The following is a 113012-nucleotide window of genomic DNA, read 5'->3' as shown; positions in this document are numbered from 1 at the left end:
TCTTTGTATAATTCTAATAAGGTGGTTGATTTAATTTAATGGTCTTGTTTATTTAACAAATTGTTCAGATTAAATATAAGGGTCAAAATTGATTTAAGTTGTAATATTTGTGATTGTAAACAGAAAAACACCCTAAAGACTCTAATTTCTTGTTATTGTCAAATAAAAAGAACCTTATGAAGTATTATTTTGAAAACAAATCAAAATAGTATTGAAAAAAAAAACAAATAAATGAATATTCCAATAATAGTTAATAGTAAAATATTTTTTATAAAAATTGATACATCACAAATAAAATATAACTAGGTGATTCTAAACAAAATCCATTTGTTTTTTACTAATGAAACGATCAAATAATCTTTACCTAAATACAATGAATATCATTAATACTCATGGTTGATAAATAATGTTGGGAAAGCTCAGGTCAAATTCACAGGCCTGACTTTGAAGTTTCGAGTGTGCTATATGAAAAAAAATTGTTCTTAAATTTTATGTTATATTAAAAATATTAATAATTTTGTATTATACTTAACATAATTAATGTAATTTAGTGGTCTAAATGTTATAATAATTTATAGTAGATCTTAGATTCAAATCTTAGTAGTTTTCCTGCCTAGCTTGTCTCACTTAAGGGCCTATCCTACTAGTGGAGATTCTTCAACTATATATATATATATGTGGTAAAATAGTAAAAATAGTGCCAAACTAGTATAAAAATGATGAGTGGAAGCTTGTAAAATGTTGTACAAGTAAGAAAATGATCAATTCCAAAAATAAAAAAAAAAAAAAAAAAGGTAAGAAAATGATTTCATGATCTAAAATATAGTTGTAATTTCAATTGTTCTTCACTTGCCAAACTAAAAACAACTAAGTCGACATCTTAGCAATCGATTTCGTGATGAACAAATACTCAAAATAGAATTACCAACATAAGTGAATACCACACTAACTATTGTTATTGTTAATTATTTGTACGAAAAAATTATCGTGATTAACTAGAAACATCTTACTAAACAAAATATCAATTAATTAACCAAGATCTAAGTTGTAGCAAAAAAAAAACAACAACAAATCAACCGTATAATTCATCGAAATAATTAACAAATAAACAAACAAAATAAGAGCCGTGCTGTCCGGAGAACTTATTATCTTGTTATAGAAAATATTTATTTGATAGAAAAATGAACATTATTTTGCTCATGGCCTCAAAGATTCCTTCATTGATTTAAAAGAATACTATTATAAACTCCCAAGGGACAAACAGACTCAGACTATCCAAACAATTTCAATTATATTTATTATTTTCTGGAAAGAAGATCAATCGAGATCTGTAACCAAATATCAAATAATTATTATTTTTTTTTATCAAAAAGCCTTGATTTCTTTTCCTAACAGCTTGAACAAGCCAATTATTCTCCTTTAAAAATAATGTGGAATAGTTTATGTACATATCTTGATCTTTTTGAATACAATATGTAAGTTGGGTAAAATCCAAAATACACATTATGATCATAATATATATATAATTTGTGAGGACTAATTAAAAAAAATTGAAGAGCTAATATGAAAGACATGTTAGTTCATTGATAGAGCCTAGAAACTTAATAATATTTAAGATCATGATTTTAATATTAGACGTAATAGTGAAAACTCGTAATTTAGTAGTGATATATCACGAGGATATTATTTGAAACTACTAATATACAAAATTATGACATAATATCTTCACTTAATGTTAGAAATCCGAGATTCCTTATCTATGATTTTTTTTTCTAACAGGAGCATGTCACATTATACTTGGTGGCTACTACAATTAATTATTCAAACATTTTGATGGAACTTGTTTGTCTGTTTTTCATTTTTTTTCATAAGGATTTTTTTGAAATATTCCCTATTGAAAGGGAGAGGAAACATGGGCAAGTGCATGCATCATTGAATTTGAAGCCAATCAATGTCAGCTAAGACCAAATTCATGTAATATAGAACGAGAATTTAAGATTGTGAATGGGACTTTGTTTTTCAAATATTAGTGCACGTTAATTAGAATAACACTAACAAAGACATCATGTGAGATTTGAGAGTTTTTTTTTTTTTGATAATCTATAATCCATTTAATACAATAAGCATTTTAATATATAAAAAAAAAGAAAGAAAATCAATATGTAATAATGTAAATATATTTTGGTATTTTAACCCTAATTTTTTTTTAAAAATATTTATCAAACAAGAAACTAGACCGACGGTGAGTTTTACCTGGGTTTTATCCTAAAAACCTTTATTTGGTAAAAAAACTATAAAAAAAATTAGTTTTTAAATTTTTGAAGACTAATTTATCCTTTGACTTTAGAGAATATAGTGTAGATGAGAGAATGATGGTTTAGAGAGAGAGGATAAAATTATAAGATAGTTTGGTATTTAAATGATAAAATCATTTAATTTGATGTTTGATAAAATGTTAAGTTTTAAGGGGTTAAGTCCAGCCCTAACCCTAGCCCTACACCTAGCCCATAGTCTAGCCTGAAGCCCTATCACTAAGCCATAGCTTAGCTAGCTGAAGCCTTAGCACTAGGCCATATCCCTATCCCTAATACTAAGCCCTAGCACTAAGTCATAGCCCTATCCCTAGCTCCCTAAGCCTAAGCCTAGTCTAGTTCTTAGCCCTAACCCTATCCCTGTATTTATATTTTTATATAAATAAATAAAGCTTTGGTCATGGAAAGAGTTGTTGGAAACATGAGAGAGCTGACATATTACGATTTTTTTATTAGAGTTATTTAAAAAATGAGTGGATAAATAATAGTTATCTATTTTTAGTGAATTTAATATGGTTATTTGATTATTTTTTTTAATTTATGATTTTTTTTTATCTCTTGTGTTTATTTTTTTAATATTCAAATAGTATTTTATAATAAATAAATAATTTTTAAAAATAATTAACATCAAAATAACACAATCCTACTTATTATAGCCACAAATTCCTTTTCTTCATTTTTTTTTTCATGTTCATCAAAAATATATTTTCTATTTTTCGAACTCACCATAACCCTAATTTTTTGATTCGTTTTTTCTTGTTGCGTATGTTGATTTAAGCTTATGTAATGGAATGATACTTCAAATTAATAAATATCCTTAAAAGTTGATATCTTCTTTATATATTAATAATGAAAAGTTTTATTTTTCAAGAAAAAGATGTGTAAATTTTGTGTATAATCTTTCATTATTTTGCATTGTTGACTAAGTGATGACATGGGTGTTCAGATTGACTTAAAATTGTAACATTCATATATGAGACTGCATGGAAAAGACTCAAAAGAGTTAGACTACTTAAAATGAAATAAATATATATAACTATTTGATCGTTTAATATAAATAACTTTTATTTTATTGGGACAATCCATTTCATTCAATAAATATGTGTCAAAATGAAAAAATATGTAAACAATCTTTTTTAATTTCCAACCAAAAGACGAAACAAAACAAATCCACTACGACATAGCTTCTTTTTTTTTTTACTAAAAACATGGTAAATTATATATTCATACTTTCACTTAATTTATTTAGAATACTTCTTAAATAAATACAAAATAAATTAAATAGTTATCTGCATTTATTTTACTAACAAAATTAATTATTAGTTTAATTATTAGTTTATTTAATAATTATTCTAAGTAAATACTAAATATTTATTGTATTTAGTTTAATATTAAAATTAGTTTAATTCGTATTTATTTAGTTTATTCAGTATTTATTCTAAATAAATTGTAATATATATATATATATATATATATATATATATATATATATATATAAAAGAATAATAGTAGATATATTATAATTTTAAAAAATAAATAAAAATAATTTATTCCAAATTATTATTAATTTTTCATAACCTTTATCATTTTTCAGTTAGTGATGTTATGACAATCATTTTCTACCCCATTTTGTCTCTCAAATTCTCTCCCCTATCACTTGTCTAACATAAATTACTCAGTTATTATTTTTTCAATATTTTAATAAATATGACATATTTTATCAAGTTTTTGTATAAATAAAATATTTCGGGTAAAAACATACACAAAGAAGGGAAAGGGAGAGACTTTGAGATTTGAATACAAAATGAACAATGACACCTGAATTGTATTCCTCCACACAATACATGGCCGAAAGAAAATGTATAATTGGGAAGATTGAAATGTGCAAAATTCTTCTTATATGTTTATAGAGAGTGTTCATCCATTTAGAATCTCAGAAAAAAAAAAAAATGATCATGATCATAAAGTTTTGAAGAATCCTAACTGATTTTTCTTTTGTCATTGAAAATTTCATTAAATGACAAGAATCTTTCCACCAATATGCTCCCAAACCAATTTTCAATTTTAATATTTTTATTGTAAGAATTAACGACATAATTAACATTATTGAACACAACATCAAATATTATCACGGAATATAATCTTACATATAATATGAGTACTAGATTATTCAACCAGTTGTTTCTTTATAGTTCTAAGAAATGATCATAAGTGTCAATTATATCATTCATGTCAAGTCTGCTTCATGCTAAGTTGTAAATGTAAGTGATAAAGACTAATGAATAATAGGGGAGTATTCATGCATGTGGTAATACAAAAGGATTGCATGTGATCACAATCAAGGGAGAGGAGGTAGGTGAATATTACCAAATAAAATAGTACAAAATAATATTATGTCAATTTCATGAAAACAATGAAAATTATAGAAGACAATTATTAGGGTTTTTTTAGGCCACCCAAAAAAAGTAGGTACAATTTAGTTTGATTTATTGATTGAGCAAATTAGCTTGAGTTGACTAAGTATCTTTAACACCCCTTCAAGCGAGAGACGGTGAGTTCAAATCGTAAGCTTGTCCCTCGTAAGAGGGAAACGTGAAGAAGATAATACTTTGATGAGAATATCAGTAATCTAAGCTTCAGTAGATATATAATTAATGAAAAGAATTTTTCGAACAACTCATTTACGAACAAAATGAAAATTAATTTTATTGTGTTTTATGCCCCTTCTCATTTATCTTGGTCTTGTAAACCCAATTAATGTTGATGTTTTTTTAGGAAATTCAACTAAATTTGATGATTTTTTCTCAATAACTTAAATTTCAGTGTGCATTGCCTCCTTCTAATGGATACTCTCAACAACTTCAATGAAAGTTGGATCAGATGATATATGAATAGTTAAGTTACTCTCATCTTCCTATAATGAAGTTTCATCAACAATCTAGTCTTACTACTAGTAAGGAGCTCTCCTTATTTTTCCTTGTCTAAAATCACTCATCTCCATTACCGGCACCTCTCTGTCGCCATCTTTGGTCCGACAATATCGCTTTACGTCCGTCATTCATTAGCCTATTCAAATTTTGAAGGTCAATCGTTAATCATAATTTTAGGTAATTTATGGTGTAAGATGTTCATTATACTATTTTTTTAAGAAAAATTCTTTATATGCATGCCTATGATTTAAGTTTTCAAGATATACATTGATCTTTGTTTGTTAAATAACAAATTATTTCACAAGAAAATATATTGGTTCGAAAATACGGTTTAATTTTTTTGAATTCAGTTAGTTTTTAATTTTAATGGATCAAAAGGGCCCGGCTCAAATGATAATCACCATGACCCAGCCCGAACTTCACGTCTTCACCTCACAAAATCTGAATAGACCAGATTGGGCCTGAACATTTTGACTTGACACTTTAGAGCTTAAACTTGGACTTTTGAGTTGGGCTCTATACTTTTTTTAACATACAGGCCCATAACACATGAAAACACTCTTTTTTTTTTTTTAATACAAATATTTAAAAATTAAACTTAGTGGAGAAAACATTTTCTTTCTATTGTCTGGATCCAAATAAAAAATAATTTTTTTTTTTCCAAATTGGGCCATAAAAACAAGTATAGATGCAATTAACGGCTAGACAGGCTGATGATATCTACTTAGGTGATGAAAGTTTGTGTAATTATTGGTTAGTCTATCCATCAAGAAAGTTAATTTAATGTGATTAATTTGTTTTATATAACTAAGTAATAATTTTAATTGCACGTGTTTATAAATATATATATGTAAGATCTTAATAAAATCTAATATTAAAGATTCAATAATCAGTGTGTTTATTTAGAGGATTGTCGTAACCATTAACTAGTTTAAGACCAGTTGGGTTTAAAAAAAAAATCATACTCGAAATCAAATCGTTCATTATTTTATCAATTATATCACTTAATTCATTAAAAAAAATATTTAAAAAAAGAATTACTTAAACAAAAATTATCAATAAGTTTCGAGCTTCTATGTTCCGAAAACGGCCATTTGAGTTGACGTATGAAGCCGTCGATAAAGGTGACAATATTTTATATTTGATTTTTTCTTGCTTCAGCCCAAGTATGAAATGACTATTTATATAGAACCAGGAAGGTTGGCCTTGAAAATTAAAATAGGTTCGAATCTTCTCTGTTCGAAAATCTCCCTTTAGAGCCTCAGAAAGTTGTTGATTATCATCGGAAGTTATATCTTTGTCATTTAATTGGGTTAAGCAATTTTGTTTCCTTGTCAGTGCTATCATAGAGAACCTAAATTAATACACTTCAATCTTTTAACAAAAAAAAAATTTAACTCAAAACCACCACCATTAATATTATTTAAATAATTTTCAATTAAAAAATCTTTAAGTGACAAAAGTCTTGCTTAAAAAAAATTTATTTTTCGATTTACACTAAAAAAAATATATTAAATTGAAATGTATCTTATCTTCCTAAACTACACAAGAAAAAAAAATGAAAAATTTATTCATGAACCTTTCATGCCTTCTATATGTATGTGTTAATCAATGTTGTGAAGTAGTATTGTTAATTAAGAAAGTCGTTTTTATTCTTAGGATATATAATTAATGTTGTGATAATGAATTTTAGCTTATTTATTCTTAGTATAAATATCAAAGTATTATAATATGGGATGTGATGTGATGTGCAAACTACTACTTTTGATACAACTATTCAAACATGCCCCCTAGAGAATGATGGAATTGGTTGTCTGTTGTTCCTTTTTGTAATTTTCCATTTTGAAAGATATATAAAACTAAATAAATAGGCAGCTGATTATGATGTTACATGACATGAAATATGAATAGTCAAGGTTAGTTATATATTATAACAAATGGGTTTGAAGAAGTTCATGTATTTATAATCTAGTGGTTTGATTAATGTTAATTAAAGGATTAATTTAAGTTTAATTCATAAAGATAGGAATTGTTATTTTGTTATTCTATCTTATCCTTCCTTATCTTTATTTGTGCTTATCTTCTATAAATGGGGAAAATACAATCATAGATATGAGATGCAAAGTCTTGTTTGTTTGATTTTTTCAAAATTTCAGTTATTTATTTCAATCAATCTATTAATGCCTTTTGTAGGATTAATTAGGTATATTAAGGAAGGGAGATAAATGATATTTAGATAATGGATCCCTAGTTTTTTTAGATTTTTAAAAGATTTGCCCGTGATTTAATAGTGTTAGGTTATGTGAGGAATAATTACTCGAGATAATGTTAAAAAACAAACTACTTACATATTAACTCTATTTGTTTTTAAGAAATTATCATTATATTGATCAATAATTTTATGAAGGTAGTAAAAGTAAGTTAAAAACATATCAAATATATTTAGAAAAAGTTATAACATTATTTCTAAAAAAAAATCACAAAAACACCAAAACTTCCATTGAACACACTTGAATCTCAAATTCATATGTTCAAGTAGAGTTAAGTATCTGTTTATTTAAAACGATTGTAAACCTCTCTTTTTTGTCTCAATTTTTTGGCTATTTTCGCTCATTAATGTAATATTTTGATGCAATTTAGTTGAACTTTATGACCAAGGTTTTGTTGGGATGTTCATCAACATTATTATTTTTGACCATTTATTCAATTTATTAATTAATGTATTTCTATTATTTTATAAATTTTTAATAAATAAAAACATTATAATAACAAACCAGATATTTTTCAAAAGTCTCAATAAAAAAACTCAAATAACCAAATATCAAACAAGTTATAGGCTATTTGAAGGCATTTCATCCCTACAAACAAAACTCTCATAATATATTAATACTTTTAAAATTTTCACTTTCTAAAAATCAACACTAATAATTTGGTTTAAAAAACAATTCAATACTAATTCAAATAAATCTATACCAAATAAACCCGAGACTATATATAAATAAAAAAATATAAATATTATTATAATTTCAGACTCCAATAAACTAAAATAAAAGATTGTAAATTGATGGATCCTATAACATTTTATAATAGGGAAGGTGTCAGTAAAGCACCATAACTGTTGCTGAAGTTTATTTGAATAAGTAATTACAACTTACAAGATTAGAACTTATTGTTCATTGGTTTATAATATTTAATTATTTGAAATGAATTTTAAATAATTCGAATTTAAAATCTTCACTCCGCCAGAGACAGGCAGGTGAGGTTGGATTATAAAGTAAATATTTTATTATTACTTATATTAATATTAATGGGTTTCATTCAAAACTCATAAAGAATGCCCTTATAATTAAGGAGACCCTCCCTATAATTAAGGATGTTGTCTTTGTCTTCTCAGGCTCTTCTAACTCACTCACTGCCTCCATCTGAATCTATAATAAGGCCTTGTGATTTGAATCTATCATAATCCCACTTTAACTTTACAATATAAAATTTTGGTTAATCGTTTTGAAATGATTAAAAATAGGGATAAAAATATAAAGATTCAAACTCATGACTTATCAACATGAGTTTATGCTAGTCGGGATCCTCTGTAATGAAATTGTCATGGGCTCACACAGGGAAGGGTAATGATTAAAAATAAATAAATAAATCTATTACAATTTTACCCCTCCATGTGAGAGAGCATATGAACGGTTTCGTAATAGAGGATCTCGGTTGAGTTTATATGCTCTACCATTAAGTTATGAGTTTCTCCGTTATGACTTAAATTAATTTATTGTGTTTTCTATCTTGAAACTCCTATGATATTATTGATTTGTTTGATAAAATATGTGTGAGGTAATTCAGTGTATATTTATAATTTTATAATAAATTTGGCATCAAATTAATTTTTTGTGTACTAGTTTATTTGATTTTTTTTAGTGTTTTTGGTTAAATTTAATAAAATTGAAATTTGTTTCAAAAGAGAAAACAATATTTGTGATTAGGTAGGGCAAGTGAGCTTTATGGTTGTGGTTTATAATTAAGTGCATTTGAAGTTAACCACTTTTACCCCCAAATAAATTGAACTACCACAATATCTTATTCCTCACCAGCTTTGTATAAAAGCTCCTTTAATTTTGGTTTTTTATTTATTAAAAACTCACTATTATATTTAAATACACTCATTTATAAATACACTCACTTTAATTTATAAATTTTAAATATATAAGAACAATTTTTTTTTAAATCCAATGACCCACAACATGAAACAAGTTCCTAGCAACATCTCTCTTTTCTCTCACACATTTATTTTTCATATGTACTGCTTGATTTTGGTTTCAACAAAAAACAATTGTAAACATTTTTTTTAATATTAATTTTAATTAAATCATATATTTTAAAATTAATTTTATTATATATATTTATAAATTTTATTATATTTTTCATCTGAACTCAAACTTGAATTTAGATCTAAAGATATTTCAAATGGGCCAATTATATGAGAATCTCACTTAAACCATGGGAAAGACATGTTATGCATAAAGGAGGGGCGTGAGGAATAAACTTTGTAAAAAGTAAAAAAAGAAAATTCAAAAATCAAAAGTAAAAGGTGAAAGATCTCTTAAGGATAAAATAGATGGGACCTTATGAGGATGTACAAATTAAAATTATTCTCCTATCTAAAGTCTTCATTTCGAATAATCAAGCAATACATCTTATTGTGTGCGCGCGAACTATAGATCTAACTTTCGGGGATTAGTCGCACCTAAAAAAATGTGGAATTTGACTTTTTTTTTAAACAATATTTTCTTCTCATTTTATAAGGTTGGTGATGTGATTTAATTGACTTTTAACAAATTTCCAAACATTATTGTTGAGGTATTTGCAAATGAAAGACCTGGTTTTTACAACTTAAATAGTTTGTACTCTTTTGTTTTGAATGGATCTAGAGTAGAATTCTCACAAACCAGATTGTATATGACTCAAGATCATGGAAGATTTCAATATAAGTGGATATCATATTTGTCGTGTTTGGCTCATAATTTGCTACATATTATTTTATTGTTCAATTACGTCTAAATTTTTAATTTTTCCGTAGGATATCTTTCATTTTGAGTGAATAATATCTTGTTACGAGGTTATAAGAGACTTAGATTAAGTTGTACAAAGTTCTCTTCTGTATAAATGAATTAAGTATATTTTTTCAAAATAAATTTTGTCGTTTCCTACCATAAGAGTTATGTTTCGATATGAGTAATAATTCAATCTAATTATGATACACTATTGAAGACATTTTGAACTTTATTAAAAACCTTATATCACAATATCTGATTTTGTATTTAGCTTTGTTGTTTAGCTCATTTGACCATTTATTCTTTTTATTTTTCTGTATTCTTATCAATTTGGTGAACAAAACATGAATACTTTACTATTTGAATAACCTAAGATTGAATCAACTATATATTTGAACAATTAGAGGGCAAATATGTCTTATTCCATACAAACTTACAACCCAACAATACCAAACAGTCTAAATGTATGATGTTAATAAAACATTTTCTAACACAAAAGATTAGACTATCACATCCTCTATTGTAATTCTAGTTTTAGATTTAAATATCACATCCCTATTCAATGTATAAAATTGAAATTCCTATCTTATCTTCTTATAAGAAAACCATAACCAAAACCATATTGGGTCATAGAAGAGGAGCCCGTGGAGTCTCCCATACATCAAACACATTTTCATCACTATGAAGTGCGAAAAGTCGATCACCCCCTATCGAGAAATCACATATCGAACCTCCAAAACCCCTTCGGGCTCTAGACGTGAGCACCCAATCCGGACCCGAAAACACCGAAATACTATCATTCATAGACGAAAACAATTGACCTTGATGCAAAGCCAATTTGGGCACACACGGTTCATCGGACATTTTCCCTTTCGTTATTAACCTACTTCTCGAGCACCATCTCACATTAGCCCCTGGATTCCTAAGATCCATAAACCCTAATTCTTCATACTCGTTCACAACACAGATGGAACCAGTCTCACACATTCCAATTGCATCCCTGACCCGCCTCTCATCAGTCACCGGAGCTCCGGCGTCCGACCAGCAAAGGGCCATACTATTCTTGTCTCGAAAATCGAGAAGACTAATGTAACAGTTGTCCTTTCTTGGGTATAAGGTTGCTGATAACAAACAATTTGTTCCATTTAGCCATTGTAATCTATCTGCTTCACCAAGTGACCAACCCATCGGTTCATAGTAAAAATCAATCTGTTTTCCGGTGATCTGATCCCAAACTCCGATTCCATATTCATTTGATCTTCCTTTACAACTACAGAATATCTTATCATCTGAATTAAAGCTCATCGCTCCTGCTGTATAACTTTTCACATCTTCTCCATGTCTGACTTGAAACTTATGCCGGAGCTCCCCTGTTTTCGCACTGAAAATACCCATTCCACCGTCGCCGCTCCGGCCCAAGCGCTCGCAGGCTGCAACCGCGATCGTCTGTGAATCGATCCATCCGATATCGTTGATTCTTTGGTAATCGAGATTGATTGATGGGTTTTCTTCCATTGTCCAATCATAGACATGAACCATACTTCCATGGGCAACGCAACAACCGCCGTCAGGACCACCTCGGATGGCTGTTCCATCGCCGGCGGCACGACCGATAATGGATCCAGAATGACGGAGACGATTTCCGTCGAATTGATCCCACTTGGCTGTGCGGACGTGATCCAGTAAACCGTAGAAGAGAGCTTCTCTGTAGAGAAGTCTTTCGGAGACGTTTGATGGGATGTTAAGTTCGCCGGTTCGGAGAAGGTCAAGGAAGGCGGCGAAGCAATCTGGGTTTCGATCAATGAAGTGTTCGCCGGAGTTTTGCGATTGGAGGTCCCAATTATCGTCGAAGTAGGCGGCGAAGTATGAATTAGCGCCGGCGATAGCGAGCGTTGTGGCGGTTGTTTCGAAGATCCTGCCTCCTACGTTGAATCTGATTCGATCTTTTTGAACACCCATGGCGAGATCCGATGATGGGTTTTTGAAATTGAAGAAAGGGAGAGTCTTGGATTGAGAATTGATTACATGGTTTGAAAGAATTTGAACCAAGTGTATAGGGCGGGGCGGTTTAAAGATGAAAGTTTCTTCGATTCTAGGTAGAAGTTGACAACGGCGACTTAGGATTAGGATTGGGAAATGGGTTGGAAAAAATTGGGAAATTCTCGAGATGGGTTTTTATGGAGAGCACGAATGAAGTATTTTTCAAAAAAACCAAATTTTTAGGTTAGTTTGTCCCTACGTGGTTAAACAACACTTTTGCAAAAACAGCCGGCCATTAGTGAAGAGAAGAGCAGGTTAGTTAGGTGAATTGGTCAAATCTATAATATATATATATATGTGAAAGAATCAAAGTCAATTCAACCAATGCTCTTTCAACCTAATTGTGGACTCTTACCATTTGATGGCTTTGGTTTGGTTCAAAGAAGAAGAAGAAACCCTATTAAATGCTTTTTCTTTTGGTCTTAATCTTCATTCTTTTGATTATTAATAAATTGGAACATGAGACCAAGAATTAGTTTGATTTAGCTTATTCTATAATTTGATCGTATTTATATATTTGAGATTATTCAACTCATTTAAATCGCAATCTAAAAGGATAATTCATGTAACAAAAGGTTACTTATTTTCAATTCTCAATAATTCATAGTATAACTCAAGTGACAATAATATCAAATATCACGAATTCGATTATCACTTAGAACGCTTAAGTTGAAGTTGCGTCATTCATAACTTTTATCGTGGTACTAGCTTCTTAAATTAAAAAATATGATTCTTATTGGGAACATTCTGATTAATTATTTGATAGACACTCTTATATTTGTTTAAAATTATAAGTTGAATCAAACTAGTTCAAAGAGAGTTAGTATGAATTCTTTATGGATTTAGGTTATTTGAATAACTCAGTTGAGATTATTAAAATAATTTTATTTGATTTTAAATTATAAAAAGTTGAGTTATTGGTAAAAAAGTTTAAAAGATATTAATATTTAATTAAATATTTATTTTAAAAAATAAATAAAACATTTTAATATTTTAATTAATAAATTAATTATTTATTTCTTATACACATTTGTACCCCAACAAAATTAGTCATTTTTAAAAAAAAAATAGGTAGATTGTGATGAAGATGAAGAAAGTACTAGTTTTAATATTTCAATTTATTTGATTTGATAATGGTTAATTATGAATTAAAGCTGTAGCAACTTTTAAATTGAAAATGATGGACTAATTTAATTCCATCTAATATTTGTTGTGTAGCTAATGGTATGGTAGCCTTTCAAATCTTGTCACATAATTATAATTATAAACCATCAACAATGCCATAATAATAATAATTTCATTTTAAATAATATTGTTATCTTATATTCAAAGCATATTGAAAAATAATGATAAAATATGAGTGCAATTTCTGAAGATAAATCTCACCAATAGTCTTTTGAGATATAAACAAGCTCTAACTAGGCATTGCCTTATAATGAATGAGCATTTTTATAGTTGGATCAAATTAATTTCATGTACATGGTATTAATAAGGGTGTAACATGTTCAATTTTGTACTTCTATACAATGAAATGCACAAATAAATGATTGATGTCGGTTTGAAAATTTATCTTAAATATGTCGATTATTTGATTTGGTTGATTTTGAATCGCATTTAAACTGAATTGGTTCAAAATTTAGCAATTCTACCCATTTTATTTATACCCCTAAATATTATCAAACAAAATATCCTTTTTTACATATAAGAAAATCAGATGAAGGGGTGTTTGGCCAACATTAGCAGGTGAATAAAATAATAAAATAATATTAGATATAAAGTCAAAATTATAAGCAAATATTTATTAAATTTTAAAGGAATGTTATCTAAGTGTGGTGAATTATAATAATAGTCATCCATTTAGTATAAAAATATAGATGGTTACTGCTGTGATCTAATTGACAAAAGTCTCTTCCTTGATAAATAAATAATGAAATAAAATAGGACATTATTTTTTTATAGGTACCAAAATATTGAATTATAAATTGGCAATGATGAATTATTATTCTATTGGGTTGTTGGGTTGTTATCATCCTTTTTACTTCTTGCCTAAACTTGAAGCTTTTTCTCATTCTCTTCAATTTGAAGTAATTTCATGGGCCATATAATTAATATTTATTATTTTGAAAGTTATATTTTTTTATTAATAAAATTGTGTAATTGTTTGATTACTAAATGTGCTATAGACATGTTAAGTTATTTGGTGAAAAATATCAGGTTAAAATACATGTTATTAATATATATTAAAAATTAATTTAAAAAAAAAATAGAAATTGTTTTGATATTTTATTTGATAATTTATTTGATTGTATAAATAAAAAATGGTGCTTATTTGAAAATTTTATTTAAATAATTAAGTTCCTATTGTACCTAAAGTGATAGAAATAAAAGTATGAGGTTCAATTTTCACTATAACTATTTAAATTAAAATTAAAATAATATATATATATATATATATTAAAAAATCACTAAATAATCACAGCCAAATCAAACCAGGTCTTGAGTTATATTATATACATATATTACATATGTATGTAATAGTTGACTTTCAAAAGAACAAATATTGTCATAAATGTTCATACAACAATTAAATTCTAAAAAATAATAATACACTTGCTAACCATTAGAATTGAATTTGTTTTCTTTCAAAAAAAGAAAAACAAAAATAATGATAATTAAGTATATTATTATTGCTTAGATATTTATGTTTATATATGTTTACCTTCCTCTTTTAGGTGAAACATTTCACATAAAGACAACAAATTAACCCAAAATACAAAACATAGAAATACAATATGTTTACCTATCTCTCAAATAATTGTGATGTTTTTTTTTCTAAAGTTTATATATGCATTTTTTATACTAAACTTGATATTAATAATAAATAATAAATTCTTGTTTAAAATCAATATTATATAAAACTAGGAAAGTAATTGTTGTTAATCAAGCATAACAAAAAAAAAGTTAATACAAGACAAAGTATGAAACAAAACATTAATGTCTTTCAAATGGTCGAGACCATGCGAAATTTAACAGATTTAGGGTGAAAAACAAGTATTTTTTGTTAACAAATTTGAAAAATAAGATTACTTATATCATTCACCACATTTTCATCACCACATCAATACACAAATAATATGACAGCTCAATTTATCCCAAACTATACATCAAAATTTTAACGTCAAAATATTGAAAGTCTAACTTTGTAACACTCGAGTCACTCCTTTCAAAAACCCAAAATCGAGTCCAAGATTATCAATTCAATGCATAAAGACTTAAAACCGTTTTAGATATTATTCATTCAATGCCTAAAGAGAAAATATAAAAACTCAAAATTGTACTTAAAAAGAAAAATATAACATGTAAACAACCAACTTAATCATATATAAAATGATTAAACACTTTACATTTCTAACTTCTTGAATTTCTTCATACATAAAAATATGAAAAATGATTTAATTAGGCATTGCAAGAGAAATCCAGGACCATTGAACTTCATTTTTCATAGTTTTCAAGAAAGAGAATAAAAAGATAAAGAAATATAATGATGATGTTGTCTTTATCACTTTAAAAATAAATAAAAAGAAAATTCAAACTTCCTCCAACTAGATTGTGGTTAGGATTAGTCACCAAAATAAACAAAACAAATTGAATAAATAATTATAGTGATAAACCCAAGACAGAGACAAGATTTATAAATATGTTATCAACCTATTCAAAGGAAAAAGGAAAGAAAAAGAGAAATGTGATAAGGTTAGGCTACTGAAAAATGTTAAATAATTGTCCCCTATTATAATTCCAAATGTGATTTGAATTTGAATTGGATTTGGGCCTACCTCCGTTGGTGGTATATCCACATTTGATGGCTCATCAACAAATTTATTATCATTGAACAAAATTTTAATTTAATAATCTAATTTCAGACTGTACATTTTTGTTAAAATTGCATCATCTTGTAGGACCATATTATCTTCCAAACTGTTGGAACAACCATGTCTCTTTGTTTGTGTATGAAAAGTGACATAGGACATTAGACCACTCTTGTATTGTCTTCAATTTCTTGTGTCAATATATAAGTTTATTTGTTTGCTATTCTCAAGATATAAGATTTGATTCTGAATTTTGTGAGACTACTCTTTTTTTTTTTGGAATGATAGAAACTTGGTTTCATAAGGTAATGAGAATATATAACTTATTTAAAATGTCAAGAAGTTTGAAGGAGTAAAGAATTGATACACATAAATTTGTGCACATAAACTCCGCGATCAAATCAAAAATATTAAGAATATACTTGCACAAGTATTTATTTATATCGAATTGAAAAATATATGATCGTAAATTTAAAATTTTGATATAAAGAAGTGAATTTATTTAAATATTAATTTATACAAACTTCAATATTAAAAAATTGTTTGTCATCTAATTTATTAAATATTAATTTTTGTTATTATAATTGTTTTTTTATAAAAATTAGATTTATTTTGAAATGGTTGTTAAATATTATATTTTTTAAATTAATTCAATTAAAATATTTTAGTTTATTTTAAATATAATAAATGACAAATTTAGTAGAAATTCTTTATCAAATTTAGGTAGGACTCTTTATTAACACCTTTAATTTATATACATGTGTTAAAATAAACCCGTGATTGTAGACCTGTTTTTCAAAAATCGTTCACCTATTCCTCTTTTTCTACTACCACAACGAAAAACTCAAAAACTTCAAACACATCTTATTGCGCGGCCTTTCTTCCACCAATTGTAAACCACGAAGCTTTGCCTTTTTGGACGATAAAGGTGCAAGGTTTATTCGAATCTTCATTTCCTAATCTTCTTGTTTTAGTTAAGTAAGAATAATATTTCAGAATTTTTTGTTTGGATAGATTAAACATAAGTAGGTTGATAGTGTTTTGTTACTTTAGTTGTGTGTTTTTTTGCTAATTATAATATGAAACAAAGAATAGTTACCAAACAAACTTTACTAGCCAAAGTTTGACTAGATATTCATTTGATTTAATTAGATAAAAGTTAAAGTTATTCATGTTTGTTTACAATGTCAAATTTTGAGGATGTACCACCAATCCGTGATTTAGAGATCTAAAGGCATATCGTTTATTCATATTGAAATCAGCACATTAAATTGTAGCTAGTATTATCGTTTTGCTCATTTTTCTGTTATGTGATATTAAATTAGGTTAGAATAATTTTTATTAATTTATTTATTTTTTGCAATTGGAACGTTCTCAATAAACACAATACGTTAATGAATCAAAAATTTTACACTAACAAATTTGGATATATTACTATTTTGATATTACTTAGATTGTTTCCATGTTTGGCTATATATGGACAATATCGAGTTGTTTTATTGCATACACCAATCTGAGTTTATTGACGTGACTTACATATTATCAATATCTTCAATTTTGAGTAAATATAAACAAATTCAAATTGATTCTTCAACTAAAGAAACTTTTAACTTGTGACAAAGAAAATAACATGTTATATTTGAAAACCAGTTATAACTTAGTCAATTTGTCAAATGTTGAAGAAATAGAAGATGAAAAAGTTTCTACATATGAGCAGAAGAAATGGACATTGAAAATACTTTGATTCAGATGATGAAGCTTTGTATATTAAGTAAGCGTTGAAAAAATTGATTATGATAATTTCGATTGGGAGAAATTGAATAATGAATCGATATAAAAATCTAGTACTTATAATCTAAATGATAGCGAAAATAACATGTTTATGGTTGAAATGACTTTTAAGACAAAATAAGATGTGAAATGACTATATCAGAATATAATCATACAATAGCTTTGAGATTAAGAGTTGCTAGTAATAAAAAAAAAATCAAGATATATGTGTTATATAGATTGAATTCTCTTGTTACTATCAACTCTTAACATTAAAACTAATTTATGATCACAATTATATTCTGTTATAGCCATTTTCATATCTTCTTTTGACTTAAAGTCATTATAATAACCATAAACCTATTATTACCGCAGTCATTTAAATTATAAGCAAATATTCTATTAAGTTTTCGGACAGGTTCATTATCCAATTTCACCCAAACGAAATTATCATAATCAATTATTTCACCACCTACTTCATATACAAAGCTTCCATTATTTGAATCATTAAAGATATTTTCACTACACATATCATTCATTTCTTTGTCAAGAAATCTGAGGCTCATATGTTTGAACACACTCCTACTCCTACAACATTTGACAATTAAACTAGGTATAACGTCTGATTCCAAATATAATATAGTATTCCCATTGACACAAGTCAAATGTTTATCTAATTGAAAAATCATATAGATTTGAAATAAAACAACTTGACATTGTCCATATTGTAATCAAACTTTGAAACCATTTCAGTATTATCAAAATAGTTAAATTATCCAAATCTGTTACGAAATATAACAAATTTAGATCCATTAACATATTGTGTTGTTTCATAACTCTTATGGAGTATCTCTCAATTGTTTATAACTAATTTATAATCGTTTCAATTGAAAGAAAACAAACAATTAATAAACATTATTCTCCATGTAACATAATCCAATATCACATAACATTTATAACAGAAAAAGTGTAAAACGATATAACTATCAGCTATAATCTAATGTGTTTATTTCAATATTAATAATCAATCCGTGATGAACAACATTTTATATGCCTTTAGATCTCTACAACCTAGATTGAATTCAAACTGAAGTATTGTTCTCAAAATTTGACATTGCAAATTAACATGAGTAACTTTTATCTAATTAATCAAATGAATGTCTAGTCAAATTTCGTAAAATCTTCAACTGAAAGATCGAACACCATTCATATATATCTCATGCAAGTGCTAGATCAATTCATAAAATGATTAATCATCCTAAAACACATCTACTTATAATACCAGTTAGCAGATTTTTATACAAAATCAATGGAAGGCCCTCAATTTTGCAGACTACTTGACAAATATATTCATAAAAATTGTATCTTGAGGGAATGTTATAAGTAAAATGATACATACTTTATTAGCCTTATGAATACAGCAAGATCTTTAAGTGCCAGCCAGTTCTGGTTTGGCCTTCTGTTTGCTTCTCTATGGTTCACCCTTCCTTTTTTCGTCCTTCCTTAAGGCAAGTCCTAGGATTACAAAGAAAAAAAATTATGGAATCAATGAGCATCATCCGCAGTGAAATCTGGCTCGGGAGGCTTCTGCAATTTCACAAGTGACATTGAGATCTTCAAATTCCTATTCCGGTGAACACCGCGGAGGGCATTAGCCGCAAACCTAGAAGCCAAGAATGTCGCTCCAAGACTATAGGACCCTGAATTACTACGGCTAGCAGCAGCGGCAGCTTCTTCCTCTTCTTTACGACGAATTTCCATAATCTTCCTCTTACAGTACCTCCTCCATGCAGCTTGTATAAAGCAAGCAGCCCATGTTCGCCATTGCTGAGAGTAAAACCGGAAAGTGTGCTGAACCTGTCTACTGTGAAGCCGCCTGAACTGACTAGCCACAAATTTGAGCTCTTCAGCTACTAGTGCAAAGGCTTCCACCTCTTTTAAAGCTTTCACTGTTCGAGTTGAAGATGGGAGGTTGGAACCGGATTTGGGATCAAGTGCCCATGTTAGAAGCTCGTCACCACAGAAATCTCCTTCTTTAAGAAAGCTGCGGTTGAAGAAACCGCTTCTGCCACCATCTGTGGTTACGCTCTCGAGACGACCGCGTATGATGAAGAGCATTTCATCGACTGGATCTCCTTCACGGACTAAATAGGTATTTTCTGTATATAAACATGGCTTCAACCGCTCGCAAATGGCATCGAGTAGCCTCTCGTCCATATCCTCAAACAGAGGGACCTGAATGCCAGAAAAAAAAAAGTAGGGGTATTTTAGTTACTGATTTGAATGACTTGGTTGATGATGGGATAATCCATTATCAAACAAGACTATTAATGATATTTTTGTGGTTTTAACAAGTGTTAGTGCACCTTGACTAATCTTGGGCATAACTCTATATTATCAGCATACAAAAGACAACTTTAACCCTTACAAATTAATTAACTTAAGTCACAATAAGGGTAAAATAGTCTTCAAATACTTTTCCACATTTATTTTGCTAACACTTATCTAATCCGACACTTAATATTCAACATTCAACACTTAATTTTAAATTTTATCAAACACACCCTTAGGTCTCTTGTCACTTCAGGTTAGGTTTTTGTGACATTCTTCTCTAGTTGGAAATGGAAAAATAGAAGATAATTACCCTTTTCACTAAGGCAAGACATAGATGCCGTTTGATGTCCCTTCTGAGATCCTTTGGTAAAGTCTGAACTAGGCTTTCCTCGTCTACTCCACGTGTTTCCAACCACTTGTACTGGTCATAACGTCTTACACGTTCTCTTAGATCTTGTGGAAGCATACGATGATGCATCCACTGCTCTGAATCTCGCCTCTTCACTCTCATCTCCTCAAGTCGGATTGTAAGAGATTGAAGATATGTCTGCAACAACAACAGTCCCCACAAATTGAATCATGACAACTGTGTTAACAGAAACTTATCACAAACATAAAGGGGAAAAAAACAGTTGCTCAACCTGCATATTTCCGATTAAAAGAGCAAACAAGATGAGACCCAATATAGCTAATGCTATTGAGAATATTGATTCTCCAGGATAGGTGCTGGTTTGAAGTCCCTGGCCAAGTGTACTGTAGAAGAGGAAGTAAATTAAAATGCAATAAGTAGACAACCATAAATCAAAATTACCAGCATACACAGGTTCTGTTCTTCATATTGAATTTGATGGCGATAATTGTCTCTAATTTTCCTATAACCCATTTGGGATCAATAGATGGTGTTGACTTGACGTTTACAAGGGTTTTAATTTGAATTTTGAGAAACACAGATGTAAACAGACATTTCTAAATGGTGTTAATGATGCTTCTAGATAATTAAAATAGAGGTCCACTTTGATCTGCTATTAGTTACTAAAAAAATATCAAGTAAAACCTAGAGCTTTTGTTTTTGAAATAATCCAATTTTTTGGGGGAAAAATCTTGTTTCATGAAAAAATAAATTAGTTGGGTTAAATAACTAGATATCATTTAATATTTTAAAATGTTATAAAAAACAAAGTAAAGTATTTTAATATTTTAGTTCATGATTATTGATGATGGGATAAGGGGTTATTCCTTCATCAAACAAGGCCCTACTCACCTCAGGTTCTGAAGTCCCCACCATAGGCAGTAAAAGTATTTAGATGTGAAATTCCTCGAAGAAACAATGCCACTTTGCAAAGCTTGTTGGAAGATCCCAAAATCAAATGGAGGTTTATCACCAGAACATTCTGAACCAAGAACCGAAGAACTAATGTTCTTCCATGCATCATAACCTTCCAGGAACTGATTTCCACAATAGAGAAAATGTGTATTACATGCTTCATTTTTTTTGCAAGCTTTATACAAACATGTATCATTACGTTCCACAGAGAGTAAGTACCAGAAAGCTCCAACAATCTGCATGTCAAGAAATATGGATCATTAAACAATGTAGATGATACAGTGGGAAAGCAGAAAATGATGCATAAAGCTAAACAAGAAAAGGCCTAATTGGAAACACTTTTATATCTGGATCTGGATCTGGATCTAGCTAAGAAACCACCAATATTTTTGGATACAGATTGCTAGTAGCATGGAACTAAACAAGCATTGAAAGGATGTGAATGTGTAACAAAAGAAAATAATAATAATAATAATAATAATGGATCTATATGGAAATAATAAATGGAGGCAATATGTTGTAGTGAGCAACTTACATGACTAGCAAGCATGTATAGCATCAAATAGGATACAGCACCAGCCCATGCAGTTTCAGCAAAGACACCAGCAGTTCTTTTCATTTCCGTGGTTAAAGGTATAATACGGAGAAATCGAGGTACATATTGAAACAACACAATGAAAAGAAGAGCTTGTTTTGTAGCCAGCACATCAGAACCTTTTGAGCCCTTGAGGAATTTCCACACTACAATCTGCAAATTTGGAAGGAGTCAACTGCCTGTTTTGTTATAGGTTTTGTCAACTTGATCAAAATACAACAAAATCTACATTTCTCATAAGCCTCTAATTGTAAACTGATCCATGAAAAGTTATGGATAACAATCCAGAAATTTACCTCAATCACACTTCTCATACCAAACAGAAAAAAAAAATTGTATTTCATGCACCATAAACATCTGCTAGTAATTAAACGTTGTACATATACATGTGCTACAGATAACCTGGACAGAACTAACTGTAAAGAAAGCGATAATAAGAGTTTCTAACCTGTGGCAGAGGAAGTATAGCAAGAAAATCGATGATAAAATAGGTCCGGAGATATCGCTTAGCAATTTGTGCTGGATCTATCACGAGCTCACCTCTTCCAAACACTCTAGATGATGGAGCAATGTAAGCTGTCCTGAATTGGAGAGCCATGCGAAAAAGGTAGAAAGCATCTACAATTGTTCGAAGAGTTGTAGCTATCACAGCCAATTTTCTATCAATCCCCAAACAATTGGACGATCCATTGAACACTGGAAGATAAAAGAAAAAAGGATCCACAAAAAACGCTAAAATACATGATACAACAAAGAACCTATTCCAAAGCTGGAGGAATTTGTCTTGAGGATCAAATATCTTCTTCTCAGACACTTCAAGGTCTTCAGGGAAGACTGCCCTATAAAATCTAAGTGACCTTCCAATCGACTTAACCCCTTCAGATCCTTTGGCCTTCTTGGTATCAATCATAGAAGACTTCGATGGGATATTAGCAGCGCGAGCAACACGAGCTAAACCGTCGATTCCAAATGCACATTTGTTCATTCCGACAGTAGACGGCGAAGATAATCTTGAATCCAAATCATCCAACCTAGACACACACACACACACACACACACACACAAACAAACAAACACAAACACAAAATTAACCTAAATAGAGATTCTGATATCAAGATGTCTCCAAATAAAGGCAAAACTTTTTTTCGAGAAAACATTAAAATTGTCTTTACCTCACAAACTTCTCCCTTTGACCATCAAACATTTGCTCAAGGCCAAATTACAGCAATCTTTGTAATTCCTTTAATCTTTAGAATTGATTCATAGAAATTCACTGGAAGTTTAAAAAGCACCAAATAGACCTATCTGCAATATAAATAGCAAAATCAAGCTCAATAGTTTGTCCACGTCTCTCAGGATTGAAGTAGCACCACTTTACGCATGAAATACGATTGAACTAGCAGTAGAAATATGATAATCGATAGCAAAGTTTGAATCTTTGAAATCAATCTCACTATTTCGAACCTAAAAAGCATAAAACCCAAAACAAAATCTCAGTCTAGAATTTGTACTTACATGTGCTTAGATGAAGATGAAGATTACAAAGGTTGAAAAGACGGAAGATCCTGGAATCTACCCAATTCATAGATGATATCGTCAGATTAATTTCTTCAAATGAATGTTTTAGGTGTAGAGAGAGAAAGAGAGGAAAAAGATGGGAAAGAGCAGGAAGAAAGTCTCCAGCTGCTGACTGCTTAGACTTACAATGACCGAATCTCACCCGCCAACCAAGTGCTTAGTATTTTTTTTGTCTACTTTAGTCCTTCAATTTCTAACATGTGTACTTTGGCCCTCAATCTAAAAAAAATCAATAAAATTCTTAAAAGTTATGAAATTAATTATTTATACATAAAAATTTGTTTGAAGTTTTGACATTTCTTTAGTAGTTTTGTGGGAGCGTTGATTTGGTCTTTCACTATTTGTCGGTATGTCTTGGTTTATCATTCTTTTGATGGAATAGGTTGGGTGTGAGATTTATCATACTTTTTATTATTTTTTATTTTCTTTTATGAAAATGTATTTTTTTTTAAATATATATTAATTTTTACTTTTATTTAACTATGGGTCTATTTTATTTGTTAGTTGTATCTTATTTTTATTTGTTTTATAACACACATTTAGTATAATTTAAGTGAAAAATATATCTAAAAACAAAATATGTCACAAATTTGATTTATAGTAGAAACTTTGAAGTTAAAAAGGAACATAAATGTGAATAAATGTGAATATCTTGTTAATACATGATGGAATCAATCCAAATTGGGATGACAATAGATAAATCTAATCCAAATTTTACCTCAGAGATTTTTTACTCGCTTTGTTCAATTTTGAGGAATCTATCTACACCTCCTTAAAAAAAATAAGAAGAAGAATTTTTTTTTGATAAAATTATATAAACGAATTTTTATATATATTAAAAATTTATATTATTAAAAAAAATAAATTTAAAAATCTTATAAAATATAATAAATAAATATATTTGTGATGTTATATATTTAATTGTGTTTATTATTATTTAGGATAAAATCACGGTAAGATCGGGTCGAGTTGGGATGAAAACACAAATACCAACGTTGTCCCATTTTTAAAACGGATAAAAATATCACATACTGAATGATTAGAATAAAATCCGTATAGTTTTAATTCGTAGTTATTAAAAAATTGAGTTGATCTCATTTAACCCAACATTTTAAAAACAATTTTATTTAATAGTCTACTAGTAATCTAATTTTATTTTAATGAAACAATAAGTTAATATTAATATTTAAATTTGAATATTTATACAAGAAAATTGTTGTGAATTTAAGGGCCTAAATGAAACGAAATAAAACTTGTGGACTGATATAAAAAATCGATAATAATTTCTCATAAGAAAGGCAAGAAAAGATAGAGAGCATGAGCAACACGTCTTATGTCTGCACATCATTTTCTTAAATCAGTTGCTTTTTTTATTTATTTATAAAGAATCACATGGAAAATAATTTATTAATCAATCAATCATTACTTATTTAATTTTATTTAAAATATCAAAATTTTATTATATTATTTAAAATGTTAAATTAGTTTGTTTTATATAAATAATTTAGTAAATATTTATTTTAATACTTCTCTTTTACATTTAAAAAATAATAATTTTATAACAATAAGAAAATACTAATATATATATTTCTCAAATCTCAATAAATTAAATTTTGTTAGTAACATTTAATATGTAGGTCTCAAATCTCAATATTTAATAAAATAAAATTCAATTTAAAAAATAAATATAGTACATTAAAAGATTTTGTCAAATTAATCTTAAGTACCCTTACAACTTATTTAAGTAACTCAAATAGAAAAAGTTATAAATCTCAGTCTCATTCACACTAAAAACGTTGTAAATTAATAACAAAATCAAAATATCGTACACCAAAAAGGGGCACCAAAAAGGGGCAAGATAGAATTCAAGAACATATTAGTTCAGAACAAAATGAACTGACAAGTTCTTGATCCACATAAGACAGGAGTTGATGTTCTGTAATATTAGTTGCAACAACAGCTAATACAAAATGCAACCTACCAGAGTTGTATTCCATTCTTCTTGTGCCAATTATTGGTTGATCTTTCACATCCATGGCTGATTCTTCAATCACAAATGCTTCTTTCCGCCCTTCTTATGAAGTATCATCTTCTTGTTCTTCTTCTTCTGTAAAGGAACATAAATTCTCGATAATCCCTTCTTCACTTCAGTTTTTTTGCCAACGCGATGAGAAGCCAGATCTTTAACTTTATCAGATGAGCAATAATCTGTCTTTATTTCTTGTTTCTCCACAGCTGTTTTTGGGAAAAATCCAATCTCAAAGTTCTTCCCCTCCCCCTGTCCTAATTTAAGCACATTGGACTTGTGTTTCTTCCCTTTGAGGTGTTCATTGAGATTTTCCTTGCAAGTAGCACCAACTTTGCATAGTGAACAATAATTCAACTCATTCTTAGACGCCATCTTCTCTGATGAAGTGACTGGTGTATCGGCTTTACGCTTCGATCCGGAAAGATTCACTGTGGGCTTGTCCTAAAAATGGAAATAAGAACCCTGATTACTTACTATGCCAAAAAGTAACATAAACAAATGAATAGATAAAAAGAATGGTGAGACTTCCAAATCCAAAATATAGGTTGAGATTTTTAAGTTTTCCCCAAGTTTCTTCGCTTCGAAGGGATAAAAGAAAATTGAACACCTTGTTTCCATCCTTTGGGAGTTTTTGGTCAATAGAGAATATCTGCTCTACTCAAAATGATTCTCCATATGAAAACATTATGGTTCATCAATGCATCAACATAAGCACATGAGTTCTACAATGGCCCTATTTCAAAATTCTGTATATGGAATTGGACAAACTAAGTTCTTTTTCCAAATGTGATACCATCTAGATCCAATTCAAGAAATCAGATAGAAAAAAGTGTTGTCAAATGAGGTCAATATATCAAGCTGACATATGGGTATATTTGCACAGATATTTTGGACTCATTCTATATGAATCTAAATCAAAATCTCATACAAAAACTGCAATGAATTTCTGAATCTATGTTAAACTTCTTTTTGTTGCCCCAGATGGAATCTGAATCTATGTTTCTTTATGTAATTTCATTAGGATTCAAACTTATAACTTTCTTTCTAAATGAAGCCCATTCAATGATTCAAAATTTCAATGAATGATAACTGTACCAAATTTCTAAGCATGCTTCCAAATCTCAATAATTTTCAATATGCTTAAAGGAGACAGTAAAAAAGAGAAAAGAAGCCGTATACTGACCATTGACTGAGCTTCCTCCTCACTAGCCTTTAAAGGAAGAATTTTGACAGTTGAAACCCTAGGCTCTGAACTACGCTGAAATTGCATAGAATCCAAAACTTCAAATCTAGTAACTGCAGGAAATTCTGATCTTTTCTCAAAAGGCAATGTTAGGTTTTCCTCCAAAGATCTAGTTTCAGATGGAAAGTACGAACTTCTAAGATTGGAAATCATTGAAGATGAAGTTAATAAACCACTAGCTCTGTTCAAATTCACATGTCTCGACTCTAATATCAATTCTCTTCTCATCTCTTCATCAAACATACGTCTCCTTACAATTTCAGCCGCTATAATTTCCTCTCTGATTCGATCCTTTTCTATTTCCCTCTGAATTGCTGCGCTTGAATCGATAGGGTTTGGGAAGTATCCACCGAACAGCGGTCTGGTATTTGACAACCCTAAGTGATGGTAGCCGTCTGAAGAAAGCAAAATCGAACACAAGAAATCAATGAAACAGAATATCAAATTTGTCAGCTTTAAAATCAAAAGATCGAACAAAGAAACCCACCTCTCAATAATGTTTGTTCGGCAAAGTAACCCATACCCACAGAAGAAAGCGGATGATTGTATAATGGGGATTGCTCATTCAAGCGTTGAAGATTGAAATCCATAGTAAAGAAAGATTCTTTACATGCAGAAGGAGTACTTTCAGTCAGAGAAGGGAAGAAGAAGAGAACGGAATAGGGTTTATTTATTTTTTTTTTCTAAATAAGAAATCAGTATTTTAGAATTATAAGATTTTATTTTCCTTTTTAAGGAAAATTGGGCCTCAATATTCGCTGACCGAGATAATCTGCCCGCCGACCGAAACCGACTCGTATAATAATTTTTTTCAAAAAATATATCATTAATTATTTTTTTTTTAATAGAAAAGGTAAAATCATATAATGAATAAGTTTAAGGTTAAAGGTTAATCTATATGTTATGTATAATAATTATAACTATTTATTTATAGGTAATTAGAATCTGTTTAACTAATAAATTATATATTTTCATCTTCAGAGTAGGAGAAATAAAACTTCGGTTAGGATTTTACAAATTAGGGTTTTTTTCTAATGGTTATGGGTCAAATTATTTTTACTTATTATTTATATTGAAGAAAAATAATTATTTAACTTATTTTTATATATTTAAAAACATTTTAAGTTAAAATTATAAATAAAAAAATCCAAAAGATTTCTAGTATCTTAAACGGGAAATTTGACGAAATGACCCTAAAAATGGTCTTAAATACGTTGGTAATCAGCGCATAAATTTAATTGTGCAAATGACCACTTTAAAATATTCTGACGAAATTACCCGTCATAACGCGAAGAGCATGATCATCACGCGAAGGGCACAATCGTCACGGGAAGGGCACGATCGTCACGCAAATGACACAATCATTGTGGACTTTTCACAAGTTTTTCCTTCGCGAGACGATTTTGCCTTCGCATTACACGGCGGGTAATTTCGTCAAAATATTTTGAAAGAGTCATTTGCACAATTAAATTTATGGGTTGATCATCAGCGCATTTAAAATCATTTTTAGAGTCATTTCTTCAAATTTCCCTCTCAAACATTATATTCTTTCATATATTTTTTTATTCTTCTATTTTATTAATAGTTAATTAATTTTATTTTAATTTTAGTTTTTAATTTTATATTTTATTTAAATGTAAAACTAACTTGACAGGATAGTTGATACTATCATTACTTAAACTTGTGATATTTTTCTGTAAATTTGTACGATTAAAAACAAAATAATAATTTTATCCTCGTTTATTTATCAAGTCATTCCCGTCAACCAACTAACATATTTCTTATTACACAAACATCTCCCCAACTCACTTCAGTCCACCAACAATATTATTCTTATTCACTTATCAAGTCACTTTCTACCAAATCACTTCCATCAACCAACCAACATATTTTTTATTACACAACCATCTCCTTAACTCATTTTCTAACAAGTTACTTCCGTCAACCAATCAACATATTTTTTATTATGCAACCATCTCCTCAACTCACTTCAGTCAACCAACAATATTATTCTCACTCATTTATCAAGTCACTTTCTACTATGTTACTTCTGTCAACCAACCAACATATTTCTTATTACACAATCATCTCATCAACTTATTTATCAAGTCACTTTCGTAAAACAACAAATTCCATATTAGGCCTTATTTGGATTCAGGTTTTTTTTAAAACCTAGAGGAAAAAAATAAATAATGATTGGTAATGATTTTGAGGAGGTGATGATTATTTTTGATAAAAAGATTTAAAAAGTATTAATATATAAAAATAAAATAAAATATATTAATTTTAAATCTCTCCATATTTATAATATACACTAATATTTTAACTATTTTTTTAATTTTTTTTAAATCTTAATATATAGTTATATATAGGATGATTTCTCAAAGTAACCTTGTTTGCAGTTCACTTTCCCAAACTAACCTAGTTTGTTCATTCATTCCCAAACTAACCTAGTTTGTTCATTCATTCTCAAACTAGTCTAGTTTGTTAATTCATTCCCAAGTTTACTATTCAATTCAGTTTTTTATTTATTTATTCTTTTTACATTTAAAATTCATTATATATCAACTAAATTATTTATATTTTGATATATAATTTTATATTATTTTTTTATAAATTTGATTATTTATATTTTAATATATATATATATATATATTTACATTTTAATTATTATTTATATATATAATAAATATTCCCTTTAGCATTCTAATAAATAATTGATAAATATTAATAAATTTAAAATATTTTGACTATAATAATATAATAATTATATATTCATAAAAAAAAATTTAAACTTATCAATTATTTATTAAATATAATAACATTTTTAATTAATATTTTAACCCTAGAAATATGATAATCTTGTTATTATATTTAATAAATAATTGATAAATTTAAAAAGATATTAGTATTCATCAATAATAAATTATTTATTAAAATTATTTAATATTTATTGAACTATATAAATAATAATTGAAATATAAATATATATATATATATATTAAAATATAAATAATTAAATTTATAAAAAAATATTTACATTTAAATTATATATCAAAATATAAATAATCTAATTTATAAAAATAACAATTTAAAATATATATTAAAATATAAATAATTTAGTTTATATAAATAATAATTTAAAATATATATCAAAATATAAACTTTATATATAATAAATTTTAAATGTAAAAAAAATATAAATAAATAAAACTGAGTTTGAATAGTAAACTAGGTTAGTTTGGGAATGAATGAACAAGTGGGAAAGTGAACGCCAAATAAGCTTTCGAAACCATTCGTTATATATATATATATATATATATATATAATGTATTAATTATTTTTATCATATATAGTTATATATTCAATTTTAATAATATTTTCAGATTATTCTTTAATTAAAATTGATTATAATATATAGTTATATTTTAATAATATTTTCACATTTATATATTAAAATTTATAAATAATGTATTAAAAAAATTTATAAATTCTCTATACATATTTATAATTATTATATAATTAATTATTTTTCTTTATTCATTATATCATTTATCTATTATTCATAAAATTATCATATTTATCTTCTAAATTATTAGAATTCATATTTATTAAATTCATCTTTAAACAATTTTTTATTTTTGTTAAAATATATTTTTTTTATATTTCTCTCAGAATTTATTATATATAATTATTTTAACTTTTTTTCTTAATTTAATTTTTTAATATTAATAAATAATTTTATATATACATCAATAATATATTTGTATTCATTATTTATAATATGTAATTATATATTAAAATTTTAAAATACTTTCACTTTATTCTCTAATTAAAAATTTTAAATAATTTATTAAAAAAATATTTTTTATACATCCTCCATACATATTTATTATTTATATAATTAATTAATTTTCTTTAATTCATTATATTTATTTATCTATTATTATTTATGTACACAATTATTTTAACTCCTTTTTTTAATTTAATTATTTTAATTAATAATTTTATATATACAACAATACTCAAATTTATATTAATTATTTTATAATTTATAATTATATATTAAATTTGAAAAATATTTCACTTTATTCTCTAATTAGAAATTTCTAATTAAAAAGTAATTAAAATCGAAACCCCTAAACAAACATGTCCTTAAATAGGTGTTTGTGTCGCAAAATAGGTTGGATGCGTGAGTTTGGGCTTGATTTGGCTCGATGTCAACGACATGGGTGCCCAGTCAATGCGAATGCTGGTTCTTGGTCGATCGCGAGATTTCTCAATCGAAAGACATGTCTAGTTGTTTTTCTCGGTCGAGAACCTGATCAGACTAAATATTCTCGGTCGAAAATAGGGTCTGACTAGTTTTCTTAGTTGAAAACCAAGTTAGGGTAAATTCCTCTGGTCGTCTTCAAGAACACTGTACAGGTTTCAAGATTTCACCAAGAGCTTTCATTCATTGACCAAGGGTACATGAAGCTTTGTTTCCTTATATAGAACATGTTCATCGTCGTCCCAAAATAACATTGGATCAAATAGAGACTGAATCGGGTTTAATTCTTGGACAAAAATGAGATTTTGAATTTTAAGTTTAATTCAGCATTCAAGTTTATTAATATATTTTATATGTTTATTAGAATTAATTTAAACCATAAAAATATTAAGTTTGAACCAATTTAAGAACTGATATTTTCATATTATTTTAAAAATGTCAGTTTTTGAACCAACCTACCTTGAATGGATTGAGATTGATACTAATTTTCAAAAACATGATTTCATAACTTTTTTTAAAATTAATTAGGGTGTTCTTTTTTTATCATTTTTTTTTGGTTTGATAAAGAATATTAAATATGTTTGATATAATAGTGAACAAAAACATGTGTTAGAGTCTAATCATAATGACAAAATAGATAACTTACTAATCCACAATTATTTGTAATTTACAGTTACTTTTATAAATAAATAATTTTTGAAAAGACAAAATGAATTGTATTAGTATTAGAAGTATAGTTGCCCTAATAAGTTTCCAGTCTGACGGCCGACTTGAAGCCCCAAACCATTCACATCCTCTCTGCCTGATCGAAGAAGACAACTCGCAACCCATTCGTGAAGAAATTATCAAAAAAAATCAGCAAAGAAGAAGAAGAAGAAGATATGTAAGAATCGGTCCGATGCTACTGATCTTACAGAGTTTAACTAGTTAATTCGCGACCTTTTTGCGATTTTCTTCTCGGCCTGAGTTTTTTGAAACTCGAGCGAGTTAACGAGTATGGCCCCATTAGATTATTATTATTTTCCATTTTCTTTATATAACCAGATTTCTCTGAATTCCTCTCATCATCTCCACCCATCTCGTTATCTATTCAGATTTCGCACTCTTCACTCTGCAATAAGACATTCTGAGATTGGAATTGGAAGAGAGAAACTCTGCTTGTGTGTGTAAAGAAGAGAAATTTGGGCAAATTAGCAACACCCATGATGATTATAACAGCGACGACATCCATGACCTCTCAGTTCGGGGCTTTCAAATCCCTGCCGCCAGTTTGCTCCTCTATTCGCAACTTACCCATCAAATCCATCGGCATAGTTCGATTTTCTCAATTTACCAAGAAAACCCAGACCTTTAATCTCAGTTCCTCTCGGAGCATTTCTAGAATTTCCCCTCTTCTTCCTAGGACGGTTTCGTCTGATTCCTCTTTGACGCAAAAGGCCCCATCTTTCTCCGTAGTTGCTCACAAAGGCTACAAAATGAAAACCCACAAGGTCCCCACTCTATCTTTCTCACTATCTGTGTTGTAAACTTTCTGATGTTGTTTCTTTGGGGCTTCAGGCTTCAGCCAAACGATTTAGAGTGACAGGTACTGGGAAAATCATGAGGAGGCGAGCTGGGAAACAACATTTACTCAGGAAGAAGAATACCAAGAGAAGAGTCAGACTTTCTAAGATGGTTAGAACACTCTTTTTCTTACTCAATTCCTTCTATTTTATGAACTTGAAAGAATACATTTACTAGGATGTCTGATTAGTATTAATCTTCCCCACTTTATCATTCAATATTACTCGTGATCTGCTGAAAATGATTGTATTTCAGTCCATGAATCTGCATTTTTTCGCTTGAAAATGATACATGTGAGAATAAAATCAGAAGTACTAGCAAAAACCTAGTGTTATTTGCAAATATGCCAAACTTGTTCATATGAAGAAGGATGATTTTCATTTGGAATTTACAATTACTTGTTTTTCATTGGAAATCAAATGTTGTGGGTGTGTTATATGTATTAGACTAAAATTAAAAACCACAGAAACTAACAATATGCCACCCACTTCCAAATGTTGCAATTTTGACATGGGGTTTGTTGGCTCATATAATCACACACTTCATTTGATCCTTTTGCAAATCAATCCGTAGTAAAATGTTTCAATTTGATCGGGTGGTTACACCGCATTTACAACTTCCAAATGGCCTCATGTCCCTAGTGGTGTTTGATTTTATTGGTTTTGTGGTTTTCTGAAAGCTTGTTTTGTTTATAAGGCGTGACTAGCTCTTTTGAAGGGTTTAGGGCTTTTTTATGTGGGTTACTTGAATAATGAAAAATCTTGTTTGTTGTCAAAACTGGTTTATTTGGATAAAATGTCTAAATATCGTTGCTACTTAGCCGAGGGAATGCATTTTGGGTTTTGAACATCATTTGTATTGTTGAATTGCTCATAATTTTCATCACTGTGTTTTGTGTGCTTCAAGCAACTTCATGCATATCAAAGTTTTCTTAATGTAATCTTTGCCACAAGAATTTGACTTATTTCAACTCTAAACAGAGTTATGATGCACCAATTTAATGTGACTTGAAGGTTGAGCTGTTCTATGAACAACATTGTCTCACTTATTCAATGTTTGTATTGTTTGAAGCTTCCTCTTGAGCTCTTAGGATTCGAGATTGTATTTGGTTCAACACTAGACCTAAAACCCATAGCTTAAATTACTTGTTGAAGCTTGATCATGCGTTTTTAAGTCTTAAAATTTAGAAACAACTATCCACTATAACCCTTAAAAGAACTAGATTCCCTCTGCACCTAGCATTGGTAGACCTCATACAATGTCTTAGTTGATTGTAGTAGTTTGATCCGCATGTTTTTGATTATGCCTTACTTTGATGCATTCTTTTTAATATTTGCTGAAGTGTTCTTATAAAGATTCGGTTTAATATTTGCAGCTACAAGTTGACCGGAGTGACTACAACAATGTCATTGGCGCCTTGCCATATCTAAAGGTGAACCGAGCGAACTAGAACTAGGGATGGCCATTGTTTTTTTCTTTCTAAGAATTGAAATGTAAATCATGCCAACCCTGGCTGTAATTTTCAGGCTTCTGATCAACTTATGTCTATTTAGATTTTTCACCCCAAATGTTGATTATGATAATTTGTAACCACAGATGAATGCATTTTATTTCTCCTAAATAAAATGCATATGTTTTTTTTGGGTTTTAGTAGGATTGAATATAAGCTCACATAGTTTAAATGATAAAAGTCTATACTTAATAAACCAAAGGCTTATACTTTAATTCGATAATAAATTTTATGAGTTTTTACTCAATATTAACCTTTGATAAAAGTATTATTATTAAATTTAATTAATTTTATTTAGTAAAATTTAAGTTAATTAATTTTAAATTGATTTTATTTGATAAAATTTAAGTTTAATTTAAATTTAATGGAAATATATATTACAAATTAATCATATAATTGATTGTTAAGTGGAAAAACAAATAGTTTATTACTTATTGATATATTTATTTAAAAAATAAAATATTAAAAATTCACTTAATTAATTCATTAAATTTTTTTTTATATCTTGATTTTGATTATTTAATAAATAAATTTAGTAAGAATTGATATTTATCAAAATAAAAACAAATAAATTAAATATAATTAATTGTTTTAAAATAATAAATTATTATAATAGATATTTATACAAATATTATAAAATATTTAAAATTAATTTATATAAATTAAATAAAAGTATATGATAATAGATAGTTTTCTCTCTAAACATTTTATTTTTCAATTCTAAAAATTATTCTTTCAAGTTTCAAAGTATACATTGTCTTAATTTATTTTTTTAGGATAATAAATAAGTTTTAAAATACAATTCTCATTTTAAAACTTATATTTATTTAAATATATTTTAAAATTTCTTTTATAATATATTTTTTTTTATATGAAACATTTTTTTATTTTTTATCAATTAAATCTCACTCAATTAATTAACTAAAATTTAAAATAATTAAAAAAATATATATTTTATTGTCATATATTAATAAATAACAAGTACTAGAAGTAGATGAAGTTGAAGTTAATGAAAGTAGATGAAGGTGAAATTAATGAACTTAATTTGTATCCTAAAATATGAAATTGTTCATCAATTAACTAGTTGTACTTTTTCTTCAAATATATGATATTGGTGCATCTCATTTACTTTAAATAAATGTAGAAGCCTAATGAGAGAGACAAGTCACACCAAATAAAAAGTATCAAATGTAAATTATTCAGTTATATATCAAAATAATCAAAATGATGTTATAACATTTAGTTTATAATTTTAAAATATATTATTTGTATTTAAATTTGTGTCCTATCGAAGAAAAGATAATGATGTTAATTTTTTATTTTTTACAAATTGTAAACCTAGTTTTTTTAATACGAACTAACTAGTCTAGTCTTTTGATGAAAAGAGCTTGAACCACTAAATCATGATTTATTTATATTAAAAATAATAAACTTGTAAATATTGTGGATGATGCACAGCAAATTTCATTTATTAAATAATTATTATTTAAAATATACACTTTTAATAGATATTTTTCTAAATTATTTATTTTATAATTTAAAAACATATATTTTTTTATATTATTTATTCTATAAATAAATTAATGAGTTATTTGAAAACAATAAACTATATTATAAAAAAGATATTAAAATTTTTATTTATTAAGTTATTAAAAATATACATTTTAAAGAATATAAATGATTGTCTAGTGATTCAACAACCTAGTATAAATTTTAGGTTTTTATTTCCAATTAAATAAATATGACACAAATTATAACATTAAAGCACAATATATTTTTAGATTAGGAATAAAATTGGTATTTAACTTAATATATATTCTCAAAATTTTATTTTACCAATAAATATGCAGTTAAATCACATTTTCATTTTTTTAAAACTAATTATTTATATCTCATGATACAACAGTGTATTTTAAATTTAATTTAAATCACAATTTTTTATCATGAAAAACTCCTAAAGTAAAGATAAATAAATTAAAAGCATAATAAATTGTGAAAATCATAAATATTTTAGAAATCAAGAAAAATTAAATATAAATTACAACCCAATAAAAGTAATAAAAAAAGTGTTCACAAAGAGTATAACTATGAGTTCACAAAATACAATCTTGAGTGAAATTATGATAACTAATTCATAGTAAAATCAACTTGGATTATTTAAAAATTTTTGGAGATGATGATTTTAGAAAGGTCATAATTTTTTATTTATAAAAAGTTAAAATTTAAAATATATAATAATAAAATAAAAATAATTTAATATATTAATATTTTAATTAATAAATTAAATTTATGTTATTTAATCAAAATGCACCGCCATACATTCAAACAAACAAAACAGTTATTTTTCCTATAAAATGGAATTATCCTACCAAATTGTATAAAAGCTTTTAGCTAGTATTATTCATCATTAGTTTGAAAAAATGACACATTCCTAAATATTATTTTGTTATTTTGTAAGGTGTATTAGTTTTAATATTAGGTAATTATTTTTAACTTAAGAATATTGATATGAGTTTTTAGTTTTAAATATTTATTTTTATACTTTTTTTCAAATAACTCTATATTATTTCTACCAACTATATTTTATCAAAGTTATGAATAAGTTACTTTTTCTTGATTTTATTTTTCTCATTGGCTTTATAAATCGACTCCAAAGTCTGTCAGGTAAGCCCAACAAGTGAGGCAGTCCAACCACAATGACAACCTAATCTATATATATCTAATAACGCTTAATTTAAAAAGTTGGAGGTGTACATCACGCTCTCTCCAAAATTATTCACATCATCATCATAGTATTTTCTCTTTCTTAGATATATATATATATATATATTTCTCTCTCTTCATTTATCTTTATCAATTAATTGTTTTTCTATCCCTTACCATATATATATTCACACTAATAATATATAAAATATATTTTTTCATCAATTCTATTAACTTTCGTCATTAATTATTCTATGTCTGTTACTCTTTTATATATCTACATACATATTAATATTTTTTTTATTAATTATTTTAAAAATAAACCTAATGATTCTCGTCTAAAATATTATATATATTAATCACATCTCTCCAAAATGATCAACATCATCATTAGGTATTTTCTCTTTCTTAAATATATATATTTCTCTCTCTTCTTTCATAGGTATTTTCTCTTTCTTAAATATATATATTTCTCTCTCTTCTTTCATTCTCAGGCTTAGATCTAAGAAGATAAATGTTGTCATTTTCATAGGGAGAACGAGGCTTGAGGCAGTCCAACCACAATGACAACCTAATCTATATATCTAATAACGCTTAATTTAAAAAGTTGGAGGTGTACATCACGCTCTCTCCAAAATTATTCACATCATCATCATAGTATTTTCTCTTTCTTAGATATATATATATATATTTCTCTCTCTTCATTTATCTTTATCAATTAATTGTTTTTCTATCCCTTACCATATATATATTCACACTAATAATATATAAAATATATTTTTTCATCAATTCTATTAACTTTCGTCATTAATTATTCTATGTCTGTTACTCTTTTATATATCTACATACATATTAATATTTTTTTATTAATTATTTTAAAAATAAACCTAATGATTCTCGTCTAAAATATTATATATATTAATCACATCTCTCCAAAATGATCAACATCATCATTAGGTATTTTCTCTTTCTTAAATATATATATTTCTCTCTCTTCTTTCATAGGTATTTTCTCTTTCTTAAATATATATATTTCTCTCTCTTCTTTCATTCTCAGGCTTAGATCTAAGAAGATAAATGTTGTCATTTTCATAGGGAGAACGAGGCTTTCAGTTATTTCTAAGAAGATCCATATTTGTGTAATGTGGTATGAACTTTTGAGCTCAAGTCTAAACTTCTTATCATATATTTTTATTTTTATTAGTTCTTGAAATATAACTTTTTTTCTCTATTATGTTTCGTCTCTCCTTAAGTCTTATTTTGTTATTTAAAAACAGATGAGAGTAAAGTTATCTAAAGAATATATATATATATATATATATAATAATATATATATATATAATAATTCCCGATTTGTTTGCTTAATTTCAAATCCTTTTAGTCATCACTTTAATATGTTGATTTTTAATATTTCAATTGATGTTTTGATGAAGATGATGGGTTCATTGGATTCAAGATTAAACAACTTTGATTTTTTTATTAGGTTTTGGCGATAATGGTGCTATCATGGTTATGCAAAGTTGTTTTTTGTGATAATCGTGTTATCATGCCTGAAGGTGTGAGCATTGGTAAGTCAAGTGAAATTTAAATCATTTTATCATAAAATTCATTTGTAAAAAGATTTTTTAATTTTTCTATTACATTAATTCTTGATTTTATTTGGTTTATTTCAGGTACTTTCAGTCATTATATGTCATTATACTTCTAGATGCAAGCTATTGTCTAAATGTTTGTTTACTTAAAATATTTTAATTTTGAGATAATTGTGTTTAGCTTTAAATTTCTTATGTATACACTAACTTGGAATAATTTTTTTAATACTCATAATTTTAATGAAATAATAATGTGTTTTATGAATTTAATTTTATTGTGCAACTACTATTTTTATCTACTAATTTTATGGTATATTTTAGTTTTTGATACTCCTATTTTTATTAAAAAAATGTTAATAAAAATAAACTCAATAAATATAACCTACCATCTATATATATTAATATTTTTTATTAAATATTTCATCTAAATAATTTGATTATTTATAAAAAATTCAAATAAAATAAACCCTTCTCATTAAAAAGTCATTTGAGATTTGTATTAAATATTAATATTAATTATGAAAACTATTTAGAAGATTTAAATTGTAAAAAATACTTATATTACATTGAATATGTTCACACTAATGGATAATAAATCATTTGAGATTTGCATTAAATATTAATATTAATTCACTAACGTAATAAATCATTCAGTTTCATTCTAATTTATAACTAATTAATAGAAATAAAATTAACAGATATTAATATTATTACAACCTTCAATTCATATATATTATTAATTTATTCAAATAATTAACATAAAATAAAACAAACTCCTTCAGTCATAATTTATAACTAATTAATGCAAATATTATGGAAATTAGATTATAAGTATTTCGACACCAACAAAAAAATAAGTTTCATCTTACAAAATTTTAGACAAATTGTTAGGTGGTACAAGTAAATTCATAAACAATTGATACTTTATTTTTATTATTATTATTTTTTGACATATTTTAACTTTAATGTTATATTGGTGGTTGTTCAATATTTACATTATTTTGATATTTATATATGTATTTTTCTTTAAATTTGGTAATAAACTTATTTATTTTTTTGTCACTATTCTATATTTTGTTGATATGAAATTGAAATAATAAGATGTTTATTGAGAATATTATCAAATTCTTAGCCTTTTGATATTATACTTTTTATTCTCTATTACTTTTTCATCTATTCCATTTAAAATGAAATTATCTGCAAAACATAAAAAGAGAAATTTCGAACAACAATTTTATTGTTTGAATGTGTAGAACTACTAAATTCTTATCGGATGATCGACACTATGAATAAGACTTTTGTTTGATATTTATAGTCTCAAATTGGTAGGACTTTTAAATGATATTTATAGTCATAAATTTTGAGAAATTAGAACTTCTGATTCCTTGTGTTGTGTCCAATTACGATCCTTACAACCTTAAAAAAATGTAATAAAAAATATTGTCAAATTATCGATATTCATTCCACTTCTTATTTCATCTTATATTTTTTTTTATATTTACAACTTAGACTAACTATTATAATATCTATTTATATTAGAATTTACAAAAAATAATACAAAGAAATAAATTTGAATGGTAGATTTAAGTAGCAACTACAAGCATTTAGTGGCATTTCGACGTTGATTTTTAATTTTATTTTCCAAGTTTTTTAGTTAATATATGTGTTAACTTACATTCGTGCAAACGCACGGACTTTTTGCTAGTAATTTATAATAAAACTTATTAATTAAGCCAATACTTATTGAATTTAATACTTAATTTGATTAGATACAGACTTCACTAATTTATAACTAAAATATGAATTTATATATATTTAAGTAAAAAAACATACTAATTTGGATATTAAAGTAAAAAAAAAATATCATATTGAAACTGAATTATTATTTAAAGCTTGAACTTGTATTCTATTTATTAAATAGAGCTCAACTTTTAAATTGTGTCATATGAGAATTATATCATCAAAATTTTAGTTATTTGACTTTTTTTCAAATGGACAAAACGCCCATTGTAGACACCGAAATTTTAGTTATCCAATTTAATAAAATTTTAATAAATTTTAAGTCTTTAAATAATATTTTAGTTAATAAACTCTCTAATAAAACAATTATTTTAGATAAATAATTATATTCATAAATCTAAAATAATTAAATACAAATTAAATAAATATTTTACATAAATGATTGTATTTATTTAAATTTGAAATAATTAAATTTACAACTTATTTAAATTAAATAAATATTTTAGACAAATATTGTAACCATTTAAATCATAAAATAATTAAAAATAAAGCCCTAAAATACATAAAAATAATAAAAAGGCAAAATATAAATTTTATGTTTATTAATTAAATTTGTGTATTTTTTCAGATTAAAATAAAAACAAAAAAAAAAAAAATCAAATTTAAACTAGTCCTTAAGGTTATAATAGACTTGTAGGCGGCCGAAATTGAAGAAGAAAACTGAAATTGAAACCATTAATTTCTTGACCAAATGATGCGATTTAAAGAGCCAAGTGATCCCTTGTGGCAAGACGAAAGTTAACTTTTGTCCCGAATTTGATCAACTTGATCAACTAACTAACCTTAGAGGACTATAAATAGTTTTTCTTGGCCAAGACAAAGAGGCATACACACCAACCTCAAGTCGTCAATCAACCTCCATACAAAAAATCCACTATTAAATTTTACAAGCTTTTAAGTTGTACAGAGCTTGTAAGCTCGGTTCTAAATCACTTAAAGCTTCAACAACAAAAGTATATGAGTGTTCTTCAACTCACACTAAGCTTTTGTTCATATCATAATTCATGTTAGAAATAAAATTATAAATTTTTTAAAATTTTAGATTGAATTTTTTTCAATACAATTTTTAATTTTATTATTTCTTGATTTGAAATTATTCCTAAAATCATTTACAAACTATCGGTTGAAAAAAAAATCAAACAAAACAAGCTAAATTAGACAAACATAATTTTAAAATTAAAAATTCTATAATCGAATTTTTTGTTCTTGAATCTTAACTCAAGGAAAGTGACACTAAAATGTTCTTAATGCATTTTAAATGATGTTAGAAATATTTATAGATTTATTCCAAAGCAAATAATACATTGTTTGTCTAAAATTAAAATTTTCAAAACAAAGCTTGAAATTTCAAATTAAAAATGGTTGAAACATTTAGTTAGTTATTATTTATGGATGGATTCAATTCTAAAACACATAATGAAGCTATTGAAATCATAAAATCCTAATCTAAAATCTTCAAACTTGAAATCTATGTTTTTTTTACCTATTTATGTTGAAGCTTCGTTGATCACTTCAGATTATCATAGAAAAATGACACCAAAATGTTCTTAATGTATTTTAAACAGTGTTAGGAATATTTCTAGATTTATTCCAAAGCAAATAAGACAATGTTTGTCTAAAATTAGAATTTTCAAAACAAAGCTTGAAATTTCAAATTTAAAAATGGTTTGAAATATTTAGTTAGTTATGATTTTATGGATGTATTCAATTTTAAAACACCTAAAATCCTAATCTAAAATCTTCAAACTCGAAATCTGATTTTTTTTTACCTATTTATATCACGGTTAGCTGAAAGCTCAAAACTTGCACAAAGGCTATCTGGAGATTGAAGACAACATAGGAACTCGATCAAAAACCCGTTCCCTACACACTAGTCAACTCGTGCCTCGCTCGTTCAATCTGCACACGACCCGCCCTTTGCTGACCAACCGTTGAACCGATCCAGACACAATGCATGCCTCATCAGTCATCTGGCCAAGCACACTTCTAAACTGCGCTCCGTGAACCTGCAGTCCACCAAGCCAAAGGTCTGATTGCTTTCAGCATAGAAAACAATTTTTTTTAGAATATTTTTATAAAAGATTCTTCTTCTTAAGATTATTCTAAGAAAGGGTCTATTTAAATTTATTTTTAATTTCTAATATTTTTAATTGACATTTTCACATATTTTATAATTTTTGACATCAATCACAGTTATAAATTTTTATTTTAAAATATTAAATTTAAATATATACCTAAATTATGAAAAATAATTGGACAAAAACAAATGTAAGGAACTAAATTTCTAAATAAAAAGTTAAAATTTTGTGGAGTAGATTTAACGGGTAGGGAAGGCATAAGCTCATAGCGTGATAACTTTTAATCGAGTATCAACAAACATCGATCATAGGAGAAATCTTTGATAAAATTACGTTTATACACGTAAAATAATCCTCGTTTACAAGTGACTGACTTTTTAAACCATTAATTAATTAATTGAATTTAAATCAAAATTATTATTTCAAACCCTCGTCTATTTAAAAATAAAAAAGAGGTAAATTATGAAATTTGATAGTCAATAAAATTACTTAATTATTTTTCATTAATTTTCCCTTTAAATAGTTTTAAAATAAACGAATTGGACCCCTCGGGTCTTCACCTTCTTACACACGTCTTCTTATTTTATCTTCTTATTTTAAAATTTTTAATTATTTTTTTAATTAATTTTTAAAATGAATGGATATTTAAAGTTGTTTTTGAATATATATTTATAATTGAGTTGTTTTCGAGATTTATTTAATCTAATTTATCGAAGAAGTTGATTTGGGTGGAAAAAAAAAGTTTAAAGATCAAATTTGGAGAGATATAATTGATATTTATTTATTAACTTTTTTGTGTATGTTATACTAATTTGAATGTATTTATGTTTTAATATACACATTTAAAATTGTCGAATATAGTTTTAAATATCTTGAAAAAATGTGTAATGGATGTGTAAGAATTAAAAATTGACACTTCAATTTATAATATTAAAATAATTTTTAAGAATAATTTTAATAAAAAAAATCAAAATAATTAACCCATGATCAAACCTATTTAAAACAATTAATTATGATTAATTATTATACTAATTAATCAAATTAATTAAAGGTTAGGGTCAAAATAAGAAATAAAATTATTTGGGATAAATGTTATACCAATATTATCTCAAAATAATTTTAGAAAAAATTAAAAGACAAAAATAAATAATTTTGATGAATTTTTATCCATTTCATCTAAAAACAAAATATTTATTTAAATTCTAAAAATATATAAAAAAAAATGGTAAAATAATTGTCATGTTTATTTAATATTTTGTGTATTTAAAAAGATTAAAATTAAAGTCAAACTGGTGAAAGAAAAATTAATTTCAAATAAATCTTAAGTATTTAATATATATATGGCCGAAACTAAAGGAATTAGTTGCAGCGCACGCCAGGACTATCGGATGAGCGCTGAATTTTTATTTAGCGCCCAAGAAAGAACAGTGTAGCCGGTTGTAGCCAAAGCAACGCGTGTCCGGGCCATAGTAGAACGGCTAACGCCCCATTAGTCAGGATGTTAATGGACCGCCCAAAAGCAATAACGCTGGACGGAATGCCCGAAGACGCTCAAATAAACGTCGTTTTTAATGCCACCTTCATCTCCAACGCGACGCTAGAGTGGATAAGCTCTGAAGATCCGTGTTGAGTCTTTTTAGAACTCAACCATTGGTCCACTAAATTGACTAATTCAAAGCCCAAAATGATCATCCTAAGATGATGATCATTCTCCCTACAAAAGTAGGCATCGTCATTGCCTACTCCGGCTAGTTGACTAAAGAACAACCAAAACACCATTAATGGTTTTGGCTGATTTATCCCACTTGGCTCCTCCAACCGACCTTGAGCAGATATAAATAGCTCATATGGATTATTCTGAAGCCAAAGAACTATCTAACACCCTCCAAATCGAAAAAAATTAAAATTCGTCATTAAAGTTTGAAGCTTTCAGATTTTTCAAACTTTCTGTTTGAGACTTAAAGTTTGGATCTAAGCATCCAAAAAGCTTCCCTATGGATCAATGAGTGTTCTCCAATCCTTGGTAAGGTTCTAATCACCATCTACTTCAATATTTACAGTTTGAATTTGAAATTTTTATATTTTAAACTACATAGGCTTGTATGTTTACTGTTTATGGTGTTTTAGGGTTGAAAATTCATCCCTAGATGATTTAGAAACTATCTGGATATGATAGAACCGATCAATCGATTTAAATAACAAAAACCAAATTTGAATTTTTAAAATTTAAAAAACGAGTTTGTTGTTCTTGGGTTAATTATATTGAATCACAACCCATAAAACTTCCTAACATGATTGTAATGATGCTGAACAACTTTTAGATCATGTTTGATCAAAATTTAAATTTTCAAAATAAATTGAAAATTTTGAGTTCTTGAATTGGTCAAAACGAACATCTAATATTCTTGTTTTGGTACCAATCAAATATATGCATTATAAGGAAGCTATTGGATATCTCCTTACACTTCAAAATAATTTTAAAATCAAAAAGCCGATTTTTGATCATAAATTGCTTTGAACAAATTGATCATCATCTAAGTCGATTGATACATTGAGATGATGATCAACATTTTCCTTGGAGCTTTGTGAAGCTACCCAAACTCTTAGATCAAATAATCATAGCTAAAAATGAATAAAAAAATATGCACTTTGAGTTCTTAAGGACCGAGGCTCATTAGCTAGGACCGAGAGATCCGACCGAGGATCATCGATCTAGATCGAGACTAGAATTGAGAAAATAGAACCTAGGACTGAGGCATAAAACTGATGTTCTTGAGCTAGGACTGAGACCTAAGACGGATGTTCTTGAGCCAGGACCGAGATATCCGGCCGAAGATTTTCACTTAGGACCGAGAGTTCTAAAATTGGGATCGATACTCCTAACCCTAGGACCGAGAGTGCTATCCCTAAGACCAAGAGATCTGACCTTAGGACCGAGAATCCCAAGTTTAGGACTAAGAGCTCCCGAACTTAAGAACGAAGGACTTAGCTTAGAGCTAGCCTAGGACCGAGAGGTTTATACACCTCGATCGAGAAACTTAGCCCAAGGTTATCTTAGTACCGATAAGTTTATAAACCTAGACCGGTAATATTAGCCAAGGACAAAGAGTCCTTAGCACCCCGACCGAGGGACTTCAATCCTTAGACAAAGATCTTGAGACTCGACCCGGACCGAGGGTCTTTTGATCTCAACCGATAAAAATGAACCCTAGGCTTAGGACTCCGGTCCTAAGGCCTGTTTGGTTACACTTTTCAAAATCCAAAATTATTTTTATAATTTTGGGACTGCAAAACATTCTCTAAAAATCCCGAAAAATTAGAAAATACATTTTAAATATTTTTGGGATATTTCCACAAAAATATTTTGACAAAGGCTTGTTTGATGTTTATTTCTAAACCCTATTATCTTTAAAAATGACTGATATTCATTCTTCAGGTATCTCCTCCATAGTTATCATCCGCAACAGATACCAAAATTTAAATATTGATATTTCAATACTTTAAATAACGCTAAACCTAGAAACATGATTATGACCAGAAGAATAAACGGTTAAAACTCAAACTTTATACATATGATTTTCAAAAACCAACTTTATAAGTTGAGACCGTTTTTAAAACGGGTACGGAAGATGAAGCGTGAAAGCCTTTTCTCGAGTATCACCAAACTATGAATTAAAAGAAAACTCTAGTCAATACGTTTGTATACGTAAACAACTTTTATTGGTTTTCAAAATTTAATTGGCGACTATATTTCAAAATAAATAATATGTTAAATTAATTATGTTTTATTAATTTAAACTAAAAAAATTTGAAAAATAAAATTATGATTTAATTACAGTAAATCTCTAAATTATTTAAAATTGAATATCGAAATTATTGTTTTTTAATTAATTTAAAAACGTTGCAAGGAAACAATGACATCTTTTAAAAATAATGTTTTATTTTAAAAAAAAATTCTTAACACTCAAACCAATATTGAATTTCTCAAACCTTGAGCTTTTTACATAAACCTAATACAAACGGTTTTTTCGGGGTTACAATAGGAGAATAATTAATAAATTGAAAAAATATTATTTGTTATTTTAATTCTTTAAATGTGATAAATTAGTTATGAAAAAAAACATTATGTTAAAAAATATGGACTTTCTTTCTTTTGTCATAATGTCTTAAATAATAATTTTATTTATTTTTTTTAGTTGGAGCTAAATAGGACTCAATTTAAAGTTCAAGCTTAATTTAATAAAACGATACAAATTTGAATTTTAAATAATATTTTTTAACTATTTAAAATAGATCTTAAATTATATAAAAGAAATTGTAAACTTTAAGACCTAATTCCATTTATTTATAAATTGGACCGACCTTCTTGGAGAGCCATAAATCGTAATCAACTACTAATATTAGCTGTAAAGAGGCCAAAACACTTGCCAATTTCTTTTGTAAGAGTAGATGAAATTGAGACTAATTCTATAAACTTATAATATCTACAAACAACATAACATCACTTCGTTTGTAACTTACTTTGTAGACAAAAATAAATATATAATAATTTGTAATAATCATGAACTAAAATTATATAAAATATATAATAAATAAATAATATTTTAATAATTATAAATAAGATTTATATTAAATATAATTTATGTCATCATAATTTATTTATATTCATTTTTAAATATAATTATATGAATAAGTATTAAATGTTTTAATTTAAAATTTTATAAAAGAATTTGTATAATCCAAAACTGATGTAGATTTCGGTATTGTTGCATTATCAGGAGGAGGAGGCGTTCCATCTTTTTGCATATTGTCTGTCTTCTTTGTATTCACAAAACGCCCTCCACAACCTCTAGGTCTTCTCAGAGCATGTGTTTTGGGTCCTGTTTCTCGCAGAGAAGCAATTAGAGCAGCAATAAAACTTAGTGATTTTCTCCTACAATTTGATAGAAGTACTCCACAACTTCATAAAGATTTGAATAAAGTGAAAGATGATATTTAAATGGATATAAATTCCATACAAAGCAGACAACGGTAGACTCATATTTCATTAAGGTACACTAAGGTATTCTGAATTATTTAAAAAATAGTATATTATTACTTTTTATATCGGTTGGAACCTATATGCGCCAAAAAAATATATTACTTAATAAATTTATCGAAATTATTACTTTAACTATTCGGCCCGAGTTGAGACGGTAAGAATTTATTATTTTATCGGGGTAATAATTTTATCGAATATTATTTTATCGAGAGTCTACGATAGGGTAAGATTCGGAGGGGATATGACTGTAGGGTGAAACGTTAGTTTTATTTAATTTTAAAAAATTAGATACAAAAATTAATAATCTTGTAAATATAAAAAATATGATAAAAAATAATATCAATTATAAATACTATAATTAATTGGAATATCTTTTATCTACTAATAAATAAATAAATAAATAAATATATATATATATATATATCATATTTTAAAATTGAATGATATATAATTTACATTGATTTGTATCAATATAAATAAATATTTAGAATAAAAATTCAATTTATTATTATTATATATAGATAATACTTTTGTAAAATTAAAATAATATTAATATTATACTTATTTTAAAAAATCCTTAATATACAAATGTTATTAATACTACATCAGTTTTGGATTATACAAATTCTTTTATAAAATTTTAAATTAAAACATTTAATACTTATTCATATAATTATATTTAAAAATGAATATAAATAAATTATGATGACATAAATTATATTTAATATAAATCTTATTTATAATTATTAAAATATTATTTATTTATTATATATTTTATATAATTTTAGTTCATGATTATTACAAATTATTATATATTTATTTTTTGTCTACAAAGTAAGTTACAAACGAAGTGATGTTATGTTGTTTGTAGATATTATAAGTTTATAGAATTAGTCTCAATTTCATCTACTCTTACAAAAGAAATTGGCAAGTGTTTTGGCCTCTTTACAGCTAATATTAGTAGTTGATTACGATTTATGGCTCTCCAAGAAGGTCGGTCCAATTTATAAATAAATGGAATTAGGTCTTAAAGTTTACAATTTCTTTTATATAATTTAAGATCTATTTTAAATAGTTAAAAAATATTATTTAAAATTCAAATTTGTATCGTTTTATTAAATTAAGCTTGAACTTTAAATTGAGTCCTATTTAGCTCCAACTAAAAAAAATAAATAAAATTATTATTTAAGACATTATGACAAAAGAAAGAAAGTCCATATTTTTTAACATAATGTTTTTTTTCATAACTAATTTATCACATTTAAAGAATTAAAATAACAAATAATATTTTTTCAATTTATTAATTATTCTCCTATTGTAACCCCGAAAAAACCGTTTGTATTAGGTTTATGTAAAAAGCTCAAGGTTTGAGAAATTCAATATTGGTTTGAGTGTTAAGAATTTTTTTTTAAAATAAAACATTATTTTTAAAAGATGTCATTGTTTCCTTGCAACGTTTTTAAATTAATTAAAAAACAATAATTTCGATATTCAATTTTAAATAATTTAGAGATTTACTGTAATTAAATCATAATTTTATTTTTCAAATTTTTTTAGTTTAAATTAATAAAACATAATTAATTTAACATATTATTTATTTTGAAATATAGTCGCCAATTAAATTTTGAAAACCAATAAAAGTTGTTTACGTATACAAACGTATTGACTAGAGTTTTCTTTTAATTCATAGTTTGGTGATACTCGAGAAAAGGCTTTCACGCTTCATCTTCCGTACCCGTTTTAAAAACGGTCTCAACTTATAAAGTTGGTTTTTGAAAATCATATGTATAAAGTTTGAGTTTTAACCGTTTATTCTTCTGGTCATAATCATGTTTCTAGGTTTAGCGTTATTTAAAGTATTGAAATATCAATATTTAAATTTTGGTATCTGTTGCGGATGATAACTATGGAGGAGATACCTGAAGAATGAATATCAGTCATTTTTAAAGATAATAGGGTTTAGAAATAAACATCAAACAAGCCTTTGTCAAAATATTTTTGTGGAAATATCCCAAAAATATTTAAAATGTATTTTCTAATTTTTCGGGATTTTTAGAGAATGTTTTGCAGTCCCAAAATTATAAAAATAATTTTGGATTTTGAAAAGTGTAACCAAACAGGCCTTAGGACCGGAGTCCTAAGCCTAGGGTTCATTTTTATCGGTTGAGATCAAAAGACCCTCGGTCCGGGTCGAGTCTCAAGATCTTTGTCTAAGGATTGAAGTCCCTCGGTCGGGGTGCTAAGGACTCTTTGTCCTTGGCTAATATTACCGGTCTAGGTTTATAAACTTATCGGTACTAAGATAACCTTGGGCTAAGTTTCTCGATCGAGGTGTATAAACCTCTCGGTCCTAGGCTAGCTCTAAGCTAAGTCCTTCGTTCTTAAGTTCGGGAGCTCTTAGTCCTAAACTTGGGATTCTCGGTCCTAAGGTCAGATCTCTTGGTCTTAGGGATAGCACTCTCGGTCCTAGGGTTAGGAGTATCGATCCCAATTTTAGAACTCTCGGTCCTAAGTGAAAATCTTCGGCCGGATATCTCGGTCCTGGCTCAAGAACATCCGTCTTAGGTCTCAGTCCTAGCTCAAGAACATCAGTTTTATGCCTCAGTCCTAGGTTCGATTTTCTCAATTCTAGTCTCGATCTAGATCGATGATCCTCGGTCGGATCTCTCGGTCCTAGCTAATGAGCCTCGGTCCTTAAGAACTCAAAGTGCATATTTTTTTATTCATTTTTAGCTATGATTATTTGATCTAAGAGTTTGGGTAGCTTCACAAAGCTCCAAGGAAAATGTTGATCATCATCTCAATGTATCAATCGACTTAGATGATGATCAATTTGTTCAAAGCAATTTATGATCAAAAATCGGCTTTTTGATTTTAAAATTATTTTGAAGTGTAAGGAGATATCCAATAGCTTCCTTATAATGCATATATTTGATTGGTACCAAAACAAGAATATTAGATGTTCGTTTTGACCAATTCAAGAACTCAAAATTTTCAATTTATTTTGAAAATTTAAATTTTGATCAAACATGATCTAAAAGTTGTTCAGCATCATTACAATCATGTTAGGAAGTTTTATGGGTTGTGATTCAATATAATTAACCCAAGAACAACAAACTCGTTTTTTAAATTTTAAAAATTCAAATTTGGTTTTTGTTATTTAAATCGATTGATCGGTTCTATCATATCCAGATAGTTTCTAAATCATCTAGGGATGAATTTTCAACCCTAAAACACCATAAACAGTAAACATACAAGCCTATGTAGTTTAAAATATAAAAATTTCAAATTCAAACTGTAAATATTGAAGTAGATGGTGATTAGAACCTTACCAAGGATTGGAGAACACTCATTGATCCATAGGGAAGCTTTTTGGATGCTTAGATCCAAACTTTAAGTCTCAAACAGAAAGTTTGAAAAATCTGAAAGCTTCAAACTTTAATGACGAATTTTAATTTTTTTCGATTTGGAGGGTGTTAGATAGTTCTTTGGCTTCAGAATAATCCATATGAGCTATTTATATCTGCTCAAGGTCGGTTGGAGGAGCCAAGTGGGATAAATCAGCCAAAACCATTAATGGTGTTTTGGTTGTTCTTTAGTCAACTAGCCGGAGTAGGCAATGACGATGCCTACTTTTGTAGGGAGAATGATCATCATCTTAGGATGATCATTTTGGGCTTTGAATTAGTCAATTTAGTGGACCAATGGTTGAGTTCTAAAAAGACTCAACACGGATCTTCAGAGCTTATCCACTCTAGCGTCGCGTTGGAGATGAAGGTGGCATTAAAAACGACGTTTATTTGAGCGTCTTCGGGCATTCCGTCCAGCGTTATTGCTTTTGGGCGGTCCATTAACATCCTGACTAATGGGGCGTTAGCCGTTCTACTATGGCCCGGACACGCGTTGCTTTGGCTACAACCGGCTACACTGTTCTTTCTTGGGCGCTAAATAAAAATTCAGCGCTCATCCGATAGTCCTGGCGTGCGCTGCAACTAATTCCTTTAGTTTCGGCCATATATATATTAAATACTTAAGATTTATTTGAAATTAATTTTTCTTTCACCAGTTTGACTTTAATTTTAATCTTTTTAAATACACAAAATATTAAATAAACATGACAATTATTTTACCATTTTTTTTTATATATTTTTAGAATTTAAATAAATATTTTGTTTTTAGATGAAATGGATAAAAATTCATCAAAATTATTTATTTTTGTCTTTTAATTTTTTCTAAAATTATTTTGAGATAATATTGGTATAACATTTATCCCAAATAATTTTATTTCTTATTTTGACCCTAACCTTTAATTAATTTGATTAATTAGTATAATAATTAATCATAATTAATTGTTTTAAATAGGTTTGATCATGGGTTAATTATTTTGATTTTTTTTATTAAAATTATTCTTAAAAATTATTTTAATATTATAAATTGAAGTGTCAATTTTTAATTCTTACACATCCATTACACATTTTTTCAAGATATTTAAAACTATATTCGACAATTTTAAATGTGTATATTAAAACATAAATACATTCAAATTAGTATAACATACACAAAAAAGTTAATAAATAAATATCAATTATATCTCTCCAAATTTGATCTTTAAACTTTTTTTTTCCACCCAAATCAACTTCTTCGATAAATTAGATTAAATAAATCTCGAAAACAACTCAATTATAAATATATATTCAAAAACAACTTTAAATATCCATTCATTTTAAAAATTAATTAAAAAAATAATTAAAAATTTTAAAATAAGAAGATAAAATAAGAAGACGTGTGTAAGAAGGTGAAGACCCGAGGGGTCCAATTCGTTTATTTTAAAACTATTTAAAGGGAAAATTAATGAAAAATAATTAAGTAATTTTATTGACTATCAAATTTCATAATTTACCTCTTTTTTATTTTTAAATAGACGAGGGTTTGAAATAATAATTTTGATTTAAATTCAATTAATTAATTAATGGTTTAAAAAGTCAGTCACTTGTAAACGAGGATTATTTTACGTGTATAAACGTAATTTTATCAAAGATTTCTTCTATGATCGATGTTTGTTGATACTCGATTAAAAGTTATCACGCTATGAGCTTATGCCTTCCCTACCCGTTAAATCTACTCCACAAAATTTTAACTTTTTATTTAGAAATTTAGTTCCTTACATTTGTTTTTGTCCAATTATTTTTCATAATTTAGGTATATATTTAAATTTAATATTTTAAAATAAAAATTTATAACTGTGATTGATGTCAAAAATTATAAAATATGTGAAAATGTCAATTAAAAATATTAGAAATTAAAAATAAATTTAAATAGACCCTTTCTTAGAATAATCTTAAGAAGAAGAATCTTTTATAAAAATATTCTAAAAAAAATTGTTTTCTATGCTGAAAGCAATCAGACCTTTGGCTTGGTGGACTGCAGGTTCACGGAGCGCAGTTTAGAAGTGTGCTTGGCCAGATGACTGATGAGGCATGCATTGTGTCTGGATCGGTTCAACGGTTGGTCAGCAAAGGGCGGGTCGTGTGCAGATTGAACGAGCGAGGCACGAGTTGACTAGTGTGTAGGGAACGGGTTTTTGATCGAGTTCCTATGTTGTCTTCAATCTCCAGATAGCCTTTGTGCAAGTTTTGAGCTTTCAGCTAACCGTGATATAAATAGGTAAAAAAAAATCAGATTTCGAGTTTGAAGATTTTAGATTAGGATTTTAGGTGTTTTAAAATTGAATACATCCATAAAATCATAACTAACTAAATATTTCAAACCATTTTTAAATTTGAAATTTCAAGCTTTGTTTTGAAAATTCTAATTTTAGACAAACATTGTCTTATTTGCTTTGGAATAAATCTAGAAATATTCCTAACACTGTTTAAAATACATTAAGAACATTTTGGTGTCATTTTTCTATGATAATCTGAAGTGATCAACGAAGCTTCAACATAAATAGGTAAAAAAAACATAGATTTCAAGTTTGAAGATTTTAGATTAGGATTTTATGATTTCAATAGCTTCATTATGTGTTTTAGAATTGAATCCATCCATAAATAATAACTAACTAAATGTTTCAACCATTTTTAATTTGAAATTTCAAGCTTTGTTTTGAAAATTTTAATTTTAGACAAACAATGTATTATTTGCTTTGGAATAAATCTATAAATATTTCTAACATCATTTAAAATGCATTAAGAACATTTTAGTGTCACTTTCCTTGAGTTAAGATTCAAGAACAAAAAATTCGATTATAGAATTTTTAATTTTAAAATTATGTTTGTCTAATTTAGCTTGTTTTGTTTGATTTTTTTTTCAACCGATAGTTTGTAAATGATTTTAGGAATAATTTCAAATCAAGAAATAATAAAATTAAAAATTGTATTGAAAAAAATTCAATCTAAAATTTTAAAAAATTTATAATTTTATTTCTAACATGAATTATGATATGAACAAAAGCTTAGTGTGAGTTGAAGAACACTCATATACTTTTGTTGTTGAAGCTTTAAGTGATTTAGAACCGAGCTTACAAGCTCTGTACAACTTAAAAGCTTGTAAAATTTAATAGTGGATTTTTTGTATGGAGGTTGATTGACGACTTGAGGTTGGTGTGTATGCCTCTTTGTCTTGGCCAAGAAAAACTATTTATAGTCCTCTAAGGTTAGTTAGTTGATCAAGTTGATCAAATTCGGGACAAAAGTTAACTTTCGTCTTGCCACAAGGGATCACTTGGCTCTTTAAATCGCATCATTTGGTCAAGAAATTAATGGTTTCAATTTCAGTTTTCTTCTTCAATTTGGGCCGCCTACAAGTCTATTATAACCTTAAGGACTAGTTTAAATTTGATTTTTTTTTTTTTGTTTTTATTTTAATCTGAAAAAATACACAAATTTAATTAATAAACATAAAATTTATATTTTGCCTTTTTATTATTTTTATGTATTTTAGGGCTTTATTTTTAATTATTTTATGATTTAAATGGTTACAATATTTGTCTAAAATATTTATTTAATTTAAATAAGTTGTAAATTTAATTATTTCAAATTTAAATAAATACAATCATTTATGTAAAATATTTATTTAATTTGTATTTAATTATTTTAGATTTATGAATATAATTATTTATCTAAAATAATTGTTTTATTAGAGAGTTTATTAACTAAAATATTATTTAAAGACTTAAAATTTATTAAAATTTTATTAAATTGGATAACTAAAATTTCGGTGTCTACAATGGGCGTTTTGTCCATTTGAAAAAAAGTCAAATAACTAAAATTTTGATGATATAATTCTCATATGACACAATTTAAAAGTTGAGCTCTATTTAATAAATAGAATACAAGTTCAAGCTTTAAATAATAATTCAGTTTCAATATGATATTTTTTTTTACTTTAATATCCAAATTAGTATGTTTTTTTACTTAAATATATATAAATTCATATTTTAGTTATAAATTAGTGAAGTCTGTATCTAATCAAATTAAGTATTAAATTCAATAAGTATTGGCTTAATTAATAAGTTTTATTATAAATTACTAGCAAAAAGTCCGTGCGTTTGCACGAATGTAAGTTAACACATATATTAACTAAAAAAACTTGGAAAATAAAATTAAAAATCAACGTCGAAATGCCACTAAATGCTTGTAGTTGCTACTTAAATCTACCATTCAAATTTATTTCTTTGTATTATTTTTTGTAAATTCTAATATAAATAGATATTATAATAGTTAGTCTAAGTTGTAAATATAAAAAAAAATATAAGATGAAATAAGAAGTGGAATGAATATCGATAATTTGACAATATTTTTTATTACATTTTTTTAAGGTTGTAAGGATCGTAATTGGACACAACACAAGGAATCAGAAGTTCTAATTTCTCAAAATTTATGACTATAAATATCATTTAAAAGTCCTACCAATTTGAGACTATAAATATCAAACAAAAGTCTTATTCATAGTGTCGATCATCCGATAAGAATTTAGTAGTTCTACACATTCAAACAATAAAATTGTTGTTCGAAATTTCTCTTTTTATGTTTTGCAGATAATTTCATTTTAAATGGAATAGATGAAAAAGTAATAGAGAATAAAAAGTATAATATCAAAAGGCTAAGAATTTGATAATATTCTCAATAAACATCTTATTATTTCAATTTCATATCAACAAAATATAGAATAGTGACAAAAAAATAAATAAGTTTATTACCAAATTTAAAGAAAAATACATATATAAATATCAAAATAATGTAAATATTGAACAACCACCAATATAACATTAAAGTTAAAATATGTCAAAAAATAATAATAATAAAAATAAAGTATCAATTGTTTATGAATTTACTTGTACCACCTAACAATTTGTCTAAAATTTTGTAAGATGAAACTTATTTTTTTGTTGGTGTCGAAATACTTATAATCTAATTTCCATAATATTTGCATTAATTAGTTATAAATTATGACTGAAGGAGTTTGTTTTATTTTATGTTAATTATTTGAATAAATTAATAATATATATGAATTGAAGGTTGTAATAATATTAATATCTGTTAATTTTATTTCTATTAATTAGTTATAAATTAGAATGAAACTGAATGATTTATTACGTTAGTGAATTAATATTAATATTTAATGCAAATCTCAAATGATTTATTATCCATTAGTGTGAACATATTCAATGTAATATAAGTATTTTTTACAATTTAAATCTTCTAAATAGTTTTCATAATTAATATTAATATTTAATACAAATCTCAAATGACTTTTTAATGAGAAGGGTTTATTTTATTTGAATTTTTTATAAATAATCAAATTATTTAGATGAAATATTTAATAAAAAATATTAATATATATAGATGGTAGGTTATATTTATTGAGTTTATTTTTATTAACATTTTTTTAATAAAAATAGGAGTATCAAAAACTAAAATATACCATAAAATTAGTAGATAAAAATAGTAGTTGCACAATAAAATTAAATTCATAAAACACATTATTATTTCATTAAAATTATGAGTATTAAAAAAAATTATTCCAAGTTAGTGTATACATAAGAAATTTAAAGCTAAACACAATTATCTCAAAATTAAAATATTTTAAGTAAACAAACATTTAGACAATAGCTTGCATCTAGAAGTATAATGACATATAATGACTGAAAGTACCTGAAATAAACCAAATAAAATCAAGAATTAATGTAATAGAAAAATTAAAAAATCTTTTTACAAATGAATTTTATGATAAAATGATTTAAATTTCACTTGACTTACCAATGCTCACACCTTCAGGCATGATAACACGATTATCACAAAAAACAACTTTGCATAACCATGATAGCACCATTATCGCCAAAACCTAATAAAAAAATCAAAGTTGTTTAATCTTGAATCCAATGAACCCATCATCTTCATCAAAACATCAATTGAAATATTAAAAATCAACATATTAAAGTGATGACTAAAAGGATTTGAAATTAAGCAAACAAATCGGGAATTATTATATATATATATATTATTATATATATATATATATATATATTCTTTAGATAACTTTACTCTCATCTGTTTTTAAATAACAAAATAAGACTTAAGGAGAGACGAAACATAATAGAGAAAAAAAGTTATATTTCAAGAACTAATAAAAATAAAAATATATGATAAGAAGTTTAGACTTGAGCTCAAAAGTTCATACCACATTACACAAATATGGATCTTCTTAGAAATAACTGAAAGCCTCGTTCTCCCTATGAAAATGACAACATTTATCTTCTTAGATCTAAGCCTGAGAATGAAAGAAGAGAGAGAAATATATATATTTAAGAAAGAGAAAATACCTATGAAAGAAGAGAGAGAAATATATATATTTAAGAAAGAGAAAATACCTAATGATGATGTTGATCATTTTGGAGAGATGTGATTAATATATATAATATTTTAGACGAGAATCATTAGGTTTATTTTTAAAATAATTAATAAAAAAAATATTAATATGTATGTAGATATATAAAAGAGTAACAGACATAGAATAATTAATGACGAAAGTTAATAGAATTGATGAAAAAATATATTTTATATATTATTAGTGTGAATATATATATGGTAAGGGATAGAAAAACAATTAATTGATAAAGATAAATGAAGAGAGAGAAATATATATATATATATATCTAAGAAAGAGAAAATACTATGATGATGATGTGAATAATTTTGGAGAGAGCGTGATGTACACCTCCAACTTTTTAAATTAAGCGTTATTAGATATATATAGATTAGGTTGTCATTGTGGTTGGACTGCCTCAAGCCTCGTTCTCCCTATGAAAATGACAACATTTATCTTCTTAGATCTAAGCCTGAGAATGAAAGAAGAGAGAGAAATATATATATTTAAGAAAGAGAAAATACCTATGAAAGAAGAGAGAGAAATATATATATTTAAGAAAGAGAAAATACCTAATGATGATGTTGATCATTTTGGAGAGATGTGATTAATATATATAATATTTTAGACGAGAATCATTAGGTTTATTTTTAAAATAATTAATAAAAAAAATATTAATATGTATGTAGATATATAAAAGAGTAACAGACATAGAATAATTAATGACGAAAGTTAATAGAATTGATGAAAAAATATATTTTATATATTATTAGTGTGAATATATATATGGTAAGGGATAGAAAAACAATTAATTGATAAAGATAAATGAAGAGAGAGAAATATATATATATATATATATCTAAGAAAGAGAAAATACTATGATGATGATGTGAATAATTTTGGAGAGAGCGTGATGTACACCTCCAACTTTTTAAATTAAGCGTTATTAGATATATATAGATTTGTATATTAAGGATTTTTTAAAATAAGTATAATATTAATATTATTTTAATTTTACAAAAGTATTATCTATATATAATAATAATAAATTGAATTTTTATTCTAAATATTTATTTATATTGATACAAATCAATGTAAATTATATATCATTCAATTTTAAAATATGATATATATATATATATATATATATTTATTTATTTATTTATTTATTAGTAGATAAAAGATATTCCAATTAATTATAGTATTTATAATTGATATTATTTTTTATCATATTTTTTATATTTACAAGATTATTAATTTTTGTATCTAATTTTTTAAAATTAAATAAAACTAACGTTTCACCCTACAGTCATATCCCCTCCGAATCTTACCCTATCGTAGACTCTCGATAAAATAATATTCGATAAAATTATTACCCCGATAAAATAATAAATTCTTACCGTCTCAACTCGGGCCGAATAGTTAAAGTAATAATTTCGATAAATTTATTAAGTAATATATTTTTTTGGCGCATATAGGTTCCAACCGATATAAAAAGTAATAATATACTATTTTCTAAATAATTCAGAATACCTTAGTGTACCTTAATGAAATATGAGTCTACCGTTGTCTGCTTTGTATGGAATTTATATCCATTTAAATATCATCTTTCACTTTATTCAAATCTTTATGAAGTTGTGGAGTACTTCTATCAAATTGTAGGAGAAAATCACTAAGTTTTATTGCTGCTCTAATTGCTTCTCTGCGAGAAACAGGACCCAAAACACGAATATCATCCTCATTGTCTTCATCTTGATTGTTTTCTCTAAGATCCTCAATGATTTCTTCATCAGTAAAAATCTCAGTCGTGTCGTTTTCACCCGGATAATTCAAGAGTTGATTCACATTCATTGCGTTACTATCAATTCTTTCTTTGTCCTTTTTTCTTCCCTCAATTTTATAGATTACAAGATGAATAATCAACTTGTAATCTATAAAATAACCCAGTTTCATCCACGTTGAAAACATCTTTCATGGCAAACGGTCCTAGTTTCTCTCTTATTGTTGGCAAGTTGTTATCTACATCTCCCATATTGACAGACCCGCTTTAGCCAAAACGCCTAAAGGACTTGATACCATGTCGTGATTTAAACATCTCCACCATATATACCAAGAGAGTAATCAAACTCTAGACCATTATCACCATACAATATTTACATAAAATTTTTTGCCTTCTCTTGAATTAACTATCTCGATATATTTACCCGCTCTTGATGTTGAAGAATCCATTCATACAAAGCCTTTTCTATATTTGGAAACTTTGTGGATTTGTGTCGTTTGGCATTAGGTTTCGTCAAATCAGTTGAGATATTCCGATGACCACTTAATTGTATTCGATATTGTCGCTTGACCAATTAATCTGGATGTTTAATTTTTCATCAACCCATTTTTATAGCTCTTTTTAAGACGAAGATGGATTCTCGCTTTTATACTCGCACAATGTTTTATGCATTTCACATGTCATGGTTATATGCTTCACCCCTTTGAGATGGGAAGCCATTAGAGATTAATACAATAAAAATAAGAGAGTAGTATAAGATTGATTAGAGAAGAAGAGAAGAAATAAGATAGAAGAGTAGTAGAAGATTGTGTAATGTATGTATGTACTTGAAGATGAAAATTTTGAGATGAAAATTATCTTACAACATTAGATATTACACCATTTACAATACATATTAAATAACTTTAAGAATAGAAAACATTTTATAAATGATTATACTTTAACAACTTATACAATAAATGAACCCATTATATAGAATTTAGAATTTTGAATTTTGAATTTTGAAATTTGAAATTTAACAAAATTCAATAAAATTATATTTTATTATTATACATGTAAAATAATAAATTATTACTTTATCGATTAAATAATATTTCGATAATATATATAATATTTTTTAGTTGACTCAACGTTATTACTTTTTAGAGAGTTTGTCTTGCCTTGACGGTTAGTTCTTGTATATAAATTTAAGTTTTAGAGATGTGTTAAGTGTATTAAAGTGGTTAGAGTTATTAAATAGGAAAAAAGCTCACTTAGACGTATGTACTTGTACAATTAACTCACTTAGACGTATATAATAATAAAAAGTCATTTAAACATATGTAATATAAAAAATTAGCTCATTTAGCCTTTTTTAATAACCATGGTTAACTTTTATTTTTAAATTTTTAAATTTATTAATTAAATGTTAATATATCTTCTCTCTCCTTCTTTTTCATTAATTAAACTAGGTAATTTATTTTATTCTTAAATTTTTTATTATTTTAATATTAATATTTCTTTTACATTTCATTTTTTTTTTATTAGTTTTTATTTTCAATATTTCTTAAATTCTCATTTTTTGTTTTTAAAAATTAACAACTTATTTATGAATTTTATATTTTACTGTTATATTATTTGAAGGATTTTTTTTATTTAATTTAATATAATAAAAATTAAAAAGGTTTTTTTATTTAGTTTAATATAAATAAAAATGAAATTAATAATTTTTTATTTAATTTTTATTCACGACTTATATTAATAGTAAATGAATTGTTTTGTCTCATATTTGATTATTACTCTTTTGGTGTTTGATGGATGAGTTTTTATTATTATCCAATTCTTAATTATTAATTAATTTATTTTTGTGTTGAAAAATTTTTATTGTTAAAAAAATTTTCATTGTTATATTCAATTATTGGGATTAAACAATTTTATAATAATTAATGTGAATATAAAAAAATATATAAAAAAAGGAAGAAATATAGAGTTAAAATAATTAATGATGAATGCTCATTATATATAAAATAAAATTAAAATAATCATTCATAAATACTCATAAAAATAATAAAAAATTATAAAAAAGATAAAAATAAAGGGTTCATTTATTAGTAATAAATAAAATAATAAATGAAAAGGAGATAAAGAAAATATATTAATATTTAATTAATAAATATATAAATTTAAAAATAAAAGTTAACCACGGTTACTAAAATAGGCTAAATGAGTCAATTTTTTATAGTCGGTACATTTTAATAACCTTTTATTAGTAAATATATTTAAGTGAGCTAGTTATATAAATACATATTAAATTTATTATTTTTAATAAATAAAATTAAAACTATTCAAACACGTAAGCATCCTAATTTATTGTAAAGGATTGTCCAATATTATCCATATTTGATCCATGTGCCTGCAATTATTATGGAAGATAGATATTCGGAAGACCTTCTGCATTTTTTTTAAAAACTCTCCTTATCTTTGTCAGCTATCATTTATTTAATGAATTTTGGAAGTTATTGATGATAATGTTTCGAATTTATTGATTTGTTCGACCAGTATAATTTCTTCCTAAAAAATAATTGTTAAATAAACTACTTAAAATCTATTTTAAAAAATAAATAACAAAAATAATAATTACTTTTTTTTTTTTGTATATAAATTGATTTAGCCTAACTATATACTTTCTTTTTTCAAAAATAAACAAACTCTACTATTATTATTTTTAATTTTTACACATTATAAGGTGAATTTTTTTTAACTAGAGTATTCTTTATATGTTAATATTCTTAGTTATAAGTGAATTATGTATATATTTAAAATTTCAATTATGATTTGTCTTTGACAGTTTGTAAATTGACAAACATTAGGTTTAGTGATTTAATGAAGACACTTAAATCCTATGGTAATTATTTATAAAGAAAAATATTAAGAGATAATTTGTAAGAAAGAATGACATTACAATTTAATTGGTTAAATAAATAAAATAATTTTACTATTATTTTTTTTACACTTTTTTTCTTTTTCCAACCCGTAATACGACGTCATCCTCTAATCTCTATAACTAATAATATATTTTTTTTTATAAAAATTAAAATCTCAATAAAAAAAAAGTATAATGTAATTTACCAGGCCATGAATCCTATGAACCAAAATGGTGCACCAATCTCCTCCCGATTAATGAGACGTGTCAATTTTATCTCCACTCTTTTATATCTAACATTATACGTCAGTCCGTCCGTCCAATCAATATTTAATGTTCTCTTTTATTAAAAGTATAAATTTTTTTCAATTATATATATATATATAAAATATTATATTTAATTTAAAAATATACATGTTCATATATATATATTTTTTTTCTTTTAAATTTTGTTATTAACATTATATTAACTATATTTATTCCATATTTATTATTATTTTATAATTTAACATAAACAATATAACTAGAAAATATTAGTGCCTAACATAAATTCAAAATTATAAACATTGAAATATGTAGAAATTAGCATAAATTAAACATTATGCATCACTAAGGGCTCGTTTCATCTTTGAGTTATTGAGAACCCAACAATCATATCATAACTCAAATCAATCATTTTATTAATTAAAATACTAAGATTACCATTTACTTAAATATTTTATTTTATATTATTACAAAATAATAGTAATATATATATATATATATATATATATATATATATATATATATATATATATATTATATTTATTTTATTACATTATAAAATTTATTTTCGTTAATTTATAAATATATCTCATTTAAATTAAATATTTATAAAAAAAATTATTTAATTTTTTTTATATAAATTAACTTTAAATCATTATTCATTTAAATTTTTATTTATATAATAATGAAAGTCTTTTATCTATATAAATACTTAAATTACCTTCTACTTAATATTTTATTTTATATTAATAAAAAATTATTTTAATATATATATATATATATAAAAATACATTTTAATTTATTTTAATATAAATTAAATTCTAAAATTATTTCATTTTAATTTTTTTTATTAATTATCTTAAATAAAATTTAAAACACAATATAAATCTAATTAAAATTTACTATATTATAAATTTTAAAATAATTTAAATAAATAATTTATATTAAAAAATAAAATGAATATATCTAAATATCAAAAGAATTAATTTATAAATATACTTAGTTTTAATTAAAAGTTTATAATAATTTAAAAAAAATAATTTAGAGAGGTGAAGAAGTTATGAAAATTGAAAAGAAAAAAAAAAAGAAAAAAAAAAGATAGAACTGGGAAACATGGGTAATTATAAATATTAAATACATATATAAGTTCAATTGATTGAGTAGAAGAGAGAGGGTAGAAAGAGAGAGTGAAAATAATAAAAAGGGTAAAAAGGGAAAAAAATTAAAAATTGATTTTTTTCTTAATTTTGTCAAACATAGGTTATTTGGACCAAACCCAGATAAAATTCTAATAACCCCTGGATCAAACCAGCTCTAAGTTCCTCTCATACTCTCTAATTTGGCAACTATAAGAATTCATAGCAATTTTGAACAAGGCTAAAAATATAGTTTTAACCGAGATTCTTGGTTACCTCTAAAATTTTCATTTTTATATTGTACAAAGTTTTGTTCTGATTGTGTTTAAAAAAAAATAATTATTAAAATTGTAAGGTTGGTAATGATTTTCAAAATGCAGAATTATTTTTAAAGTTTAAATGTATTAACGATAAAATAAAAATTAATAATTTAAAATATAATATATTTTAATATTTTAATTAATGAATTAAATTATTTGATATATAAAAGAATAATAATATAATATTTTTTAAATTTAAATTATTTCAATAATCATTCTCAAATTTAATTTATTCAATATTTAGGCTTTGTTTGGATTGGAGTTTTTAAAAAAATTTAGAGGTAGAAAAAAAATAATAATTGGTGATAATTTTGAGGAGATGATTATTTTTGATAAAAAGATTTAAAGGGTATTGATATATATGAATAAAATAAAAAAATAATAATTTAAAATATAAGGTATTTTAGTATTTTGGTTAATGAAATGAGCGATAAGATTGTTAAAAATTGATTAATTAAAAAATTAATTTTGGTTGAATTTTTTAAAAAACTCAAATAAAACAAGACCATAGTCTAATAATTGTTGATAGATACATAAATCCATGAAACCAATAATAGGACATGATCAGACATATCACTTAACATGTTACTTGCCAAAAACAAACCATTTAACTTTTGACAAAAAAAGAACATGATAGCATTAATTTCAAAATATTTTTTATTTTTACTTTGTGTTTTAGTTCCGTATTTATTTAGTAGTTATTCTAAATAATTCTATTATATATATATTAATTAATTTTAATTTATTTGAAAATATATATTCTTAATTGTAGTTTATTTAATAATTATAAATAGATTAAATGTATAAATTAAAATTATTTAATGAAAATATGAAGTATATAATTTATACAGATAAAATTGAGACTTCAATTCCTTGAGGGTCCAATTTTTATTGCCGGTGCCACATGTTAGATATCAAAGAGTGGTGATTAAATTTACATGTGTCATTTTAGAACTAATGAGGGAAGATATTGGTGTACCATTTTGGTCCAGAGGATACATAACCAATTCATTTACACCTCCATTAATAATTTGAAAAATATTAAAGAAATGTAGCTGCATGAATTCTTTATTATATATATATATATATATATGCTCAATATTCTTGTCCATTCCCTAAAAGAATCTAGCTTGCTTTCTCTACAATGGTGACTGTGAAAGCAACCCATATAGTGAAACCGGCCGAGGAAACGCCGTCGAAGATAATGTACGTTTCCGACATCGATCAAATCCACCCAATAACTAACGCCCCAACCATCTACTTTTACCGTTCTCCTTCGTTTTCGTCTTTTCAAATAATGGTGGAAATCCTAAAACATTCTCTAAGCAAGGCACTTGTTATCTTCTACCCTTTCGCCGGCCGCCTTGAATGGACCCACCGGAAACGCGTCCATATCAATTGTAACTCCCTCGGAGCCCACTCTCTCGAGGCTGAAACCGATGCCAGAATAGATGACTTCGCTCCTGATTACCGCCCCACCCCCGCCGTTCGGGATCTTATCCCGTATGTTGATTATAGGTAATAGTTTTCTCACACGTTTTAAGTATGAACTAGACATTTAGCTGTATAATGTTTTTTCTTCTTTGATATATAGCCGTCCGATCGAGGAGCTACCTCTGGTTTTGATACAGTTGACGAAATTCAGCTGTGGCGGCGTGAGTCTTGGCCTCGCACTTTCCCATTTTGTAGCCGACGGGCAGTCGGCTCTCCATTTCGTCTCGGAATGGGTTCGGATTGCCCGAGGTGAGGGACCAGAATACCTGCCGTTTCTAGACCGGACAGTGTTGGTGCAGGATCAGGAGGATCTGCTGCCAGCTGATTTCGATGCTTCGGATTATAAGCAGCCGCCGTTAATGATCGGGAGTTTGAATAATTTAGAGGAGAGGATGAAGGAGACTGAAGTGTTGATGCTGAGGCTGAGCAAAGAGCAAATAGATAAGCTAAGGAGTAAAGCTAACGAGGAAAAGAAACGCCTTGGAGATCTAGAACGTGGCTACACAAGGTTCGAAGTAGTGGCGGGTCATATGTGGAGAACCGCAAGCAAGGCGCGAAAGCATATGGAGAATCAAGAAACGGCTATAAGAGTGGTGGTGAATTTTCGAAACAGGGTAAAACCTCCTTTGCCAAAGTTTTTCTTTGGTAATGCGATATTGCCTGTCATTGTTTCCTCGACCTCAGGCGAGCTTGTTTCGAAGCCGTTGTCATATGTTGCTAGCAAGATAAGGGCGGCTACGGAGAAGGTAACGGATGAGTATACGAAAAATGTAGCGATTTTCCTTGATAAGCAAGAGGATTTGTCGCAATGGAGGTATTTACATGTGGTTGGGAGTACTCAAGGAGTTTTCTTTGGGAATCCAAATATGGACATTACGAGTTGGTTGACCCTTCCACATAATGAAGGAGGGACAGATTTTGGGTGGGGAGAAGAAGATCACTTTGGACCCGGGGCACTTGGGTTTGATGGCAAGTCTTTCATTCTATCGGATAACTCTAGCCCTGGTTCGGCTATTATTGCACTACGGTTGCAGTTGACTCATATTGAAGACTTCAAGACTTTCTTTTATGAAGATATTTTAAATTAATTAGAGCAAAATCATGTTAATTTGGAGCCTACTTTTGTGTGTTACAATTGTGGTTTGTTGATGTTGTTGAGATTTTCAATTGTTGCTTGTGGCGTTATCTCCTCAAAATTTATTTTCTATTTTTAGAAATCTAATCATGTCATTTTGTGTGTTTATAGTTGTTGTACTTTTTTTTTTATAATAAATTGTTGTTTAATATTTGTTGGGTCTAGCCTCTAGGGGTAAGTATATATTGAATTGATCTAAATCTTAACCAAAATTCAAAATATTAATTTGGGTAAGTTAATTTGAGTTGGGTTGAGTATGAATTAGGTTGAGTATGAATTGAGTTGAGTATGAATTGGGTTGAATATGAGTTGTTTTTAATTTGGGTTGAGTTAGGGTTACCCAAATTATATAAATTTAATTTAATTCTCATTTATTAATCTAATATAAACTAACAATCTTCCAACTCTAATATATTATCTTGATTTTTACTACTTTGATCTCATTTACAGTCGAACACGTTTTTAAAACGTTTAACATGTTTTTGACATGTTTAACACGTTTAACACGTTTTTGATACGTTTGAAACGTTTTTGACATTTTTAACACGTTTAACACACACATTTTGACAATCTTAACACGTTTTTAGTACGTTTAACACATAATTAGCACATTTAACACGTTTAACACGTTCATCACGTTTATGACACGTTTAACATATTTTTGGCATTTTAACACGTTTTAACATGTTTAATACGTTCTTCACGTTTTGATACATTTTTGGCACGTTTAACACATTTTTGGCATGTTTAACACGTTTAACACATTTTTGGCCCGTTTAGCACATTTTGAGAAATTAAACACGTTTTGGTATGTTTAACACATTCTTATCACATTTAACATGTTTTGACACATTTAACACGTTTTCACATTTTTGACATGTTTAACACGTTTTCCACATTTTGAGCACGTTTAACACGTTTTTGACATGTTTAACATTTTTGGCACATTTAATACGTTTTTGACATGTTTAACACTTTAACATGTTTTGACAAGTTTTAACACGTTTTTGACACGTTTAACACGTTTTGACACATTTAATATATTTTGGCACATTTAATATATTTTGACATTTTAACACATTTTGACATGTTTAACACATTTTGACACTACAAGAGAACGGGTCATTTGTGACGTATATTTCCTACATAATCTTTGACGAATTTTATAATTAGTGACATATTTTCCATTTTTATAATAAACGTCGATATATCGCTCGTCAGTAAATTTTCCGACGAATACATAATTCATCAGAAATTTTTGTGACGATTTTTATTTCACTAAAACTTTTCGTAGGAAAATCCGTCGGAAGCATCGTGATAATTCCGTAGGAATATCCGTTAGAAAGTTTGAGTTAATTTTGTAGAAATATCCGTTAAAAAATTCGTGCTAATTCTGTATGAATATTCGTCAAATATTTCATGATAATTCCATAGAAATATTTATCGGAAAATAATATATTTCTATAAAAATTTATTTTCCTAATTATTTATCATATTATATTACATATCTTCTTAATTATCAACTATATTTAATAATAAGAATTTAAAAAAACTAATTTAAAAGTAGTAAGTACAAATTTACTAACAAAAAAAATCATTCACTTATAAACAAAATGTGTGACTCAATTGTTTCTATCAATACACAAAAGTGAATGTTAGCCTCTACTCACATTATAATACTCAAGTCTCATCACTTTTCTTCCATATCCATTAGAGGTTTACTCCCATTTTAGTAGTCATCTACAACTCATTTGCTCCAACTTTCCTCACTTTCATCAATATGCATTAGAGGGACATGTGAACAATAAAATTATGCAAGCCAGTTATATAATCTTGCAAAAAAAAATGAATGTCTTATATTCTAACTAAGTAGAGAACTCATAAATAACACCTCTCATCACTTTTTTTTTTTGCAATTTATGATATTGAAATTTATGTTAGTCAAATCCTAATTGTGCTTAAAGCAATGGAATACATAGGTCCTAACCTTGATCCCAAAAACTACAGTACCCGAGAAAGTACAAGATTTCAGAACAATTTCCTTCTGTAATGTGATTTATAAAATAATTTCAAAAATCATTTCTAAACGATTTAAAATTTTCATAGGAAAAATTATAAATCTTAACCAATCTGCATTCATCCCCGGTAGGACAATCTCTCATAATATTCTTCTCATGTAGAGCCTTTTAAAAGGCTACGACAAAAAAATATCCGCGAGAGTGACTTTCAAAATAGATATCAAGAAAGCTTCCGACTCTGTTAGATGGGAAGCCATACAGGACTTTCTGGTTGTTTCTGCATTTCTTATGATTTTTATTGATTGAATTATGTAGTGCATTTCATCATCATGCTTTGTTGTTAGCGTCAATGGAGTCCACAAAGGCTATTTCAAGGACGAAAACGGGATAAGGCAAGGGGACCCCCTTTCTTCTTACCTTTTCGTAGCTACCATTACGATCTTTGAGAGCATTTTCGCGATGTTCTGAAAGAATCATCCATACATCTTTCACCCATTCTGTGAGGTAGAGGAGGTAACCCATTTATGCTTTGCTGACGATTTATTCATTCTAGCACACACATACATTGATTCCATTAAAACTATTAGGGTTGTACTAACGTTCTTTTTTGAGGTTACATGTTTAACTATTAATGAAAGCAAAAGTGTGGCATTTTATGGAGGCGTGAAGGACGAAACAATGTAGGACATCTTCAACATCATGGGCATCAAGGAAGTCAACTTTCCCGTAATGTACTTAGGAATTCTGTTAACCGCGAAGCAGATCGAGATCTCACACTACAAGCCGCTGATTGAAAAGGTAAAAAACACGGCATCTAGCTGGGCAGCAAAAAAACTTTATTATGCAGGGAGGATCGAACTTATAAAAACTGTGGCCATGGGCATAGTTGGCTACTAGGCGCAGCAGATGGTCATTCCGAAGAAGGTAATGAAAGAGCTCGACACGCTGATGACGAACTTTATCTAGGACAGTAGCGGAAAAGGAGGAAAGAAAGTCAAATGGACCGCTTTCTGTAAACCAAAAGACGAGGGAGGCATCGGCTTGAAGAACTGTATTGAGTGGAACAAATCTCTCACCTTCAAGCATTTGTGGGCTTTGGAGCGCAATTAGGAGTCACTATGAATCAAATGAGTGCATACGAGGTTTATAAAATACGAAACTAGTATCTGAACCTGCAAAATTTAAGTGACGTTTGATGCATTTTAGCACATTTAGCACATTTTTGACATATTTAACACATTAAATGGGCCAAAACGTGTTAAACATATCAAAAACATGTTAACTTGTAACATACCGGTTAAAGAGAGTATTGGTTAAGAAGCTCGGAGGCTTGTTCTGACTTGCTTACGGAGCTCTATAACAACGTTGCACACTCAAACAACTTGAACCCCATACTTTTCTTTGAACAAATTAACTTGTAACATACTAGTTTTTGAATCCAAAACCACTAGCAATTCAATAATATCCTTTCAAGATTCACTAACTCTCTTCAATTGTTTTCACCAATGTTTCAAATTATCATCTATAGTTTCTCCGAAAGAGGACGTGAATATCCTTTACCTATTAATTGACCGAGCCTCTAATCTAGCCCATTTTTTATGATTAGGAATTTCATTCAATGTCTTAATTCTCTCCTCAATAAGATGAAAAATCAATCATCTTATTCATCTATAATATGATTCACAATGCATATACAATTAAGATTGAACAAAAGAAGTAACAAAATCATCATCTACGAATTAACCGAGTCTTCCATCTAGCCTATTTTTCATTATTAGAAATTGTTGGCAAAATAATTAAGTTCCACAAATAATTGTAACTAAATAAACTTATATGAAAATAATTTATCGAGATTTGTAGTTGAGACATGCTAGGTACTGTCCTCAAAGAGCTTATGCCTCCTCGAGCGGGTTACTCGTTGCGGTAGGATTTTAATGACGCTTTCTTTCAAGATTCAACAACCCATTCTCGTTAATGACGCAATCTACTTAACGAGCCTCAAATGATAACATTTTTAGATGCTCTCGAGAATATGGTTTGTCCTTGATTTAAAAGTATATCTCTATAATTTCTCTACCTCTAATATGTATAGAAAAATACATAGAAAAAACATTTTCTTAATTGATCACAATTAATATAAATCAATCTCACAAATTAAGAGATTAATATAACAATAATTAAAGATTTGATTTAGACTGTTACTGCAAATCAGTAACGCAATTTAAGGAATAATAAATCATACGTAAATATTTAATTTAAACGTTGTAAATTAATTCCATTATTTAAGGGATGATTAAATTAAAATAATAATTTAGAAATAACTAATATTAATATTTTCCAACAATTCTCACATATTTAAAAATTATTTAAAAAACATTTTCTCGAGAGTGCGAAAAATTAATGCATCAGTACCAGTATCTTTTGGACTATGAACTAGTACTTAGAAAAAATAAATAAAGACTCACAGAAATGTCGTTGAGATTAGAATCTCTATGAACCTCATTTCAGACTTGAATCAATAAACTTATTTGTCACAATAATTTCTCTTCCAAAGTTATCCGTCGTAGTGTGACACATTTTGGCCTTGCATCGATCCTACATCTCGTGAGAGCTCTAGAAAGGCTATTTATCAAGTGTGTACTGCAGTCAAACACACCACTCACGCATGAGTTATAGATTCATTAAGAATTTAGACACATGCTCTTCCACTACAATACTTACTATCCTACACCATAGGGATGGATTGCTCATTAATATTTGGGATTGTGTCTCACAAATTGACAAATGACTTGTTCTTACTCTTATGAACCTACAATACGTGAAATAGTTCATGTACTAGGTTGTGTTACCGTCATTCACAGTTTCGTTTGTAGACATTAATCCCATCCCCCTCGATGTATTTCTCACTAGTCTCGATCTTAGTGGTTTGGTTAGAGGATCCACCAAATTCATCTCTAATCTTACAAAGTTTAGTGATATCACTCCATGTTTAATCAGTCGTTTCACTAAACAATGTCGTACCTACATGTGTCGACTTTTTCCATTATAATTATCATTATTTGATTTACCAATGGCCGCTTTGCAATCACAATGTATTGATATATATGGCATGGGCTTCTTCCATAAAGGGATATCTTTTAAGAGGTTTATAAGTCACTCAGTCTCAACGCATGCCAAATTAAAAGAAATAAACTCTGACTCCATTGTAGAATGTACTATTCAGGTCTACTTTGCCGATTTCTAAGAGACAACACATTTACCTATAGTAGATATAAATCCACTTGTAGGCTTGATCACATCTGAATTAAAAATCTAGTTAACATCACAATAACCCTCAAGTACGACTGAAAAATCACAATAGTATATACAAAAATCTCATTTTTCGTGAAAATATTGTTTACTTTACTAACTAGTAGACAAAATATATTTGAACTATTATGGCTTCGTGTAAACAATTACAAATTTCACAAAAAATATGTTTTTCGTTAGAAGATTTCCAACTATATAGTTACAATTTTAAGAGTAAACATATTCACTTGTAGACGTAAAGTATTTCATATCACTTTCTTATTTGATAAAAACATGATACCTTGTTTAGTGCAGGATCCTGGACCATCAGATGAGCGCCCAAATCTCATCCAACTGCCCAGAACGCGCCAGACTCTTGCTACAATGGATCCAGCGCACAACCGCCCACAGCGGATCAACAAACGGGACAGACTAACCCTGTTAGTCAACCAAGCTGTCCGCGAACGAAACTCCAATAGAACCCCGCATTGCGCCAGCCGAAACAACGTCGTTTTCTTCGTCTTCTTCCCCATACCTGTGACATCGTCGAAAACGTGACCTTGCCGACGCGATTCTTCCAGAAGTTATAGCTTCCTCCACCTGCGATCAAATCCGTTGAATTTTTTGGCAACATGCTCCTCTCATCGACGCCTATATTTCACCCTTATCCTTCCCTAAATAACTTGATAAGACTGTCAACTACTGTATAATATTTTGAAGATAAGCTCACCGGAGGTCAAATCCATCTCAAATTAGCTTACTTCAACCGATCTATCTATACTATAAATACTCCTCATTGCTCTGTTAAGCAAATCATCGAAGAAAAACAACAAATTACACACTAAATCAAACCTTGAAGATTCTGTCCAAGAATTTTTTTGTTTAAACTCCTTCCAGATAACCAAGTTTTGATCCAGGCTTCTAGATAACCTCTAATACTTTTCAGGAATGTCCTCCAAGTGTTGTTATGAATCCAGAAGCCTTGTATTTCGTTTTGTAATTAAAAATTTGAATTTTTTCAAATTCTCCTAATTTGATCAGTTTGATCGTGTTCTTAAGGTTGAGTATGTGATTTATTTGTTGAGAATAATTATATATATCATGTATGAACTTTATATTGAAAGAGACTTGATCAAATCAACTTGAATTAAAATTTTGAAAAATTAAGTTTGAAAACTAATTTTTTTAAAATCTTTGTGTTCTTGGTTTAAATCTGGATTTGTTTTATCCAGATAGTTTCTATACATGTTTGTTAACATGTTTGAATGAATCCCAAACAATTGTAATCATGTTTTGATCATGTTTGATCAAACTAAAAATCTTAAAAATAAATCTTGAAAATTAAAATTTTGAAATTATGTGTTCTTGGTTTAATCTGTTTTTTTATCCAATTAGTTGTTATACATGTTTGTTAACATGTTAGGATAAATTTCAAGTAACTATTTCATCAATTTGATCATTTTTGATTAAATTGAGTTTTTGTAAAATTTTAGATTTGATTCAATTTTCAAAAACTGTTTTAATGATGTTATGATATTCTTGTTATCGTTAAGATCAACCATATTCATCATTTCAAAACTAATGAAATAAAATCAGGCATTTAAATGACCTAATTTGAAAAATCCCAAAATTTGACTTAGAAATGGTGTTTTAAATTGATCATTGCAAGGGCTTCAAAATCGTAATTTATGTTAGGGATTTTGTTTTTCATGATCATATGAACTTATTGTAGTCTATGGATCATGATTTTATGATCCCAATCAAAAGTTATGGACTTCTGAAATTTTGGACCAAAACAAGAACACTCGGTCCTAAGGTTTTAGCCTAAGACCGACGATCCTCGGCCCTGTTCTTCAGTAGGGTCCAAAAAAACGAACCCTAGGTCAAAACCCAAAACCGAGAAAATGCACCTAGGACCGAGAATCCCAAGACCGAGTTTTCTAACCTAGGACCGGTGTTCTTCAACTAAGACCGAGGACTAGGACCGGTGTTCTTCATATAGGACCAAGGATTAGAACCGAGTTTTCTAACCCTAGGACTGAGCATACACTTAGTATATGACCAATGTTTCTAACCTTAAGAGGAAGCCCTCACTTGACCTAGGACCGGTAAACTTGACCTTAGCCCTAGAGTTAGTATCAATGTTTCTAACCTTAGGACCGAACCTTCACTTAGCCTAGGACCGATGTTTCTAACCTTAGGACCGAACCCTCACTTAGCCTAGGACCGGTAACCAACCCTAACTCTAGACCTATGACCGATAACTACCTAACCTTAGGACCGAACACCTAGACCGATAGACTTGACTTGGGACCGAGCCTCCCCGGTCTTTGACCAAACCACCCAAGTTTGGGACCGAGACTCCTAAGCCCATGACCGAGCTCTCCAATCCCTTGTCCAATGCGACCGAGCCCTAGTCAGGACACCCCGGTCTTGACTGAGCCTAGATCAGCCAAACCGAACCCAGACCTTGATATTCTGGTCCTAAGGCCTGTTTGGTTCCACTTTTCAAAATAAAAAATTATTTTTAGAATTTTGGAACCCGAATCCATTTTTAAATAATCCTGAAAGGTCAAAAAAATATATTTTTATATTTTCGGAATGTTTCATAAACCAATATTTTGGATAATTCCTCGTTTGGAATTTATTTTTAAATTCTAACACTCTCATCGAGGGTTTTAACCAGATGCTCCCGGTAATAATACGTATCACCGATAACAACATCATGCTCTTGATAATATCAATAACTTTTACTAGGGGAATCCTTTGCTCTCGATGATATTAATGTTATCGTGAGTTTTCTTTAGTTCTTGGCAATTTTTCTCGGTAATTGTGATTGTTCTCTTTTTACTAGTGGAAGAACTCGAAGAACACTCGGATAAGTAAAGAACTCGAAGAATACTCAAGAAATAAAGAAAAAATACTTTTTGAGTTCTAGAGAGATAATTAGATGAATGAGATAAGAGATATATGAAGAGTTCTAACATGAGGAGATATATTTATAACTAGAAATTAAACCATCACAATAAATTCATTTATCAATCCAACGACTGCCATTCCAGACTCTTGAGATTTTTGGACTATTGGCATATCCAATGACACTTGATCTTATCCATTGACATTAAATTTCACAAAAAATTCAGATTTAAATTTAGTATGGATTTATATTTATTTGAATTAAATTACATTTAATTTATTTATCCAAATTCTTATTTTCATTTAATTAATGGAATTAGTTTAAAATTCAAACATTCTCCCACATTAATGGAAATTGAAAGATTAACCCATTGAAATGTTCAATAATTGAATCCTACATAAGATAAATAGGCGTAACCCTTTGAACATTCCCTTATGAAAGTATATAACTTTTCTAGTCTATTAGTAGACTCAATGTCCTTGAACTATTATGTCATTTGTGTAAACGATTATACACTTTCACATATAATTCTTCCTGATACATGTCAAACTCTCATGGTTGTGTTCATAAATAGGCGTAACTCTTGGTTATGTGAGAGGATCTATAGTTGAGTCGTGCAATTCCTTCAAAGTAGACACACTTCTCCCTCACATAAGTGATCTCTTTGATCACAAAGAATCATTAAAAGCGATATTATTATCCTCGTCAATATATATATTTATTATTTCGTTATAATATTAATCCTCAACAATAATCTTCCAAGTTAGTGCGATTAGGCAGTCCTATTGAACCTAGTTCTTGGGATCTCTAGTCTACATAGATTTAATTTTCCTTCATACCAACTTATAGTAGGCTCATGTCTTTAAAATACTTTCAAACTAACTCTCTATTTAATAGTGGTTAGTGAATCCACAATGTTATTCTTAAATAATATAGTCAAATGTGATAACTCTATTAGCGAGTATAGTCTAATGACATTATGTCTAAGACGTGTATGTCACGACTTATCATTGACTCCAAGTTTGTCAATTTTAAATTTCTATCACAATAATTAGAAATTTCCTTTTAGACAATCTTGGAATATCTTCTAATAAACATGGTCATTCATATATATACATATCATTTAATCATTTTTTCATGAAAAATATTGTTTACTTGACTAACTAGTAGACAAAATATATTTAAACTATTATGTCTTCGTGTAAACAATTACATATTTCACAAAAAATATATTTTTCGTTAGAAGATTTTCACTCATATAGTTACACTTTTAAGTGTAAACATATTCATTTGTAGACGTAAAGTATTTCATATCACTTTATCATTTGATAACAACATGATATATTGTTTAGTGCAACTCACATCCTTAGTGGATTTAATCATTTTTATCATAATTTCAAAGATAAAAATATCGTATAAAGAGAAGTAATGAACTATAATCCACTAAGGATTATACATAATTGTCACGTTTATTGACTTTTTAGTTAAAAATCAAAATATGATCAAAGCCAAATTTTCTTTATTAATTTATTTCATAAAATCTATTTTGAAGATATTTGTTCTTCAGATATGTATAAAAATAATATTAAAGAAAAATACGTCACTTGATTTCAAAGCCTCAAAAATTCAAATTGAGCAACAGATCGATAAGCAAATATATAAACAATACATTTTCTTATTATGATAAGTTGTACAACTTTATATTTTGTAGAAAATATATTTCTTTAACAATTGACCAACTTTTTATATATCATAATATGCACAATAATAATTTGTGTTATTATCAATAAAAACATTTGTCCCCAATAAAAACATTTGTCCCCACATTCGTGTTGGTGCCTTTTAAACACACATCTGTGAATTAAATCTAAGGGGGTGCTTGGTTCAAATAAAGGAATTGGAATAGGATAGGGATGGATAGATGTGTGGAATGAGAATGAGTATGATTGATAGAAGTGTAGTGTTTGGTTGAGAGTTTTAATCATTCCCATTACCATTGATAACGTTTGGATTTATAAGAGAGAAGTTATAAATATAATTTTGTTATTAAAATTATGATTAATTTTAATTTTATTTTATTAAATTAAAAATATAAAATATTATTATTTTTATAACATAATTGTTTAAAATATATAAAATATTTAAGTGACATAATTTAATAAAATATAAACATCTCATATTTTTTCAAAATAAAAATACTTATAACAAAAAAAATATTGAATGTCTCAATTTTTTACTAATTATAAATAAATAATTATTTATTAAATATAAATAATGTAAGACAAAGTCTTTCAAATATTATATACTTTAAATTAAATATAATATTTTATTTAATAATATATTATAACATGGTATAATTTTTTTAATAATAATTTTTATTAAAATATTTCATATTTAATTTTTTAATATTTTTTTATATAAAATTGTTATTTTATTTTTAGTTTTATATTTTAATTAATTTATTTTAATTTTATTATTAATATATGATATTTAAAATTAATTATATAAAATTAATTTATTATTAGTTATTTTAATTATTACTAAAATTTTATTTTAAACAATTCCTTAATATTATTTAAATAATTGAAATTATTTATTTATAAATAAATAAAATTTATTATTATGTTAATTATAAAATAACGTATAATATAATTATAAAATATATAAGATATTATAATTATAATTATAAGAGAAAAAATAGAAGAGTGGAGATAATGGGAGAGAAAATGTATCGATGAGGAATGTGATTCATTCCTCCCAATTTAGAGAGGATTAGATGATTCCTGAGTATACGGGAATCAAATCAATATCCTAGAATCAAAACCACCAACCAAACATCTCATTTCATTCCCTTTCCCATTCCTGAGTAAAAAAACCATATACCAAGCATGCCCTAAATATTTTTTTAATTAAGAGATTGACACACAATTCTTTTATTATACTTGTCACTAAATTAAAAAAATAACTATTATTATAAATATTTAATTGAATAAATCATTCATATATATAATTTCTATATAAGAGATTAGAATGCTTATTCATATATAAATCATTCTTTACATAATCTCTGTATGACAAGCTATAAGTTGAATTAATTAAAATATTCATTTTAACATATTATTTTTATAAAAGAAATTAGAATATTTAATTAAATAAATATTCATCATCATGTCTGACATGATTTCTACAAAAGAAATCATAATGTTTTAAGAATTTTTGGCGGAAGCCGTTTGAACATTTATTTTCGATCGGTTGCACGTTTGCATCTAATGATGTTGGCACATATGTCGCATTGTTTCTCAAATGAATTAAGATTTTTCCTTATAATACCAAATCAAAAAAGGTCTTATTATTGAAATCTGAAACAAAGTAGGCCATCTACTATTAATTTCGCATAATTATGAGTGTTCTTTTTAGCTCTTCAAATCCAAGCTACACAATTCTTCAACTTCTTGGTCTCCAATCTACTGCTATTATGACTTTCTATTTCCTTTAATTAGAAGAATTTATTGTTTTTTTTACACAACTCTATCAACAAACAAATATATACACATTTAAAAATGATATATTAATACCATAATAAAAATATAGTATACAAAACATTAATTATATATATATATATATATATATATATATATATATATATAAATAAACAAACAAGTAGATTATTTCTCTTTAATTAATAATCACCCTACCACATCCTTATTAATTATCTACGCTTAATTAATTTAAAATATGTATATTATAATTAATAATTTTAAAACTAAAACTATATGTTTCAATTATAACTAATTTTAATTACTATTAATAAATATAACCATTAATTTTTCTGTAAATTAAAAGCTAACTTTTTAGTTGCCTTTTCATTTATTATTAATAATAATTTTAGTATCCAACAAACCTTTAATTAAAAAGAAAACAAATGATTGTTTTCTAATTTATACAAATTTTCTTGAGAAAATTTTGTGTCAACATATATTAGGTTAAAATTAAACTTCGACAACAAGAAAAAATGTTAATAATTAACATATATATATACGTGTATAATAAAGACTTATTTTTATTAGTCGATTCTTCTCTTTTTTAAGATGAATAATTAACTTGTCAAAATGAGTCATTATCTCTTTTAACTTGTCAAAATGAGTCATTATCTCTTTTGCAACATTGCAACTCGTACCTTTGAAACATCAAAGATAAAGATTTTTGATAGTAAAAACTACTAAATAACTTAGAATACGGAAATTGTTTTAAGATTGTTAGATATCATTGCTTTAAATTACAGATATATATATATATAAAAGATGTTACAAAGAAAATAAATAAACTACGATATATAAATAAATGAAATCACCAAAGTCAAATTTTGATTTGAGGCATTTGATTAGTATATTTTCCTTAATATAGTTACACCGTCTTTTCTTGTGCTGAAGTTTATCGCAGATGAATGTCTCTCAAGGTACAATGAATCTAATAGTGATTTAACACTAAAATTACTACACAACAAATTTGACAAAGTACACTCGATTGAGTGAAGAACTCGAAAACACTCAGTTGAATAAAGAACTCGAAGAACACTCAAGAAATGAAGAAAAAACTTTTTGAGTTCTAGAGAGATAATTAGATGAATGAGATAAGAGATATATGAAGAGTTCCAATATGTGGGAATATAAATATATTTGGAAATTAAATCAAAATAAATTCATTTATCAATCCAACGGTTGATAATTCATCCAACGACTAACATTCCTAGACTCTTGGCATTTCTAAAATTTTGTCATTCAATCTTATCCATTAACATTCGATATTATCCATTGACATTAAATTTAAAAAAAAAATGACATTTGAATTTGATATGAATTTTATATTTATTTGGATTAAATTACATTTAATTTATTTATCCAAATTCTCGTTTTTATTTAATTAATGAATTTAGTTTAAAATTTTAAGAGGAATTTCACGAAGAGTCATGAATATATGTGCTAGAAAAGCTCATTCGTTCATTGATGGAGGACATAAGTGATTTCACAAATGATCGTGGATTTAGAGTCTTAGGGAACTCACTATTGACTGAAGATGGATGGAACTTCATGAAGAGTCATGGACTCTAAGTTGAATGATGCGCGTGTGTTCGACCAAAGGATATAACGAATTTCACAAAGAATTGTGGATTCAAATTTTAATGACGCTTTTGTGTTCGTCGATAAAGGGATATGAGGAATTTCACGAAGAGTCATGAACTGTAAATTGAATGACGTGCGTGTGTTTGTCGACAAAGGGATATGAATTTCACGAATAGTCGTGAACTCTAAGTTTAATGAGGTGCGTGTGTTCTTTGATGGAGGAATAGAACTTTTACGAAGAGTCATGAACTCTAAATTGAATGATGCACGTGCATTCATTGACAGAAGGATGATAAAGATTTTGTGAAGAGTCATACATTCTAAATGGAGTGGAGCTCGTTCGCCAATAGAGAGTTGGTGCTTTATAGGTTTTAAAAAAGAAATCCAAAAGAGTTAAGATTTTTGAATTGAGTGGAGCTTGTTTGTAGATGAAGAGTCATGAATTCCGAGTTAGATAATGTTCGTGCGTTCGTCGATGAAGTATAAGAGGAAAACCATGAAGAGTCGTGGATTCTAAGTCGATTGAAACTCGTTTGATCGTCAAATATATTTTCCATAAACCATATGTGGCCTCGTACCCATAATGATTATTGGTTCTATCGTGAGAATAATAGATCGTTTAAAGTATAAAGTCTACAGCAGTAATGTGTGTTACTCGTATGCATGTATATCTTAAAATGAGAAATATGCGCTCACTTTTCAATTCATTAAAATAATAAGTGTATTAAAAGAGGTTTAATGTTTTATTTAGGCGTGTATAAAAGAATAGCAATCACAAACGCATACACCCTCAAGATGAAAGTTACATTTTAAAAGCATAAATGGAAATTTAAGGCTTTTCCTTTGTCGCTTTGCTTCCATGTCTTTGGCATGCCCCTCTTCCTCGATGTCAATGGGATGATGACCTCCTTTAATAATATTTTTCTAGTCTTGATGGCCAATGATCGAACGTCTAACATCGAAGGATCTGTTTAATAAAGTCTCCAAGATAAGAACTAGTTAAGTTATACTTTTCTCTTTTTGTATATTTTTTGTTTTTATTATATATATATATTTTTTATTTAAGTGGAAAGAACGTACTCATGATCTCCTATATATAACTACATACTTAAATTTATTTATACATATATATATAGTTGTCACATAACGAACCAAAAAAACTCTCGACGTGGCTTTGTTTATTGGGCATGATAAGTCAACGAGTTTGGTGAAAATGGTAAAAGGATTTTCATGTTTATGGCTTTCATGATAAGAGAGAGGTGTCCCACCGACAAGGGCGATCCGAAGATCACCGATTAAGAGAGGTTTCTCAATTGGAATGTCCCACTCGACGCCAATTATGATCCCTCCTCTATTACTAAGGGAGCTCATTGAATGGAGAAAATAGCCAACCCCGGATGTTTCCATATGTTCACAAGCTCACATAACATTGCTCAATAAAGAAACATATCGTCATTCCACATTAACGAATCTTAGCACTTAATTAATATATATATATATATATTTATAAAAGTATTGTCCAAAAATACGTTTCAAGTTAAGAATATAATATTCCCATCAGAGTCGCCAAAAATTGTTACACGATAAAACCGCTCCAGATTTTTTCTTAATTTGCATCGCTTATGAAATTCTTCTTCTTTGAAAGAGAGAAATCAAAAAGTATTTTAAAATATAACAAATAATTTTTAAAGTATAAAATATATTTCTAAAAGTATTGGCCAAAAATATGTTTGGAGTTAAGAATCTAATATTCCCAACAGAGTCGCCAAAAATTGTAACGCGATAAAAAACGCTCACGACTTTTTTCTTAGCTTGCGACGCTTATGAGAAATTATTATTCTTTGAAAGAAAAATTGAAAAGTATTTTAAAATAAATTTAGACTTTATAGTCAACCCATAACTTACTTTCTCGTAGAATTCCAACCGAAATTGAGAATAAAATGGTAGGTTGACATATGTCTCTTTTAACTTTTTTATTTAAAGAATAAATTTTAACGAAAAATAGTTACCACCTATTTTTTCTCGTAAAATTAGGAAAAGATAATTTTGGTGTATGAACAACAAGAATCAAAGATTCTATTTTGTGGGCTCGGTGCAATACTTCATACATTCGTTTAGTTTGATGGTTTGTACTATTATACTTTTAATATTTTTAGAAAAATATTATTTTTAGACTTACATTTTATTTTAATTTTTCAATTTCATCCTACATTACTAATCTTAGTGTTAAGGGTGATTATCCGCGTTTTTTTGGACCTCTTGGGATGATTTGTGACAAAAAATATATGTAAAAGAATATATAAATAAATGTATGAAATATACAACAATATAAAACATGCAAATACAATACAAGTAAGTGGCATGTATGCATACTTACAAACATATAAATCATGGCTCACCAATTTTATCATGAAAATATGAGACATAGAAGAATATTCATCTTAATCATGCATATATATTTAGTATTCCAAACAAGCATAGAGGCATGGCCAAGATTTAGAAAAATGTCAAGTAGTTGGAGAAATGTACAAAATCAATTTTAATATTGTATTTTTTATTGGACAAATGGAGAAAAAAATATGGCTCAAGCAAATGGGATACATTATCCTTAATCGAAAATATATATTTATGCAAATGTTAATCCACAATATCAAAACAATAATTCAATACCAAATCATCAATGTTAACATCAATAATTCAAGGAATCACAAGAACATCGAGAACATTTCATACACAAAAAAAATAAAAATATAATAATTATAAACTTTATTTGTAGGGACAACAAACACCCTATTATTGTTAACACACAATACATGGTTTGATTTTGAACCATTATCCTCAAACAATGGTCCAAGAACAAGAGTCAATCAAAATAAATCTATTATTTAAATTTAGACGTTTTTAATTATGATTGAATAGATCAAATTTAAAAGAACATAAAGTTAAATAATTACTCACATAATCAAATTATCAAATCAATTCAAAGAAATAACAACCACATGTATATATACAATAATTTGACAATGCCAATATGATATTTTTATAAAATTGAACTTACAAATGAGTTAAAAAGAATACTGTGCTTATAAATGGTCATAGTAAGAAGCTCTAAGTAGCAACAAGCAAACGAATCAAGTCCCAAATTAAGGAGACAATCTTGATTGCTTTTAATAATCGAACAATATTCTAAACTACTCTCTCATGAAAAAATAAACTAAAAAAGAGATGTTAACCAATTCTAAGTTTAACCCTAGATAATTTAGGTTTAGCTGAAACTTGTGGGGGCCAAAATTCAAAATTTCTGGCTCTCCTTTGTTAAATTTGCTGGAATATTTGAATTTCACACGAAGTTCTTTTTGTGGAACTTTCAATCAAAAGTTATGACCGGAATGAAGATGTTCTTTGCCCTGAAATAAATATCTTTCGAGTCCAATAGACACGACAACGGCTCCAAAAATTAAAATTTATTTAATAAACATAAAATATACCAATAATAAGTTAAATTATTCAAATCTTACTCATCATTTATCTTATTATTTATTTAAAGTCCGAAATTAATTATTCCTGAAGTCTATCGACACGATAATGACTCCATAAATAATTATTTATTTAATATTTCGTGCAAAAAATTCGTACATGAATTTTATATAACAATAAACTTGAAATTTATTAAAATTTAATAACTATATGATCGAAGAGTGAAAAATTAATAGATACAATTAGTAACCCATAAATTCAAACGTCATATCCTCCCAATAGCTCAAAATATTGTCAAGGGCAAGAAAATTTTCACTAGGCTCAAAAAGTTATAGGTATTATACTAATCGTGAACATATTAATTAAACAGCTCCCAGAATAACTTAACTAAAATAAAATAAATACACGAAACTTAATAAAATATAAGAATACTCGATTTAAAAAAAGTATGTTAAGAAAGTGTGAAAAGTTAAATTAATTAGGTTTTAAATAATAAAAAACTAAATATATAAATAAAAATGAATATAAAAATCTAATTTAATGGATTTTAGTCTATTTTGTGAAAATGTAGGAAAAAGAAAACAAAAAATATAAATAAGAACAAAATTACAAAATTGTGGTAAAAACATATTATCAAATGTTGACCTTCGAAATTACGATTATAAAATATTAATGCATATAAATCGTTTGAGAAAAATATATAATATATCAAATTATTTATTTAAATACCGAAATAAATCAATATAACTGTTTTAACTTATTTATTAATATTAATTTATTTTTTTTAAATTTTTTTTGAAATAATTTAAAATTAAGAAATATAAAAAAAATTATTTTACCATTATATTTATATAAATTATTATTTTAATCTTTATATTTTACTCTTTTAAGTAATTTATATTATTAATTATATTAAAATTAATAAAAAAATAATATAAATAAGAACAAAAATACAAATATGGTAAAAAAAATACGATTAATCGTAGACATTCAAGATTACGATTATATAATATTAATGCATATAAATCGTTTGAGAAGAATATATAATATATCAAATTATTTATTTAAATACTGTAACAAATCAATATAACTGTTTTAACTTTTTATTAATATTAATTTATATATTTTTAAAATTTTTAAAAATAATTTAAAATTAAGAAATAAAAAAAAAATTATTTTACCATTATATAAATTTATAATGTTTAAGAATTATAAAAAAAATATTTTGCCACTGAATAAGAACCGTATGATAAAAAAATATTTATATATATATAATATTATAAAAGATTTACACTGGGCTACAGCCCAGCTCCGGCCTTGGTGATTGTATGTGGATCCATTCATATATATATATATGAATAACAGTACAAACATTAATTAGTAAGTTTTATTAAAAAAAATAATAACAATGATTTTTAGTTAGTATATTATAATATAATTATTAGTTGTTGTAAGATTTTTTTTATATATGTTTGTAGAAGAAATAATCATTATTATGTTAACTAGCATTTATCCCGTGTATTTGCACGAGTAATAATATAAAAAATCGTGAAAAAATATTACGGTAAAATTTTTATGGGCGGGTTAACCCACAATCCGACAAAAGTATTCATTTACTCTCACATATATCCAAATTAACCACAGCTCTCGACCCGACAATCCGGACACTTTAAAAATTAAGCATCATTATATATATATATATAGATTAGTTAGTTAAAAAGTTGAACTTATATTGTTAAAATGTTACGCGTTTATCAAATTTTGGGTTGAATTAAAAATATAAAATGTTATTAGCCTAGTTGGTTAAAATGTTGTACTTGTTTTGTTAGGTTGCAAGATCGAACCATACCTATAGCATTTTTAATTTTATTTTTAGCCGTTTTAAGTTTATGGGCGGGTCAACCCACAATCCGACCCAAATATCCATTTACTCTCACATATATCCAAATTAACCACAGCTCTCGACCCGGCAATCCGGACACTTTAAAAATTAAGCATCATTATATATATATATAGAGATTAATTGGGTTTAATATTAGTTAACTTGAGTTAACTAATTGTATTATTTGTTAATAGAAGTTACAACAATATATTGGTTAGTTAGTGTCAGTTATAAAGTTTATGACATATTTTGTATTTAAAATAGTTCAGATACCTCTTTAGCACAGTTGGGAGTTTTTTTGTACCTATAATGGATTTATGGCTATATAAATAGATAATAAAATCACAAATCCCTTACGGGTTTTCTCTCTCCATATCTCTTGTTCTTATTCTCCAGTCCCTCTATATAACTGCTCATAGCTTTGCTAATTCTTGAAGTCTAGATGGTATCAGAGCCATTTTTGATCTATCATTGAGCATAATCGGAGAATCGACGTTAATATGGTGAATTTCAGAGACGAAACAAGCAGCGGAAGTCTTAACCCTAGCTATGGTACAAATCCTTTCTTGCGGTCAATCAACCTCAAGTTACTCATCAACAACCAATTTCAGTCAAAAGAAAGTATAACAATGATCCGTTAGTGATTCATCCAGCAGATCATCCAGGTTTGACTCTAACTACAGCAGTTTTAACTAGAGAAATCTATTTTGGTTGGTGTTTGAGTATTCAACTTACTTTATCGGCTAGGATTAAAATTGGATTTATCGATGGAACGTTTCCGAGGCCAATTGATCAAGAAGATGGAAGACAGTGGGGAATTGTTGACTCAATGGTTCGAGCGTGGATAATGAACACCATAGATATTAGACTACAAAGAAGGTTTCAATCGACTAAGACCAGCCGTGATTTGTGGTTGGAAGTGAAGTCTAGATATGAAGGAAATAACGGTCCAAGAAGATATTATTTGCAGAAGGACATTGTTATTTTACAGCAAGTAGGAAATGATCTAGAGGAATACTACTCTAAGGTTAGACTTCTTTGGGATGAAATGTTTAGTTTGAAACCACTAAGGAGATGCAGGTGTGGAGGAACTAAAACCTATTGTGATGGATGTTTTCTTGAAGCTGAAATGCTTCAACACGACGAAGAAAACAAGTTGTTACAATTCTTGATGGGACTTAATGATCATTATGATTATGTCAAAGACCAGATTCTAATGCAAGAACCGTGGCCAGCTGTGTATAAGGCATTTACAATGCTGCAGAATGTGGAAAAGAAGAACTATTCTATAAGTGTTCAACAAGATAGCTCTATGTACGTCAGGGAAGGAAATGATAGGAGGAACTATCTAGAAAAATCTAAGTCCAAGAACTCAATATGCAATCACTGTGGAGGAAAATGTCATCTCAAAGAAAACTGTTTTAAACTAGTCGGTTACCCGGACTAGTGGAAACAACCAAAAGAAAGACAGAATGAAAACCAGAGAAAGAGAGTCAATACTGCTAACAATGTATCTGATCAAGATGTCTATGCTGATGCAACAATTGAAGAGTACAAGATGTATAAAGAATTTCTCAAAAGCATGAGAGATGTGAAATGAAAGCAGGCTGCTGGAGCATCTTCAAGCGGCACATCTGCAGGTAAGTCTTCTAATCTTAACACACATGAAAGTTTTCATAGGTTTTTGTTTGAACTTAACATGAGTAGCAATAACTCAATAGGTGATAAACATAAATGGCTAATTGACTCAGGAGCATCTTGTCATGTGTGTAATGATAAAAATCTAATAAATAATGTTAGAAAACTAGAAAAACCTAGACTAATGTACTTGGCAGATGGATCTTACAAATCAATAGATGAAATAGGGTCAGTTAGAATTTCCAATAGAATAATACTTAATGAAGTCTTATTTGCACCATATTTTAAGTATAACCTTATTTCTACTGCCAAACTTTTTGATAATAACAAAATAGATTGTATTTTTTAAAATTCAATATGTGTTTTGCAGGACCATAAGCTTTCATCGGTTGTTAAAATTGGAAAGAGGATAGGGAATCTTTATTTCGTCCCAGATGATAAATTTACCAATGACATATCTGATGAAATTTCCTTTAACTCTCAAAATAATATTTCTGATTGTAGTTTGAATGAACAATTTAGTAATAATGTTGATGTTGATTCTCATATTCTTCATAAAAGATTAGGACATGGAGCAATTAAAACTGTTTTTCCAAAATATGTTGTTAACAATAAACATTGTTTCGCATATCCATTGTCTAAATCATACATACCGCCTTTCACACATAGCACTACTAAAACAAATAAAATTTTTAAATTAATTCATGTTGATTTGTGGGGGCCTTATAGAGAAGAATCAATTTTAGATTGTTCATTTATGCTCACAATTGTTGATGACTATTCTAGGTGTACTTAGATTTATTTAATGTTTGACAAAACACTTGTCTTTGAGAAAATACAACAATTTTTTACACTTGTTAAAAATTAATATGAAACTACAGTCAAAATTATTAGAACTGATAATGGAACAGAATTTATAAATAATAGGTGTTCTAATTTGTTCAAATATCTTAGTATAATTCATCAAACAACATGTGCATACACTCCACAACAAAATGCAGTTGTAGAAAGAAAGCATAAACATTTAGTTCAAGTAGCTAGATCTATCATGATTGATTCTAATATGCCTTCCAAATTTTGGCCATATTCATTGCTCACAGCAACATAATTGATTAATCGTACACCAATGAAAAGACATGATTGGAAATCTCCAATTTATATGCTTAATAAATCTAATCCAGATTATAATTTTCTTAGAATTTTTGGATGCTTATGCTATGTTACAAATGTTTTGCCTCAAAAATCAAAATTCACACATAGAGGAAAGAAGTGTGTCTTTATTGGATATCCCATGAATAAAAAAGGATGTAATGTATATGAATTAGAAACTAGAATTATAACTGTTTTTAGAGATTTGATCTTCCATGAGGAAATATTTCCATTCATGAAAGATAATAATTCATCAGAGTCTACTAAAAGGAAATTTATTAATTATTCATCTTTTTTCTATGATGAAATTGAAGATGTAAGCATAGAAGAGCATAAAAAAAATGATATCGTTGAACCTTCTGCTGACATTCAAACTGAAAATATTCCACTTGAAATTTTTGATGAAATTCAAGTTGAAAAATCCTTGTCATCTGATAAACCAAAGAGTTCATTAAGAATAAGTTCTAGGACTTCACATGCACCATCCTGGATGCAAGATTATACTAATCATGCTGAAGTATTAAAAAAATGTTAAAAATTTATTACCTACAACATTTCCTTTTATTACAGTATGTAATGATCTAGCTTATACAGATTTTTTAGGAAATATTGATGAATCAAATGATCCAATTTCCTATAAACAAGCTGCTTCAAATCCAGATTGGATTGAAGCAATAGAGTTAGAACTGGATGCTTTGATTAAAAATAATACTTGGACTTTTATACAATTACCGAAAGGTAAGAAAAAGATAGGTTGTAAATGGATTTATAAAACAAAATTTCATGCTGATGGTAGTATAAACAAATATAAAGCTCGTTTAGTGGCAAAGGGATATAATCAGATTGATGGTGTTGATTTTCATCAAAGTTTTGCACCAGTGGCAAAGAATGTCACTGTTAGATTATTACTTGTTTTGACAACTGCAAATAAATGGCATTTGCATCATATTGATGTAAATAATATTTTTTTGCATGGCTGTCTTGATGAAGATGTATACATGTCTATTCCAGAAGGTTTAAAGTGTGAATTTCCAAATCAAGTATGTAAACTTAATAAAAATTTATATGGACTGAAACAATCTTCAAGACAGTGGCATTCTGAAATTTATAAGTCTTTCAAATATTGGATTTTTACAATCTGAAAATGATCATTGTCTATTCATTAAAAGAATAGGAGAACAAATTACATGTTTACTATTAGATGTTGATGACATCTTGTTGGCAGATAATTCTTTACAAGACATTGAATATGTTAAGAGTATTGTTGATTCTAAATACTCCATTAAGGATCTTGGTAATGCTAAGTTTTTCTTAGGATTAGAAATCATACATAATGAGACAGGTATATATGTGAACCAAAGGAAGTATATTTTGGATCTTATTTCTGATCTAGGTGTGATTACTTCTAAACCTACAACAACTCCTATGATAAAAGGGTTAAAGCTTGTTAATGATCCTATTAATGATGAATTATGTGATGTTAACCAATACAGGAGACTTGTTGGCAGGTTATTATATTTAAATTTCACCCGACCCGACATTGCTTATTGTGTTCAACAACTAAGTCAATTTTTAAACAAACATTTTAAATCTCATTTTGAGGCAGCTATACAAGTAGTCAAGTATTTGAAAGGAACTCCATCTTTAGGAGTATTTTATTCATCAAATAATTGTGTTAAACTGTGTGCATATTCTGATAGTGATTGGGGATCTTGTTTAGATTCTATAAAATCATTAACAGGGTATTGTATATTTGTTGGTAATTCACTTGTAGCTTGGAAAACAAAGAAACAACAAACCGTTTCGCGTTCTTCAGCTGAAGCTGAATACCGTAGTTTAACTGCAACAGTTTGTGAATTGCAATGGTTAACATATCTTCTTAATGATATTAAGATTCAGGTTGATTTGCCGGTTACACTTCATTGTGATAACAAAGCAGCCATACACATTACAGAAAATCCGGTGTTTCATGAACGAACGAAACATATCGATATTGATTGCCATGTGGTTAGGAATAAATACAAGTCAGGTTTTATATCACTAATACATGTGCCTTCTAGTATGCAAGTTGCAGATATTTTCACCAAGACATTTGAAACAAATCAATTCTTAAATCTTACACAGAAACTTCAACTACAAGATTTTCATCTTGAGGGGGGAGTGTAGAAGAAATAGTCATTATTATGTTAATTAATTGTGATTAATATTAGTTAACTTGAGTTAACTAATTGTATTATTTGTTAATAGAAGTTACAACAATATATTGGTTAGTTAGTGTCAGTTATAAAGTTTGTGACATATTTTGTATTTAAAATATTTAAAATAGTTCAGATACCTCTTTAGCACAGTTGAAAGTTTTTTGTACCTATAATGGATTTGTGGCTATATAAATAGATAATAAAATCATAAATCCCTTACGGGTTTTTCTCTCAATATCTCTTATTCTTATTCTCCAATCCCTTACTATAACTGCTCATAGCTTTGCTAATTCTTAAAGTCTAGAATGTTTCTAATTATTCTATGATTAGATTTATTAAAAATAAATAAAAAAAATTAAGCATTGACATGTAAAATGCGTTTAATTCAAATTCAAAATAAAATATATTTTCTGTTTTCAGTATTTTAAAATCAAATTGATTACGGATGTCATAGCTGTGACTCAGGTTAACATCGTCCATTAAAAAATATTAATAATTAGCACAAAATATTTCCTAATTTTATGCACAATTAACTTAAGTAAAAAAAAATTATATAAGATTCTTACAATAATAATGCACAATCACACGATAAGAAGTAAGAGGAAAAGAAAAATAATTCTATTATTAGAACTCTATTTAATTAATTTTAGCAATTAATGTTGCAACTTGTTAACTTCATTCAAGAAAGATTATGACATATTATTAATTGTGAACTTAATTCTTATAAATAACCAATCCCTAATAATACTTAACCTAATTCTTGAAAAAATTCAAAGTGAGAGGTACAGATAATGTCAAGTCAAAGTGAAGAGACAGAATGACTGATGACAGGTGAGGGAGTAGGTCGGTTTTCATAAATTTTCCCTTTTTTTTAGTGAATTAAATTTGATATATATATTTCTTGTCCTCAAATCTATATTTCATTATAATGTGTTTTTGATATATATAATTTCCTTTTCTCCAACTCTAGCTAGCTTAGCACTCTCCAATGGTGACTGTGAAAGAAACCCATGTAGTGAAACCGGCCGAGGAAACGCCGTCGAAGATAATGTACGTTTCCGACATCGATCAAATAAACCCAATAACTCACGCCCCAACCATCTACTTTTACCGCTCTCCTTCGTTCTCGTCGTTTCCAATAATGGTGGAAATCCTAAAACATTCTCTAAGCAAGGCACTCGTTATCTTCTACCCCTTCGCCGGCCGCCTTCAATGGACCCACCGGAATCGCCTCCAAATAAACTGCAACTCCCTCGGGGCCCACCTTCTCGAGGCTGAAACTGATGCCAGAATAGATGACTTCGCTCCTGACTACCGCCCCACCTCCGCCGTTCGGGATCTTATCCCATCCGCCGATTACAAGTACTAAATAAAAACTATTTCTAAAGAAAGAAAACGCTACAAAGTTGACGAAATTATGTATAACATTTTTCCTTGTTTGATATATATATATATAGACGTCCGATCGAGGATCTACCGCTGGTTTTGATACAGTTGACGAAATTCAGCTGTGGCGGCGTGAGCCTTGGCCTCGGGCTTTCCCATACTCTAATTGACGGGCAGTCGGCTCTCCATTTCGTCTCGGAATGGGTTCGGATTGCCCGAGGTGAGGGACCAGAATACCTGCCGTTTTTAGACCGGACAGTGTTGGTGCAGGATCAGGAGGATCTGCTGCCAGCTGATCATTTCGATGGTTCGGATTATAAGAAGCCACCGTTAATGATTGGGAGTTTGAATAATATAGAGGAGAGGTTGAAGGAGACTGATGTGTTGATGCTGAGGCTGAGCAAAGAGCAAATAGATAAGCTAAGGAGTAAATCTAATGAGGAAAACAAACGCCCTGGAGATCTCGACCGTGGCTTCACCAGGTTTGATATAAGATTTTAATATCATATAAATAGATAATGAAGTGGTGATGTTTAATTATATAGGTTTGAAGTAGTGGCGGGTCACATGTGGAGGACCGCAAGCAAGGCGCGAAAGCACATGGAGACTCAAGAAACGGCTTTGAGAGTGGTGGTGAATATTCGAAACCGGGTTAAGCCTCCGTTGCCAAAGTTTTACTTTGGTAACGCTATATTGCCTGTCATTGTCACCTCGACCTATGGTGAGCTTGTTTCGAAGCCGTTGTCATATGTTGCTGGCAAGATAAGGGCAGCCACGGAGAAGGTAACGGATGAGTACACGAAAAAGGCAACGATTTTCCTTGATAAGCAAGAGGATTTGTCGCAATGGAGGTATTTACACGTGGTTGGGAGCACCCAAGGAGTTTTCTATGGGAATCCAAACATGGACATTACTAGTTGGTTGACCCTTCCACATATGGAAGGAGGGACAGATTTTGGGTGGGGAGAAGAAGACCACTTTGGACCGGGGGTAGTTGGGTTTGACGGCAAGTCTTTCATTCTCTCGGATTACTCTCGCCCTGGTTCGGCTGTTGTCGCATTACGGTTGCAGGTGACTCATATTGAGGACTTCAAGACCTTCTTTTATGAAGATATTTTAAATTAGTTAAAGCAAATTCATGTTAATTTGGAGCCTACTTTTGTGTTTTTTTCAATTGGTATTGTTGTTATTGACATTTTCAATAGCTTGTTGTGTTATCTTCACAAAACCTATGTTATTTATTGTTTTTTTTGGAATTAAAGAAGAACTAGCTGCATGACATTCCACTGTTCTCGTAAAAGCTCATAGCACTTTCAGATTTAATCGAATTTTTGACCTTTTGATGATCGGAAGTTAGGCTTAGTATCCATGTTTTATTACCGCTAAGTTAGAAGAGGGAACAAACTTATGTTATCTTTTATAAATCCAATTATGTTATCTTCATATTTATACGCAGTCTTTTTATAAAAAATATATTTTGTATTTTTTTTATTATTTTAAACAAAAATAAAAAATAATGAATTAATTTAAATTGAATTTGTATAAAATTATAAAATTAATATTATTAATAATTTTAAAGATAAAAATATATTACTAAATTAAAAAGGTTAATAATTTGACAATAAAAAATTAATATCACGAAAATATAGCAATTAAACATCAAATGATTGAGTAGAGTTGTTTACCGTCTTTTAAAATAAATAATAAATTTTTTTAAAATTTATTTTATAATTATTATTTTTATATATATATATAATGATGCTTAAAGTTTAAAAACAGTACAACAATTCATTCACATGTCAATTCTCTTTCTCTCATTTTTTTTAGTTAACCAACCATCACACTAATAAAAGTGATCAATTCTCTCTCATTTCTCCTTTTCTCTTTATATTTTCTTACCATATATATATATTCAATCACAAAATTCAATAATTCTTCCATTCCCAATTTGTGATTCAATAATTCTTCCATTCCCAATCAAGGTTGAAGTAATTTTTGTTCTCGTCTTGGTTCATATTCTTATAATCTTTTAATCAAAAATCGACCTCGAAATAAAAAATATATATATATAAAACAAAAAGAAATTTTTAATATTTTTTAAAAAGAAATTTAATTTGAAAAAAATGATATAAATATTTATATATGAATTAAATAAATAAATTCTTCTTCTAATGCTTTTGACCTCTAAATAGAATATATATATATATATATATATATAAATATAAAAAACAAAAAATTAATTAATATTTTTTTAAAAGGAAATTTAGTTAGGAAAAAAATGATATAAATATTTATATATAAAATTAAATAAATAAATTCATCTTCTTCTAACCTTTTCGACCTCCTAATAGAATATATATATATAAATATAAAATAAATAAAATAAATAAAATAATTTAATATTTTTTAAAAAATAATTTAGTTTGGAAAAAAATGATATAAATATATATATATATATATATATATAATTAATTAAATTAATAAATATGTAACATTATATATTGAAAAATAAATTAGGTGAAACATATTTTTAATTAATATATATATAATATATATATATATATATATATATATATATATATATATATATATATATATATATATAAAAGAGGAAAAAAATAAAAATATTTTTATTATTATATTAATATAATATATGGAGAAAAATTAGTATAATAAATTTAATAATTTTTATTATATATAATATTTTGTTATTATTATTAATAGAAATAATTGTATTTAATATTATTATAAAAGATATAATTATTTTTATTATATTTATTTTATGGGTATGAATAATTTACATAATTATTTAAAATTTAACTTACAAAATATATATACAAAATTATAAAATTATTTTAACAATCATAAATGATATACTAGTTAAAATGTTAACTGGAAATATTGGTGAAAAATCTGAGAATTCGTTTAGGAAGGAAATGCTGGCTTGAATAAGACAAACAATTAGTGATAAAAACCTAAAGATTCGTTCATGGAGGGAATGTCGGCTTAGAGTAAATCAAACATTGGAAAGAAAAGACTAAGGGTTCATCCACATAGGGTGGTTTATGACTTAGGATCATGACCAAGAATGTTTAAGATTGCACTCTCGAATTTGGTTATTAAATAATCATAATCATTATAAATTTAAAAACTTAAATGAATTGATTATTTAATTTTTTTAATATTTTTATTTTTTCAATTAAGTATATAATAATAAGTAATATTAGACCCAATACATAATTTATATAATTATTCAAAATTTAACTTACAATAAATATATATATAATTATAAAATTAGTTCAACAATCATAATCATAAGTGGTCTAGAGATTAAATTGTTAACATTTCATACTACAGACTAGAGTTCGAATCCCTTTAAAAAAATAATTATTATATGTGAGTGCGCGAACATTGGTAGATAAAGCGGAAACAAGAATATTGGCTTGAGTAACGCAAACACTAGTGAGAAAACCTAAGGTTTGTCCATAAAGGGAATGTCGACTTGAGTAACGCAAACACTGGTGAGAAAACCTAAGGGTTTGTTCATTAAGGAAATATCGGTTTGATTAACGTAAACATTGGTGAGAAAATTTAATGGTTCATTCATGGAAGGAATGTTAACTTGTGTAAAATAAACATTGGTTATTAAATAATCAAAATTATTATAGATATAAAAATATAAAAACTTAAATGAATTGGTTAGATGATTATTTTAATATTCTTATTTTTTGAAATAAGTATATAATAATAAGTAATATTATACCCAAATTTTATATTTAATTAGTAATTTGATTCAAAATTCAATGTTTTAAGATAAATTTTATCGAAATTACTTTTATTTCCACCTAATAAATGTTTTCAATTTATATGATTTTGGATACGCTTAAAAAATAACAAAATTTTTTAAATAAAACGAGTGAATTAAGGTAAGTTTTGTCATATTTTTTAATAATTAGATAAAAAATATTGAATTAAATTATAAAGTCACATTTTTAACGGTTAAAAATGAATACTTAAAACAAAGTGTCCAGATTGTTGGGTCGAGAGATATGGTTAATTTGGATATCTATGTGAGAGTAAATGAATACTTGAGTCGGATTTTGGGTTGACCCGCTCATTAACTTAAAACGGTTAAAAATAAAATTAGAAGTACTATATGTATGTTTCGAACTTGTAACCTAACAAAACAAGTACAACCTTTTAACCAACTAGACTAATAAAACTTTATATTTTAAATTCAACACCTTTGATGAACGCGGAACATTCTTAAATGTATAAGCTCAACTTTGTAACTAACTAATATATATATTTAATGATGCTTAATTTCAAAGTGTTCGGATTGACAGGCTGAGAGCTGTGGTTAATTTTGATATTTAGATACTTGGGTCGGATTATGAGTTGACCCGCCCATAAAATTAAATGATTCAAAATAAAATTAAAAATGCTATATGTATGTTTTAAATTTGTAACATAACAAACTAGTACAACCCTTTAACCAACTAAGTTAATAAAACTTTATATTTTAAATTCAACACCAAATTTAATGAACGCGAGACATTCTTAACCGTATAAGTTTAACTTTTTAACTAACTAATATATATATATATATATAATGATGCTTAATTTCATAGTGTTCGGATTGTCGGGTCGAGAGTTGTGGTGAATTTGGGAGAGTAAATGGATATTTGGGTCGGAATGTGGGTTAATCCGCCCATAATCATAAAACGGTTAAAAATGTTATATGTATGTTTCGAACTTGCAACCTAACAGAGTGTTTTATTTTTATTTTAATATATTATCGTGATTTATTAATAATTTTAAATATTGAATACACATTATTATTATAACTATCATTTAGCCTGTGCATTTGCACGAGTAATAATATAAAAAACCGTGAAAAAAATTACGGATAACATTTTTAATTTTATTTTTAACCATTTTAATTTTATGGGTGGGTCAACCCACAATCCGACCCAAATATCTATTTACTCAACATCATTATATATTAATTAGTTAAAAAGTTGAACTTATATTAATATTAAAACGTCCCGCGTTTATCAAATTTGGTGTTGAATTTAAAATATAAAGTCTTTGTAGCCTAGTTGGTTAAAGAGTTGTACTTGTTTTGTTAAGTTGCAAGTTCGAAACATAACTCTAGCATTTTTAATTTTATTTTTAACCGTTTAAAATTTAAAAACGGGTCAACCCACAATCCGACCCAAGTGTCCAAATTAACCACAGCTCTCGACCCGGCAATCCGGACACTTTAAAAATTAAGCATCATTATATATATATATATAGATTTTTATATTAAATTTATTTTGTTTATATAAATTGCACGTGAATCATTTTAGTGTCTCTTTTAAAAAAAAGGATATATTTGTTTTTAATATTATACAATGACTTATATGCATATGGCATTAAATGGTTACACAAATTTGACCCACGCTATTAATAAGATTCGAACTCGTAATGTTTTGGTCTCTTAAGTCTTATATGTATTACTAAATAAAAAAATTTTAATAATTTGACAATAAAAAATTAATACGACGAAAATTATAACGATTAAATATAAAATGACTAATTAGAGCTGTTTACTATCTTTCAAAATAAATAATAATTTTTTATCATTTATTTTATTATTATTTTTAATCTAATGTCTCTTAAAAGAACGGATAAATTTGTTTTTAACATTATACGAGGACTTATATGCCTCTGTCATCAAAATGGTTACAAATTTTTGACCTTCATTACCCATAACGTTTTGGTATCTTAAATTAACTCTTTTCACTGTACTAAACTTAAATAAAGTCATTAATCATTTTTATTTGCAAATATGTTATAGCATTCTACTATATGTAAATATGTTGGAAACTTTTTCAAGTAATTTTTTTTATATCTCTCACCCGTCAAATTTGGAAAGAAAAAATATATATAACAATTTCAAATAAACTATTCAAATGCTTATATACCATTATCACTCCTTATTTAATTATTATTTGAACATAATTCTTTTAAATTAGTCTAGTTTTAATTATGAACGCTTTAATTATATGTAATTGTTGAATTTATTTTATGAATTTATGTATGAATGAATATATTTTGTAAGTAAACTTTTAACTTCATGTGAGTTGATCATCAAATTGATGAGAGCCCACAAATTAGTGGATTTTACCATTTTCAATGCGTTGATTACTTCAATATCAAAAAATATATATATATATATATCAAATCACGTTAGTCTTGACGAAAATAAAGTTAAGGTTCACATCAACAAAATCAGATGTAAATATTTAATCTCTCATTTCTCAAAATACATTCATTAAAATGAGAGATTATGCATGTAAAATGTTGTATTAACATACTTCATAAAACACTATTTATAATTTCGAAATAATAAAAAAGAAACACCATTCTTTCATTAATACATGTAAAATCATCTCCAATCCACAACCTAATTCTTGAACCCAAAATGCAATAAATGTCACATCATACAATAATTTATCTTAAACTCAAAAACTCCTTTCTAAACTCAAAAGAATATTCATAGAATATTTCTTTCTTATACTAATTTTTTAACCTTATTAAAATTATCTATATATTTATCAGCTTTACATATTTAATCATAACCTTTTCTCATTCATTTAATAAAATTAAATTAAAATTAATTATATATCAATAATTCATACACAACAAAATAATTAAATAAATCATTTAAATAAATAATCATAATAAATTAAAACAAACATTATTAATAAAAAACACTTGATACACGAACACCTAATATAAATAATGTATCAAAACATTATAATTTATAAAATCTAAGTTATAAAATATAATGTAAAAATATAAAATAAATTAGATAAAATTTGAAATATAATACCATTTAATGATTTAATTATATATTTAAAAAATATTATAACTGTCGTGGGAAAAAGGATCAAAACACATTTTGCGTTTACGAATGATGTTGGAAGAAAAAATGACACGCATAATAGGATTTGCATGCCTGGAGATCTCTAAGAAATTAATAAAAAAAAAATTATATAAACATAATATCACATGTTATCGATGCAAATTTATAAAAAATTTGGATTGAATTTGAAAGGTAAAATGTTCTACTATTAACAACTCCAAGTTAATTAACCTCCTAATTTGTTTACTCTGACAAATTAGGTTTATGTACGAAAGACCTTTATTATATTTTTATAATATATATTTTTCAATCATAATTATTTTTAAATAATTCGTTAATATATTTAAAATTTTAAAATAATTATTTTTTTTAACAAAACGGTTTAAAATTATTTCATTAAAATCTCAAAAAGTAAAAAATTTAAAGATCAAAACTAGACATAATTTAATTATGATTAAAAGATGACAATCAAACTAACTTTAAAAACTGGATTAAAAACAATCAAACATACAAACATTCAACAGATTCATCAAAAACAGCGTGTGATGATTCTTCAACAGTAAGAGTCCTAGTATTGTACACTCTATATGTTTTACTAATTTCGGAATATCCTAACATAATACCAACATCGGATTTAGCGTCAAAAGCATTCAAATAATTTTTGTCATTGTTATGGATGTAACACTTACAGCTAAAGATCCTAAAATACCGGATATTAGGAACTTTGTCATGGTATACTTCAAAAGGTGTTTTGTTAAGACGTTTATTAATCATGAACCGATTTTGAGTGTAACATATAGTGTTGATGACCTCTGTCCACAAATTTTTAGCAGCACCCGAATCGACTATCATGGATCTTGCAGCTTCCTTGAGGGATCGGTTTCTCCTCTCAGCCAGTCCATTTTGTTGAGGGGTTCTAGCATTAGACAACTCGTGTCTAATACCAGATTCCTCAAGAAATGCAGTTAAAGTGCTATTAGTAAATTTGGTATCTCTATCACTTCTAATTTTATTAACACGTACAAATTTCTCATTTTGTACTCTTCTAAGCATCTTGATCGGATTTGGAGTAACTTGATTTTTAGAGACCAAAAATATAACCCAAGTATATCTAGAGTAGTCATCAATAATTACCATACTATAGTGCATTCCTCCTAGACTTGTTACTCTAATTGGTCCGAAAAGATCCATGTGAAGTAATTCTAAACATCGGTTGGATTGAATATGTCTTTTACTTTTAAAAGTTGATTTAATTTGTTTTCCCATTTGACAGACATGACATATTTTATCTTTTGCAAATTGTATATTAGGAATACCTTGAACTAATTCTTTAGTGTGAATGAAATTTATTGTTTTGAAATTCAAGTGATTTAGTCTTTTGTGCCACATCCAATTTTGATCATTTTTAACTATCATGCAAACAGGGTTATCACATTTAGTTTTCCAGTCTACCTTATAAATGTTTTCTATTCTATTTCCGGTTAGTAATATACTACCTTGTTGATTTTTAACTAAGCATGCTTGGTTATGAAATTCGACTGTATATCTTATATCACACATTTGACTAATACTTAGCAAATTGAAATGAAGATTTTCAACAAGTAATTCGTTGTTTATAGTTAGGTTGCCATGAAAAATTTTACCCTTGCCCACAACTTTACCTTTGGAGTTGTCACCGAATATTATCATTGAACTTGATTCCTACACAATCTCAGTCAAGAGCTTGCCATTTCCTGTCATGTGCCTAGAGCAGCCGTTGTCCAAGTATCATTCTGAGTTTTCCAGCTGCTTAATTTGTTTAACCTGCAAAATATAGCTATTTACACATTTTTGGTACCCACATTAATTAGGTCCGCGGTTAATTAGTCCCTTAGGAATCCATACTCGAATTAATCGGATGAATTTCCATGTGATAGTCTTAATAGATCTACTTGTGCTAGGCTTGACATCTCTTTGTCTGCCTTTGACTATCTCATTATGTCGTGGTGGTGATCTTTGATGAATCCTATTTGACTGTCTATCATATTTTTGTCTAACCGGCCAGATGACTTTCATTCTCTCATGATGAAGCCATCTTGATGCATCGGTTGGTCTTACATATGTTATTTCCTTTGCCAGTTTTGAATCGTGACTTGCTTCACCGTCGGTTGATGTACTCTTGACAAAGTTTATGAAATGCAACTTGTCTTTACTGAGTTTCAACTCTTGGCGGTTGGAAGACTTAGACTTTTCTGAATTGTTGTTGTCATAGCCTAGACCGAATTTGTAGTTATATGGTCTTTGATGACTCGTCATCCAACTCATAGCATCTCAAGATCTCTTCCATGCAGCCATCATGTATTTAGTTCGTTCATTTTCTTTTGTCAACAATTGAACTGTCTCCTTGAGCTTCTCATTCTAATAGGATAGTTCAATCGGTCCACCAATCTGAATTTTGCTCGGTTCACTGATCTGGAAATTTAGCCGGGTTGGTACGAGATTTGACATGTTCTTATACTCAATGACCATGTCATTGAGTGCAGTAACCATGTCTTCTCGGGTGAATTCCTTGGAGGTAAAGTCAAATACATCTTCTTCATTTGCCATAAGACAGTTGATTCCTTCATCATCGCTGTCCGAATTGATATGTTCCCATTGACTTTCACCATCATTGGTTATCAAGGCCTTATGGATCTCCTTGCCTTGATTGTTGGACTGGTGTCCTTCCCTTTGATTCTGATCATTTGGTTTTCTGTTGTCTCTTAGTGGCTTCAAGCACTCTGACCTGTAATGACGTAGAGCATCACAATTATAACAACGAACATTAGCCTTATTATCGTTAAAGTATTTGTAGTTGTATGAGTTGGTTGGTCGGTTGGTACATGAGCTACTAGTTCCACAGAGGTCACCAAGGCTCTGGTAGATGTTGATGCTGAAGCTTCATCTTCATTTATGAATTTCATTTCGAACTCATATGCTCTTAAATCTTCAAATACATCGTGCAACTTCATCTTATTAAGACTATTTGATTCTCTCATCACCATGGTCTTAATGTCCCATGTGTTGGGGAGTGATCTTAAAGCCTTGACAATTGTTTCTTTATTATCAATTTCTTTTCAAGGAGTGAGAGTTCATTCATCACACTAGTGAAACGGTCACCAAATTCCTTCATAGTCTCACCAGGACGCATCTTAATATTCTCAAACTTTTGAGTGACCACCAGTATTTTGTTTTCTTTGGTTCTCTCGTTCCCTTCGTGGAGTTGAATGATTGTCTTTCATACTTCTTTTGCGGTGGAACATTCTCTAATCTTAGCAAACGTGTTTCTATCCAACGTTTTGCAAATGACACTACTCTAGATATTATCCAAGTTGTTTCTTTTCCGGTCATTTGCTGTCCATTCACTTCTTTCCTTGCCGATCTTTATTGGACCATCAAAGAGGATGAACATCATTTCATCATCCATGGTGGTTAGATGCAGGTGCATGCAAATCTTTCAATCAATAAATTCTTTGCTTTCGAGCATTGGAGATTTTTCGCTATAAGGCATGCTTGTGTCTGGTTGCTTGAGTATAGAGACTAACTGCTCTGATACCACTTGTTAGGATCGGAATCGCCAAAGGAGAATGGGGTCTCGCTAGGACGAACGCTTATACAACACGTCAGTTGATACTAACCCTGTTAGAGGTTAATATCGGTCTTAATACTTCAGAAGTTATCACAAACTCTTGAACCTAGTTCAAGTGCGGAATTGTTTGTTTCAACTTGAAGCAACACACACACGGATTGGACAACAATAAGAAACTATGAAGTAGAGAAGAAACACAACACGAGATTTATGGATGTTCGGAGATAAAACTCCTACGTCACCCCTTCTCTCAAACGTTAAGAAGGATATTCACTAATAATATTCAACACACTTTACAATACGTCAAATAACCGAGTCTTATTTACTACTCGTTATCGATTTACCATGCTCACTTCTTACTCAGAATAAATGAACTTGTAATACACTTAATGAGTTAGACAGTATGTGAACATAGATGGTTTGAAGCTATTGATTCGGTTCTATGTTCGGTTGTTATCCGTTGTTGCTGTCTTGTTCTTCAAGCTTCTTAAATAATGAGATATGACAATAGTCATATTTCTCATTCAACGGATATATGCATGGTAGCCTTTTGATCCTTGATTCTGATTGGTTGGCTAAGATGGTACAACATTACATTTAATGCGTTTGATGCTTTCCAAGGAACATATAAGTCGACAGGTTTTTCTTCTATTGATTTGATCATCTCCAGCGGTTTGACAAATATCTACTCCTTGTGGCCTACTATTGAACTTAAACCAAAATAGGTATCTGATCAGTTTTGGCAGTCTTCTTCTTTCCAAGGTCTATCATCAGACTTGTATCAAAATTGCAATGATACAGTCTGTATATTTGAAAGCTTCCTTCTGCATATTCCCAAAGTATTCTAAATTGCACCATAATGGAAACTTCTAGCCATTCCTAGTTTAAATCTGTCCAAGCACAAAACTGGTTCCATATCTTGGATCTGATTGGTTAACCTACCGGTCGTTTTATGGATTTTCTGAATAGTAGCTTAGAATTATACCAAGTATTTTATTGGACAGACCACCGGTTGCGCCGTCTTTTTAATATCGGTCGACCAGTCACACTGAGGAAGAATAAGAACCAATTTCTCTTCGAGGTATAGATGATAGGTTTACCGATCATACAACTAAGTCGTAAATCCGTTTTTCACTACCGAGCCGATCCTCTACTTGTTTCGTTATAAATATAGCCGAATAGAGAGCTTGATTAGACGATCCCGGTTTGCGCCGCCTTTTTTATGTCGGTCGACCGAGCTAGAGTGATGAAGCTGATTTGTAGATATGATTGATCCCTGCATTCTTCTACACAAATGGTGGATTTGGTTAAGTTCTTTAGATAGTTAATTACTTACTAATTAACTATCTATTTTATCTAACAATTTCTTCCTTTTTGATTATTTAATCTAAATATTCAAAACTTGTAATTGTTGGCCGTTTTAAATTTAGTATTGATTAAAGATTTGTTTTATAATTTTATTTTAAAAAAAATTGTGAGTTAATTTCTTTAGCAATAAAATGTGGATAGTACGATAAAGATCAATCGCTTTCAACAAAGGATGAAAAATATTACATGGTCATCGTTTTGTATGCCTATATCATTGGTGTATTATGTATGCGATAATTTGCACAAGACCAGACATAGAACATAAAATGTGAGTTGTTAGCATATTCATGAGAAACTAGAGTAGACAACATTAGAAAGTAGTAAAGTGGATAGTACGATATATAAGAGGAAGTTTGGGTCTCGCTTTATGTTTTCGAAAGTCTCATATTAGTTTGAAAGGATATGTTGATGTTGACAATGGTGGCGATGTTGGTAGTAGGAAGAGCACAACAAAGTACATTTATACTCCGGGAGGTACTAAAATCAGTTGGGTTTCAAAATTGTAAAATATTGTTGCTCTTTTTAGTTCCGAAGCAGAATATATTGTTGTGATAGAGGCTGCTAAGGAGATAATGTGGTTGCAACCCTTTTTGCGAGAATTAGGTCAAGACTATGTTGGAAGTGTGTTGCGATACGACAGTCAGAGTGTCATTCATTTGGTAAAAAATCATGTTTATCATGTAAGGACGAAGAATATACATGTTCGTTATCATTTCATCTGATCAGCTTTAGAAGATGAAGTGTTAGCTCTTAAGAAGATTATCGGGAGTGTGAATCCAACTGATATATTGATGAAAGTTGTGACAAACGAGAAACTGAAGTTGTGTGCAACTTCAGTTGGTCTTCTTCGTTAAGACACTAGATGGAAGTTGCTACTTAGGGGTATTCATCGGTTCAGTTTTCGGGTTATTGGTGTTTTCGGTTCAGGTTTTTCGAATTTTTATTTTTTTAAGCAAATTCAAAAACCGAACCGATTTGAATAAATTTGAATTCAATTTATTCGAATTCGGTCGGATATTCGATTTAGACCATATATTGAACATCATCACTTATCCATAAGATAAAAAATTCTTAAAAGAGTTAAAAAAAAGTTGTTAAAGAAATCTTATCTATTTAAATCATAAAAAAAGTATAAAATCACGCAAACTAAGCTTAGTAACTCATCGTCAATATTCAGTAATTGAACGACGAAAGTAAAACAGTGTTCACAAAGACAATATATGGTGGTTGAGAGGTGTTGATGATAGTGGTGATAGGGAAATGATAGAGAGCGAAAAATAATTGACAAGAATATATAGGGAAATGATGTGTCATCTCTCAATTAGATTGAAAATTTTATAATTCTCTCTCCTATTACATTTTCAATCCAATGGAAGGATAACACATCATTTCCCTAAATATTCTTGTCAATTCTTTCCCGCTCTCTATCATTTTCCGTGGTTATATTACTAGTGAAATAGCTAAATATGTGACGAATTTAGATATTATTAAATTTAGAGATGATGTGGGCAACTAGAAGGACCACAAAGGCCAGGAAGGTGAACGACTAGAAAAGGAAAAAACGAACGAGTGATTATGGATTTATTGAATTATTGGGCTATATATTGAATTATTGGGATATAGTAGGAGGCCCATAATAATTTAATATATAATATGTAATAAATTATATAATATATAATAAATTATATAATATACAATAAAAATAAATAATAAAAATTAAATTTGGTTTTCAGTTTGGTTTTCGAGTTAAAATCTAAACTCGAACACCAAACTGAAAACCGTATTTGAATTAGAATAGGTTTAGAATTCGATTCAAAAATCGAAAATATAATTCGAATTCGGTTTATTCGAATTCGGTGAATATGAATTTGGTCGGATATTCGGTTCAGACCAAATATTGAATACCCCTACCGTTACCGATCGAGAGATGATGAATTTAGTCTTCAAGATTGTTGAGTTATGGAGCCTACACTTATAATAAACTTTATAATAGTTAATTAGTGTTTATTGGGTTTGTATTTAGGTTTGGCCTGACCAAGAGTTATTTAGGTTTTATTACGTGAATATTTACCCTATAAATATGTTATGATTAAGGGTTTATATTGAAAAGACATAATTCTATAGAGATGAAGTGTGAAGCAAAAACTTTGTATTCCTTCTTTTTCTTCATAGTGAAATCTGATGGCGACTAAAATGATCGTAGTTCATTTGAGTGAACCACTATAAATATGTGTCTTCTTGTGTTCTTCTTTCTCACGTTTATATAAAATCGTTTCAAGTAGGTCAAATTTGGGGGATCCAAATTCTAACAGATGTATGATTAGCCGAAGTGAGGATAAGAATGTTGAGTTGTATATTATAAAATATGTGAGAAGTTGAGTTGTTTGATAAGTGAAAGTAAGTTTTTCGAAAGAATAGAGGTCGATTGTGATTGGTGGATAAATATGGAATGAGATGATTTTTTGATTAGTCGAAGTGAAAGTAAGGTAAATAGATAGATGTCAATTGGAAAAGAAATTGATATTAATGGTTAAAATATGCGAGATAATTAGTTATTTGACCGAAGTAAAAGTTAATGTCACGAGATGAGAATTTCGATTTGAATTAGTAAATAAATGTAGAATGAGATGGTTGGTCAGTCTGAGTGCTTTAAAGTAACGAGATGAGAGGTCGATTAAGCTTTAATGGGATAAAGTGAGAGTAAAAATGAGATTGGTAATGTTTGAGATTTTTATTTGACCAAAGTGAAAGTGTAAGATTACGAGATTAAATGTTCATTGAGAAAAAATATGTGGTGAAATATTTGAGAAAATGAATTGTTTTACGGAAGTGAATAAAATGTAAAATTAGAGTGTTTTATTTTTTTATTTTAATATATTATTCGTGATTTATTAAAAAATTAGAAATTTAATACATATTATTATAATTTTTTTATTAAAATTTTTTATTTTTATATTTTAATCTATATGAATTGTACGAAAATTTTTAATTATTCTATTGTATTTATCTGTTAAAAATACAATAAATATTAATTTTAATTTTTAATTATTCTATTGTATTTATTACTGTCGATTTAATTTGTTACTAATGAAATATGTAAATATTAATCATTTAGAGTAAAATAACAACAATTTTTATTTTTTGGTTAGTGGGAGAAAATATTAATAAAAAGCTATTATTGTGAAAATAAGATGAGATTAAAAATAAATTTAAAGATTGTGAAAATAAGAATAAAATTAAAATTAAAAGCTGGAGGGGAACCCAGGGATGGTCGAGTGAAGAGACGGAATGATTGAATGACAGGTCAGGTAATAGGGTCAGTTTTCATTATAATTTTTTTGATTTTAAGATTTTATAATTAAATAAATAAAATACATTGGATTGTATGGCAAATTTGACGAAATTATCCTAATAATAATTTTTCTTTTTTGAAAAATAATAATGCAAAAATATGATCTTTTGGAAAAAAAAAAAAATCGCATTATGCGAAGTACACTTAGGCTAATTCGAGTTACGCGACAGTAGCATCGCGTTAAGCAATAGCACAGCAAACATTATCAAACCAATTTCCGTGAAACACGAAAATATTTTAAACTTTGGACCTATCGAAAAAGCTATTTTTACTACCATTATTCGACTCATTTGAGATCCTCTGCTACCAAATGAGCCTGTTATCCATGTTGCCTCTCACAAAGAAAGAGGCAATATGGTAAATAAATTAAACACTGTTTTATTTATTTACCATATTGCCCCTCTTTTTTGTGAGAGGCAACATGGGTAACAGACTCATTTAGTAACAGAGGAACCCTATCCTATCCGACTGGGGTTATTTTCCCAAAATGCAATCATTATTAGGATTTCTTGTCAAATTTCCCGATTGTATGTACTATTTGTTACGAGTTAAATAAATTTATAAAAAGAATATTTATAGTATTCTTGTCCTCAAATCTAGCTAGCTTAGCACACTCCAATGGTGACTGTGAAAGAAACCCACGTAGTGAAACCCGCCGAGGAAACGCCGTCGAAGATAATGTACGTTTCCGACATCGATCAAATCCACCCAATAACTCACGCCCCAACCATCTACGTTTACCGCTCGCCTTCGTTCTCGTCTTTTCCAATAATGATGGAAACCCTAAAACATTCTCTAAGCAAGGCACTCGTTATCTTCTACCCTTTCGCCGGCCGCCTTCAATGGACCCATCGGAATCGCCTCCAAATCAATTGCAACTCCCTCGGTGCCCACATTCTCGAGGCTGAAACTGATGCCAGAATAGATGACTTCGCTCCTGATTACTACCGCCCCACCTCCGCCGTCCGGGATCTTATCCCATCCGTCGATTACAAGTACTAATTAAATAATCTCATCTGTATATATACACTCACATAAATAATATATACTTTCAAAAGTTGTATAACGTTTTTCCTTGTTTTATATATATATAGCCGTCCAATCGAGGATCTACCGCTGGTTTTGGTACAGTTGACAAAATTCAGCTGTGGCGGCGTGACCCTTGGCCTCGGGCTTTCCCATATTCTAGCTGACGGGCAGTCGGCTCTCCATTTCATCTCGGAATGGGTTCGGATTGCCCGAGGTGAGGGACCCGAATACCCGCCGTTTCTGGACCGGACAGTGTTGGTGCAGGATCAGGAAGAACTTCTGCCAGCTGATTTCGATGCTTCGGATTATAAGCAGCCGCCGTTAATGATTGGGAGTTTGAATAATATAGAGGAGAGGTTGAAGGAGAGTGATGTGTTGATGCTGAGGCTGAGCAAAGAGCAAATAGAGAAGCTAAGGAGTAAAGCTAATGAGGAAAACAAACGCCCTGGAGATCTCGACCGGGGCTTCACCAGGTTTGATATAAGATTATAATATCCAGGGGCGGAGCCAGGATGAAAAATTACCTGGGGCTGACTCCAACTTGCACCTCAGATTTAACTTTCTATGTTTCGTTTTTTTTTTCATGTAATTGATACAATAAATTAATAAATTCAAACATATAAAATAAAAGATGTATGAACATTTACTTTATGAAATTATGAAACAAAATAGTACATTCAAAACATTTAAAACAAACATTATTGAAGTTGTGCCCTTCTATTTTTCTTAGAATAAAATTCTTTAATTATTGTATCATTATCAATGTTTTCAGACAACTCTCGTTCAATATAGACGATCATAGAATCTGTTAAAAACTCTTCTTCCATCTTGTTACGAAGAGTTGTTTTCACGAGCTTCATAGCTGAAAATGTTCGTTCCGTTGTAGCTGTAGAAACGGGAAGAGTTAAAACAAGACGAATCAACCTGTCAATTAAATAAATATATTAGTATAAGTAAACAATATAACTATATTTCATAGATTATAACAAACGTGAGTCCAGTTTGCGATTGATTGTTGATCAGAATTTGAAATATAACAGAACAGATTACAAATAAAAGAGATTAAGAGAATGAAACCTGTAACGAAGGAGGAGAGTTAAGCCGATCTTTCAATGTGTAATATTAGTTCAACTTCCACTTCCTTCGGTAACAATTATTGATCATATGTGCTCAAAAAATTTAATGGATGTATTAAACGTTTAAGAAAAAAAAATAATTGTGGACATATTTATAAGAAAAATTATAATATATTATATAATATAATATAATAATATATTATATTATATTATATAATATAATATAATAATATAACAATAATCACCGTCAGATGTTTTTTAATTTAATTGGGTGGAGCCCACCATAATAAAAAAAAATATTTTAACCGGATGAGAAGTTGGATCATTAAAAAGGACTTTTATTCATTTTGTTTTTTTTTTAATTTCATTAAATGGAGCCCACCATAATAAAAAAAAATATTTTAATAACTTGGGTGGGGCTGGAGCCCACCCTAGCCCCCTTGGTGGCTCCGCCCCTGATAATATCATATCATATCCTATAAATAGATAATGATGTGGTTATATATGTTTAATCACAGGTTCCAAGTAGTGGCGGGTCACATGTGGAGAACCGCATGCAAGGCGCGAAAGCACATGGAGACTCAAGAAACGGCTTTGAAAGTGGTGGTGAATTTTCGAAACCGCGTAAAACCTCCGTTGCCAAAGTTTTTCTTTGGGAACGCAGTGTTGCCTGTCGTCGTCTCCTCAACTTCCGGTGAGCTTGTTTCGATGCCGCTGTCCTATGCCGCAGGCAAGATAAGGGCGGCTACGGAGAAGGTAATGGATGGGTACGTGAAAGGGGCGGCGGTTTTCCTTAAGAAGCAAGAGGATTTGTCGCAATGGAGGTATTTACATGTGGTTGGGACCACCGAAGGATCTTTCTATGGGAATCCAAACATGAGCACTACGAGTTGGATGACCCTTCCAAATTTGAAAGGAGGGACAGATTTTGGGTGGGGAGAAGAAGACCACTTTGGCCCGGGTGCGGTTGGGTTTGATGGGAAGTCGTTCATTCTCTCCGATAACTCTCGCCCTGGTTCGGTTGTTGTGGCACTACGGTTGCAAGTGGCTCATATGGAGGACTTCAGGACTTTCTTTTATGAAGATATTTTAAATTAATTTGGAACCTACTTTTGTGTTTTTCAAGTGTGGCTGATTGTTGTTGAGATTTTTAAGTGTTGCTTCTTGTGTTATTTTCTCAAAACTTATTTTCTTTTTAGAAATCTAATTATGTCATTTTGTGTGTGTTTATTGTTGTACCTTTTTTATTAAATTGTTTTATAATATTTACGGTGCCTTTTTTTTATTACTTTAAAGTAAAATTTTAAAAACTCAACTAATTTAAATCGTAATAAATTATAAATAACTTTTTTTTGGGGGGGAAATAGATTAACGCTATTTCATTAAGAAGCCCAAAAGTGAGAGAGGGTCAAAATCAAAGCTAGACAATCCCTAACTTTGATTAAAGAATGACAAACAAACAACTACCCTAAAATATCTAGTTAGAAACAAACAAAGATTATAGTAACAAACAACAAAAACATACCAGACCTATAATTTTAAAATTCTGATTCTATTATGAGTTTCCTCTTTGACTACTCTTACTCTGTTTTAGAATTCCAATTTGCATTCCTCAAATCTCAATTTGCATTCCTCAAATTTCAGCAATTATATTTACGTCGCATCCTCACATGTTTGGCTATAGACTTTACTATTGGTGATTGAACTGTTGCATATGATGATGTTTGTTTATGAGTTGCGCATTCATTGACTTTAACTTTGTCTAAGTTGTTTCGATCTACTTTCATAGTCTCCTCTTCACTTTTCTCCACTGCTTTTCTATCACTTTTGTCTTCTAATTTTCCATTGCTTTTATCCCCTAATTCTTCACATTTTTCTTCCCCTAATTTTTCTTCATTTCACCCTCTAATTATTATTCTTCTTCTTTATATGACTCTTCATCTTTTCATTCCTCTGTTTTTTCATCTTTCCTTTCTTTGAATCCTCAATATTTCCATCATTTGCTTCTTCATCTTTAGTTCTAGATGTTTTCTAGTTTCTGATTCTTCAGTTTCATTTTCCCGGGATTTCTTACTCTACTTCTGAACTTTTAGGCTTTCCTTATGCTCCTGAACTTTCAGAATTTCCTGATGTTCTTCAATTTCTTTTGCACATTTATAACTGATATGTTCAAAAGTATTACAGAACGCACATTTGTTTGGCCTCCATTCATATGAAATATCCATGACTGTGAGCTTATCTCTTTTGTCAATAACTTTCATTTTTGTTGGTAGAGTACTTTTAGGGTGCACTACAATGTTTATCCTAGCATATGTGATGTGTTCGCTTTCTTCTGTGATTGAGTCCATATACAATGGTTTTCCAGGAGACTAGTAAAATGACTAAGTGATTATGCATTGTACATATTGTAGACACTCATTTTTCACCCCCTCAATTTTATAGTTTATGTTTTTAATAAATCGGAGCTTATACAATTTTCTTGAATTCATTCACGAGCTCATTGCACGATTTATTTTAAAGACGATTATTTTTAGAGTAATTGAGTTTTTGAAAATAACTGATTTGGAATTCTTAATAAGTTAAGGTAGTAATTTGTCTATGTTACAACATTTAGGGAAGTTATTATACTTAGAATATTCAAAGTTTATTTAATTAATTACCTTGAATATATATATATATAAAGTTTTATAAAATATATATTAACGTTTTTTTATAAAGTCGTTAGAATATATTTTTTATATATTTTGTTTTTATTAATTATATTAGTTTTTGATTAGATTACTTAGATTATATTTTGCAATTTGATTTCTTGAATTAGTTAGTTTGTATTCTTTTTTAATTAGAATTGTTCATTAGAAATAGGAATAATTAAAAAATAAAATTACTTATTTGTTTTTTTTAACAAAAGTTTTTTGTAAGATGAAGGGGGATGTGTAACTTTTCAATAGGTCAATCCAAGATCAACATGCAAGATCCGAATCAAATTTGTGAATGGGCCAAGAAGATTCAAACCCGAAGTAGGCCAAGGAAATGATCCAATTGACGGATCCGACCGATGACCCGACTAATGGACCGACCCATTCCCAAGATCCGACCCATGAAATCAAATGCTACAAAGAATTAGGTGAAGGCAGCTGTCATACAGCCACAACTCTTGAAATGCTTGGTCATATTTTTTTATTAAAAATTAAAATGATCAAGTATTGCATCATTATTAATTAAAGCTTAAATACTATTGAATGAAAACTTGACAATTAGTGACATGTGAACTAGAGATTGCTCCATTATTTTTAAACATTTGTAAATGTTTAAAATATTTTTCTTTTTTTATGTCAAGTGTGTTAAATGGGCTTTTGGGCCTAAGGTTTCATAACTTTGCCTATAAATACCTCTCTTAACACCTTGCACAAAGACCCCTCTTTTCACATTGACGTGCCCTTAGGCTGCACTTTTTCTTCCTCTAAAAAAAATCTGTCCACTTTTAAAAATCTAAGCAAGAGCACCAACTGATTTGTTGAGTCACAACTCTCTTATTTAGAGTTCGCGTTTTTTTTTTATAAAGATTTAAGGAGCATCCACTCTTTGTAAGCTACTTTTTATCTCTTTTTTTATTTTTATTTATTATTTTTTCTATAGAATAAATCAAATAGTTGCATGAGTTTATAATAAATTCTATTTTGATTTAGTTTATTTTTTTATTCATATACATAATGTATATATTAAACTCTTTTTTTAAGTAAAACAAAAAATAAAAATAAAAAAACAGTAAGTAAAAAAAATACACAAGCTTTCTTACATTTTTAAAAAAACAAAACTCAAAAGCTATAAAAGGAAGAATATATTTTGATTTAAATTGTTTGTATTATGTTAAATCTAGGATTTATTTGTAATTTTTTTTTTATCATATTGCTAACTTAGGTCTTCTCTTATTTATTCTATTTGCTTTTGTTTGATTTATCTTTGTTTATTTTATAATTGTTAGGATTAGGTTTGTGTATGTATATAAGTATTTATTTAAATGTTTTAAACCTTTCTGGGTTTATTTTTTACAATTTGGGATC

The 113012-nt window shown here is 27.9% G+C and overlaps 7 protein-coding genes across 7 annotated transcripts; 4 read left to right on the top strand and 3 right to left on the bottom strand.

Moving 5' to 3' along the window:
• Positions 1-10667: 10667 nt before the first annotated feature.
• Positions 10668-12515, bottom strand: LOC124937100 (BTB/POZ domain-containing protein At2g24240-like). The gene has a single exon (XM_047477612.1). The coding sequence runs from the start codon at positions 12253-12255 to the stop codon at positions 10924-10926; it is 1332 nt and encodes a 443-aa protein (XP_047333568.1). The 5' UTR covers positions 12256-12515; the 3' UTR covers positions 10668-10923.
• Positions 12516-19309: 6794 nt separating this feature from the next.
• LOC124933660 (probable cyclic nucleotide-gated ion channel 5) lies at positions 19310-23895 on the bottom strand. The gene is made up of 8 exons (XM_047474095.1): positions 23741-23895; positions 23398-23530; positions 22674-23256; positions 22166-22378; positions 21568-21866; positions 20948-21059; positions 20617-20853; positions 19310-20207 (listed from the first exon to the last, which is right to left on the bottom strand). Exons 2-8 carry the CDS (start codon positions 23427-23429, stop codon positions 19518-19520), a joined length of 2166 nt encoding a protein of 721 aa, XP_047330051.1. The 5' UTR covers positions 23430-23530; positions 23741-23895; the 3' UTR covers positions 19310-19517.
• A 1641-nt stretch (positions 23896-25536) lies between these two features.
• LOC124936775 lies at positions 25537-27742 on the bottom strand. The gene is made up of 3 exons (XM_047477300.1): positions 27563-27742; positions 27016-27470; positions 25537-26273 (listed from the first exon to the last, which is right to left on the bottom strand). The coding sequence occupies exons 1-3, from the start codon at positions 27663-27665 to the stop codon at positions 25854-25856; spliced, it is 978 nt and encodes a 325-aa protein (XP_047333256.1). The 5' UTR covers positions 27666-27742; the 3' UTR covers positions 25537-25853.
• A 4666-nt stretch (positions 27743-32408) lies between these two features.
• On the top strand, positions 32409-34506 carry LOC124933490 (50S ribosomal protein L35, chloroplastic-like). The gene is made up of 3 exons (XM_047473898.1): positions 32409-32838; positions 32906-33022; positions 34287-34506. Exons 1-3 carry the CDS (start codon positions 32551-32553, stop codon positions 34359-34361), a joined length of 480 nt encoding a protein of 159 aa, XP_047329854.1. The 5' UTR covers positions 32409-32550; the 3' UTR covers positions 34362-34506.
• Positions 34507-64992: 30486 nt separating this feature from the next.
• LOC124933644 (spermidine hydroxycinnamoyl transferase-like) lies at positions 64993-66638 on the top strand. The gene is made up of 2 exons (XM_047474075.1): positions 64993-65419; positions 65496-66638. The coding sequence occupies exons 1-2, from the start codon at positions 65046-65048 to the stop codon at positions 66481-66483; spliced, it is 1362 nt and encodes a 453-aa protein (XP_047330031.1). The 5' UTR covers positions 64993-65045; the 3' UTR covers positions 66484-66638.
• Positions 66639-91204: 24566 nt separating this feature from the next.
• LOC124936791 (spermidine hydroxycinnamoyl transferase-like) lies at positions 91205-92772 on the top strand. The gene is made up of 3 exons (XM_047477319.1): positions 91205-91579; positions 91675-92085; positions 92149-92772. The coding sequence occupies exons 1-3, from the start codon at positions 91206-91208 to the stop codon at positions 92726-92728; spliced, it is 1365 nt and encodes a 454-aa protein (XP_047333275.1). The 5' UTR covers position 91205; the 3' UTR covers positions 92729-92772.
• Positions 92773-107329: 14557 nt separating this feature from the next.
• LOC124936652 (spermidine hydroxycinnamoyl transferase-like) lies at positions 107330-110189 on the top strand. Its single transcript, XM_047477167.1, has 3 exons — positions 107330-107841; positions 107941-108348; positions 109470-110189. The coding sequence occupies exons 1-3, from the start codon at positions 107465-107467 to the stop codon at positions 110047-110049; spliced, it is 1365 nt and encodes a 454-aa protein (XP_047333123.1). The 5' UTR covers positions 107330-107464; the 3' UTR covers positions 110050-110189.
• The last annotated feature ends 2823 nt before the right edge of the window (positions 110190-113012 follow it).

The sequence above is a fragment of the Impatiens glandulifera genome, chromosome 4 (assembly GCF_907164915.1).
Source record: "Impatiens glandulifera chromosome 4, dImpGla2.1, whole genome shotgun sequence".
NCBI lineage: Eukaryota > Viridiplantae > Streptophyta > Magnoliopsida > Ericales > Balsaminaceae > Impatiens > Impatiens glandulifera.
This window is presented reverse-complemented; position numbering and strand designations above follow the sequence as displayed.

Excerpts from the sequence above, each read along its gene's own strand:
- LOC124933660 (XM_047474095.1), bottom strand. The coding sequence starts at position 23,429 with ATGTTTGATGGTCAAAGGGAGAAGTTTGTGAG. Across the intron at positions 21,867-22,165 it reads TATACATGCTTGCTAGTCAT|ATTGTTGGAGCTTTCTGGTA; the intron begins GTAAGTTGCTCA and ends CTTGACATGCAG. Across the intron at positions 21,060-21,567 it reads TGGGGACTTCAGAACCTGAG|TACACTTGGCCAGGGACTTC; the intron begins GTGAGTAGGGCC and ends CCTCTTCTACAG.
- LOC124933644 (XM_047474075.1), top strand. The coding sequence starts at position 65,046 with ATGGTGACTGTGAAAGCAACCCATATAGTGAAACCGGCCGAGGAAACG. Across the intron at positions 65,420-65,495 it reads ATCCCGTATGTTGATTATAG|CCGTCCGATCGAGGAGCTAC; the intron begins GTAATAGTTTTC and ends TTTGATATATAG.
- LOC124937100 (XM_047477612.1), bottom strand. The coding sequence starts at position 12,255 with ATGGGTGTTCAAAAAGATCGAATCAGATTCAACGTAGGAGGCAGGATC.
- LOC124936791 (XM_047477319.1), top strand. The coding sequence starts at position 91,206 with ATGGTGACTGTGAAAGAAACCCATGTAGTGAAACCGGCCGAGGAAACG. Across the intron at positions 91,580-91,674 it reads ATCCCATCCGCCGATTACAA|ACGTCCGATCGAGGATCTAC; the intron begins GTACTAAATAAA and ends ATATATATATAG. Across the intron at positions 92,086-92,148 it reads CTCGACCGTGGCTTCACCAG|GTTTGAAGTAGTGGCGGGTC; the intron begins GTTTGATATAAG and ends TTAATTATATAG.
- LOC124936652 (XM_047477167.1), top strand. The coding sequence starts at position 107,465 with ATGGTGACTGTGAAAGAAACCCACGTAGTGAAACCCGCCGAGGAAACG. Across the intron at positions 107,842-107,940 it reads ATCCCATCCGTCGATTACAA|CCGTCCAATCGAGGATCTAC; the intron begins GTACTAATTAAA and ends ATATATATATAG. Across the intron at positions 108,349-109,469 it reads CTCGACCGGGGCTTCACCAG|GTTCCAAGTAGTGGCGGGTC; the intron begins GTTTGATATAAG and ends GTTTAATCACAG.
- LOC124936775 (XM_047477300.1), bottom strand. The coding sequence starts at position 27,665 with ATGGATTTCAATCTTCAACGCTTGAATGAGCAATCCCCATTATACAAT. Across the intron at positions 27,471-27,562 it reads CGAACAAACATTATTGAGAG|ACGGCTACCATCACTTAGGG; the intron begins GTGGGTTTCTTT and ends TGCTTTCTTCAG. Across the intron at positions 26,274-27,015 it reads AGGAGGAAGCTCAGTCAATG|GACAAGCCCACAGTGAATCT; the intron begins GTCAGTATACGG and ends TTCCATTTTTAG.
- LOC124933490 (XM_047473898.1), top strand. The coding sequence starts at position 32,551 with ATGATGATTATAACAGCGACGACATCCATGACCTCTCAGTTCGGGGCT. Across the intron at positions 32,839-32,905 it reads ACAAAATGAAAACCCACAAG|GCTTCAGCCAAACGATTTAG; the intron begins GTCCCCACTCTA and ends TTGGGGCTTCAG. Across the intron at positions 33,023-34,286 it reads GAGTCAGACTTTCTAAGATG|CTACAAGTTGACCGGAGTGA; the intron begins GTTAGAACACTC and ends TAATATTTGCAG.